The 142967-nt window shown below is 40.9% G+C and overlaps 1 protein-coding gene across 2 annotated transcripts; it reads left to right on the plus strand.

Moving 5' to 3' along the window:
• Positions 1 to 601: 601 nt before the first annotated feature.
• KCNS3 (potassium voltage-gated channel modifier subfamily S member 3) lies at positions 602 to 79733 on the plus strand. Of its 2 annotated transcripts, XM_060787307.2 has the most exons (5): positions 602 to 874; positions 3221 to 3316; positions 38100 to 38265; positions 40828 to 42354; positions 79063 to 79733. In XM_060787307.2, the coding sequence occupies exons 4-5, from the start codon at positions 40884 to 40886 to the stop codon at positions 79098 to 79100; spliced, it is 1509 nt and encodes a 502-aa protein (XP_060643290.2). In that variant the 5' UTR covers positions 602 to 874; positions 3221 to 3316; positions 38100 to 38265; positions 40828 to 40883; the 3' UTR covers positions 79101 to 79733. The 2 variants fall into 2 exon arrangements, with proteins under 2 accessions (XP_060643290.2, XP_060643296.2); XM_060787313.2 differs by lacking the exon at positions 602 to 874 and having other exon boundaries at positions 2960 to 3316.
• Positions 79734 to 142967: the final 63234 nt, after the last annotated feature.

A 142967-nucleotide genomic window follows, 5' to 3' on the forward strand; every position in this document is an offset into this window, starting at 1 on the left:
CTGTAGTCCGGAAGAGAGTGTGGATATAGTATTGAGTGTTTTGTTTGCCAGGAGGAGTTGTTTTGTGCATGCGCTGTAGCATCTTTTTGCTTCTACTGTGTTTCTTTGGTGTTTTTATGAGTGATGGTCACTCATTGGCCTGATAGGTGTATTGTGTCCAAATTTGGCGTCAATTCGCCCGGTTGTTTTTGAGTTCTGTTAATCCCACAAACGAACATTACCTTTTTATTTATATAGATTTGCGATATTTCTATCCCGCCTTTCTCAAGCCCGAAGGCGACTCAAGGCAGCAATTTGATGCCATAAAAACCCACAATATATATTTAAAACAGCATTATAAAATCAGTATAAAATCAATACAATACAAAAACCATTAAAAACACATTTGAAATGTGCCACATCAGTACCACATATTGAGTCATTCGGGTTTGGAACATCAATGGAAATGCACACAGAGAAAAAGGAAGAGTGAGCCTCTCCACACTGCCTGGTGGGGGCTCTCCAGGCTTTCAGGGAGAAGTCTTTCTCTCTTTTAGTTAGATTTACCTGGAGAGAGAGAGAAAGAGAGAGAGAGAGAGATGTCCCAGACTGAACCCAGGACTTTCTGCAGGCAAAGCACGTGGCTCTCTTAACAGGCAATGCAGGGCTGTTATGAGCATCTCTGTGTATGGGAAGGGGAGGTTTCAAGGTATTTTGCTGCCTGGAGCAAAGCACCACAACAGGAAGAGCCCTGCTGGAAGCACAGTTTAGTATCCCTAAAGGAGGAGACCGTGCCCTTTGTGCCACTCTTGAGAACAACAAGAAAGTCTAGGAGGCTTTTACTGCCCACTCCACAGCACCTGCAGCCTGAGGATGGCACCTCACTCTATCTAAGGTGGGTTTTTAGAAATGTCAAAGTGCATGCTTTTTTAAAGTGAATTTATTTCCTTGGATCCTTGGGTTTGGGGGAGATCACACTATGGCTCATTCCACCCAGTTGAGTAAAACCCCACATGATCTCCTTTGAACTGGGATATATAACTCAGTTCAAAGGAGATGTTGTGGGATTTTCTGCCTTGATATTCTGAGTTAGATGTCTGTGTGGAAGGGCCCCATATAACACAATATTTGTTCCTGGGTTATCAATGTCGCTTCCTAGTTGGTTCAATCCTAAACGCATGAGAAAAGTATATTAAACTGCAACAACTTTGTTGTTGATGGACATCCCGCAGCACATTTTGCGATAGTTTTTCAATGAGTATCTGACAGAGCAGTGTTTCTCAACCTCCCTAATGCTGTGACCCCTTCATACAGTTCCTCGTGTTGTGGTGACCCCCAACCATAACATTATTTTTGTTGCTACTTCATAACTGGAATTTTGCTACTGTTATGAATTTTAATAGAAATATCTGATATGCAGGATGCATTTTCATTCACAGGACCAAATTTGCCACAAATACCGGATACGCCCAAATTTGAATACTGGTGGGGTTCGGGGAGGATTGATATTGTCATTTGGGACTTAGTTGCTGGGATGTATAGTTCACCTATAATCAAAGAGCATTCTGAACTTCACCAATGATGGAACTGAACCAAACTTGGCACACAGAACTCCCATGACCAACAGAAAATGTTGGAAGAGTTTGGTGGGCATTGACCTTGAGTTTTGTAGTTCACCTACATTCAGATAGTACTGTGTGGACCAAACTTGGCATGAATGCTCAATATGCCCAAATGTGAACACTGGTGGAGTTTGGGGGAAATAGACCTTGACATTTGGGAGTTGTAGTTGCTGGGATTTATAGTTCATCTGCAATCAAAGCACATTCTGAACCCCACCAACAATAGAATTGGGCCAAACTTTCCACACAGAACTCCCATGACCGACAGAAAATGTTGGAAGAGTTTGGTGGGCACTGACCTTGGGTTTTGGAGTTCTAGTTCACCTACATTCAGATAGTATTGTGGACTCAAACAATGATGGCTCTGGACCAAACTTGGCACGAATGTTCAATATGCTCAAATGTGAACACTGGTGTAGTTTGGGGGAAACAGACCTTGACATTTGGGGAGTTGTAGTTGCTGGGATTTATAGTTCACCTATAATCAAAGAGCATTCTGAATTCCACCGATGGAATTGAACCAAACTTGGCACACAGAACTCCCATGACCAACGGAAAATGTTGGAAGGGTTTGGAGGGCTTGGGTTTTGGAGTTGTAGTTCACCTATATTCAGACAGTACTGTGGACTCAAACAATGATGGCTCTGGACCAAACTTGGCATGCATACTCAATATGCCCAAATGTGAACACTGGTGGAGTTGGGGGGAAACAGACCTTGACATTTGGGAGTTGTAGTTGCTGGGATTTATAGTTCACCTACAATCAAAACACATTCTGAACCCCACCAGCTTTCCACACAGAACCCCCATAACCAACAGAAAATACTTTGTTTTCTGATGGTCTTTGGTGACACCCCCTTCGTGACCCCCCCCCCCCAGGGTTGAGAAACGCTGTGATAGGAGTCTCAACCCATTCAACATAGCTTGTGGCAGCAGGAAAAAAAATATAACAACTACTTTCAAAGTACTGTACCACACACAATGAAATAGGAAATCACACGTTCAAACCAGGAACAGATCTTTTTTCCAAATTTCTTTGTTACATAGTAATAATGTAGCACTTCCACGCCAGAATATCAAGGCAGAAAAACTGGGATTGAACTGGGATATCTGAGTCCACACTTCCACATATCCCAGTTCAAAGCAGATAATGTAGGATTGGATTCAGCTGTGTGGAAGGGACCCTAGTCTTTGAGGAGTGCAAGGGTGGAGAGGGAGCAATAACTGAGCTGGGGAAGGACATGCCAGGCTCCAGTTCCCAGCATCCAACCCCCCTCTCCAGAGCTGGAGTCCTGGAGAGCCGAGAAACAGCCCTCCTCCCCAAACCTTTGGCTTTAGGAGCTGTGATTTCTCTCCAGCCTGAGCACCGCAGGACTGCCTTCCCAGGGAAGCCAAGGCTGCAAGTTCGGGCAGGGCGTCCCCTTTGCCTCGCTTCTGTCCCGGGTTTTGCCTGCAGACACCTGCAGATGTAGGCGCCTCCTTGGTTGCATTGGGAGGATGGAGGGAAGACCCAATGGAAGGGGAGGAAGAAGAAGAGGAGGAGGATTAGAAGGAGGAGAGCTGCGTTGCCTCTAACCTCGTCTCTCCCCCGTTGTTGTTGTTGTTGCCGGGACTTGTAGCCAGCCTTTCAAAGCCGGACCGTTGGCACCAAGGAGTGAGTGAGCCCTGAGCATCTTCTCTTCCTCCCCGGAGAGTCCAGTCGCCTTGAGTTCCAGGTATTTCCCGGGCATCCCTCTCTCCTCTCTCTCTCTCTCTCTCTCTCTCTGTAAGTATTAGCAGGAACTTCCTGGTGGCAATTGCTGTTCAACATGATGCTGCCTTGGGGTGCTAGAAGTCCCTTTTGGGAGATGGTGGTGGGATATAAAGAAAGTTATTATTATTTGATTCACAGCAAGATTAGTACTCAGCAAACAAGATCACTTTGCTGGCTCTTCTTCTTATTATTATTGGATACATAACAAGATTATTATTATTATTGTTAGATACATAACAAGATTAATATACAGCAAACAAGATCACTATGCTGGCTATTATTATTATTATTATTATTATTATTATTATTTGATACACAACAAGATTAGTACTCAGCAAACAAGATCACTATGCTGGCTATTATTATTATTATTATTATTAGATACATAACAAGATTAGTACTCAGTAAATAAAATCACTATGCAGGCTGTTATTACTATTATTATTAGATACATAACAAGATTAGTACACAGCAAACAAGATCACTATGCTGGCTATTATTATTATTATTATTTGATACACAACAAGATTATTACTCAGCAAACAAGATCATTATGCTGGCTATTATTATTATTATTATTATTATTATTATTAGATACATAACAAGATCACTGTGCTGGCTTTTGTATTCTATCACACCTTCCCAAGTGTCACTTCCCAAGTGTCTAGGACTGTGTGATGTATCGGTGAATAATGTGTGCAGATCCAAGTAGTGTGGCCTTTTGCAGCTGACAGATGGCAATTTTGTCAGCACTGATTGTTTTTAAGTGCAGGCCAAGGTCTTTAGGCACTCCACCCAGTGTGCTGATCATCACTGGGACCACCTTGACTGGCTTGTGCCAGAGTCTTTGCAGTTTGATCCTCATATTGTTAAGCTTTTCCAGTGGCTTCTTGGCAGTCCTGCAGTCGCCTTGGATTGCAACATCAACAATCCATACTTGTTTTTGTTATTAGTATTATTACTGGGTTGCTGTGAGTTTTCTGGGCTGTATAGCCATGTTCCAGAAGCATTCTCTCCTGACATTTTGCCTGCATCTGTGGCAGGCATCCTCAGAGGTTGAGGGATCTGTTGGAAACTAGGCAAGTGGGATTTATATATCTGTGGAAGGCCCAGTGGGAGAAAGAACTCTTGTCTGTTTGAGGCAAGTATGAATGTTGCAATTGGCCAGCTTGATTAGCATGTAATGGCCTTGTAGCTTCAACGTCTGGCTGCTTCCTGCCTGGGGAACTCCTTTGTTTGGAGGTGATTAACTGGCCCTGATCACCTCTGAGGATGCCTGCCATAGATGTGGGCAAAAAGTCAGGAGAGAATGCTTCTGGAACATGGCCACACGGCCCAAAAAAACTCACAGCAACCTAGTGATTCCAGCCATGAAACCCTTCCACATCACATTATTATTATTATTATTATTATTATTATTATTATTATTAGTCTCCTTCTCTAGATGTTCTGAAGCAGATGCTGGATGGCCATCTGCCAGGTGTGCTTTGATTGGGTCGGACTGGATGACACTTGGGAAAGGGGGGGGGCGTCACTCCCATCACAAAGATTCTATGATTCTATGGGGTGCCCCAAAAGTCGCACTACATTGGGGGAAAATGGGAAACTGCTGCTAAATGTACCTATATTTAAACATGTCAGCATGTATGGAGACTTTGGGGGCACCCTGTGTGTTTATGTCTATGTGTATGTATACATACACGTACCCCTCCGTTGTGTACTGTCTCTTTCTCCCTCCCTTCACTCCTTTCCATCTCTTTTCTTATCTCTCAAGGCTATACTAAAGTTTCAGCAGATCCTTCTCTTTCTCTCCCCTGTTTTCTTCTCTCTCCTTCCCCTCTTCCTCCTTCCCTCTCTCTCTCCTTCCCTCCTCTTTGATCCTTGCCTCCAACCTTTCTCCATTTCCCCCCTTTTTTGCTTTTACACTGGCTCTACAAACCCAATTTGGTAGGTTGCTGTGAGTTTTCAGGGCTGTATGGCCATGTTCCAGAAGCATTATCTCCTGACGTTTTGCCTGCATCTATGGCAGGCATCCTCAGAGGTTGTGAAGCAGGACCTTGGAGCTACAGGGCTATTCAGTGCTAATCAAGATGATCAATTGCAACATTCATACCTGCCTCAAACAGACAAGAGTTCTTTATCCCACCCTGGACATTTTACAGACATACAAACCCATTTTTCCTAGTTTCCAACAGATCTCACAACCTCTGAGGATGCCAGCCATAGATGCAGGTGAAACGTCAGGAGAGAATGCTTCTGGACATGGCCATACAGCCTGGAAAACTGGAAAACGATTCCGGCCATAAAGTCTTTGACAATACATTCAAGTTGGTAGCTTTGCACCACTCTTCACCTTCGGCTCCTTCTTTCCTGGCAAGTGGGTTTGCCCAACTCCTGGTTGTGTGGGCTAGAATAAGGAGGAGAGAATTGGCCACTCCACCTCTGAGTATCCCTTGCCTAAGAAAACCCTGTGGAAATCCTGGAGGAGCCCTCAATTGACAGGTGACTGAAAGGCGGGTAGAAAAGGAACCCCCCCCCATGGACTACAATGGAAGAGGGCAGGAAGGGAACGAAGGAGTACTGTGAAATCCTCTCCTTAATGGCCCCATCTATACTGCCATATACATTCCAGATGATCTGCTTTAAACTGGATTATATGGCACTGTAGTCTTATGTGGATTATCTTCTTTGATAATCTGGATTATAGGGCAGCGCACATCCAGACAATGACAGAAAGTGCCCAAGAAACTCAGGATTAATCTGTGAACTCACTTTTTTTTGCATTTTGTGCCATGGTGGTACAATGGGTTAAACTGTTGAGCTGCTGAACTTGCTGACCAGAAGGTCAGTGGCTTGAATCTGTGGGACAGGGTGAAATTCCCTTGTTAGCCCCAGCTACTGCCAACCTAGCAGTTCCAAAACATGCAAATCTGAGTAGCTCAATAGGTATCACTTTGGCGGGAAGGTAACGGCGCTCCATGCAGTCATGCTGGCCAAATGGCTTTGGAGGCGTCTGTGGATAATGCTGTCTCTTCGGCTTAGAAATGAAGACGCCAGATCCGGAGATGAAAGGGGAAGCCTTTACTTTTATCTGTCTATCTGTGTTTCATTGTTTTGAGGTATTGAATGTTTGCCTTGTGTCTTTGAATATGCTGGAATTCGCCCTGAGTCCCCTGGAGAAATAGGGCGGGATAGAAATAAAGCGTTATTATTATTATTATTGTTTGATACATAACAAGATGAGTGCACAGCAAACAAGATGACTGTGCTGGCTTTTGTATTTGATCACACATTGGACACTTCCCACGTGTCTAGGACTGTGTGATGTATCGGCGAATAATGCATGCAGATCCAAGTAGGGTGGGCTTTTGCAGCTGTCAGATGATAATTTTGTCCGTGCTGATTGTTTTTAAGTGTAGGCCAAGGTCTTTAGGCACTGCATCCATTGTGCCTATTATTATTATTATTATTATTATTATTATTATTATTATTATTATTTGAAACACAAGATTAGTACACAACAAATAAAACCACTATGCTGGCTGTTGTATTGGCTCACACATTGGACACTTCCAAAGTGTCTAGGACTGTATGATGTATTGGTGAATAATTTGTGCAGATCCGAGTAGGGTGGCCTTTTGCATCTGAGAGATGGTAATTTTGTCAGCACTGATTGTTTTTAAGTGAAGGCCAAGGTCTTTAGGCACTGCACCCAGGGTGCCGATCACTACTGGGGCCACCTTGACTGGCTTGTGCCAGAGTCTTTGCAGTTTGGTCTTTAAATCCTCATAGTGTGCCAGCTTTTCCAGTTGTTTCTCATCAATTGTGCTGTCGCAGGATTATTATTATTATGTGTGGTTCTGGAGAGCAGGGAAGGTGCACTGCACATGCTTAGAGACATTGCCCTTGTCGTTCTCTAGGGGACAGGCCTCTGGAGGTACTAGCGAAGGCATACTGTAAAGTACCAATCATGCTATGTCACTTTTTCCTAAATGTGCCATTATCTCAGTAGATTATAGAAGAAGCAAGCCTTTTAATACCAGAGTTGGGACAAGTAAAGGGGAGAGGAGGCTGCTAAAATATCTGTGTGATAAGATGGAGGAAAGTGAGGGACTTCCTAGAAAAATGTATTTTGTTTACTGCTTCTGGTCACTATGGGATCTTCTTGGGTGCATCTATATTGTAGAATGAGTGCAGTTTGGCACCACTAACTGCCAGAATGCAATGCTATGGGATCCTGGGAGTTGTAGCTTTACAAGATCGTTCACCTTCTCTGCTAAAGAGGGCTGGTACACTAGAATCTCAGGATCCCGCAGCATTAAGATAGGTTTGTGGTGTTCAAACTGCATTCATTCTACAGCCTTAGTGTACCTTCTCCTGTAGTTCTTTCTTTCTTTGTAATTGTGTGTCTTCTGTCCTAAAGCCACCTGGGATTGGATGCTCTCTGCAAAGTTGGGCTTTGCAGCTGTATTTCTGTGTTTTCCTTCCGTGGGAGGGATGGAAAACTCTTTACACTTGACCTAAGCAGTTTCCAATGCTGCTGGTGGTTTCTATTGCTCTTATAAGACAATGGTTTGTGATCTGAGAGGGGAGAAAATCAATAGGAACTTCTTTAGATCTCTTTCATACTGCAAAGCCCCATCTTGTCTTCCCAAAATATATTTTTAATAAGAAGTCTAGGTCAATTTCCTTTCAAGCATGAGTATACGATGGTGTGTGCACTGCTCTATAATGCTACACTGGATGTTGATTGATTCCTTACAAACTATTATTTGCAATATTATGTACGGTAAGAGTAGGCTATGGAAAGCAATGACTGAGAGATAAACTGAAGCTGGTGCTTGTGGTGATTCTGTCTGGTTGTAATTGTTTAGTAAGTAAAAGTAAAGGTTTTCCCTTGACATTAAGTCCAGTTGTGTCTGACTCTGGGGGTTGGTGCTCATCTCCATTTCTAAGCTGAAGAGCCCGTGTTGTCCTTAGTTGCCTCCTAGGTCTTGTGACCAGCATAACTTTATGGAGCACTGTTACCTTCCTACAGGAACGGTATCAATTGATCTACTCACATTTGCATGTTTTCGAATTGCTAGTTGGCAGAAGCTGGGGCTAACAGTGGGAGCTCACCTTACTCCCCGAATATGAACCAGTGAACTTTTGGTCAGCAAGTTCAGCAGCTCAGTGGTTTAACCTTCAGTGCCACCTGAATCCAACTAAAATCCAGTAATCAAAGGAAACTTCTTAAATCAGGACTTGGGTAAGTGCCGTTGCTTCTAGGTGGTTCTAACAATTGTACTTAAGGCAGCTGACTTTATAGTTCTTCTCACCATTCCATTATGTTTTGTGATTTCCCAAGGGTGCATCTACACGGTAGAATCAATGCAGTTTGACTCCACTTTAACTTTCAAGGCTCAGTGCTATGGAATCATGGAAATCATAGTTTTATGTGGTCTTTAGCCTTTGTGATGGTATCACAAAATCCTAGGAATCCATAACATGGCAATTAAAATAGCATCAAACTGCATGAATTGTACAGTGCAGATACACTTCAATTTTTGTTGTGTATAGCAGAGGGAGGGGAGGGTTAATCTAAAAGCTTTCTCATTCATACATACGTATACACACACAGAGAGAGATGATACATATACATACACTTCTAGTTGCAAAGAACAACAATATAAATCCCCTTTCTTGCAGCAGCTAATCCAGAAATTCACTACGGTGCATTTGTTTGGTCTTTGTAAATTTTCCTAGCCTTAGAGGAGTTGCTGTGTGTGTTAGAGGGCTTGCTGTAACCCATTAGTATGAAATCCTCTGTTTCTTCAGCCTTTGGCCCTGCTTCCTGCAACAGGATTGGCTCGAAGTCATGTTGGCCGCTTTTCTTTGCTGAGTATGTGGTCCAGGTTGTCAGCAAAAGTGTTGGGAAGTAATTAATTACAAGAGGAGGTGCTAGCGAAAAGCACAAAACAAATAATACATTCTTAGTCCCTAGGCTGGGAGGAACTATTGTGTATCCTCCTGTATCAATGGCTATGTGTAAGTCGAGTGCAGGTTTAGGGGACAAAATTATGGATTGAGGATCATTCTGCAGAGAAAGCACGAGCAGTGCCTCAGAGGGCCATCCTCCTTGCTGCCATTTTCCTGCTTAGACCTTCAAAAAGGACATGGTAAAGAGAATATAGTGCTCTATTCTTCTAAAAGATTCTCCCAGGATGTACTAAGGCCCCTTCTACACTGTCATTATATCCCAGCAGCTGATCCCAGATTATCTGGCAGTGGAGACTCATATAATCCAGTTCAAAGCAAATATTTTTCTGTGTTATGACTAACTTGAGAAATTTCAAGTCACTTCTGGTGTGAGAGAATTGGATGTTTGCAAGGACACTGCCAAGGGGACGCCCGGATGTTTTACCATCCTGTGGGAGGCTTCTCACATGCCCCTGCATGAGAAACTGGAGCTGACAGACAAGAGCTCAACTCGCTCCCCAGATTCGAACTTCCGATCTTTCAGTCAGCAGTCCTGCCGACACAAGGGTTTAACTCCTTGCATCACTGGGAGCTCCTGGTGGACTCAGATAACCCAGTTCACAGCAGATAACCTGGGATCAGATCCTGGGGCATAAGGACAGTGTAGAAAGAGCCTAAGCTATCCACTTTCACCACTCTATTCAGAAATGGTTCCTTTGTTAAAAATAGAAGTGAAGGTACAGTACTTAAATCGACCCATGGACTCAGGGCCCTTCCACATAGCCATATAACCCAGAATATCAAGACAGAAAATCCCACAATATCTGCTTTGAACTGGGTTATCTGAATACACATTGCCATATATTACAGTTCAAAGCAGATAATGTGGGATTTTTTTTTCCAGATAAGTCAACCCGTGGATAAGTCATCCCAATTTTGGTGGGTTGATATTTTACTAAAAGTTTGACTAAACTTTTACATTGGTATCTAGTGGGTCATAGGAAAAGACTGTGTACATCTGACTATTTTGTGTTTTCGCTACAGAAGGAAGAGAATTTTAGTTTTCCATGTTCCCGTTAGAGGTTCTACTGCATCTGTGGGGGAAGCTTAAAGCCAGCTCCTTAGAGCCAAGTAGAATAGATGTACTGAATCAGCACTTAAAGCCACAGACAGGACATCTGTACTTAGAACATTTGGCCAGTGCAGGTGGTAAAAATGTTTCTTCCCATCCTATTCAATTTATTCAATCATTTGATGATTATATACTTTTGATTATTACAAATTCAATGTGGGAGAAGATAAACGTTACAGATTCTTCTCTAGGAAATTTGGGTGCAATACATGGGACCCTGGTGGCACAGCAGGTTAAACCACCCAGCTGCAGAAATTGCTGATCAGTAGGTTGACGGTTAAAATCCACGGATAGGGTGAGCTCCCATTGTTAGCCCCAGCTTCAGCTAACCTAGCAGTTGGAAAACAGGCAAACACGAGGAAATCGATAGGTACCGCTTCTGTGGGAAGACAATGGCGCTCCATGTAGTCCTGCCAGCCACATGACCTTGGAGGCGTCTACGGACATCGCTGGCTCTTCAGCTTAGAAATGAGCACCACAACAGTCGGACACGGCTAGACTTAATGTCAAGGGGAAACCTTTACCTTTACACTCAAATATGCACCTTTTCCTTTTATTTTAAACTGGACTGTTCTGTTATGCACATTCATGGTAACTTCAGTTTATGGCAACCCTCTCATGGAGTTTTCTTGGCCAGATTTATCCAAAGAAGGCTTGCACTTGTCTTTCTTTTCGGGTGAAAGAGTATGACTTGGCCAAAGTCATCCAATGAGTTTCCAGGGATGAGAAGGGATTTGAATCCTGATCTCTCAGGTCCCTTCCACACAGCCCTATATCCCAGAATATCAAGGCAGACAGTCCCACAATATCTGCTTCTAGCTGGGTTATCGGGGTCCACACTGCTATATGTTCCAGTTCAAAGCAGATAATGTGGGATTTTCTGCCTTGATACTCTGGAATATTGGGCTGTGTAGAAGGGTCCTTAGAGTATTAGCTCAATACTCAAACTTCAGCACTCAAGTGCCCACATTTAGCAGTAGCCAGGCCCATAGCAAGGGGGGTGTGTGTGCTTGAGGGGCTTCAGCCCCCCCCCCAATTCTTAGGGTGGTCCATGAGAAGGCCTTACTGGTACATTATTTAAACTGTTATGTTTATTCATATCATGATCTGATCACCATGCTCAATATATCCTATATGCATGGGGGTATTGGGACAATGATACAAAAGGTTTGCTAGGGTAGATCCTGAGCCCCCCACCCACCCCAAATAAAAATCCTGGTTACGGGCCTGGCAGGAGCAGTCTGGATTAATCCTCTGTTAAAATTTCAACCACTTTAAAAATGCCCCAGCTTCTCTCTCCTTGGCACTTTTCACCTTTATCCTTAACTTTACTTTGATTTATGCAAACTTAAGTTCAAAAACAGTGCAATAAGAAGTGCAAAAACTGTTCACACTCAGAGTTGCTGTGAGTTTTCCAGGCTGTATGGCCATCTTCCAGAAGCATTCTCTCCTGACGTTTCACCCACATCTATGGCAGGCATCCTCAGAGGTTGTGAGTTCACAATTAGAGGAGATAAAGAGAAGTAATCTTGTCTTTCCCAATGGACTCTGTTTGGCCAGCCCTGTTTTATTTTTTCAGAGCAATTGCATATTATGTTCAGGATGTTTTCTATCTAAGTCAGTGCACAGGATTAAAAAAAAATTGCACTTCATAGCTTGAACGTGGGAACAACAAGCACCCATATTGAAATGCCAAAATACTGGAACGATGCTATTCCCTTTATGTAAATTCCTCGTAGCTGTTTAAGTGACAGTGTTCTCTGGGAATGTATAGAGAATGCGCATGCACCCTATGTAACTTGTTTTGCCACTGAAATGCAGGATCTTTTTGTTCCTGGATACAAACAAACAAACAAATGTTATGAAATGGCCCCTTTCTGTGCATGCAGGATGAGCCTTGTTCTGTTTTGGTGCAGGGGTTTGGGACTGAAAAAGTGGATCACAAGCAACCAAAAAAAAAAAAAAAGCCTCCAGGAAAAGATATTTTTCAGAACCTCTTTAGACCTGACGTGATTGCAAATGCCCATCTTCCACTGCATGAACATCAGCATAGTGACCCATGAACAACACTGAGCCCTTATATTTTGATTTGCACTCATGCATATGGGCAAGTTATATTTTTAGGAGTAGACCTAAAAGTTAAAAACAGAACTTTAATTACCCAGTAGCAAATCCTTAGAGATAACACGTTATAGATGTAGATCATGGTTGTTTTGAGAGTTGCTCATTGACAATGAAAGACAAGCTTATATTGTATGGGACTTTGTTTTGTTATATGCTATCATGTCAGTTTAGACTACTACTACTACTACTACTACTAATAATAATAATAATAATAATACACTTTATTTATATTCCGCCCTTCTCCCCTAGGGGGCTCAGAGCAGATTACAGCACTTACATACACAGGCAAACATTCAATGCCTTTACAATCATACACAATGAGACACACAAACAAAGGCAGAGGCTTCTCCTTTCATTTCTGGCTTCTGGAGGTGATGCTCATCTCTGGTTCTGGGGAGGTGCTTTCCTCCATTTTCAGGTTGAGAAGCCTGTGTTGTTACCTTCTGGTTGTGTGGTCGGCAATATTGCTTGGAGTATACCGTTTTCCACCAACGCGGTACTTATTATCTACTTACATTTACATGTTTTTGAATTGCTAGGTTGGCAAGAGCTAGAGCTGACAGATGGGAGCTCACTCCGTCTCACGGATTCGAACTGCCAACCTTCAGGTCAGCAGTTCAGCAGCACAAGAGTTTAACCCATTGCTACTCATAGAGAAACTATGAATGAGAACTCCAAAAATCTGCTCAGATCTTGTAAACTCAGGGTTTATTGGTTATTTTATTTGTTGTGTGGCCAGCAAGATTGCTTGGAGTGTCTCTTTGCCTTTTCCTGCTGAAGTGGTACTTATTTATCTATTCACATTTGCATGATTTCGAATTGCTAGGTTGGCAAGAGCTGGAGCTGACATACGGAAGCTCACCCCATCTCATGGATTTGAACTGCCAACCTCCAGGTCAGCAGTTCAGCCGACCTTCAGGTCAGCAGTTCAGCAGACAGTTCTCTATGAATGAGAACTCCAAAAGTCTGCTCAGGTCTTGTAAACCCGGGCTCTAATTGTTATTTTATTTGTTTATTCATTCATTTTTTAAGTATGTTACCTTTTTCTTGGAGAGGGAGCCACAACAGCTCATAGATAACATTAATTAAAGCAATGGGTTGTTAAAAACCAATTAAAAACGGTATTAAAATTAAACTGATTAAATCAATTCAGATAGTAGTGTTGCCTCCCTCTTTCCCTGCTGATGAAGACCAAAATAAATAAATAAATAATATATAAAATTAAGTGAAATATGTTGACTTTGCCGTGGGAACTAATCGCATAGGAGAAATTTTTCAGGCTGGGGTCAAAGACAGTTTTAGGGAAGTTTATGGGATCACATTCCAGGGTTGATGCAACCAAAGGCAAATGGCATGCAAACAAAAATACCAGCACATTAAAAAATGTTTTAAAAATATTTTACTCTCAGTGAGCAAGCTGTGTGCGTATATACCTCCCTTCAAGTTGCCTGTGGGCCAATGGATTTCATACCGTATTTTTAGGCAAGAGAAACTCAGAAATCATAGAATCTTAAAGTTGGAAGAGACCTCGTGGGCCATCCAGTCCAACCTCCTTCCAAGAAGCAGGAAAATCACATTCAAAGCACCCCTGACAGATGGCCATCCAGCCTGTGTTTAAAACTTCCAAAGAAGGAGCCTCCAACACACTCTGGGCAGAGAGTTCCACTGCTGAACAGCTCTCCCAGTTAGGAAGTTCTTCCTGATGTTCAGATGGAATCTCCTTTCCTGTAGTTTGAAGCCATTGTTCCACGTCCTTGGGCCCTTCCACATAGCCCTATATCCCAGAATATTAGGGCAGAAAATTCCACCATATCTGCTTTGAACTGGATTATCTGACTCCACACTGCCATATATTCCGGTTCAAAGCAGATAATGTGGAATTTTATTCAGCTCCGTGGAAGGGGCTCCAGTCTCCAGGGAAGCAGAAAACAAGCTTGCTGCCTCCTCTCTATGACTTACCCTCACATATTTATACATTGCTATCATGTCTCTTCTCAGCCTTCTTTTCTACAGGCTAAACATGTCCAGCTCTTTAAGCCGCTCTTCATAGGGCTTGTTCTCCAGATCCCAATTCCTTCTTCTGAAATATAGTCTACAGCACCTGGGATTCATTGGCAGCCCTTCATCCAACTATTAACCTGTTTAGCTTCCAAAATGAGACAGGATCCAGTGTCTTTATAGTGTTTAGCAAAGTAACATGACATTTTAATAATTTATAATGGAGCAAACCTAGTACAGAAGCTGGGGGGAAACTTAATTCTTGGACTGGTACCCCCAAACCCTAAGCTTCTCAAAGCCTGCAATAGATCTTATCAAGCAGGTAAAAATTGTTGTGAATATGTAAACATTACCATTAATACTATGGAGCCCCCGGTGCAATGGGTTAAATCCTTGTGCTGGCATGACTAAAGATCGGCAGGTCAGAGGTTCGAATCTGGGGAGAGTGTGGATGAGCTCCCTCTGTCAGCTTCAGCTCCCCATGTGGGGACATGAGAGAAGCCTTCCACAAGGATAATAAAACATCAAAACATCCAGCATTCCCAGGGCAATGTCCTTGCAGACGGTCAGTTTTCTCAAACCAAAAACAACTTGCAGTTCCTCAAGTTGCTCCTGACATGAAATAGGCCACTTTAAAAATGTCCCAGCTTGGCCCTTTACACCTTCATCCTCACCTTACTTTGATTTATGCAAACTAAATCCAGAAATAGTGCAATAAAAAAGTGCAAAAAGAGTTCACACTCAGAGTTGCTGTGAGTTTTTCGGGCTGTATGACCATGTTCTAGAAACAGATGACCAATTCTCTCATACCAGAAGTGACTTGCAGTTTCTCAAGTCATTCCTTGCACAGAAAAAAACCCATTAATACTTTGCAATTGGATAGTAAATGCTCCTCTCTTTTTCCTACAGTTCTTGTCGCTGTACAAGTAAAGGATTTGTCATCCACAGTAATAAAGCAAGCAGAATGTTACTGGACTGTAAAATGGAGAGGAAGCAAAAGGAAAGCTTAAAAAGCCACGAGAAATGGCTGGTTAAAATTCAAGTAATTCTCTGGAGGCCAAAGTATAGCTGAGAGGTCAGAATTTGTCTTGTGTTGACCCTGTGAAGAAGGCAGAATAATCTTACATCAGGAAACAATCCCATAGTGGTCATTCCAAAGATACGTCAGCATTTCCCGGCACAAAACCACAGTTGGAAAGGGGCAGATGAATAAGTGGCATCGGGCCTTCAAGGTAATCTTTATTATTTAACGAAATCTTCCCAGGCAGTAAAAAGTCACAATGCTGCCAAAACAATGTTGCTTACGGAGTGCAATAATACGGAAGTTCTGGCTGCAGATCAGGCCTGATGCGGGAAATGACCCTACTGTATTGTGGAAGGCTTTCATAGCTGGAATCAGAGGATGCTTGCCATAGATGCAGGTGAAACGTCAGGAGAAAATGCCTCTAGAACATGGCCATATAGCCCGAAAAAACCTACAACAACCCGATGACTCTACTATTTCTCCAAGAATACCTCTGCAGTGAGAGAGCTCAGGGCTTTGCAGGCCTGACTGGCAACGAGATGGCTCTCCAGATGAAATGATAGTACTTCAAAAGGGAGACTGATGTTGGATTGGAAGGCTTACCACCCTAGTGACTGAGTGACCCCTTTCCCTCCTCGTAATAAAGCAAAACTAGAGGATCATGGAAACTTTTGTACACCCACAATAGCCACCTTTCTCAACCCTGCATTCAAGAAAGGTTGCCTCTGTTTGTACCCTTTACACCCCACTATGTGAGATACTCTGACTGCATCATTGGAAGTAGCATCACAGCTCAACTTGTACTCGGCATACTTAGTAGTTCAGGACAGAGGCGAAGGTAACAAAAGGAACATCGATTTCTCATTGCTCTCTGACTACAAAATGTCTCCTTCCTCTGTTAGCAGTTCTGAAAGTTCATAGATGAGGTTTGTGTATCGAGGGGAAGATATTCTTTCCCTATGTGACCATTGATGTGATTTAATTTTAACGTTTCAGACTGCAGTTGTGAGACTATGTTTTGTCTAACTACTGTTTGGATTGAAGCCACGGAAATTACTGTTCCGTTGCTGTGAGAATTAAATGCAAAATTGACATTGCTTCAGCAGTATCAGTTGGCATCATTGATTAGGGTTTTTGGTGCTTTGTAGCCAAAACAAAATAATAAACAAAAAGTGTGGCAGCTTGTGATGTTATTTCTCCCATTCCCTGGTGTCTATGGATCCACTCAGGCTCTTAGGACTCAAGGTGCTGGTGTCCCCCCCCCCCCCCCCCCGTGTCAGGTGCGACTTGAGAAACTGCAAGTCACTTCTGGTGTGCGAGAATTTTGTGAGGATTTGAAAAAGGACATCATGATATAGTGGGATAACTGGAGAGAGATGTGTCAGCAGCTGATTGGCTGAGCAAGCCAGGAGCCAGGATTCCGATTGGCTGCTGTCTCTAGTTAGCTGCTGAGACCAGCGGTTCTAACTGTCATTCTGCCGTTTTCTCCATTTGGACAGTGAAGAGATAGTGCTGGCTGCCAACTATCTTAAAGACTGATCATTTTAAGGCATGAGACTTATTTTAAAGACTATTTAAAAGGACTATTTTATTCCTCTGATCTCTGCCTGAATTCAAAAAGACTGTTGAATATATTGTTACCCTGTTTGAACCTTTGAACTAAAGTAAAGATACTGTTACCTGTTTCACAAGCCTGAGTGACAGGGTATATCTTGGTTTAAATACTCGGGTAAGGCTTCTGCTTATTCTGCTTATTCACATTTACCAACCCTCACACATTTGTTGTCTGCCAGGACATTGCCCAGGGGTCACCCACATGTGTTACCATCCTGTGGGAGGCTTATTTCATGCCCCTGCATGGGAAGCTGGAGCTGACAGACAGGAGCTCACCCCACTCCCCAGATTCGAATCATCGACCTTTCAGTCAGCAGTCCTCCCGGCACAAGGGTTTAACCCATTACGCCACCTTTCTCCAATATGCTGTTAAAACTCAATTATGGCAGGATAGAAATGTCTGTTGTTGGGGCTTACTGTATGGTATCATAGCTCTCCCATTGTCACATTTCTCTTGAATTGTGATTGTGTCATCTGTTTTCACTGTTGGGAAAAGTGGTCAATGATGGAAAAGTCCAGTATTGCTGTTGTTCTATCACTTTTCCTTGTGTGATAATTTCCTTCCAGTGCAATCTCGGTATTGAGAAATAGGGGGCAAACCCCACAGTGCTCAAGTGCTGAATAAGGCAAACAGAGGTAGGAAACAAGGATGTGCTTAAGATTGATTGTGGGAATTCACATTAAAAAAAAACAGCAACATTCTGCAATTGCACTGAAATTTGAAAACAGATTGTTCCAATAATGGCATGTTTCCATTTGCTTAAACAACACAGTTGTTACGAGACAGCGGGGTGGTGTAATAAAATCCTTGGTTTGAACTTTAAAGGCACTTGGGGGGGGGGGGTGTTTCAGAACCTTGGATAGCTCCTTTAAACCCACATTAGATTCATTGCTTTTCTGATATGGAAACTAACATTTGCTACTGAGTAAAACAGAGAGAAGCCATATTCTGTTAGTGCTTGAGTCAGCATAAAGGCAGTTTACAAATGCATACATTCCCAATGACTTAGGTCCCTACCAAATGTCACTTTTCAGCTTGACACTCAGTATCTAAGCTTTTTGATGAGTAAAGCCTGCCTAGATCTACAGCTTGGAAAAAGTCACTTATGCACTACAACTCCCAGAGTCTACAAAAAAGTATTTCTGCCAAACTCTGTTAGATCAGAGGTATAGTATCATCTTACCAAGACTGACAAGCCAGGTGCCTCTGGGAAGCCCTCCAGCACGTCTTGAATCCAGCCAGCCTCTGATGCTGTTGTGTTCCATGAATGGATGTTCACGGTAGTATTTTCTCTCTGTATCTAGGAGTTAGGTGTAACTGCCATCCATGAATTTATCAAATCCTATTTTATTATGATTAGCAACTTTTCCTCCTTTGTAATCTTGCCTTTCTCCAGTGAGCTCAAAATAATGCACAAAGCACCTTTCCTCTTTACTTATTCTCCCAATATACTTTTCTACTTTTGATTTCCCCTCCTTGGTACTCTTAGGTGAGTAATGTTACTTCCACCTTCTCTAGACATGAACCATTTTCTTTAGAACAGGAAATGGGTGTTCAAATGTCACCAGATTATAGATCCTGATTATTCTGCCTAAGGATGCTGGAAACTGCAGGCCAACAACGTTAGAAAGTTGCATAATTTCTCACTCTTAGCTTAAAGAGAAGACATCTGGCTTTCAACTGGAGAACCTGGGGACAAGCTGTAAAACGTAGTGTAACAGAATTAGGAATGTCTATTTTATTTCTTGTTGCAGTGTATTTCCTACAATGGACAGGAACTTTATTATTTTGTATTGTCGAGGGCTTTCATGCCCGGAATCACTGGGTTGTTGTAGGTTTTTCGGGCTATATGGCCATGTTTCAGAAGCATTATCTCCTGATGTTTCGCCTGCATCTATGGCAGGCATCCTCAGAGGTTGTGAGGTCTGTTGGAAACTAGGAAAATTGAGTTTCTATATCTGTGAAATGTCCAGGGTGGGAGAAAGAACTCTTGTCTGCTGGAGCTAGGTGTGAATGTTTTAACTGACTACCTTGATTAGCATTTGATGGCCTGGCAGTGCCTGGGGCAATCTTTTGTTGATAGGTGATTAGACGTCCTTGTTTGTTTCCTCTCTGTTGTTTTGCTGTTGTAATTTTAGAGTTTTTTTAATACTGGTAGCCAGATTTTGTTCATTTTCATGGTTTCTTCCTGTCTGTTGAAATTGTCCACATGCTTGTGGATTTCAGTGGCTTCTCTGTGTAGTCTGACAAGGTAGTTTTTAGAGTGGTTCAGCATTTCTGTGTTCTCAAATAATATGCTGTGTCCAGGTTGGCTCATCAAGTGCTCTACTATGGTTGACTTCTCTGGTTGAAGTAGTCTGCAGTGCCTTTAACGTTTCTTGATTCGTGTTTGGACAATGCTGCATTTGGTGGTCCCTATGGAGACTTGTCCACAACTGCGTGGTTTTTATTTTGTTAAGGACACATCTCTATGGGATGTTTCCCAAGATAAACAGGGCTTCTAATATTCCAGAGGGCAGAAACTATTGGAACTCAACCACATCCTGCACAAGGTTATAGTCCTCATCAAGGACTTAGCTAGGCAAATGGGTTAATTGTCAGGAAAAAGCCCTTCCCCCATTGGCCTCTATGTCTATGTCACTCTCTTCTCTCCTCCTATCACCTTACTTGTTAGATACATCTCAGGGGCATGTCTCTTTTTCTGAGCACATGGCAAGTCCTCCATTTCTTCTTCTTCTTCTGTTTTTTCTCCTGTAAGCATGTCTGCTGTGGGTTAGTTAGATATCTAGGTTGTATGTTTTACTTTCCTATCTAGTTATGTAGCTCTTTGAATAAAGTCTTATATAAGTTTTTAAGCTTGACTCTGCTCCTGAATTGCTTAAACTCATTTGCTCTACTGCTGGCACTAGAAGCTTCTGATCTGCTGGACCGATGCTAATGCTGCTTTACTATTTTGTAATGCTTCTCCCTTTTTGGAAATTACGCCCCACCTCCCCGCATTGCACCATTGCACCACCATTGCAGTCTTACATTTTGACAACACGTCAGAAGGCCTTGCTGATACAATAATAATATGAATTGTGTATTAGTTATACAACAGGAAGATATTAGATGCCAAAGGGTGATTTTGGTTTACTATACATAGCAGGTGGACAAACATGTGGCTCTCCAAATGTTGCTGAACGTAGCCTGCCAAACAATGGTGCAATCTGATGGGAGTCATATTTCAACAATGTGGGGATTGTCAACATTGCCCACAAAATCTTGGCCTCAACTACAGACCTCCAGGCTCCTTCTATTGAAGCTTTTAAACAGAGGCTTGATGGCCATCTGTTGGTGGGGTGCTTTGAACGCGATTGTCGTGGGTTGGACTGGATGGCCCGTGAGGTCTCTTCCAACTCTATGATTATATGATTCTGATATCGAGCAAGAATTTGGAGGGTTTGCCTTTAGAGGCAGAAGCCGTCAGACGCACCAATGAGGATCTGTTACCCTTGTGAGAAAGAAGCACGCAAAACAGATTTTTCCCTGAATTTTCCCAAATAAATCTCACCAAAGTTGAAGAAAATGCCACTGAGTTGTTTATTTCATTCCAGCTGGAGCGGATGTCAAACTGCAATCATTTGACAAAGCTGACATAGTTTGCAAAGGGAAACATTACAGTTTTTAATAGGAAAATACAAGCTGTCAGATTCAAATTTCCTGCTACTGCCCCCTCGCTGGCTTTGCACTGATTGGTTGGGGGTCATCAGCTGGCTGGGCAGCGTGGCTGGCTTTATCACACCTCAGCCAATCAGTGAGCCAGTGCCTCTTCGGCCTCTCAGCCAATGGGAAGGGAGGAGGCAGTCTGGGTGGGAAACAATGAACCAGGAGAAAAGATGAATGGATTAAATGGTTGATGTTTGGATAAATGTGGACCATAGCTTACTTTGAGCCCCCAAGCTCACTTATCTATTGTCTCTGGTTTCTGGAAGCTGATCAGGAAGTCTGTCCCTTTGTTGTCCTTCGGTATGGGAAATGAAATCTGATGATGATATCTTGTTTCAGTATTGGCCAAGGGATTGTCTCAAAGGAAGGAGACGAAGGTGACAAAAAACCTTTTGTGAAGGGTAATTAGAATGTCCTTAGAAACCATTCCACAGATGAGCAAACCTTGGGCTTTTCCAAGGTCTGAGGAAGCAGTTTCATTTGTTTATCAGTCATGCAAAATGTTTTTGGTGAGTCCTTTTGTTTAGGGATTTAGCTGGCTTCAGGAACTGCGAGAGTTTCCTGGAGCCCTGAGGTGCTGGGTTCATGAAGAGGAGGCATTTCATATTTTACATTTCATATAGGGATATGGGGGAAGGGAAAAGTCATACAAGGGGCCATGGGGGATACCGTCAGATTGGATGGCCCAATGGGTTTCCGTATCTGCGGTTCAGAGGAACGCAGTTTCAGCCTCCCCAGGATGCTGGAAAAGCATCCTGGGCGAGCCGGCAGCGATCTGCGGCTCTAGAGAGGGAAAGTTCATGCTTGAGAGTGTTAGAGGCGGTAAATGGACACAAAGTATCACTATAGAGAAGAAAAAGTTACAATTAAGAGGTACTTTATTGGGGGATTTGTTGCAATGTTAGGCTAAGGGGAAGAAAGCAAGGGAGAAGTAGGGAGCTTTTGAGGTGGCCACATTCCCCATTGATGCTGGCCCAACTAGGCGTCCAGGAACTGCGGAACTCCCTGATGCAGGTCAGATTAGCTTGAAGGCAGGGGGCTCTCCGTTGCCCGCTATCAATGCTTAACTGCATTCTGCTGCTGTCACTGCTGTGCAACCAATGCATGCTTTTCAGATGAGACAGATTATCCAGATACATGAAGCTGGCTTCTCAATTGTGAGATTGGAGCATATGCACCAGAGTCATCAGTGGTTAGGGGGCCAGTACTGTTGCTGCTCCCCTACCAACACAGGGAGATACACAAGATTCCTGCATTGTGATGCTGCCAGAATAGCTTTAGTAGGAAAGGAAGGTTAGGTATCCCTCTATTCTCTCCAAAAGCAGGAAAGCCTGCTCTGGTTACATTTTCCGGATGCTGAACAAGTGAAGTATTGCTATTATGGCCTCTGAGATTGTGGTCCACCTTGTACCATTTGAGTCCTAAGCAGTGAGATACCCACTGCCATCCTAACTCTTGGTCCTGAAATGAGAACACTTGGGTAGGGATGTGACAAGAAAAACAACTTTCTCTCTCTCTCATTTGAAAAGGGCAAATCCAAGTTCTTTCTGACTTTTTAATGTTGCACTAACATTTTCCTTAATTGTACTCACAGACCTATTTGCTGCAAATGGAAAATGTGTGCTTCAGGGTAAAACACCCAATATTTCTCTACCTTGTAGTTCTTTGTTAGCTTTATTGCATCTTGAGTGAAACTAAATCAGATTATAAATTAGCCTTGGACTATGAAAATGGCAGCTCTAATAATTGGTTCTTCTAACGCGGCAGAATAAAAAGCAAGCGTGGGCTCCATCTTTCAGTTTCAGCGGTAGGAACTGCACGGGAAGGTTGTAGATAAACTGAAGCTGGGTTTATTGATTCAACTGGAGCTAATTATAGGGTGAAGTCTTTCTTTGATGTGTTGGTCACAGAAGTGTAGCCAGTCTGCAGTTCTCTAACCGCATATTTGATTTGCAAGGGAGAGATAATGGCATTGGACAGCAGTTGGGAAGAGCAGTCTATAGCAACTTGCTCCAAAGTGAGTTCCACTTAGTTCAATGTAATTTGCTTCTGAATAAGTATATTTTCAGGCTGTAATTCATATTAATAATCCAGGGTTATCTTGTCCAATGTTGCAGAAAGAAAATATATTTCTAGACCACCCTTTTGGATCAGACTAATGTCAAGTTGAGTTGAGAACAGCATTTGAAATCTATGTATCTGAGCTCTTTGGTTTTAGGCACACTCAACTGTGCACTGAGTTACAGCCCAGGCCTCGCGATATGTCTTACATGGACTTTTCCATATTCTAGTGAGCAGGATTAGGAAAAATCTGGAAAAGTTTATTTTGCAAAATTGTTGATTTTATTTGACACCAAGTTACCCTCCACTGATAACAATGCTGTGAAAGATGAGCCCTGATTATCAATACCCCTGCTCTTGTCTTCCAAACTCAGGACCATGATTTCCTTTACTGAATCCATCCATCTGTTATGCGAAGAGCAATTGAGCAATCTTTTTGACAAGAGCTTCCCAAATCTCCTTTTATGGCAGTAAAACCTCCATGTTCTGCCAGTGGTTTGTGTGTGTGTGTGTGTGTGTCAGAAGTGAATTGAGAAACTGCAAGTCACTTCTGGTGTGAGAGAATTGGCTGTCTGCAAGGATGTTGTTCAAGGGACACCCAGATGTTTTACTGTCCTGTGGAAGGCTTCTCTCATGTCTCCACATGGGAAGCTGGAGCTGACAGATTGGATCTCACCCTGTCTTGCAGATTTGAACAGCTGGTCTTCAGGTCAGTAGTTAAGCTGGCCCAAGGGTTTAACCCATTGCGCCACCACAGCTCTGACAGTGTTAAAGTAATATAATTGTGTGATATACTATGGTGGAATATCAGTACACAAAATGATATTGTGGCACCTTGGGGACAGTTCCCACTTCATCACATTAGGCAGGGAAGAGCAGAGAAGAGCTCAGTCTTACTCTGTTTTTTAATGAAATGGATGTTTTCCTTACCTTCTATCACACTGTTAAATGTCTCTCTGTTTCCTGTCAGTATTCTTTACTGCAGTTGCCTTCCCGGGCAGAGATTTGGCCCCACTCACCATCCCTCTCCCTGCTCATTGCTGAAAACGATGCTTGCCCACTCTCTCTGTCTCTTTCTCTCCCTCCCGCTCTCTTTCTGTCTCTCTTGGCTGCCCCACAGAGAAGGGTGTGGACCTTGAGAAACTATAACTTCCAAGACTGCATGATATGGAGCTATGGTATTTATGGTGGGTTCCAGGAGCATTCATTCCATCATGTAAATGCACCAAGAGACTTTGCGAAACTATTACTCCCAGGACTGCATAGCATGGAGACATGGCATAATAAGAATAACAATCCTTCTCTCCTGGCTTTCCCATGCAACAAAAGGTACAGACATATCATGGAAGGAAAGGAAAGTACCTGGAAAGGCTATTTTTTAAAAAAAGTAATTGTTCTGGCAAAGTAAAAACTCGGTGAGCAAAAGGTAATGCTTTCCGTAACAAGGGTACTTTTGGCTTCTCCCACAATTTCTCCTCCCACAAATTTGGGAAACGTTTCATTGTAAACCTGGGCACAGCTAATGCCATCACATTACAGAAATGGCCAAACATTGGAACTCCCTGCCATTAGAGATCAGAACTACCCCCTCCCTCATGACGTTCAGGAAACTAACAAAGACCTGGTTGTGGAACGCGGCATTTGACAACTGATTTAATTCTTTGCCCACATGAAAGGAGGATGATGAATGGGATTGTGATGGTGTCAGACGATTTGGCTCTTTTAACTGGGATGATAATGTTTTAATGTGTATGGTGCTGATATTTTAATCGTGTAATTAAGTGGTATTGTGTTGTTATTGTATATTTTTTGTATGTTAACACATGTTGTGAACCGGTCCGAATCCCTCTTTGAAGGTGAGAGGGTCGGTATATAAAACCTCTAAATAAATAAATAAATAAATTTAGATGATTTCAAAAAATCCGCTTCCCTACCACCTCATGAAACGTTTGAAAAGAATGCTGGCCCTCATGCTTAAAATACGCAAAGAATACTCTATCCTACACTTGAAGCCAAACTAATGTAATGACAAGAGTGGCTTCCCGTATTTTAAGTGTAACACTCAGTGGAATTTAGTAAATGGGATGAAGTGGTAATAAAAGGAAGTTGATAACATAAAGTTTCGGATATATTGGAAAAAATATTTTGGGGCCATGAAAGCTTATGCCACCAATTTAATTCTCTCAATCTCTTAGGGGCTACAAGATCCCTTTGCATACTGTACGGATTAGTTGTGATGTACTCTACAAAAACCTTTTGAAATTCATGAGCCAACATAAATCAGTAGGTAACATGGATTTATTTATTTACAATATTTCTATCCCGCCTTTCTCAGCCCAAAGGCAACTCAAGGCGGCTTACAAGTTGGCAGCAATTCGATGCCATAAGAGTCTACAATATACAATTAAAACTTTTAAAACAACATTATAAAATCCATACAAAAACTATTAAAACATATAATAACCAATGTCTTCTTGTTAATCACATTTTCCAGTAGCATTGACTAAACCGTTCCATATTTCAATCTTACGTAATTCCGTGTCTGTCTATTTCACTGCATTTTCAAAGGCTTGTTCAAAGGGCCAGGTTTTTATTTTTTCCGGAAGGTCAGGAGAGAGAGGGCCAATCTAATATCCCTAGGGAGGGAGTTCCACAGCCGAGGGGCCACCATTGAGAAAGCCCTGTCCCTCGTCCCCGCTAGATGCGCCTGCGAAGAAGGCAGGATTGAGAGCAAGGCCTCCCCAGACGATCTTAAATTCCTAGATGGTTCAGATATGTTTGCACAGGTAAGCTGGGCCGGAACCGTTTATGGCTTTATAGGCTAAAGCCAGCACTTTGAATTATGCTCAGTAGCAGACTGGCAGCCAGTGGAGGAGGAGTTGTGTGGTCCCTGAACGCTGCTGCTGCTGGACCATTTGAAGTTTCCAAACAGTCTTCAAAGGCAACCTCACATAGAGTGCATTGCAGTAGTCTATATGGGATGTAACCAGAGTGTAGACTACCATGGCCACATACACATACTCTTCTCGACAAAAAGTGATCCCATATTCCTGATAAAATTTTACCGGATGCACTCACTTTGTACTTTTGCACGGGCTGTCTCACTTTACCAGTACGGCAAAGAAGAAACCTCAAAGCTGCATGCCATGAAAACAACCGCTGGAGGTTAGCAATTGATTCCTCTTTTCAAATTTCTGGCTCAATAGAATATGAAAGGGTTTGTTTGGGGTCAAAAAGTTTGTGAGCATTTAATTGAAATGGTTTGTTTGGTTTTCACGTCTTCCCTCATTGTAACGTTTTGAATCAATCCAAGAACTGCAGGCATTGCACATCTGATTGAGCATGACTGCAGCTTGATTCTAAAATCCATATTAAGATAATACGTTTATTAGACTGGCCAGAAGGATGCCAACATGATTGAGGTTAGCTTGCAAAGATTCTGGGTGCAAAGAACAGAAATTATAATAATGATAAGGAACATATTGTCGAAGGCTTTCATGGCTGGAAACACTAGGTTCTTGTGGGTTTTTTCGGGCTATATGGCCATGTTCTAGAGGCATTTTCCCTGACGTTTCACCTGCATCTATGGCAAGCATCCTCAGAGGTAGTGAGGTCTGTTGGAAATAGGAAGATTGGTTTATATATCTGTGGAATGACTGGGGTGGGGCACAGAGCTCTTCTCTGCTGAAGCTAGGTGTGAATGTTTCAGCTGACCACCTTCATTAGCATATGAAGGCCTGGCTGAGCCTGGGAAAATGTTTTGTTGAAAGGTGTTAAGATGTGCCTGGTTGTTTCCTCTCTGCTGTTTTGCTGTTGTATTTTTAGAGTTTTTAAATACTGGTAGCCAGATTTTGTTCATTTTCATGGTCTCCTCCTTTCTGTTGAAATTGTCCACATGCTTGTGGATTTCAATGGCTTCTCTGTGTAGCCTGACATGGTGGTTGTTGGAGTGGTCCAGCATTTCTGTGTTCTCAAATAATATGCTGTGTCCAGGCTGGTTCATCATAAGGAACGTGATGGACTGTCTCTATATCCTCCTGAGGCCTATAATCTCTTACCACTGGCTAAGGCTACTGGAAGGTGGAGTACAGCAACATCTAATCCATTAGCATCTAGAGGCCTTTGTAACTCATGGTTTAATAAGTATAAATCTACAGAAAACCTCCCTTAATTTGACTCCAGTAAAGTCTTACTGTGGTGCTTTGTGTCCTTAATTTCTTTGGATCAGGAAGGAACAAAGAGAAGCACTGTGAAAACTATACTAGTGATTAATTGGAAAGAGTTGTGTGGTTTTGTGAGCCTAGGTTGTCTTCGACATCCCTTTTTCTGCCTCCTCTTCCAAAAAGGAAGTTAATTGCCTCTTCTGCAAAACTCCAAGCCTTGCAATTAACTCATTGAAATGGATTACAGAATCCCTTCCTCTGTTTATCATCAACATTGCCTGTTTTTCAAAACCAAGAGTTGACTTTTGATCATCTCATGCTTTTTTTCATCCCTGTGGCCCTAAGAGGGTCCCAGGGGCCGAATACAAGTTCCCTAAAGATGCCTTTCCTACATGCTAAGTACTAGGCTGCGTGTCTTTTCTAAGACTCAGAGAAGATACGGTATTGTCTTAACATTCTCAGTTTTGTTTGGATCTGGTACCATGTTTACTTGTTGTTTTCTTTGGAGATCCAAGGTGCTTTTATTCCAGAATTTGGATTTTTCAGGGAAAAAGACATTGAGTTAGATCTGTGTGTCATGTTTGATGTATCTGCTGCTCAGACAAGTCTCTTTAATGTTGGTGGTTTAGCTATATCTCCCAGCTAATCACCCTTAACAGCAGAAGATTAATATTCACTAGTATGCATTGTTTTCCTATACAAGATCTACTATCAGAGCAACCAAATGCATCTAGCCAGATATGGAATGATGATCACACATTAGACATGGCTGGGTTCATTCAACATGGCCAAAACTATGAATATAGATATGCCATATGGAGTGGCTGGAGAGTAATGTGACACGCAATACTGCCTTCTTCGTATGTCAGGCAATGAATGAGAATGCAAGGATCTCTTATCTAGTATTCTGAAATCCAAAATATTCCAAAATTGTTCACATGGATGCCTGAGATAGTGTCATTTTTGCTCTCTGGTGGTACAGTGTGCAATTCATTTCATTCACAAAATAATTACAAATGTATAAAATTACCTCCAGGTTATGCATATAAGTTTAGATGAAGCACCAATAGTTTCCATGTTTAGACTTGGGACTCATATCCAAGAGATCTCATTATGTATGAGGGTTATCTGGAAAGTAAGGTTACAAGATTAAAAAAAATGAGAATGAATGTATTTTAATAAAACTTACATGGATTGTAGCATAGGTATTACATTATTTTTCCACATAATCACCATTCAGTTCAATACATTTTGTCATCCGTGGGATGAGTTTTTGATGCCTGTGCCACAGAAGTTTTCCCCTGTCTTTTTTCAGCCAGTTTGTCACTTCATTGTCATCAGAAAAGTGTTTTCTACCAAGGTGTTCCTTCAGTTTAGTGAAGAGATGAAAGTCACTGGGTGCAAGATTGGGGTTATGAGAGGGGTGGCTTAAAACATCCTAACCAAATGAAGTCGACAACTCTTGTGTTGCATCAGTGATGTACGGATGCACATTGTCATGAAGGAGACAGATTCCCGCTGACAGTATCCCACAACGTTAATTTTGGGAACCTCTGTGAAGTTTATTCATGGTCTCACAATATATTCCATACCCATTTTGTCACCTGCTGTCTTGACATTACGTCCTCTCCATAAACTGAAACAATTTTGCATTGAATCACAGGAGTGTTAATGGCCTTAGCATTTAGGTAGCATATTATAGTACAAACTTCGCACTTGGAGGGAAACTGAATGAGGATGCTCATCTCTAACCTTCACCACAATGCCAGTCGATGAGCTACTGATGACTGGCACTGCTCATTCGCTTCCGCTGGTTTTCCGCTACACAGCATTGATACCAACTTCCCTCAAGAACATTCCCTGTGAGAGCTACGTGCCTTGTAACCTTACCTTCTAGGTAACCCTTGTACATACATGCATTATGTACATATATGCATGTATTCCCAAATTCCCCCAAACCCAAAACATTTCTAATCCCAAGCATTTCGGATAAGGGATATTCATCCTGTATAATTTTAAAAATCCTGTTTATCATTGCTACTTGACAAAAGGTCTTGACAACCTTCATGTTTGGAGGCGTGTTTTCTCTGCATTTTTAAATAAATTTCAGTGTATTGTATCTCTGTGAGGAAACCTTCCTGTTTGGAGTAATGAGATAACCAATTTCCGTATGCATTCTCTCATATCCTTCTTATTAAGTGTGTGAGGCAATCCTTCTAATGAAGTACATGATCTGTGCCATTGATTTTTAGTTCCATTTCACTTTAATGCAGGCATGGCTCAAGCAAAATGATGTTGTTGATAATGACATAGAAATACAGTTGTTTAATATTATTGTTCCGTATATATTTAAATAGTCACAAATTTATCAGTTGAAGGCAAGATCCAAATTATGTTTGCCTTTTTATTATCTTTATATTTGTCTTGGAAATCTCCAGACATGCATCTTCCAAAATCACACATTTTAGATTTTATGGAATCAACCTTGTACTGTTAGAGGTTATGGAAAGCTAATGGTTCATATACTAATGCAATGAATTGCCTTATAGACTACTCCCTGTTACATTTCTGCCTCTGTCTATTTTATTACTTACCAGTCGATTACCCTTCAGTTATGAGAGGGCATCTGGAACATAAACAAGTCTTTTAAAAGTATTATCATAGGCATTTTGCATTGCATTTTGATATGTCAGAGTCACTGCAGTGCAAGCCTACCTATTCTGTCGTGATGACAGCCTGAGGCAGGTTTTCCAAAGTTTATCTATGGCAATGTAGTTCATACAGTTCTGACTCCCACATTGTGATTTTACATATTATGTGTGATGAATAATCTAATGAAGGCATTCAAACCTTTCCATGTTGAGCAAGATGATCTGAAGAGAGATTGTGAGCACATCTGGCTTCCTCATCAAGTGAGGAACTATAAGGCTCTTCTGGACTGACCCAAAGAAGTATGAATTCTCTCGATAGAGCAGTGGTTCTCAACCTGTGGGTCCCCAGGTGTTTTGGCCTACAACTCACAGAAATCCCAGCCAGTTTACCAGCTGTTATGATTTCTGGGAATTGAAGGCCAAAACATCTGGAGACCCACAGGTTGAGAACCACTGCGGTAGAGCTTTTATGCATCTGCCTGTTGTTGTTGCCTTTGTGGTCACTTGCTCCACATCTTATGCCCCATTTGTAGTAGTTTATTCGATCTGCACTAAGTCAAGATCCCCCTGTTGAAAATATATTTTGCAAAAATGGTAAATGGCTGCCCTTGGAAGCTTTGTAGATATGTAGGTCAAAGATTTTGCTGCCACGGTACCATTTACAATACGTGTGTGTGCACATTAGGCTGTCTCATGGATTTCACCAACCCTGGATCTATTACAAGTGCCCATATCTGAAAGGCTATATTGTGAAATTGTGAAAATTTTAATAAAATAAATATGCAGCATTCACAGTTCAATGTGTTGTCGAAGGCTTTCATGGCCAGAACCACCAGGTTGCTGTGAGTTTTCCAGGCTGTATGGCCATATTCCAGAAGCACTCTCTCCTGATGTTTCACCCACATCTATGGAGACCTCACAATCTTTGAGCATGCCTGCTATAGATGTGGGTGAAATGTTGCAATCCAATGTTTCTGAAACATGGCCATACAGCTCAGAAAACTCACTGCAACCCACTTACAGTTAATCTCAAACAGTACCGATTTATTGAGTTTTGTCCCTGTTTAGTAGCTGAACATTGTTAAAAGCAACTGAGAAAGGATGCAATTGTTTTAAAATTAGTTTGAAGAACGAGAGTATCTTTTATTGTCAAGAGTGTATTGTACTTGATGTGGTTTAGTGATGATTTCTTGCTACTCTGGATCTCTTCAGTCACAGTGCAGATCAATAACTGATGGACAGCAAACTGAAGAGAAACTTTATTTAAAGGCAGATTTACATTGATCGCTTATTTTGAAGGGTGAACAACTCAGCTTCAAGACAGGTAAACGACACATGCAGTTGATCTAGGTTAATGTAGGCCAAGGCCACATAAGGTGTTCTTAAACCACATTAACCACAGTTGCAGGTTGCTCCAAATTCAACCTGAGTATTCTCCCTGACAATTCAAAGCAAACCATTACTTTGAACCCATGTAAACGGGGAGAGGTGGATGAGCTCCCTCTATCAGCTCCAGCTCCTCATGCGGGGACATGAGAGAAGCCTCCCACAAGGATGATAAAAACATCAAATCATCCGGGCATCCCCTGGGCAACGTCCTTACAGATGGCCAATTCTCTCACACCAGGAGTCACTCCTGACACGACAAAAAAAAAAGTGAGGCCAATTCTGAAACAGAACTATCAGCAACTATTTTTACTTTTTTTTTGTCTCAGGAGCGACTTCAGAAACTGCAAGTCACTTATGGTGTGAGAGAATTGGCTCTCTGCAAGGATGTTGGCCAGGGGACACCTGAATGTTTTACCATCCTGTGGGAAGCTTCTCTCATGTCCCCACATAAGAAGCTGGAGCTGACAGATGGGATCTCACCCCGCTTCCCTATTTCAAATTGCCTTTCGGTCAGCAGTCCTTATGGCACAAGGATTTAACCCGTTGTGCCACTGGGAGCTCCTACTATCTTTACATGGCCACCCCATATTCACCAGGCTCAGTCTGTCTGGGGACATGAGATGACACTCACCAGGGATACTAGGGTGACTAGAGAAGGAAAGGGAGAAAGAAGGGGGTGATTCCCTCCCCACTCCTTGGTCGGTCTGGCACCCCAACCAATATCACTCCAGGCGTTAAGCGATCCACATGAGCCATGTTGTGCCCACTGGCTGCCGCAACAACAAGAATGGGAGGGGGGACAGTGAGTGTCATCCCATGACCCTGAGCCACTTGAATCTGGGGAATACAAGATGGTTGTGTGAACAGTTGTGGCTGGTTCCATCTTGGCTTTGTGGTACTGGATGGTACCGATTCTGCAGTAGCAGGAGAGAAGGTGGCAGTCTAAACCATCCAGCAATTGCCATTCCATAAGAAGTCAGTGTTGATCAACCCTTTGATGATTTGTTGTTGTTGTTGTTATTGTTGTTGTTGTTGTTTGCCTTCAAGTTGTTTCCAAACAATGTCAACCCAAAGCTATCAATGGGTTTTATTTCACAAGATTTGTGCAGGAGTGGTTTCCTCTGAGGCCAAGGGAGTGTGACTTGCCCAAGATCACCTAGTAGGTTTCCATGGTCGAGCAGGGATTTGAATCCTGTTATCCGGAGTGATGCAACACTCAAACCACCGCACCGTGTTTGCTTTCTTCAAGATAATTTACTATCTTAAAATGTCCTGATAGCCTTGTGCTTGTTCTTTAACTCGAGGTGACAGAGATTTCCAGATGATCTTTCAATTGTGCCCAGGTATTTTTAAAGGGCCATTGGGATCATTACATTTCCACCGAGTCACGGAGCATTCTGCATTTCACCAGAAGAGAACACTGTACAGATGACTGGGTCATCAATTTTAAGTGCAAATCTTGTTAAAATCAGTTCAGCAGGAAAAAACCCTGTATTTTACAACAGACTTCTGATTGACTTGGCATATTATTACATTCGGACAATTCTGCAGTGTTTCCGTCTTCTTTCAGGTGATAAAATTTATGGAAAGGAAATACATATATTGGATCATGAGCCTAGCTAGCTTCTAATTACACTGTGTTGATTTCCAAGCATTACTGCAGCAGATAATCACTCTCTCCTCCTTTCTGCCAACATCTATATATCGAACAGAAATAGACTGAATACACTTATCTGTATCTACATTTGTCTGTATGTAACAGCATATGGGAGCTCTCTCTTATGTGATACATTCATCTCAGTCATGAATTCCACTGAGAAAATATACATTTAGCACATAGAACCAATGTGGTCAAGTGGCTTGAGCAATGGAATGGGTCTCTAGATATTAAGGTTTCAGTCCTTGCCCTATGATGTAAACACACTGGATGACCTTGGGCAAGTCACACTCTTTTAGCCTCAGGGGAAGGCAATGCTAACTAAACATCCTCTGAATAAACCTAGCTAAGAAAACCCAGTGGTAGGATTGCCATGAGTTGAACTGAGGGCACTTCACTCCACCACCACAAACATCACATTTAATGTATTGTGGCTGGTTTTCACTGCCAGAATCACTGGGGTGTTGTGTGGTTTCCAGGCTGTATGGCCATGTTCTAACAGCGTTTTGTCCTGACAGTTCTCCTGCATCTGTGACTGGCTTCCTCATAGGATCCTCAGCCACAGATGCAAGCGAAGCATCATGATAAAATACTGCCAGGACATGGCCATATTTATTATTATTTATTTATTTAAATTTTTAATATCCCGATCTTATCTACCTCCTTAGAGGGACTCAGACCGGCTAACAGAAAGAATTCAATGCTAACAATAAAAATCTAAAACATCATACATTAACAATGAATCAAAAATACATATAAGATAAAATACATATAAGCCATTTGCCAAGATAAAATCATGTCCAACTCAGTCCGCATATTGTGGTCAATAACTTTGGTCAATTACCGGTCTCAGCTACCATTCTGCAAATGCCTCATTCCACAGTCAGGATTTCACTAGTTTCCTAAATGTTAGGAGGAAGGGGGCAGATCTAATCTCATTTGGGAGAGAGTTCCATAGCTGGGGGGCCACCACGAAAAAGGCCTTGTCTCTCGTTCCCACCAGACATGACTGCAAAGGTGGCAGGATTGAGAGCAGGGCTTCTCCAGAAGGTCTTAGCACCCTTGTCAGTTCATAGGGGAGAATATACGGGCCAGAACCATATAGGGTTTTGTAGGCTAAAACCAGCACTTTGAATTGTGCCCGGAAGCTAATGGGCAGCCAGTGGAGCTGGTGCAACAAGGGAGTTGTGCACTCCCTGTACCCCGCTCCTGTCAGTAGCCTGGCTGCTGAGCGTTGGACTAATTGCAGCTTCCGGGCAGTCTTCAAAGGCAACCTGATGTAGAGAGTGCTGCAGTAGTCTATACAGGATGAAACCAGCCTGGAAACCACACAACACCCCAACACATTGACTGCAAGACTTATGGTGGCCTTAAGGCAAACCTATCACTGAGATTCCTGAGACTGCCATGATTCCATTGCATTCAATCCTGGCATTTAAAGTGGAATCAAGCTGCATTCATTCTACAATGTAGATGCAGCCAACGATAATTACTGTTTCCAGAGCCTCATTTGCAGACCTAGGTGAGGGGATGGTTGGGTTGAAAGAAGGAGACTTCAAAAGGGGCTCTGGCAGAGCAGCCTCCTCAAGCCCAGGCAAGGAAGGAAGGATCCAAGCCTCTCTTCCCACCTCCGTTGGCCCAGTGTTGAACCTTCCTTAACTGGTCTTGAGGAGGCTGCTCTCACCAGAGCCCCATTTGCAGTTTCCTTCTTTCAACCCAGTCCCCTGCCACCAGAGTCTGCAAGGAAGAAAAGGTCTAAAGCAGTGTTTCTCAACCTCTGAGTCCCCAGGTCTTTTGGCCTTCAACTCCCAGAAATCCCAACAGCTGGTCAACTGGCTGGGATTTCTGGGAGTTGTAGGTCAAAACATCTGGGGACCCACAGGTTGAGAACCACTGATCTAAAGGAAGGGGGCGATGAGGGCAATGTTGGACCTTTGCTTCCTTGCGTGGGCTTGAGGCTGCTGCTGCCAGAACCCCATTTGCAGGTTCAGGTGGTGGGGAGCTGGGTTGCAAGGAGGAAACTTCAAATGGATCTCTGGCTGCAGAAGCCTCAAGAGCAGTAGAGGAAGGAAGAATCCAACACTGGTCAAAGGGATGGAGGTTGTATCCTTTTTTCTTTACTTGCTCTTGAGGCAAAGAAGGAAGTCCTGTCCACAGGCTGGATTGCAAGTAGGAGGAGGCGGCAGCTGAAGTCAGCATGGCAGTGAAGGCAGGAGCCGAGGGTAGGTTTGTCATCACAGGCTCTTCCTGAGGAAGCAAGGGAAGGGAAGGAAGCACATGGATGCTCTCTCTCATCTCTTTTTGGCTGGGCCAGTGGGAGAGGGGCGCTCTCGGACAGAGTGCTAACAGGAGCCAGAGCTCTATTTGAAATACAAGAGGAGGGGAGGGTCAGCAGGAGAAGAAGTGTGTATGTGTCTATGTATTATTCCTCAACATCCATGCAGCGTCAGCTCAGGTTTTCTGTGAAAGACTCCCATGGACCATTTTTTTGTTTCTTGCAGACCACCTATGGTCTACAGACCATTGGTAGGGAACCACTATTCTAAAAGAAAGGAACTTTTTCATATTGCTTGAACCAGTATCCCTTAACTAATTGAGTGGATGACTCAGACTAGGTAACTCAGCCTTTCACAATTAATAATAGGTGATATTAATGCAGTCGCAACAGTGAATCATAACCTTGTGTTCCAGAAAACTGCTGAGCCTTGAATATTTCCTGTAATAAAATTGGCTTCCATAAGTTTTTATGTCCAGATTTGCCAGATGATATGAATCTATTTTAGTTCAGTTTTACTTAACAAGAAACAAGATGTTAATTCTTAAAGTATATTGATGTGTGTGTGTTTTTTTAAAGAGCTTGCATCTGCCCTTCTCTGAAAATATCAGAACTGGATATATAAACCTATGGAATTTGCAATAGTAACTGAAGCAATGTTTAGGTCCATTTACACTGTAGAATTAATACATTTTGATACTACTTCATCTGGCATGGCTCAATATTATGAAATCACAGGATTAGTAGTTTGAAACACTCTGCTTCGCGTTCTGGCCAGGCCCAGGTCTCTTCTTTATCTGTGAAAAGCAAATTATGGTAGTAGGAGATCCATATTTGGCTAAATCCTAAAGGATTGTTCTAATAGGTATGGTGTTCAGAAATGTAGCAGTGAAGTATTTGTTGAGCTATCATTCAGGCTTTTTCCATTTGAGAATGGACATTTGAGAAAAGCCACAAGAACTGCACACACTCAAGCCACATAATCCTCTGAAAGCCTTTGTTATTGATGTGGCAGAGATTAGAAAAGAGTTAAGGGATGCAGGCAGGCAAGTCCAAAGAGATGGAAAATTTGCCCAGAGCACAGTGGCAACTCAAAACAGTTCAGAGCAAAATGAACTTTAGAAGGATAAAACCACAAATGACCGGAGAATATAGTGCCATAATTACCCTCCACATCTGTGAATTTAACTTTTGCAGATTTTATTACTCCAGGTCTTCCAATGCAAATGTATGGTTATGCCTCCAGTAGATGTTGACATCTGACCATAGAATATTGAACCAATGGGATTTTGGCCTGCATCAATACGAACATAGTGTCTAGATCTAGGGAAGTAATGCTACCCCTCTATTCCGGTTTGGTTAGACCACACATGGAATATTGTGTCCAATTCTGGGCACCACAATTGAAGAGAGACATTGACAAGCTGGAATGTGTCCAGAGGAGGGTGACTAAAGTGATCAAGGGTCTGGAGAACAAGCCCGATGAGTAGTGGCTTACAGAGCTGGGCATGTTTATAATATAATAATAATAACTTTATTTTTATACCCCACCACCATCTCCCCAAGGGGACTCAGGATGACTTACAAAGGAACAAGCCCAAAGATTACAAATAAAACAAACACATTAAAATAAAATCAACAGCAGCAATCAAATAAAAACATATCACAGTCTCAAAGCAATATCATAAAAACAGTATTATGGCAGTGAGAAAATCAAGGCTGGGTTCAGGCTAAAAGTAAGTGCACTGGTTCCTAAGTAGAGCTGAGGGAAAGTGCAAAAATTAAAAAGGGCTGGGCTAAAAGGGTAGTACCCTTAACCATGAAGTGTAAAGGTTACCAGACAGAGGGTCGGGCCAATACTCTGGTGAAGTGCCTAGTCAAAAGCACAGTGGAACATCCAAGTTTTTAAATCCTTGTGGAAAATGGATAAAGTGGGAGAATGTCTAATCTCCCTAGGGAGAGAGTTCCAGAGCTAGGGGGCCACCACCGAGGCGGCCTTCTTCCTCGTCCCCCACCAACTGCGCTTGAGATGGTGGTGGATGTGAGAGAAGAGCCTCCTGGGATGATCTTATGGTGCATGCTGGTTCATAGGGGAAGATGCAATTGCAGAAGAGAAGGCTGAGAGGAGACATGATGGCCATGTATAAGTATGTGAGGGGAAGTCATAGGGAGGAGGGAGCAAGCTTGTTTTCTGCTTCCCTGGAGACTAGGACACAGAACAATGGTTTCAAACTACAGGAAAAGAGGTTCCACTTGAACATGAGAAAGAACTTCCTAATGGTGAGAGCTGTTCAGCAGTGGAACTCTCTGCCCTGAAGTGTGGTGGAGGCTCCTTCTTTGGAGGCTTTTAAGCAGAGGCTGGATGGCCATCTGTCAGAGGTACTTTGAATGAGATTTTCCTGCTTCTTGGCAGGGGGTTGGATGGGATGGCCCATGAGGTCTCTTCCAACTCTATTATTCTATGATTCAATGAGCACAATTGATTTGCAAAAATACATCAGTAGCAAAAAAGAAAGCACCCACCAATTAAAAAACTCCTCCTGCAGAGAGAAATTACACAAAGATTGACTAAACTGTCCAAATGATGATATCAAAATTTGGTAAATTCTGGTTACTGCCATTTTGGTTTGCAGCTCATCCTTTGGAGCCAACTCTTAGATTGCATTAGCCATATGGTTTGTGCAAACTGAACATCACTATGGTTACTGGAAAACATGTAAAGAGGAATCTGTGTGCAGAAGTAAAAAAAACGTTGGTGAAAGATTTCCAAACAATTATTTGATGTTCGCTTATCATTCAGTTCAGATGTTCTAAAACTCATGTGGTTTAGAGAGCCTTTACCTATAACCCAAGAACTCTCTAACTTTCTTTTACTCCTGTCATGATTTATGTGCCATTCCTTTGCTTTATCTCACCTTGTGATCCTGATAGTTATTTCCAAAAAGAGTACTGATGATAATATGGCCATTGCTTCTTTCTGTCTGCAGGTGCCCCACCATTCTTTGAACTTACGAGTGGCTGACTTTATCTAGAAAAATCATTTCAACCCTATTTTCTATGCCAGACCAATATGCTTGTAGATAGACTCTTCTACAACAAGAAATGCTTCTGGAACTGGAATATGCTTTAAGAAGAGATTTTGTATCAGTTCTGGTGAGTATTGAAATGTTATTAAAATTACTAATTGTGGCCATTCACTTACCTTTAGGAAATGAAAATGGAAAGGATGATAATATTTTATCTGTGGAGGATAAGGTTCTGAACCTACTGTGGAAACAGGAAACCATGGGTAGGCATGAGATAAGGCCTTCTGCTAGAAGTGAACATAGAATCATACTGGAGGACTTGGACAATTCCTATAGAAGCTAGAAACGATTCCTGATACATGTCTGTGGCCTCTTCCACACAGTTGAATAAAATCCCACATTTTCTGCTCTGAACTGAAATATATTGCACTGTGAACTCAGATAACCAAGTTCAAAACAGATATTGCAGGATTTTCTGCCTTGGTATTCTGAGGGACTGTCCGGACAGTACCTTTATTGCGATATCTACCGCAATAAAGGAGGGGCTGTCCAGACAAGATTCTGGACAGGTCCAAATTAATGTGCCACAAACCAGGAAAACCCTGGTGTGTAGCGAATTAATCAAATAGTGGGTTTATTCAGCGCCTTCTTGGAAGTCGTGGGATAAACTGGACTGCAGGATACTGTAGTCCAGACAGTATTCCCACAGTTTTCCGGGCTAAATAATCCCGGGAAACTGTGGGAATACCCACCTCCTCCCCTGAAACCCCAGACCTCTTAGAAAAGTAATGGAAACTTACCTGGCCTCCATTACAGGCTTTGGCCTGCTCTCCTGGTGCATAGAAAATGCCCCCCCCCCGGCATGTCATTTCTACACACTGGGAGAGCAGGCCAAAACCTGTAATGGAGGCCGGGTAAGTTTTCATTACTTTTCTAAGGGGTCTGGGGGCTTTGGGGTAGGGGGTAGGGTTACCCGACGTTCTCTCGGGCTAGTCCCGAGAGAAAGTCTGGATACCCACCCCAGAAATGTGTGTGCTTTCTGGGGTGGGTGTGGATAGGCCCCCTGGAAATCCATGTTTTTAAATAATGGATTCTCCTGGGATAAAGGCCTGTCTGGATCCGCCCTCAGTTATATGTTTGTGTGAAGGGCCATGTGCTGGTACAATGTGATAATGATAATGCATGTCCATGGTTCAGCAATGTTCTGGGAGAGAAATGTCAATGCTTGGTAGCGGACTTCCCATTGGAATGCCCCTTACTCAATGTCACAGAAGCAATTCAACCTGGGCAAATTTGATAGCTCCTATCCCATGTGGTTTTGGGTGTTTTCTCCAGTTAAATCCAAGTTCCTGAGTTCAGAAGACAATCTCTAATAGTTTTCTCCCCCTTCCCTTTTTTGGGATTGTTTCAGACGTTTCCCCAATGAAACATATCAGACACTGACAGGATATTCCTCTGCATCATGGGAAGAACATAATAAATCATACCCTCAATAGATTCTAAATGTTTAGAAACAGAGTCAAGAGGTAGGATCTGGAACACCAGGAATAGCTTTCAGTTGCTGGATAGATTGTTCTCATGTCACATACCATTCAAACTATGTGATACAGGGCCCTTCCAGACAGCCATATAACCCAGAAAATCAAGGCAGAAAATCCTACAATATCTGCTTTGAACTGGGTTATACACTGCCATATATTCCAATACAAAGCAGAAAATGTGGGATTTTATTCAGCTGTGTGGAAGGGGCCTGAGATATCAAGCACCACACACTCTTTCACCAAAGGAAGCCTGAGGCTAAATGTAATGCAAGTCCCGGCAGGAGTGGATATCCTTAATCAATGTGCATTTGTTAAGTCAACACTTATATAAGTCTAGTTGATTCAATCAGTGTGCTCCATTGGGTTCTTGCAATTGGATTCAGGCTTTGACACCCTGGTAATTGTTTGTACAGAGCCATAATACTTATGGAAAGTAACTTCGCTAAGATGTAACCATTCACTTTTGGCTTAATTAGCCATTTCTACAGAGAATTATTACATTATGTAACACAATTTTTGTTCCTGGGTTATAAAAGTGATTTCCTAATTGGTTCTATCATAAAAACATAGAAAATGTTTATTAAACTACAACAACTTTGTTTTTGCACATATTGTCATTAAGGAAAAATACAGACTTTTAAGTTTTCGGTAATAGAAGAATAAACAAACAAAAACAAAGTTTCTGGAGTATAACACCTACTTTCAGAGTGAGTACTGCACAATTAAACAGGAAATAACACTTTCAAACCAGGAACAGAACGTTTTCAAATTTTGTTATATAGAGTTATGAGCAGCCTACCTGAAAAATGCTTTAATTCTCAGAAGAATGAAAATTAATTTGAATACGATTCAACTACAGGACAAGCTTAATGAATTAAGTATCTTTTCCCAATTCTGGGATGGATGGGGTAATGAAGTGAGAGAGTTGTAAACCAGGCTGTGTTATATTCAGGATTGCAAAGTTTGATTTAATAAACTCTGTAAGTAATTTAATTTTGTCTTGCTGAGAATGTTTTAGCTCTGTACGTGACATTTTTATTTCATCCTTTTTTTAATAAAACCTCTCACAGTGAGTAAAGATCAAAAGTAATTGCAGTGAGAACAAGGATGGATTGAATTACCTAAGTATATCTTCGATTGCTTTTTAGGTGCCGTGGAATATTATGTGCCTCGCAAGCAGGCCACAGACCTTGCAGTGTTCAAAATGGTGTATGGTGAATTTTTCCACAGACCAGGACAAGATGAAGAGCTTGTCAACTTGAATGTAGGTGGTTTCAAGCAGTCCATTGGCCAAAGTACCTTACTCAGATTTCCTCATACAAGACTTGGGAAGTTGCTCAAATGCCATTCAGAAGAAGCTATTCTGGAACTTTGTGATGATTACAGCGTTGCAGACAAAGAATATTATTTTGACCGAAACCCTTCTTTGTTCAGATATGTGCTGAATTTCTATTACACGGGTAAGCTCCATGTTATGGAAGAGCTTTGTGTGTTCTCTTTTTGTCAGGAAATCGAATACTGGGGGATCAATGAACTCTTCATTGATTCTTGCTGCAGCAACAGGTACCAAGAACGGAAAGAAGAAGGCCCAGATAAAGACTGGGAGAATAAAAGCAATGCAGGAAGCCTGGACTCTTCTGAGGAAGAGTCATCCATATTTGAGAAAGAGCTTGAGAAGTTTGATAAACAGTGTCTTGGGGACTTGCGCAAGAAAATATGGGTCACAATGGAGAATCCTGCATCTTGTTTGTCAGCCAAACTGATTGCTGTTTCTTCTTTGAGCGTGGTCCTTGCATCCATTGTGACCATGTGTATCCACAGCATGCCGGAATTCCAAAAACTGGATGCCAGAGAAAGAGAGATCGAAAATCCTATTCTGGAAGTTGTGGAGATCATATGCATCGTCTGGTTCACCTCTGAGCTGATGATCAGGTCGGCTGCTGCGCCAAGTCAAAAAAAGTTCTGGAAGAACCCTCTGAACATTATCGACTTTGTCTCCATCATTCCTTTCTATGCCACTTTGGCTGTGAACACAAAGGACGAAGAGAGTGAAGACATTGAAAACATGGGGAAGGTGGTTCAGATCCTACGGTTAATGAGGATATTCCGTATATTGAAGCTCGCGAGGCACTCCGTTGGACTTCGCTCTTTGGGTGCAACGTTAAGGCACAGCTACCATGAGGTTGGACTTCTGCTTTTGTTCCTGGCTGTTGGGATTTCTATTTTTTCCGTTTTGGTCTACTCGGTGGAAAAAGATGACGATACGTCGGAGTTGCAGAGCATCCCAATCTGCTGGTGGTGGGCCACAATCAGTATGACTACTGTTGGCTATGGGGACACCTTCCCTGTCACTTTTGCGGGAAAGATTCTTGGCACAACCTGCATTATCTGTGGGATCCTGGTGGTATCGCTTCCCATCACCATCATTTTCAACAAATTTTCAAAATACTACCAGAAGCAGAAGGATATAGAGGTGGACCCTTGCAACGATGACGCCAAGGAGAAGACCAATGAGCTCCCTTATTTTAACATTAGGGATATTTATGCAAAAAGGATGCACTCCTTTATTTCTAGCCTTTCTTCTGTAGGAATTGTAGCCAACGATCAAGATTCAACAGATGCCTCCAGTATTCAAGATCTTGATGATGTTTATAACGCAACATCTTTCCAGAATGGTACAGGAAAATGAGTTGAATCTCTTTCTTTACTGTTTCCTTCTAATATTAGCACAGCTTTGATAAAGAGCACTTAATTCTCAGGGTATTTAACTCTCTGCCATATTAGGGCATTCTTTGCTCTAATGGTGTAGCACATTCTTTACTGTTTAGATGAGGCTTAAGGCTAGATAGGCTGTACGTGGTGGTTTAGTTTTTTCCTAGTGTAGGAAAAGAATATTGTGCAGCCAGGACTGATAACCTTATAAAGAATGTGTTGCTTGAACAGATTGTTTCTCAAGAAATGGTGAAGTGCTAGCACTTAGGAAGTGTATCACAAAAGGTGATATTCTTGTGTGCAAATATTGCTGAAGACAACATAAGCACATATGAAATGAACTAGTATTCACAATGATGCAAAAATATTTCTAAACCAAAGCAGGGAGTTATTAGCATCTGATGTTAATATTCAGTGCATTCTGAAGCTAGAGATAGCTTTGCATGTATTTGCATCCTTCAGCTACAGTCCTTCTGGGCTTTATTTGGTGTGATGGAGGGCATATGTTTTCAATGAAAGCAGCAAAATACAAAATGCAAAGTGTAGATGTAGGGCAGTCAATCTGGTTCTTTCCAGGTTTTTTTTTGGGGGGGGGGTGGGGGGAATAGGACTACAAGTCTCATACTCCTTCACTATTCCCCAAACTGATTAGGAGGAGATAACCAAATTATCTTGAAGGGAAAAGTTGCATGTTTCTGTTGTAGAGTCCCAGTTATTATAGATGATATTATTTTTGACTGCATAGTGGAGGGGATTCAGGGAGTTGTGGTTCTTTGAAATTATGACTTTTTCAGGCTCTGCTGTATTGCTGCCTTCAATATCTGATGCTATGTGTCACAGACCAATCTGGTGGTATTATTATTATTATTATTATCAGAAAAAGCACAAAATGAAGCAATTAATTCATTCTTCTAATCCATTGTCTTAATTGACAAAGCAGGAAGGAACCAAAAAGCCTTGGACACTGAAACAAAATTCATTGGTCATCCCATACAAACCTAGATCACAATGTCTCATGATCAGAAAGTAAGGGCCCATTCCCACTGCACACTTATGATGCCCTGTTTCCATTTTAGCTCCTGTGGATGCATCTTATGGAGTCCTGGGATTTGCAGTTTGGCGAGGCACCAGAGAAAGGCATTCTGGCTGATAATTCGAAATGTCCCTCCGTAAACTGCAAATCCCATAGGCATTTAAAATGGAACCATAGTACTTTAACCATTCAGTGTGAAAGGTCCCAAAGAACACCCCATAATAGTTCAAATGATTCAAGATGACTTCAGTAGGCCCATCAGTATCTATCTCTAGAGCCCTTGTGGTTTTCTGTGTGTCTCATAAAATGTAAACAATAGTTGAATATGTTGAAAAAAATGTTCCTTACACAACAGGAAACCCTGATTAGTAGAATTCTGGGCCAAAAAGAGCCTTTATCCATTTGGGACTTGTTCTGCAAAAGGTTTGTACATGTTTTTGTGTGTGCAAAAATATGTATTGTGCACAAAATAAGTCCCTAAGTATTGCATTTTCTGCACAAAATTATTTCTGTTCAGAAATATCAGGACTGCTACTTTCTGTGCAGAAAAAAAGTGCTAGGGAGATAGCACAAACAAACGCAAGTAAAATTTCTATTGAATCCTGGTGTGTAATTTCCAAGGCTTTCTTGCAACTAAAATTACTGGTTCCTCTCAAGAATGAAATTAGCAACAAATCCTTATGATCATATGACATTTTGATCAAATCCATCTTTGCGTGTATTTGAATGAACATCTCTTTCAAATATTTGTCTGTCTTCCCAATCCTTGGTGAGACATCAAGGATTGCTCTTGCATTTAGACTCAGGTTTCTATCCTTAGTGTACTTTCTTTGTTTTGATGATAATGACAGAATACATGACATGGCAAGTGAAGCATTAGTTCTGTTCTCAACGGGTGCTGTTCAAGGAGTTATCACAGCTTGCTATAAATGGAGTTGTAGTGTTATCCTCTCTGTCCATGATATTATAAACAAGAATTCCAATGGTTTCTGATTTCTGTCACTCGGCCATCCAAAAAAACAAACAATGGAACAGCAATTTTTGTAAACACCGTCAGGATGCTACATTACTGTATAAAGTTGAACATCCTGTACATACAAGAAGAGATTTCAGAGCAACAGATGTACACCATTATTGGTCTTCATGGCAGGTCCCAAGTCTTCCATTTTAGGCAGTTGAACTACCCAACCTATATGTGGAAGCTTAACTACCCTTCTTCAGCAGTCATTCTGTGTATCAGTATGGTGATATTTAAAACAGACAGACAGCCCCCTAAAAGCACAAAACTGGACCTTATTAGCACATATAAAAACAATATACTTGCTTATTGCAAAATACAAATATGCAAGGGCAGAAGGCAATTTTGCATTGCTTGTTGGGTGTTTCAAACAAGATTTAATAACTGAGAAAGGATTAAGGGTTGCAAAATTGTTGTCATTGTAGTCAAGCACAGAAGCCAGAAACTTTCAATATAGCTTTGCTCCAATAATTCTAGTCTCATGACTAAGCTTTTCTACTCAATACTGTGCAGAGATACAGCACAAAAAAGCCCCAGAAACACAGCTGCTAGTGGGAGACAAGCATGGGACTCTCTGATTTGCATATAAACATGTTTGTGTTTACAAGTCATGGATCCATGGCCAGTGTCCACACAAGGACAAAATACATCTGGAAATGTGTCTATACTGGTCAGCCCTAAGCTGCCTCCATGACAGGACACTGGCCAGACAGCTCAGCTGTGCCGGAAATCATCCTTTGCATTTCTGCAGGATCTATACTTCCTGATCCTGAGTCCTTTAGGAAACAACGGAGCCTGGGAGCAGTAAGTCCTCTCCCCTTTTTCAAAGCTGCTTTGCACACTGAATGATGAAGAATCAGGAAGTAAAGAGCAGGCAGCACTGGTAAAGGATGCTTTTCTGTTGGGAAAGGGGGGTGGGTGGGTGTAGATACTGAGCAGCAGAAAGGCAGTGCCATTCCACTTCCCCAGGTTGCCTAAGTTTGGGGAGTGTGGGATGGCTATGGAAATATAATCCTGGATCCAAGATGGGGATCCAAGATGACAGTATCTATTGCTGAAACAGGATCAGGGTCAGGATCTTCCTAGATGGTTCAGACCTCTCCTCATGTTTTTTTTAAAAAAATGTGGGGTCAAGATGGATAACTTAGCTTATCCTTGGTTAAATCGCATTGGCTAATGTGATTTCTGCTCTGCGTTAAAAGGCAGTGTATGTGCAGCCTTTATTTCCCCATGTTTTGCAGATGTTTTGTAATGAGATCTTTAAAGAAAATTATTAATGAAATTTGCCAGTGATGATTGAAGACCTTCCCCATACTCTCAAGTTATAATTGGGTGTACCAGTTGGACAAATGTTGAAAAGCCATGGTTGGTTTTTGATCTTCTGGAAACCAAAATATGAGATTTTGAGAAATGACTTTTCTTTCCTGCGGGAGTGGATCGATCCTACAAGGGAGGTCAATGCTTCCTTCCTAAGTTGCTTAGCTTTCAAGTCTTCCAGGCAGCTATCTTGCAAAAGGTCTCAAAATGAGACCCCCAACTAGTGCACTGGCAGGTAGAAATAGTGGCTACCATGATGAATTTAGCCAGGCAGACTCAAATTGAAATGCCCATAGAACCCAAAAGTTGTATTGTCAAAGGCTTTCATGACCAGAATCCCTGAGTTGTAGGTTTTTCGGGCTGTATGGCCATGTTCTAGAAGCATTTTCTCCTGACATTTCACTTGCATCTATGGCAGGCATCCTCAGAGATTGTGAGGTCTGTTGGAAACTGGGAGAATTGGATTTATATCTGTGGAAAGTCCAGGGTGGGAGAAAGAACCTACAACAACCCAACCCAAAAGTTGCCTTAGGGTAACCAACATTTCTACATGTAACGTCCTTTGCAAGGTTTTTATGGTGATTTGCAAGAGGGAGTTAGGAGGGAACATGCACCTGTCCTGATTTCCCTGGAAAAAAAAGGCAGGATAAAGACTGAAGATTAATTATATTTGTTTCATAGTCTGACTAGATTGTTAATGCCAAGTAACTAATGTTGGAACTTTTTAACTAAATCTATGCAATTTTCATATGTGTATTGTCATATATATATAATCATGTATCCAATCCTGCTGTCTGAACACACCTTAGCATCTCCACTGGATGTCTCTATAATTTAGTTAGTTTGGTCATGTAAGGCCAATGGACTTACAGTAGACAATGGACAAAGTCTAGTGTACTGTTGGTGGTATTAGGGATCCAAATCAAAACCAGTGAACCAGATTAAAAAGGATGGGCAGTTTATTACCACGAAGGGAGATACCAGAGCATGGCATCATTGCATAGATAGCAAAGCTCATCCAGCCCTTTCATGTTGGGTTTTGAATGCTCCTGGCTACAATAGCTGCAGAAGCATCAGTTTTCCAATTATCAGCTGGAATGTTCTTAAAAGCTTTGACAGATGAGCTTTGGAATTTGAGGTTGTGATTTAATTTTAATTTCTTTCCATAGGCCTCTTCTAAGCAGGAGCATGTGGATATGTGTGCGTCTGTGTGCATGCGCATATATAACACTCAGGTGTCGTGGAATCAATCAACCTCCTTTGTTGTTTTGTATTTTGTTAGGCAATTCCCATTTTCAGTGCCATTGCTGGATATGCAACCCAGAAGTGGAACAATATTGATCCCCGGAGTCTCCATTTTAATTGCACTTGATAGATTCATTTATAAAATGTTCAGGGCAGGCCTATTTGTCTCAACAATCCCCAATCATACACTCGAGTGATATCAATCCATGGTAAAACTCTTGTGTCAGATTTTGTTGCCTTACAAGGAATGAGCCACTTATTATCCGTTACCTCTACAATTCATGATAAAATGTTTGATTGCTGAAAGTGGTCAAAGTGCGGTGGCATGAACTAGCATGTTCTGAAACATGTAGCTTTGGAAAGCTGGCTCAAAGGGACGTTATTTGTCTCTTTATTTAAGATTCACATCTCACAGATATTATTGATTACTGCTATACTAAAGACTTCTCCTGTTAACTAACAACTTAGATTTCCAAATAGCTCCTCCCTGATACTGTAGTTCCTTAAGGAGCCCCAAGGGCCAGGTTTCCTCAGGTGGCTTCAGTAGCTCCTTCCATTTCAACGAATACTCCTTCACACCATTTGCCTTCTCCAAGTATCAAAGCCAGAGCTATGTTGATACTGAAGAGAGACCAGCTTCATAATAGACATAGTGGCCAAGGCTTGTTACAGACCCCAACCCTAACCCTAACCCTTTCCGAATGGTGTTTTTTGTTCTGCATTTGAAAGAACGAACATTTTCAGACCATTGGTGGCAATGGGAGGGCTTTCCAGGCTTCCCTGAGCTGGCTGCCATCTCACCTAGTTGTCTTCTCCTGAAGAGACTTCCAGCCTGAGCTAGCCTAGCAGGCATGGTGCAGGCATCATGCTTACTATGTCAAGCTTTGTTGACCTCGGACATGTTGGCATTTTTGTTGTTGTTTCATTACATTATTAGCTTGATTGGATGACAAGTGGGTTCTAGGCAGAATACTGAGCAAGTGACTAATAACTGCAAGATTTGGAGGACAAGGCTTTTGCGTGCTACATGAATTGCCTTGCACCCCCTCCTCTGTATCCCTCTATTAGAACCCCTTCAACCTATTGATATTTGTTGTAATTTTCCCACTTCATAGATAAACTCTGTATAATCTGTTTTACAAATATCCTCAGTGGCTTGAGGTTAGGGAAATTTTTTAGTGGTGTATGTTGTAAGTTATTAAATTGTTGTATATGGTATAGGCAAATGGGATTATTTGCTTTAATTGGCTTTGATGTTCTAGTTGAATGTTGTATTTTATGTATTTCTGTTTTCAAACCATTGTACACCGCTTTGAATCCCACCCATGGGAGAAAAGCTGGATAAAACGGCTTAGGTCCAGACTATTTGACAAACCGCATCTTCCTCTATAGACCAACTCTGACACTGCGATCATCGGAGGAGGTCCTCCTCTCAGTTCCATCCCCGTCCCAAGCACAGCTGGTGGAACGAGAGAAAGGGCCTTCTTCATGGCTGCCCCCACCTCTGGAACTCCCTTCCTAGGGAGTTAAAGATGGCCCCCTCCCTCCCTGCTTTCAAGAAACAGCTGAAGACACCTTTGCTCACTGGCTTACGAGGAGGAGGAATAGTAGTGGTAATACTACCATTATACCTCTGATTAATAGTTGCCATCCGTATCCGTGCCCTGCTCACCCCACCAGCTCAATAGATATCTTGAGCAATGATTAATCGACTTGCCTCAAGGAAATGGGAAATTATTGTTTCCATTTTATGTTTGATGTCTTATCTGTTATAACAAGCTGCATTTTTATTTAATTTTAGTTCTTAAGTTATAATTTGTGTTTATATGTTGGGTTGTTTAAATTTTGTTAGTATGGATGAATTGTTGTTGTATTCGGGCATTGAATGTTTGCCTTTTATGTTTGGAATCCTCCCTGGGTCCCTTTGGGGAGACAGAGCAGAATATAAATAAAAAAATATTAATTATTATTATTATTATTATTATTATACAAATGAATTAATAATAATAAAAATAATAATATCTTAAAGCAGCTCAATAACATAAAGGCAAAGATGTATAAAGAAGGGAGGAAGTAGAAAGAAAGTTTAGTGCATTAATGAACCTTCAATTTTCTTCATGCTATACTATATCAGTTGCCCTTGCTGTTTGCATTCTCACTGTATAGGAATGGTGCAGTTTCCCAGTTTGAAACAGTGATAATGTTTCTCATGTTAGTTGATGGGGGGAGAGGTGCCAGTATTTTTTTTCCCTGATGTACAAGGATTGCTACGATGTTGGTGCCTCTTGACCACAGATGTATATTTTTCCTGGAAACTTGTCACAGATTGAATATTGGTTTCTTGTTGACTGGTACTCATCCACAGAGTTCAAGTTGAGTAGCGTTAGTATAAAAAAATACTGTCTGACTCATTCACTGTTCAAGTGCGATGTTTGCATATTTTTGGTGTCTTTGTAATTTTGAGGGCTGGTGATAAATGTTGGATTTCATGGTGAACCAGGTGAATCAGGGCCTCAGTGCTCAAATTTGCCTACATCATGCTCCTTTCTGTGTGCTAAATTTAGATTGGACTGACAGATTCTCTTAACTGGATGCAAGGAATGCATCATCTTGTCTTTTGCCTGCAGCAAGAAAAAGTTTTGGCTCAGCCCCGGCATGAGTTGATCATGTATTCTTACTCATTTGAAACCACTACTTTGATTTGCAATAAATAGCCAATTCGGAATTTAACAGTAATGTCAATAGAGTACTTCAAATGTCTATTGGGACTTTTCTGCTGCTATAGATACTAGGCCTGGGTAACAACGGAAAAATTTGTTTCTAAAATCGATTTGTATTTGGGGTTTTTTTTTGTTTCGATATTTAAAATAATTACAAAATTTTCCTTTTAAAAAGTTCGATATTTACGAAATTTTGTAAATGGTAAAAAATTAACGAATCGATTTCCGAAACAATAACGAATCGATTCGTTAATGGCGGACGCAACCGCGAAATACGCTAAAAAGCCTCCAAAACCTTCTGAAGCTTCCCTCTCCCTCTGTTCTTGACTGTTGGTGTGATATTATAATTTTTTTTCACTAATTAAACCATAAAACTGGCCCAGACATGCGGAAATAATAACGAAACGACCTCAAAACAATAACGAAACGAATACAATATTGAAATACGAAGCATTTACAAAACGTTTTTGAAAATTCGTTTTTTTTAATAATTGCTCCAGAATGGTTCGTTATTGTTTCGTAATTGAAAAAATTAACAAATTATTAACGAATTACGAATTAACGAAACGAAACCGCCCAGCCCTAATAGATACCCTAAAAACACCAGATCTAGTCTGATCTTGAAAGCTAAGTAGGGTCAACTCTAGTTAGTACTTGAATGAGAGATTGCCAAAGAGTAGCATACGTTGTATAGGCTATATTTCAGATGAAGGAACTGGCAAAACCACTTCTGAGTGCAGTATTCCTTTCCTAGGATTGCCAAAGGTCTCAGAGCCTTTTCAGTAAAATGTCATTTCCTCAATTTTTGAAGCCCCCTTCAGCATTCTCCATCGTTTATTCTTCTCGATGAAGCCTGAAGGTTTCTATTAATGTGGAAAATAAGATATTGATGCCAATAGAGCAAACTGTCTGTATGTATGCATTGTGTATGTGTGTATTTATGTGTATATCAGACATGGGCAACATATGGCTCCTACCTAATTGGGACCCCAAATGCATCTAGATCCCCCCCCCCAAAAAAATGAGGAATTATCATTCCTAGAACCTTCCAAGATAGTGATTCTTCTATTAAGAAAAATGACACCCAGAAGCCTGATGTTTTACCATCCTTGTGGGCGGCTTTTCTTATGTCTCTGCATGGGGAGCTGGAGCTGACAGAGGGAGCTCAACCCACTCTCCCTGGATTCAAACAACTGACCTGTTGGTCAGCAATCCTTCTGGCACAAGGGTTTAACTCCTTCTGGCACAAGGGTTTAACTCATTATGCCACCGGGGCCACCAACGTATCAATTAGATCAGTGTTTCTCAACCTGTGGGTCCCCAGATGTTTTGGCCTTCAACTCCCAGAAATTCTAACAGTTGGTAAACTGGCTGGGATTTATGGAAGTTGTAGACCAAAACACCTGGGGACACACAGGTTGAGAACCACTGAATTAGAGACAGAGATCAGCTAAACATTTAATACATCGGGATTTTCCTCTCCCAGAGCTATGAATTATTATAACGGGCATTGGAGGAATACTTCCCATTCAATTAAAAAAACGGAATGGGTTAGAGGGACGGAATAAAACTGGATGGCATTCAAGGAAGAGGTTTTTCATCATTTTGAACCAATGACAAAGAATTGCTGTGGAAACTCTATGTTGAAGTTATTTATCATTTGAGCTCAATGCTAAATCACATCTTCAGCAGAATTCATCTGAGGTCATAATACATTAAGAAAAATACTCAAGATGTTTAAATTTGGGCAGGAAGTGATGCCTCATCTGCAATTATTTCTGCTCTGCTGGATTTCTTTTAAAGCATAGTAATCCTGGTAATGTTAAAGTGGGAAGAGAATCAAATTTCTCTTGGAATTGGAAATCAAGAAGACAAGGCTTTTTGCCTTGAGGTGAAGTTAAACAGACTTGTCACTGATAAGTAAGGTGGCAAATGACATCTTAACTGGAGTTGCATGTACTTTGTCCTTCAAATTAAAAAAAGTCATTGAACAAGAACAGCTGAATTCTGAACATGAATGAATTATGAAAAATATGCAAAGATGCCTACGTTGCATTGTTAGCACGTTTCTGCTTTTACTGTGGGACTCGAAGCATCATCCTGCCTCTGTTTATTTATGGATGGGCTTTGGCATCTCATTTTATTCATTCTTCTTGAAAGTAAGTTTCCAAGTCCTGTCCTGAAAAGTAAAGGTAAAGTCCTGAAGTGACAGTGAAGTGTTATTTATGGTCTCTTGCATTGCACTCTCAGGTGAGACAGATGGAGGTGGGACTGACAGAGGTCTTTGCAGTATACCTCCCTCTGCAGTCTACAACGGAAGGGATGTAGCACATGGTAGGATGCATGCTTTGCATGCAAAACATAATGCATTCAGTCCCTGTTATCTCTATGCAGGTCAGGGAAAGGGTAATGCCTGAAACATGGGCAATAACTGCCAGTCAGTAGTTGTAGTGGTGAGTGAGATGAACCAATGGTATAAGGCAGCTCCCTGTCCTCTTATAATTTCAGGGAAAATAGTTGGTGGCAAAGAGCTATAATGTTTAGGGCTGGTTGACAGTGGCTTCACAGACTATCACATCCAGAAGAATCTGCTGAATAGAAATCACCTGATTTGAGCTGTGAATTTAGCTTAGGACTTACATCTTCATAAGTGAACTTGGTTGTATGGAAAATAGAATTGAACAATTTCACAATGTTCATATTAACCATGGTGCTACTATGTTGAAACATATGGGCATCCATTGCACAATGGAGTATGCAATGAATGCCCATATGTTAGAGTGACAGACGTGTCACTGCCCTGATGTGCAACGGGCACCAATGCACATCCGAATATTCCCAGTGTGCACCCAGGCATTGCCTGAGAAGTGTTGGAGTGTAACAAGTAAAGGTAAAGGGTTTCCTTTGACATTAAGTCCAGTCGTGTCCTACTCTAGGGGGTTGGTGCTCATCTCCATTTCTAACCTGAAGAGCCGGTGTTGTCCATAGGCACCTACAAGGTCATGTGGCCAGCATGACTGCATGGAGCGCTGTTACTTTCCCGCCAGAGTGGTACCTATTGATCTACTCACATTTGCATGTTTTCAAACTGCTAGGTTGGCAGAAGCTGGGGCTAACAGAGGGAACTCACGCCACTCCTTGGATTCGAACCTCCGACCTTGCAATCAGCAAGTTCAGCAGCTCAGCAGGTTAACTCACTGCACCACCAGGGGTAATAAATACCCAATGTGAAGTAGATGTCTCTACTGAGCACCTGAAGGTACTTGATGGACATCAGCAGTGTTTGATGATCACCAAGCGCACCAAATACACCTCAGATCATTCTTGTCAGTGTCTTGAAGTGCATCTTCACAATTTACTTCACAGCTCAACAAAAACATTTTTCTTGGTGTCTTGTTTTCAGGCCTGTTTCTGGGATTGTACTGATTACTGATTCCAAAATGTTCATTGGCTAGAACACATCAGTTCTAGTTTTTTAGATATAGTTATCATGGTTGTTTATGGGCCAGCAGGTGGCAAATGGTAGGCGGCATATGTTCTGTATCTGAAAAACTAGAGTTAATGGGGGGAAACAGGTCATATTTTTGGAATCAGCGGGTGAAATATACCCAGAAATACTGTAGGTCTAACATTTGAGGTAGCCAATATAATGTTACTATGGGTTCATAAAGATACAAAACATAGTTTGTGATACGGAATCTCAGACTATTTTGGAACAAAACTTCTGGAACCCTTCAGTGTTTGTGTACTCTCATGCTGGCTGAGGGATTCTGGAAGTTGGAAGCCAAAAAGTCATGTTTACCAACATTGCCTATAAGGCATCGAGCATGGTTGCTTATTTCTGTTTGTGTTCCACCTTTCAGTTGAAAGCCATTCACAATAGATTGTGATAACAGTTGTACAAACACATGCAAACCCATGGAATCCATCAGATATTTCGGAACCTGCTTTTTTCAGCATTTGGAAATTGTTGTTCCTTTTTAGCAGACAAGCGAGTGGTACAAAATAAGCAAAGTATTTCAAGTTACTAGCAAAAGCAAGGTTGGTAGCTGGTCCTATTTAATTCTGACATTTTTCTTAGTCATTCCCCTCTTTCCTCCTCACAGAATGCTAATATGTGTAATATTGCAGTGCCAGTTATATAGCTCTATATATGCTGATTGGATAGCTGTCATAACATTTTGGCGATTCCTTGAGAAATGTTGGCACCTGGATTAATCTCTGCTAAAGTACTGAGCACGGAAAGCATGCAGCATTGCTGCATTACAGGAATGCATGGTGCATGAAAAGCGCTCTGTGAGGAAATCGTGATGCAGGCTCTAGACTCCAAATGCAGCTTTTCTCCCTCAGGATGCTGTGGGGAGAAGGCGGGAGGCTTCTGGTCAAAGGTGCTGTTATTTAGTTCTCTTGGCAAAATGTTTGCTGGAAGACTAAAGAAGTTTTACAGTTAATGTTAGCGGTAATAGAAGAAGTGTTTTTGAGTAGCTGTCTCGGAGGCTGCTGTTGTGTTGTTTTGGTACATTTTACTTGAGAATTGAATCATGGGAATCAGGAAGACCTCAACCAGCATCGTCAAAGATGAGTGATGCTGGGAGTTGCCGTTCAACAACATTTGGAAAGTCTCACGATTCACTATCTTTAACATAGTGTTCTTGTAGGTTTCTTTTTGTGTCAGGAGCAATTTGAGAAACTGCTTCTGGTGTGAGAGAATTGGCCGTCTGCAAGGATGTTGCCCAGGAAATGCCTCAATGTTTGATGTTTTACCATCCTTGTGGGAGGCTTCTCTCATGTCCTCACATGGAGAGCTGGAGTTGACAGAGGGAGCTCAACCCACTCTCACTGGATTCGAACCCTTGATGTATCAGTCAGCAGTTCTGCTGGCACAAGGGTACTCAAGTTTCTTGTAGTGATTCTCCCACTTTAAACAAATCTTCACCATTATGAATATATTTGACGAGAAAGTGGGGGGATCTAATATGTTTTAAAGCAAGTGGTTCTCTAAAGGTTAAATAGGAGTACAGACAACTAATAGAAGTATAGAGTTCTTGTTGCCTAATGAGTGGATATGTCATTGCTAGCAACCTTTCTGGAAGTTGTGTGTGTGTCTTCATATTTTCAGTTGACTTATGACCACCATAGTGTTTTCTTTGTCAAGGGATACTCAAGAAGAGATTATTCTAGGTCTTCCCCCTGAATTGCACTCTGCAGTGCTTAGCATTTCTTAGATGTCACCCATTCAAATGCTAGCATGTGCAAAAAGTAATTTCCTACATAATTTGGGAAGGCAACTGGGTAGGTGTCTCTGTAAAATCGCTTCATATAAAAATAGCAATGGAAGTAGGGAGGGAGGAGGGAGCAGGTTTGTTTTCTGCTGCTCTGGGGACTAGGACGTGGAACAATGGCTTCAAACTACAAGAAACGAGATTCCATCTGAACATTAGGAAGAACTTCATGACTGTGAGAGCTGTTCAGCAGTAGAACTCTCTGCCCTGGAGTGTGGTGGAGGCTCCTTCTTTGGAAGCTTTTAAATAGATGGCCATCTGTCGGGGGTGCTTTGAATGCAATTTCCCTGCTTCTTGGCAGGGAGTTGGACCGAATGGCCCATGAGCTCTTTTCTGACTTTATGATTCCATGAAGAAACTAAGCAGTTTCCCCTCTATTTTTTTGGGGGGGGGGGATCTCAAATCAGCCAACTTGTACAAGCGTTTGGGAGGGAGGGAGAGAAAAAGTGAACTTTTGGGCCCTGTTCCCGCTATCCCCACCCACCCTGTACACCCACTGGGGAACATTCCTTTTCGGATTGAAAACCCTGATCCAAAGCCAGTCCTATTATTTTTGGTAGGCTGAGTCAGCTGCTTCCATTGGAAGATGGTGGCAGAGCAGAGGATGGCCCCCAGTTGGAGTACAGCCTGCCTTGCGCTTGCTCAGCTCAGCTGTTGCCTTCAGATGCAGTGGAGAATGTTCTCCTCCTACCTAGAAATGTAAAGATAATTTCCAGCTTCTTGAAATTCATTGGAATTTCTCCACATCTAGTCAGTCCTTCAGATTTGAGAGTTCCATTTTTGCAGATTTGATTATTTACAGATACTCTTAATATGGTCTCTCCAGCTTAGTGATTCCCAACCTGTGGATCCCCAGGTGTTTTGGCCTACAACTCTCAGAAATCCCAGCCAGTTTACCAGCTGTTAGAATTTCTGGGTGTTGAAGGCCAAAACATCTGAGGACCCACAAGTTGAGAACCACTGCTCTAGCTCTTCCTGCATGTCTCTGTGTTCAATTTCCGCTGGAAGGTGACTGTAGAATTGTGATGGAGGATGTAGAGCTTCTTGGAGAGAATTCTTCCCTGGGTTCTTGTAACTCCGTCAGTAGAATTCTGTCACACTGGGAAAAAAAAGTGTTATCTTAAAAAATTATTTTAACCATGTGGCCCTAACCCCAGCAAATATGAAGGACTGACTATACTTTGATATCTATAGTATTAGATGATGTGCATGCCCACAACTGCTTCCGCTTTGCCTGGTGGATGATGTGTTTTGATGTTCAGGACAAAAGGAAAGGTTTACATAATCATACCTGGCCATATGATTTTTGTGCTGAAGCTGAAGTTGTTACTACAACTGCATTTTCTGCTGATCTTCATCTCAGCTCTGCAGGGCTCCTTTTGGCACCTACCTTAATTTCAGATCATGCCAGAATAGCCATTAGGATTTTTCTCCTTTCATCATTTTTGGAAACATTTTTGGCTGCTGCTAAAAGAATCCTTGGTGTTATTTGTTACAGCTTTCAAACTCCTAAGTCCTATTATTCTAATGCTTGCCAATCTTCAAAGGAAAGACTGTGTGAGTTGTCCAGTTAGTTGTTTTGAAAAAGTTTTCTCTGAACAAATACAATGTTCTCAGATGAACAAATTACACACAGATTAAGAACTTTCTTTCTTGGTGGGTATATTAGCGGGCTAGAGACCATATTTTCTAACAGTTCACAAATGAAAACTAGGACATCGTAGTGTGTTTAAGATGGCAAGAAGATGAATACAGAAGTGAGGAGAGTTTGCAGAATGTTGTTCTTATCTGTGCTTTCTTGTGTATTTCTGCAAGGCATGGTTTGGATTAGATGGCCCTTGTGGTTTCTCCCAGCTCCAGGTTTCTATGATTTTATGATTCTGTGCGGCATTGAATTTTGTCATAGTTTGTAAAGCCGCTCTGAGTCCTTTTGGGGCGAGGAGGGTGGGGTATAAAGTAAGTAAATAAGTAAGTAAGTAATAAGTAAATGCAATGTGTGTGTGTTTTCAGGTATTTATTTGTTGTGTCAGAGCAACCAGTCCATTATATTACATTTCTAACAGAACAAAGCAAACAAACAGACAAAATACAAAACTTGTGAGTTTGGTAGTTGGTTAAATGTCCTTTGACCAGTATCTGGCCACTTTGAGTGCTTCTGGTGTTGCTGCAAGAAGGTCCTCCATTGTGCATGTGGCAGGGCTCAGGTTGTATTGCAGCAAGTGGTCAGTGGTTTGCTCTTCTCCACGCTTGCATGTCGAGGATTCCACTTTGTGGCCCCATTTCTGAAGGTTGGCTCTGCATCTCGTGGTGCCAGAGCGCAGTCTGTTCAGCGCCTTCCAAGTCGCCCAGTCCTCTGTGTGCCCAGGGGGTAGTCTCTCATTTGGTATCAGCCATTGGTTGAGGTTCTGGGTTTGAGGCTGCCACTTTTGGACTCTCGCTTGCTGAGGTGTTCCAGTGAGTGTCTCTGTAGATCTTGGAAAACTATGTCTAGATTTAAGTCGTTGACATGCTGGCTGATACCCAAACAGGGGATGAGCTGGAGATGTCTCTGCCTTGGTCCTTTCACTATTGGCTGCTACTTCCTGGCGGATGTCAGGTGGTGCAATACTGGCTAAGCAGTGTAATTTCTCCAGTGGTGTAGGGCGCAGACACCCCGTGATAATGCGGCATGTCTCATTAAGAGCCACATCCACTGTTTTAGTGTGGTGAGATGTGTTCCACACTGGGCATGCATACTCAGCAGCAGACTAGCACAGCACAAGGGCAGATGTCTTCACTGTATCTGGTTGTGATCCCCAGGTTGTGCCAGTCGGCTTTTGTATGATATTGTTTCTGGCACCCACTTTTTGCTTGATGTTCAGGTAGTGCTTCTTGTAGGTAAGAGCACAGTCCAGAGTGACTCCCAGGTATTTGAGTGTGCTGCAAAGCTCCAGTGGGATTCCTTCCTAGGTGATCTTCAGAGCTCGGGATGCTTCTCTGTTCTTGAGATGAAAGACACATGTCTGTGTTTTAGATGGCTTAGGGATCAGCTGGTTTTCCCTGTAAGAGCACCTAGAGCTTCGGAGAGCTTCTGTTCTACCGTCTCAAAGCTCCCTGCTTGAGCAGTAATGGCACAATCATCAGCACAGATGAAACTCTCTGTCCCTTCTGGCAGTGGCTGGTCATTTGTGTAGATGTTGAACATGAATGGAGCAAGCACGCTCCCCTGAGGCAGGCCGTTCTTCTGTTTCCGCCATCTGCTTCTCTGGCCCTGGAACTCAACAAAAAAGCTCCTGTTTTGTAGCAGGTTTCCTATGAGGTGGGTGAAGTGGTAGTCCTTTGTGATGTTATACATTTTTCTCAGGAGGAGGCAGTGGTTCACAGTATCATAGGCTGCTGACAAGTCTATGAAGACAGCTCCTGTGATCTGCTGCCTTTCAAAGCCATCTTCTATGTGCTGAGTCAGGTTCAACACTTGAGATGTGCAGCTTTTGCCTTTCCTGAAGCCAGCTTGCTGTGGAATCAGACATGGGTCTATTTTTTCCGTAATTCTATGCAAAATAAGTCTCTCCAGAACTTTGTAGAGGTGGCACAACAGGGAGATTGGTCTGTAGCTTTTTGGATCATTACGGTCTTTGCCTATCTTCAAGATGGCGATGTTTTCAGGTGATCTGATGTGTAGCAACTCTCTGAAGGCAAAGTTCAGTGCCTCCTATCTCTCTCCATACTGCCAAGCTATTGGGGAGAAAGCCTATTGCACTTTAGGTCAATATATCAGTCAATGTGAGTACTATATCATAACTTGTATTAAAAAAGTGACAATCCCCTTCTCTGGGTAGAGTGGTGAGAGACAAGAAGCTCTGGCTGGTCTGCTCTCTTCACTGCATTTTTGAATGCCTGGGTAGAGAAATTATAGCAATGACTGAAGCCCAGAGTTAGCATTGGTGCTTTCCCCTTTTCACCTTCGATATATCCATGGACCATATCAAAGTCCATACTTTTTGACACCCAAACATGCCTTTGATTTACTGTGAATATATACTGTAGTTCAACAAAGTGTTTGGGAGATGCATTTTGTATAGTTCTAGTATTTTGAGGGGTTTTAGTGTTTTGAAATGTTAGAATGCACAAAAATGATCTACATATATGCAAAATAGAATAAAACGTAGCAGAAATTAATTAAAGTATTTCCCTAGTAAACATTTGTTAATGTATTGATATTATTGTCAATGGACACACATCAATAACATAGTCAATAACCACTGTTCTGTCATGTTCAAAGTTCTGGCCATGTATTCCTTATTAACCTAATTGCGGGTTTAAGCTTCATGGACTTGATCATTTGCAGATAATCTTCCCCTGCCTTGTGTCATATTATAATGGGGACTTTGATAACCCTAGTGTCAATTTTGAACTGTTAAGTCAGCAATCAAATCTTTCATTGCATGGAGGAAATAATACTGGCAAGGTGGCTGGTCCTGACCAGACACATGGTCCCTGGTTCATTCACATGCTTGGGGTAGTGGAGAAAAGTGGTTACATATTCTTTCTTGCATTCATTCAATCAGTCATGCCAAGAGGGATAATCTTGCTGTTGCTGGGGGAACGTTAATAGGAGTGGTGGTTCTTATGAAGCTTTTCCTTGATTTGAGTCTACTGGGAGGAGGCTGATAGCCATACTGTGGATGGCTTTTTCAATGTTCAACCTTATTTCTCTCACAGTTGGCAGCAACTTCCTGTCGCACATTGGGGGGGGGGGGGGGGATTCCAGCTAGCTTGTAGAGTCTATCACCAGGTGTAGGTTTGAGGCATCCTATGATTATTCTGCCTGTTTCATTCAGTGCTGTATTCACCTGTTTTGCGTGAACAGACTTATGCCAAACAGGGAAAGCATACTCAACATTTGAGTAACACAAGGTCAGGCTTGATGAGCTTATTAATTTTGGGTTTGCTCTCCAAGCACTGCCACTAAGTTTCTGCAGGATGTTATAGTGTGCAGCTACTTTGTGTTTGGTATTCATTCAGTGTTTCCTAAATGTTAGTGTTCGATCTAAGATGAAACCAAGATATTTAGGATGGAAACAGTGTTTGAGCTCTCGACCTTCCCAGGTAACTTTCAGTTTCCTGTTGGCTTCATGGTTCCGTAGGTGGAAAGCATGCACTTGTGTCTTGGTAAGGTTAGGCTTCTTTGTAGTAGCTGGAGAGTTCTTTCAAGGCATTAGTAAGTTGATTTTTGACTGTTTCAAAGTGTTTTGGGGGAACATGAGGAGAAGGGACATGCCTTCTCTCATGCATTCAGAAAGGGTGGGTCTCAGTTGAAGGGAGGGAGTAGGACAGGAGAAGCGAAGGAGGAAAGAGTCAGGGTGGGCGGGTGGGATGATAGCAGTGGTAAAAAAAGGGACATTGGAAGTGGCTGTGGCAGCTTTTCTTATGATGGCGGCACTTTGTCCACCCAACTATATACCAGACTCCTCCCCTCCCTCTTCTTGCTCTCCCTATCCCATCCTTTTCCTCCCTTATGCATGGAAGCTGAGTGAGTGAACTGATGAACAACGGGACACGTGTGGCCAGGCTCTGCCACATCACCAATGCATGTATTTGTGTATGTTAAAATGTGGTTCTGCACCCCCTAATTCCTGCAAAAGTGTGGAGATGACTAGTTCTATGGTGGAAATGGTGAAATTCACTTAATTCCCCACAATGACAAAAGCCTTCTTTATTTTAATAACAACAGAAGAAAACAAAAACTGTCAATCTGAATATCAGCCACTTCATTCACTATCATTTTAATTAAAGACATCATTGTCATCATCATGATCACCATCATGATCACCCACCTCTCCTTGCAGCTTGAAGCAGGGTACAACATTGTTAAACAGAGAGATAAAACACAAGGCTATTAAAATACATACAACAAGATATATCAGGTTAAAATACAGGTTAAAATTCACTAATAAAATATATATTAAAATTCACAAGTTAAAATTAACTGGGTAGAAAGTAGTGTGCTTTGCTGTTAGTAGTTTGGCTTGCTCTTAATTTAACTGTAAAGGTTTGGTGAAAGTTATGACCAAAATGTTATAAAAGACTCTGTTTTTCTCAGGTTTCTAGACACATTTATTTATTTTTCTAAATCCTTGCACTTTTTCCACCCACAAAACATAAATTGGCATAGTAATTATTTTTCATAATCAGCCAATAGCAAATGTTGCTGCTAAAGCCATAGATTATCCCCCATCCCACCCCACCCCATGAAATACTGTCTTGTTTCCTGATTCTCCAGTAAGCTAGGAAACACTATGCGGATTATGAATTTTTCATGCCTTGCTGGCTATATATTTCAATATTAATTTGATCTTGTGGGAATTTCCGATACCTGGAGGTCTTTGTTATGCTTATGCCAATGTCTATCAAATACAAACTTTCCAAGGGTGGCTTTTATAATACGGCACTTCACAAAATTGTTTCCTGAGTCTATTTCTTGTTTGTTTATTCTGTCAGAATGGGATTCACGGTGGCTTAGTAGGATGGCCAAAATGCAGGGGGTTTTTTTCATGTCAGGAGCAACTTGATAAACTGCAAGTAGCTTCTGGTGTGAGAGAATTGGCCGTCTGCAAGGACCTTGCCCAGGGGATGCCCGGATATCTTGATGTTTTACCATCCTTGTGGGAAGCTTCTCTTATGCCTCCGCATGGGGAGCTGGAGCTGAGAGAGGGAGCTCATCTGCACTCTCCCTGGATTCGAACCTCTGACCTGTCGGTCTTCAGTCCTGCCAGCACAAGGGTTTAACCCATTGCACCACTGGGACTCCTGTCAAAATGCAGTTGCTCAGAATAATACAAAATGACAATAAAACCAGAGGGAGCAAAACAGCTGACTCTACCTAACCAAAACATTAATGATTCATCTGGCACCGATCGGCCTGAAATGATTCTTATTATTTGAGTGCATTGTTTTTCATGTGGATTACCCGCACAGGGTATGTGTGTGAAGATAATTCATTTTTAACCCTTCCCAACGTGTAAAGGTGCTTTTTCATAAAAGCCCTATCTTCCATATTTGAATAGTATGCATACAACTTCCATTGAAGTTTGCTAAGCAATAAAAAACACTTATAAGCACATCCATGGGCTTGTCCCCACTAGCCAAAAACCCCAGACTCACTTCTAATGGAAGGCTGTCAATCTGTCTTCATAACACACAGCTATGTCTGGTTAGTATTCCAGGGGTTCAGGGTTTAAATTGACTTTGTTCCACTTAAGGTAAAATTGGAGATAGTCCAGAGTTATCTTAAAACTCTGGAATATTCTGCATCTTGGGGGCAACCTAGACATGTGGAAGAACACCTGTGATTCAGCTGGATCCACTGTCCAAATGGGACACAGAACCATCACTTTGATGTCTATAGCTGTAAGCGATGGCACCAGATTTGGAATGAACATGGCAAATATGGGGCAGGTCTGGAGTACATTTATACTAAGCTAAACTGCCTGGCGTAGATGAACCATAAATTAAACAACCCCCTATAAAGTTTAGGGTGTACACATGCACGCTCATATCAAATTCTCTTGAAATCAAAGTAAAGCCTAGCATGTGTTTTTTTTCTTGCAGCAAAAGCCATGATCTAGTTTAAATTGAGTCCTAAATAATTTATTTTCCCTTTCAAGATGATTAATAAACATGATGTATTGTTAATGTGGGAATGTGATTTTAAAAAACTAAATAAATAACTACTTTAAAAAGAGGAAAATCAATGGTACAGAAACCTATATCAACGATTAAAACTTCTAAATAGGTCACTTTGGGCCCTTCTTCTCTGACACAAAATGCAGACTCCATCTGATGTCCGAGATGCCGGATTGGGCCCTTGTGGTGTCCTTACAGGGACTCCCTCAGTTGCTTCGGAGGTGACAGAGAGTCCCTACTGACAAGCCACACCAAACAGCCACTCTAAAGGTCTCCCTCGTGCTATCCATGTCATGGCTCTCCCCACCTATGACAAGGCACCTTGGCACTCTGCCTAATGTCAGATAGAGTGCTGCCACACAAGGGATATGGGAGGCAGGAGGAGGAAAGCATCCTCTCTCCTTCCCATTACTCTTGGCACTTCCTGACATTAAGTAGAGTGCCAAGGAGATGGTAGGTGCCATGTTGTATCTGAGGACACCCACAATACGGGTGGGGGATGACGGGACTGCCATCCAGTGTCTCCAGGCAACCTGAGCCCAGAGAATGTGGGATTGTTCTCAAAACAGTTGTGGCCAGTTCTGGTTAAGAACCAGTCTAAGGCTGGATCCACACTGCCCTATAATTCAGTTTCAGAATGTTGATTATCTGCATTGAACTGAATTATATCAGTCTACATTGCCCTGAAATCCAGATCAATCAATTAATCCACATTCTGAAATGGAATTATAGGTCAGTGTAGATCCAGTCTAACTGTCTTCATGAGTTAACCCCATGAAGCATTTGTCTGCTGCAGGGCTGATTCAGAAACACACCAAGATAAGTGATAAGCGTAGTAAGTCTTTCCCTAATAGGAGGAAAATTGGGTCCTTTTGAATACAATAGATATACTAGTTGTTCATCATATAGCGATCGTGCGTTTTGCAGAGTTTGTAATGAATACGTTTAATTATTCATTCATTTTCACAGTTGTTTAACTTTCAGTCAATGAGTGTCAGCAGTAATTGCAATCAGTATCTAATCAATTTGGGTCATAGCTTCCAGCTATGATCCCAAATTCAATCCCTGCACTTTACTACTGTCCCCTGCCCAGAAATATAGTTTTCCACCTCATATTGCGCTTTATCCCCCAATCATGTCAACTAGTACTTGCACTTTATCCATCAGGTAATTCCTCAAAACTATCTGTCATCCCCCCACCCTCGAGCCCAGAACTATTTTTCTATTTCAGACAACTGGTTGTTTGTGATGGTTGTTTTTATATTGTGTTACAGTCTTTATTTTGCTTTATGTTGCTGTTTTTTTTCTCAATTTTAATGTGTTTTTTAACTATGTTGATCAGGCTTAACTCCATGTAAGCTGCCTTGAGTTGGAGATGGGGAGATGGAGGTGGGGTACAAAAAGGTTATTACTGACATTTGAAACATAACAAGAGTACACAGCGAACAAGGTCACTATACTGGCTGTTATATTGGATCACACATTGGACACTTCCCAAGTGTCTAGGACTGTGTGATATAGCGGCAAATAATGCACGCAGATCTGAGTAGGGTGGCCTTTGCAGCTGACAGATGGTAATTTTGTCAGCGCTGATTGTGTTTAAGCACAGGCCAAGGTCTTTAAGCACTACAACCAGTGTGCTGATCACCACTGGGACGATCTTGATTGGCTTGTGCCAGAGTCTTTGCACTTAGATCTTTAAATTATTGTATTGAGTCAGCTTTTCCAGTTGTTTCTCTTCAATCATGCTATCACCTAGGATTGCAACATCAACGATCCATACTTTGTTTTTTAATATGATCGTGAGGTCACGAGTATTGTGCTCCAAAACTCTGTCAGTCTGAATTCGGAGGTTCCAGAGTAGTTTGACGTGTTCATTTTCCATAACTTTTTCAGGCTTGTGATCCCACCAGTTCTTTGTTGCAGGTGGATAGTATTTGTGGCACATGTTCTGAGCAACGGTGTTATGCCTCTGCTTGTAGTCTATCTGCGCAATCTTCTTGCAGCAGTTGAGGATATGATCTATTGTTTCATCTGCTTCCTTGCAGAGTCTACATTTGGGATCTGTTGTCAACTTTTCAATTCTGGCTTGGATGTCATTTGTTCTAATGGCTTGTTCTTGGGCTGCCGGAATCAGGCCCTCCGTCTCCTTTTTCAAAGTTCCATTTGTGAGCCACATCCATGTTTTTTCTTTGTCTATTTTGCTCTGTTTTTCCCAGGAACTGTCCATGAAGAATCTTCTTTTGCCAGTTTTCTCTTCTGCTCTGCATTGTGTTTTTACGGTATCCACTCTTTGTCTTTTACACTTTAAGCAGTTTTCTGCTATTGACTTTCATCAATGTTGGTTCTTGACTGTCTTTCAAATAATCTGCCAGTGCATGTTTCTCTTCATTATTAATGTTAGCCTAAGAACATTGCAAGCAAACTTGCATTTTAAAGAGATGATTGGAAATCTATTTTAATTTATCAAACTAATGTATTCCCTGCCTTTCCCCCAATGTTGCCAGCAAGGCATCTTACAAGCAAGCTAAAAGAAGAAGATAGAACTAGAAATAGTAGAAACACACTTAAACAATATATCATATTAGCATACTCTTAATTTTACATATTTTCCTGTGAGTCATGCTTTCTCATGATATGACCAAAGTACAACTGTTTCATTTTAGTTATTTTGACTTGTAGAGAGGTAACTTCTTTGAAACAACAGAGGCACAGAATGAGAATTTGTGGAACAGCCAGTTTAATCAATGACTTTTGAATGAAAGAGAGAAGATCAGCAAGCGGTTGGGTATAGGACAGCACTTTAGCTCAGCTCCCTACTCTTCTGAATCTACAAATTTGGTCTTATTTAAAGTCAGATTCGGGCATGCTAAGTAGAAAGATACTTCTGATAGATTCAATCAAGGAAGCCATGGCACTGAGTTGGCATGGTTGTTGTTAACTGGGTGACTTTGAGGGCTTATTCCTACGGTTGCCATGAATAAGCAACCTGAAATTGATAAGCAATCTGAAATTGATTTTATAGCCGTTAATAATGACAAAAGTAGATTAAAAATATTTACATGATAATTAGTAACTATTAATGACTTTCTCCCTTTAAAATGATAAAAAAAATCCAGTTTTTTGTCTTTGGACTTTGAATGCCCCTTATCAGAGGCCAGATTGTCTGCCCTCAAAAAAGTCTACTCTTTGCAAGATACAGTAGACATGTCCATTAATTATTCCTCTAAGGAGAACCCCATTCTGTCATGCTCAGCACCCCCAGATCCAGTTCATCAGCACAAAAGAATGAAATGATGCTTTTTTCTGGATAGTTGCCACTTAACATTGGTAGAAGAGACAGGCACATTTTATTACTTCCTCATAAATTTCGTGTACTCTAACACTTCAGCATTTTATTGGATCTGTGTCCTCTAAGGGGAATAAAAACATCAAGCAAAATCTACCTTTTAGCCCCAGCTACAGTCGACTGACAAAATCAAAGGGACTTGTATTAATATTGAATTGTTTTTGTTGTGGTGTGCCTTTGAGTCATTTCCAATCTTGACAACCCTAAGGCAAACATACCACACAGCTTTCTTGTGAAGATTTGTTCAGAGGATGGTTACATTTGCCTTCCTTTGAGTGTGACAGATTTTGATTTTCACCCAGTTGGTTTTCATATTGACTTAGCATTCTATTTATTTTAATAAGTCTCTTCTACTCAACTAGCAGTTGCACTTAGCCCTTTCCCCTTTTTATCAGATGTCTTTAATCCTAAAAAGCAATTCACAGTGTTTGATGAGTGATACAATAGCATATGTGTTTCCGGGGTAATGTTGACAAGAAGAGAGATGCAAATTGTTGATGAAGCAATCAATGGACAATCATGTTTTAAGATAGCCTTCACCAAGCTGGATGTTTCTAAATGCATGGACTACAAACCTCATCTTTGTAAATCTGAAATTGAATTGTGGGATTTGTACCCCAATTTGTATCATGTCAGCTTTTCCAGTTGTTACTCTTCAATTCTGCCGTTGCCTGGGATTGCAACATCGACGATCCATACTTTGTTTTTTAACACGATTGTGATGTCAGGAATATTGTGCTCTAAAACTCTGTCAGTCTGAATTTGTAAGTCCCAGAGTAGTTTGACGTGTTCATTTTCTGTAACTTTTTCAGTTCTTTGTCACATGTAGATAGTATTTGTGGCACAAGTTCCAATGAATCATCTGGGCAATGGTGTTATGCCTCTGCTTGTAGTTCATCTGCGCAATCTTCTTGCAGCAGCTGAGGATGTGATCTATCGTTTCGTTTGCTTCCTTGCAGACTCTACACTTGGGATCTGTTGTCGACTTTTCAATTATTATTATTATTATTATTATTATTATTGGCATATTAATTAATCAGTTTGTGTATATGTGCAATTTTTAAAAGTCTCTATCATTAAATGTATTTAAAATTCATTAAAAAACTATTAAAAATTAACAAACAGCACCTATCAAGAAGATCACTTCATTCAATTCCTAAAAGCCTGTCTAGAATAGAATAGGAAAGTTTTCACTTACCATTTAGGAAAGTATGCATAATTCCCTTTTTGCTGTCTTTCATTGGAAAGACAGCAAAAAGGGAATTATGCATACTTTCCTAAATAAGGAGTTCCAAGGTCTGGAAGCAGCTAGAAACCCAACCCTCATCAGTTTATAAAAGCCAAAAAGCACAGAAATGTTTTGACCTGGCAGTAAGGACAAGGTTGTCTTGGCCTCTCTAAAGAGGGAATTCCAAAATCTCAGAGCAGCCACTGTGAAGGCCTTTTCCATTGTTTCCATGAATATGCCTGGAAGGTAGTGGGACAAGGGCAGTTCTAAAAAGCCACAAAATGCAGGCTGTCTTTCTTTTAACCTGGGGTGCAGCCATGTTAAGTGGCTTTCCCTGGGTTAAATCAGGTCAGCCTGCATGTGTTTTGTGGGTGCCCATAGAGTGGTCTGCACTCACACTGACCCATATGATCAGTATAGATGGGACCAAAGGAAAGGGCATCTCCCACAGTTCTTAGAGTTTCAACAGACCCATCTATGGGGGTACAGTCTTTAACTTTAAGATATCTATTCATTTAATGCAGTGGTTCCCAACCTGTGGATTCCCAGATGTTTTGGCCTTCAACTCCCAGAAACAGCTGGTAAACTGGCTGGGATTTCAGGGAGTTGTAAGCCAAAACACCTGGGGACTCACAGGTTGAGAACCACTGATTTAATGTATCAAAAATACTTGCTAAAGATAAAGTCAATCAAATTAGATTTTTAGTTCCTATAAATCTTAACAAGTATTTTGTTAAGTTCTGGTGTTTTGAGATCAGAATTAAAATCAGATTAAAATTCTCCAGTGTATGAATTTACCTGAATCCAGCCCCCCTGCCTTTTTCATCAAGATGTCTGAATGCTAATGTAATTTCTGAACTTTCACAGGCATTGTTAAATGCTTTAAAAATTTCTAATTAGTGATGTCCATAAGGTGACCCTTTAACAGAGTTCTCTGGGATTGAGAGTGTATGATTTGCCCAAGATCATCCAGTAGGTTTCATGACCAAATAGAAACGCACTGAGGTTTCATGGGGAACTGAACCCTGGTTTCCAGAGTAGCAGTGCAATGCTCAAATCACTATACCACGCTGGCTCTGATGCCTTATCATAAGTGTCAAAACCACCAGAAACTGATCTCACTAAAGACCTTTGAAGGTCATCAAGGCAAGGCCACACGCAGCCAAGTACAGCAATTTGTACTTAATTTTCAAACAGAAAAGAGGTCAGATATAAAGTGGTGCTTCAATGCCTTTGCTGTAGTTTGCACGTCTCCTGGGTCTGCTTTTTGTATTGGAGTGAAAGCTTCCACTGGCAGCTGTCAAAAGGCTTGGGCGATGACCTCCAAAATATAGAACAGCAGGATTCATGAGCTGTAGTATTTAGGGAGGTTTTCACAGTGAAAAACCCTAAGTTTGCCACAGACATATATACTGTTATGACCTTACCATAGTTTGTGATAGCTCATCTACCAATACTAACAAAGAAGTAAGGAGACAGACTCACAGAGAGTTTTGTTATAGATTTCAGAATGATTTGCCATGTTTTTTGGGCTAGGACTATACTAGGTTTTCATTCTAATGTGCCTTCTCACGGCAATATATTTTGAAAATGGCCACCCATAACTACTCCATCTCAATTCCATTATTTTTCCCCAGAAAGAGTGTATGCACTCAGAGGGGGAGTCTGAGACTAAAGCAGATACTTACATTTGTAAAGCTTCCATTTATATGCACAAGCATGCACTTGGTTTCTTTAAAAGATAAAATTCATTTACAATAATTGCCCATGAATCTCAGTTTATGTCTCGTAATTGCCTTTTTTTTTGGCAGCCTCATTTAAATGATCGGACAGCTGCCTGTATTGGAGGCAGAACAAATTTGGCTCAGACTTCAGTTTGATATTCCGCTAAATTCTCCTATTTAAAGAGTGTCAATGGCTTCCCGCAAAAATAATTAAACTTAAGACCTGTCCTGTACCATCACCCAATTCCAATCTTCTGCATTCCTCCTTAGGGATTTCATCAATATAATTATGTACAGGATTATTAGGATCACAGAGTATAAGTGGATTAAAACAAGTTTGTTTGAGGTAAATTGACCTGGAGAGCTAACATGGTGCAGTGGTTTGGGCATTCAGCTCCAATTCCCCACTTTGCCATAGAAGCTCATTATGTGACCTTGCTCGTGTCACACACTCAGTGTGAGAAAACCCCATGATCATTTCAGTTTAAGGTAATCTTAAGCTAAGGTCATCTTAAACAATGACTTGAAGGGACATAACAACAACAACTTCACCCGAGGAACTAGTGTGTAAATTCTGCTGGGAAACAACACTGAGTATCTGGAATCTTGGAGGGAGCTGGTATGTGGAAATGTAAACATGCAATATTCATTTGGGCCTATTACTGTTAAGGCTACAATTCTATGGCTTTTTAGCTGTATATGTGTTTTTTGGGGGTGGGTTTGGGAGGGTTGGTCAGTCTACATGGCGTTAGCAGGATCTAAGGTAACACGCTCAGCATTGTGGTGTTGGTGCATCTGAGACTGTAGCGTAAAATGGAAATCTTTTATGTATGCAGTACTTACAAAGAAAAGAGAGCCCCACTGAACTCAGTTAGATAAATTGGTGGTTGGTGGATCTACAGATCTGGGGCAAGGCAAGTCCATTCTTCATATGATGGCTGCTCCTCTGTTGAGAGTAATGTCTTGAAGTATTTAAAGAGTGTAATCATATCTCTTCACTAAGCTAAACATGCCCAGCTCTTTCAACCTCTTCTCATATACCATATTTTGTTCTCCATATTTCTTACTATCTTTGTTGCCCTACTCAGAGCAGAGGAGGACCAGAGTTTGGGAATCACTGATACAAGCAAAGCAATAATCAGCAAGGCTTCACAGCACAATGACTTGGAAAGAAGGAGACAGTCAATACATAAATCCCCTAGAGCAGAGATTGACAACCTGTGTGTCGCAACACGTTAATGTGTAGGCTGCAGGGTGTAGGTGTGTCATGTGAATGCAAAAAGATATTACTAATGACCTCTTCACACATGCTGTTGGAATCGCCACAGGTCATGGCGATTTCAGCAGTGCACATCCAGGGGCATGGGGAACCCGTCACCCCATGTGCCCTGCACCACCCAACTCACCCTTCTTCCTGTCCCACAGGGGAAGTGTCCGTCACCCAGCTTCCCCTCATTGATCAAAGGCAACACAGGAAGCCCCCAGTGTTGCCGTGGTAGCGGCATGCACCAGTCTGCCTTGTCTTTTAAGATGGAGTCCCAATGGAAGTTGCAGTGCATTATATAATGGAAGCTGGTGGGCTCAGTCTTAAACGAGATGGCGAACAGAAGCATGCCGCCAATTTTGTCCCCATTGGATGAGGTCGAAAGATCTTTTTAAAGTATGTCATTATCTTACAAATCATATATTTTAAAAAAATAGAAATGAAAGGTTTTCATGGGATGCATTGTGTCCCTTTAGATTTTGTTATTACAATATATGTTTGTGCCCGTATCTCTTATAAGAGCTTGGTTTAACCTCTAATTTGCTAGGTAAACTGAATTACTGTGTTGTGGATTGATGCATGTCTAAAAAGTGTGTCACCAGCATGTAATGCTTGGAAAGCTCTGTCCTAGGCCCCTTCTACACCATCATATAATCCAGATTATCAAAACAGATAATCCACATTATCTGCTTTGAACTGGGTTATACGAGTCTACACTCCATATAATCTAATTCAAAGCAGATAATTGGATTGTATATGGCAGTGTAGAAGGGGGCCTAAAGAGCCATTGGAAGTTGCAACAAATCAACAAAGCCTTTCGAATTGTAGCAAGATATTGCTAGTGGCGCCTGAGGTTTGCACACAGCCTTTACTCTTGCCTGGAACTAAGCCCACCAAAGTTGAATAATGCACATCTTCATCTCCCGGAGACTCTGAGATCTGGCAATGCTAATCTGAATCTCTTGTATTACGGAGTAAGGATCTCATCACATTGAGTGCAGTATGCTGGGCAATAGAGGGGGAGATTCATCATGGATTGTGATGGATGCGGAGAGAGGTGTGAGGAACACGTTGCCTCACAGCTTACATCATCCACATTGCTCCTTGCCTTATCCCACAGAGGGAAGTGTCTCCACCCAGCTTCCCCCTGTTTTTCTCTATGCAACCTCATGGAGCCCCGTTGGTAATATATCTACATTGTGTGATGAGATCTGGTGAGCTCCGTGCCTGAAGGGAGGTTGAACTGTCATAGGATGGGCAATTTATGTGATGACATCGTAAGACAATTAAAGTCATCACCTTCTGCCTCACCTGGAGTTCAACTTTGGTTGAAGCTCCATGGCACAAACAAATATGAGGTTTCTCATCCTATTTTATTTTGTGTAGAGTAGGGAAAAGTTATTGTTTTGGACAGCAATTTCTAGAATCCCTCAGGCATGTGTCCAGTTATGTGGGTTGAGAGATTCCCAGACATTTATCCAAAAGAGTAGCTATTCCAAGCTCTTATGCGCCCATTGATTTTTTTTGAGGGAGTGGAAAGAAATTCAAGGCTAAAATTTCACTTTTTCCTCACTTATAGTTATTCAAAATGGTCCTCTCCCTCTACAAATCAGACTTTTATTCCACAAGTCCAACTGCATTGGTATAGTTTCTTTTTGGAAAGCCAAACCTGACTTAGTTGCTTCAAGGTTTTCACATTTCCATAGATAAGGAATGCATTAATATAAATGCTGATTTTAGTATGTACCTATGTACAAGATAGAGCAAAGTGAAGATCTTATCCAGAACCTTTCATATTGCCCAGTGAAAAGAGCCCCTGGAGAGAGATTTCTTTGCCACTATCTGCCAAACCTAGCAGAAAGATCACTACAGAAAAGCAAGCATATTTCTTTTTGAGGAATGCTCTACTGAGGCATTTCACACAATATATCTCTTTTGCTATTGCAGCAAGGAAGATATGATCGACTTACCAGAAAGACTATGAATATTTTTCAGCTGCCTAAATTCTGTTGTTCCCTGAAGTGTGTATTAATCTGTATAGGATGTTACAATTTCTTTTCAGGTGTTGAACTTGCAAACTTTAGGACTGCCATCTTGTTGGTTACTAAGCACAGGCATTAGTGGGTTGTTGAATAATGAGTCAATGCATAGGTAAATCCCACTGATTTAATGGGTTGACTCTATAATCAGGACTAACAACAGGACTCGGGCCCCTTCCACACAGCTGAATAAATTCCCACATTATCTTTTGAACTGGGATATATAGCAGTGCGGACTCTGATCACCCAGTTCAAAGCAGATATTGTGGGATTTTCTAGCACAACTTTCATTCAAAACCATTCAGAATGCTTGTAAGAAAGTGAGGGTCCTTCCACACAGCCTTATCTCCTAGTCTACCAAGGCAGAAAATCTCACATTGTCGGAGATTGTGGATTATCTGAGTGTGGACTCAGATAACCCAGTTCAAAGCAGGTATAGAGAAGAATGGGATATAAAGTTCTAAATTTTCTGTCTTGATATATGGCTGTGGGGAAAAGTCCTGTGAGCTATGTTTTAATTTTGGGGGTATTATTTTAATTGTTCCCACAGACTATTACAAATAATATGAAGCCCAACTGCAAGAAGGTGGTGGTGGAGGAACAACTCCAATGGTTTTGTAACACTACAAGAAGAAACATTTGTCCTATTTCAGGGGCCTTCCACATAGCTCTATATCCCAGAATATCAAGGCAGGAAATCCCACAATACCTGCTTTGAGCTGGGTTATCTGAGTCCACACTCAGATAATGTGGGATTTCCTGCCTTGATATTCTGGGATATAGGGCTGTGTGGAAGGGCCCTCACTTTCTTACAGGCATTTTGAATGGTTTTGAATGGAAGTTGTGCCTCAACTAATTCATTATTAACAAATTAAATCCCTCTGTCATTCAAGATCCACAGATTTGCAACACTTTACAATCTTGTATTTGATGTAAATGTATTTTGTGGTGTTGAATTAGAAATACTCTGTAGAGATGTCATCCCACACACAGTCCTTTCACAAATGTAATGACTCATTTCAATCTATATTAGAACATCAAAGCTACTGGTTAAACAAAACTATAGGTGATGGAGCAAACCTGAGTCCATTTTTGGATTTTGGAAAATCAAAGTCCTATAAAAACAGCATGTATTTGAAGAGTTCTTATGACCCTCAGTTTTGCAGGCCTAATTATTACATTTATCACAAGGAACTTTATTTGTAGGTGTTAGCTGCCCAAGAACAAAGAAAGAATGAAGTAACGACCAAGTAGAATCCATACATTTGGAAATTAGGTTCGTCCTATGTAATGTTATTTCATAAATTGCTTTCACCTAGTAATAATGGGTGAGGAGGGGAAACAATCAGACTTTGCAGTCAGTCATATCCAGATCTTTTAGCAAATATATCACCCCACAAGAATTTGGGTATTAAATTTACCTCTACAGTATGCCTGCCCCCCCCCCATCTGTAGGAGATACATCGCTAAACTTACAGGGGAAACAGGAAACCATGGATATTAGCAAATCTATTGAAATGATTGACATCTGATTGAAGTTAACACAGAGTCACTCTGGAGGACCTAGAAATTTCCTAGAGATTGTTAAGTCCTCCAAGGTAACTCTATGACAAAAGCACACCAAAGAATCAGTTAAAGGATGTAGAAAAATCCTAGACATATTTTGTTGATACTGGTAGGTGAAACTGTGGTTACCTGTCCTGTGGATACAGAGGTCGTATTGTAGACGTAAATGAACATTACGTGTACTTAGTTTGACTTATTTCCTATGATGGCACTATTGATATTGAACTAAAAAGAAATGGATTTTCTTTTACATTCATTACCCTAATGCAGTGGTTCCCAACCTGTGGTCTGTGAACCACTAGTGGTCCGCAAGAACTAAAATATGGCCTACGGCCTCACCATTGCTACACCGTTGCAACAAGAGCAACTGGTCTCACAAAACCCTTGTATAGTGCAGAGGCTTATTAAATATGGTTTTCTGAGGGCAAGCAGAAGGCGATTACTGGATGGCATAGGTTCTTTATCAGAAATTGGAGCTGATGTGATCTATTCAATGCTGTTTTCTGAATTAGCACCCCAAATAACCAAACTGAATCTAAAGTTGACCAAAAACTGATTCGTAACCCTTCTGTTACTAATGTTGGAGAGTGGTCCCTGGCCAAAGTGGTCCCTGGTCAAGTGGTCCCTGGTCAAAAAAGATTGGGAACCACTGCCCTAATAGCTTGTGTGCCTTCAAGTCATTTCCGAAGAACTTATTATGGGCTTTTCTTGACAAGATTTATTCAGAGGAGTTTTGCCATTGCCTTCCTCTGAGGCTATGAAAGAGTGACTTATCCAAGGTCAAGTGGTGGTTGTTTTGTTCTCCAGAGGTTTAGCTCAACACTCAAACCATCTTATTTACAATGTATTTTGTTTCTTTCCCCTTTGCACTTTTAGGAGTTTGTCTATGAATTTCAGTGGTGAGCATTAACATAAGTTTCTTTAAAATAATAATAATAATAATAATAATAATAATAATAATAATAATAATGCTGCAATTTGCCCACTCTAGTCTTGGTAGCTTGGCTAAATGGTTGTAAAATACAGAATGAGATCAATTACTAGCAAACATAACTGACTATGAACTTAGGGCCTTTCCAGACAGACCCTATATTCCAGGATCTGATCCCAGGTTTTCTGCTTTAACCTGGATTATATGAGTCCACATTGCCAGATAATCCGGGATAAACAGAATACCTGGGATCAGATCCTAGGATATATCGCCTGTCTGGAAGGGCCCTTGCTATTATTTGGCATCCATTGAATCACTTGTTGACTGATGAGCCAACACATAAATAAACCCCACTGTTTCAATGGGAGTGCTCTAGTTGTGACTAATAGTAAGTCAGGAGTATGACTTTTAACTGTTTCTTAGGCAGCAAGTAATACAGTAGGCAAAGAGAGTATATTGTAGGTATATATATAGCAGCATACACTAATTGCAATAAGATAAAAGCATTTGGTAGTATAATACATCCATTAATTCCAGAGTAGTACATTGGGCTTAAGCATTGATTTCAACGGGAGAAACGTAAACCATGCTATGACCCCCTTTGGGGAGATAAAGCGGGATATAAATATAATAATAATAATAATAATAATAATAATAATAATAATAATCTCTCCCTTTGAAAAATGTGTAGAACTGAAATTGACTTTTTTGGTCAGTATTGTTTCCACATATCCTGCACAATAAACTAAGGATGTGTTTGCTACAAAATGGAAGTTTATCTATAAAATGCTATGATTCTTTATATTATAAGGTCATGGCATGTTCAGACTGAGCGCAATTAATCACACTGCATCATTACAATCTGAAATGTATGTATGTATATGGGGGATAGGGCTATGACATTCTCAGAAAAGGACTTGATTGATTTGAAATCTCACAGTGTAAGAGAGACTGCTGGGGATGATTTGTGCTGATTTTGAAGCAAAAGAGCCAAAAAAGAGGTCGGTTTAATGTGAATATGAATTGTCCAAAAGACTTTGCCTGTGCCCAGTAGTTTGTTTTGGGGTTAAATTTGCCATCCAAACTCTATGCTTCTGCAGCATCTCTCAGGTTTGTTATGTTAGATTCAGGAAAAGGTGTGGCCTGTGCTACAGCCTAGTAATTATATAAGCTACAGGATGAGTCTGTTGTTACCATGTGCCTTTAAGTCAACCCCAGCTTTTGACGACCCAATCATATGGTTTTCCCGGGAAGATTTGTTTGGACAAGTTTTGCTATTACTTTCATCTGAAAATGATGCACACACTTGTTGTAGCTTGTATTTAAAATATGTTTCCATTTTAGATTATGGAGCTCCTAGGTCAATTCTTCAAGTACTGTAGCTTTTATTGTTTGTTCATTTGATCAATACGTTCTCTCTAGGAATGACCCAATCATATGGTTTTCCCGGGAAGATTTGTTTGGACAAGTTTTGCTATTACTTTCATCTGAAAATGATGCACACACTTGTTGTAGCTTGTATTTAAAATATGTTTCCATTTTAGATTATGGAGCTCCTAGGTCAGTTCTTCAAGTACTGTAGCTTTTATTGTTTGTTCATTTGATGAATACGTTCTCTCTAGGAATGATCTAACATGACAATGTGGTCAACTTCTGCTGGAAGGTGACCATAAAGTTATGCTTAGAGGATTTTGATATTATTACAGAAAACTCATCTCTAGGCCTTTGTAGGTCCTCCAGCATGATGCTATGATCAACTAGGGGCCTTCCACACAGCTATATAACCCAGAATATCAAGGCAGATAATTCACAATATCTGCTTTGAACTGGATTATCTGAGTCCATATTGCCAAATAATCCAGTTCAATCTGGATTTTATACAGCTGTGTGGAAGCCTAGGCTGACCATAGATTGCCACTGGAAGACCTAGCAAGGTTTTCTCAGGTCAAAAAGAACAAAGAAAATAGCAGTTTTTTTATTTGTAGTTTTCCTTCAAAAGCAGTAGTTCCCAACCTTTGGGCCTCCAGGTGTTTTGCACTTCAGCTCCCATAGTTCCCAACAGCTGATAAGATGGCTGGGATTTCTGGGAGTTGAAGTCCAAAACTCCTGGAGGACCACAAAGGTTGGGAGCCATTGTGAAGGAAGTTGCCTATCTAGTGATTTTATGTGAAAACGGAATGTAATGAGAATGAGTGTAGTTCCTTCTCAGAGAGATAGGAGACAACACAAGGAAGGAGACCTAATTTATTCTATCTCAGGATAGGAGAAGTGTCTTGAATATAAAATGTAAATGTGAACTTTATACTGTTTTACTAGGTTGTCTATACAGGCAGTCCCCGAGTTATAAACATCTGACTTACAAATGACTCAGTTAAGAACGGGGGTGAGACAACAGGAAGTGAGAGAAATCTACCCCTTGGAAGGGAAATTTACTCCTGGAAGAGTTATCCTGGGGAAAAGCGGTCTCCACTGAAGCTTTATCACCAATCCTTGTTTCCACAACAAACTACATGTTTCAAAATGCAATTATCACAGGGACAGAAAGGGAGGAGAAATCATCTGAATGTGGGCACAGACAGCAAAACAAGCACCGCAGGAGTGTTAGCTCTTCCCTGAGCGAGCAAAAAAATGTATTTGGCTGGATTTACACTTTTAAAATGTATCTGATCTGACTTACATACAAATTCAACTTAAGAACAAACTTAACTTGAGGACTGCCTATATATCTTATTCACCCTAAATATTTTGAGCCAATTATGAATGGAATTAACTCTAAATATGCATTTAGCAAAGTGCAGAGGTATATGGTTTTCATATAAGAACATACATTAGTAGAATTTGACCACATCAAGTCATAGATGTTCATATTTTCATGCCATCTCTATACTCAATGTATGTACTTAACTCAAACAAAATGAAATTTGTTCTGTAAACACAACTGGTATCTAGGTGCTCATGGCCTTCAGATAGCATGTCCACACTCTCTTATATATGAAAACAGACAAGTGAACATTAGGGGTCATTAGGATGAGATGTCTATGACTTCTTCTAACACCTTCGTCATCTATCCATTCTTCATTTACTTGGTTCAAGTACTTAGGCTTTGGAGCAGTTGTCCACAAACTATTGGTCATGTTGTCTAGGAATTATTGAATCATTTGGCCAAAATATGGAGTGGGCAGATAGAAGAAGGCTGTTGCAGCTTTTGGGGCAGCAAATTCACTCTCTGTTGTCAGAAGTTTGGAGTTGTATAGGAGCTGTCCAACTATTTCCATCTCAAGTTTGACACCAGGAGACCTCCCATACAGCTTGGAGCAGGTGCAGAAGGAGTGGCCATAAAACCAAAAATGGATTTGTCACCCCTACAACAAAGAGGAGTACTTTTTTATGAGGAAGGTCTTGATGAGGAAACGGGTGACCTAAATAAGTCAATCATTTTTCCCCCTTATGGCCTATCCTTCTGCCCATCTATGCCCAGATAGATGAAAACCAGACTCTGTAAAACCTTTGTGTGTCTGAAATTGTGTGATACCCTGTACTGAATTGATCACAACAGTGTTATAATGATTGTTATGTACATAAATGTTCCTGACAAGAAGAACAAAGCAATTCATTGCTAAATAAATAAATAAGAAAGATATCAAGATTTCCTGGAACCACAGGAAAATCAACATTGATATTTTATAGTTGATTTTTCCATGGGAGTGTTTTGCTTTTGTCATGCTAAGGGTACAGGAGGAGAGGTAAAGGCAGGGTGGAATGGGAAACACAAAATGAAAGGGGAGTGTCACTTCATAGTGACATTATTACAACTTTGCCTGTTGGTTATACAGTATGACTCCTGTATCCTTGCAACCAATAGGACCTTTTGTACAAGCCATATCCCCTTATTGGCACTTGTGCCATTCATTCAGGTCAAAAAAATAGGGATCGTTATTATCCACAGTTTCATGTATCCAAGCAAAGTCTGGATACAGATCTGGAGGTTGTACTGTATATGTTTTCCTTATGTTTGATGGTTTTGAAATGTCTTGAAAAATCTGTAACTGCAAAAGCAAAAACCCCTTGGAAAATGAAAAAGAGGTTCTTCACATACTTCTCAACAGCCAGAAAGTGGTGGTGCCAAGTACCTTTCCAGTTTGGATGAATCAGAACCCATCTGCATGTCACTCCATCATGTCCGAATCCATTATGGAACCATGTATGAGAATACTGAATTGATTTTTGAAGCAACCGAGCCTTAGCCCTTTGTTTTTTTAAAAAAGGTGTATGTTTGTTTCCCTCATGTAGAACGTGCATCTTTAGTCTCTTCGAAGACCCACCTGTGACTGGACCGGTAGTCTTCTGGTTTCCTCTGGCACTAAGCACAGCCAAATGAATCCACACATATTGAAGAGATGCTTCAGCAACCCAACTAAATGAGACATGGTTAAAGGAGCTCTCTCTCACACAGCACTAGGGGAGATAATCAAAAAGCAGTAAGTGGCAAAACCATCAGGCAGTACTGACAGATTTTGCTATGGCTTATTGTGCATTTGCTGCTACAGCTTCACACCTATCCCCCATTCCACCCAAAAAGAAGCCATACATGCCATTGATAGCCTCATTTTATACTTTTTTGGCTAGAAAGAGAGTTTATATAAAAGGACTGCCTCTCCATATGACCCTTTCCCCCTCTATCCCCCCCTCCATTAATTAACACCCGTGGGTGCTGCCTAACTCTGCCAAATGCTTCCTGTCACAGTTGCCATCATTTACCTCCGCTGCTGAATGATGATGATAATGATGACGATAACAATGTATTGTGACCTAAAGTTAATGTCGCTTGCTGCTCCTTTGCTTGTTACTGTTGAAGAACTTTAATTTTTTTAAAGGAAACTTCAGTAGGCCAAATGTGCAACTAATCTCGGCTGATGACTTCACAATAAGGCAGGCTACCTCAACACCAATAAAATTTTGACATTACCCATGTTCGGTTGTGAGTGTGTATTCTTGACAACTCTTAATATCCAGTAATCAAATCAAAGCAAGCTCAATCTTTTCCCTGCTCTGATGGTAACTAAACACAGTTGTTTAGATCATTCATTTCCTATGAAAAATCGTGGGTCCCTGTGCCAATAAACGAAGAAGGTATTACGGATGGTTAATTCATAGAGCATTTGCATGTTACACAACTGTATTGCTGTGATTCCATGAACCATACATCGAATGAGATTTTGGGTTTACAACTTGGTGAATGTAAACTGCAATCCCAGGATTCCACAGCTCCATATCTTCACCAAAGGACCCTTTTGCACTGCACAGTTATAGAACTATGAATTCAATTTAACTGCCATGGAAGCAGTCTTTGGAATCCTAGAACAGGTGATTTAGGGAAGTGTGGGAGACTTATCGCATAAGGGAGGTAAACTGGCATTGAAGCAGAGCTCCTTATCCCACAACACCATATGTACCCCACTGCTGGTCTGTCTCCTTCCCATTATCAGCCTTTCTTCCACTATTGATAGGCAAAACTTGTCAAGAACTTCCAGTTCTGCCACATTCCCATCACCTACTTGATGTTGATGAGGCTATTCTGCTTCTGTGTTGACATGCTGGCCTTGAGGTCATATCTTAGGCTAGGATTCACCTGTCTTGCACTCTCCTCAATATCTGTTCCAAAACCGATTTTTAAAAATTATATATGGATGGTAAAGGTTTCCCCTGACATTAAGTCTAATTGTGTCCAACTCTGGGGGATGTGCTTATCTCTCTAAGCCAAAGAGCCAGTGTTGTCTGTAGACACCTTCAAGGTCATGTGGCCAGCATGACTGCATGAAGCATGCATATATATAGACACCAATCACTGTTCTAACTGTATAATTGCATAAAAACAATAATAAAACAATTATAGACAAGTGGAAGTATAGGAAGGCATGGTTACAAGGGTATGTGGAAGTACGACCACAGGATGATGGGTGGTGATGACACAAATGGAGAGAGGTGCAATAACAAGGGCACTCATACTGGTATTTAGTATCACTTCTTGCATGACTGCCATGGAATAGCAGCTTTGTGCAATAAAGCCCTAGAATTCTTCGGTTGAAATGTTTAAGTATCTGTTCCTGTACCGCAAACCCCAATATCCTATAAGACTACAATTGTGCGATGTGAAAGAGCCCATTAAGAGCCCTTATTAACAATGCTTTCTCTCCTCCAAAACAAGCAGAAGTTACAGAAGTTAGACTTATGTCTAATTTGTTTTATATAATCATTGATGTATGCTGATATACAAAGTTTCTCAAATTGCCATTTACTCCCTTGTATGACGAAACCCCTGAAATAGATATCTGCCACAGGGTCTTGATAGTACCCTTCAGGCTTTGTGGCATGTCTACCTCCGTCTGCCATGCAACCAGGAAAGAACTACATACTACTCCCAGTCTCTCAGCACTTTAGAAATGTCTGACTTGGAGGGATAACATGCAAGCCTTCAGAGGTAGAAATTTGGAGGATGGCATCAGGAGAAGTCATAGATATCTCTCTGTAGCTGTTCTCCTGATGCAGAATCTTGACTAGTGTTACTGACTCACAAACTACTCCAGTATGCATCTCCTCTTGGCCCATTTTCCAATTACAGGCAGCTCCTGAATTACAAACTTACAAATGACTCATAGTTAAGAATAGGGGCAAAATACCAGGTCTACTCCTCGTAAGGGAAATTCATTCCTGGAATAGTTATCATGGGGAAAAGGTGTCTCCACTGAAGCTTTGTCACTAATCCTTGTTTCCACAGCAAGCCAAATTTTTCAAAATCCAGTATCACAGGGGCAGAAAGTGAGGCGAAATCTTCTGAATAAGGACACAAACAACAAAGCAAACACTTCAGGTGTGTTAACCCTTCCCTAACAACTTGGGGAATGCCTGTACTGGGGGAAGTATTCAGTTGGGAGACGTGAATGATGTCCATCTTGTTTTCTCCTCCACATGAAAGCAAGCAGTGGAGGTAGCACAGAAGTAATTTCTACAGCAACAAATAGATTTGACAGGAATTTCCTCCACTAAAGTATCTGACTGTCCAACAGCAAATTGATGAAGACTATTTACTGAAGACCTCTAGACTATTTAATCGTGTGTCCAGCTCTTGTCAGATTCCGAAGGATCTATCTTGACTTTTGGGAGTGGGAACATCAGAAAATACATTCATATCTCCAGAGTTGGCAGTTTAATAAACATTGGCCTTGCCCAAAGGTGCTCAACCAGTTGTGTTCTCATTTTAGCTGCGATGAGTGATGGTGATGTATGCCTTTCAAGAACTGTGCAGTTGTCACTCTAATACTCCATAACTGTCGATTTCCTTCCTTCCTATTTCCCCATTAATCTTGCTTCTGCCTCTATTCTGAGATGGCCAGAAAATAAAAAGAATACTGTATAAAGAGAAAGCAGCAAATGTTTGGGACTTCAGCTCCTACAACATTGCTGAAGCCTGTGGGAGTTGTAAAAAAAAAAAATCCAGAGGGCCAAAAATTTGAGAAACACTGTTAGAAACCCAAGATATATTAAGAAAATTCATGTTTGGCCCTTATATTTTATTTCACAGTAGGAAGTTCAATTCTCTGGACCATTTGGGGTAATAAGTTTTCACTCTGAGTTATCATTTATCCAGGTTTTTTTTTTAAAAAAGGAACAAATGATCCATGCTGTAGGCATATGGCACATCAATGACAATGGTTTCCACAGAAAAAATCCCTTGATCCAAACTTTCCTTTTGCTCCCAAGTTACTTCCTTTATTCTTTTCATGACTGATTGGATGGAATTAAAGAGCAATTGATGAATATATTTCCAGAATAACAATGCAATTCCTGGATAAGTTAGATTATCAAGAGTTGAACAAAGCAAACAGCTCTGGCAGCAAAACAGCATCATTTATTGGACTTTTTGCAACCACCGTTTCAGAAAAGTGGTCCAACAAAATCTTCCCGGTTATTTAAAAAACACAGAGTTAAATACACATATTGTGACTTATCTGAATTGTATGTGTGTATGTGTATATATATATATATATATATATATATATATATATATTTGTGATTCTGACATAGAACTGTGATTTTAGATGCCACTTCAGGAAAGTCCACTTGAAAGTATCACTGAAATCTATTTTAGTTAGTTAAATATTTTTGGACTTTAATACTGTTTGTGGCAAAATATTGACTACTTGTGCAGCTACTGCGAGAAAGTATGAACTGCATTTATGGCTGTTATTGTTGGAGTTATATCAGAATTTTTGTTCTAAAACAATTACGCTGAAATATACAAAACTCTGTTGCCACCTTCCATTATGTTGACTTATGACAATCCATTGAAAGAGACCTCGAAGTCCCTCTGCTATCAACTGCCCTGCTCAAATCTTGCAGACTCAGAACCATGATTTCCTGGGTTAAATCTATCTGTAATAGACTCTTCTTCTTTTCCTACTGTGTTGTACATAACCAAGCATTATTGTCTTTTCTAGTGAGCCATACTTTCTCGTGATGTCTCCAAAGTACAACAGCCTGACATTAATAATTTTTAGCATTTGATATATCTCTATATTGAAACTTGACTAGTTCCTTCAGAACTGGTCTTCCAAATCCTAATCGGATCTCTTAACTACAGCCTTCAGTTCAATTCATAATTAAAGCTAGATATAAAAAGTCGTTATTTTGGTCCCATTACAGTTCACTTTAAAGTTGTGTAAATTATCTGTAGTGGTCATTTTTATTATTACAGAAATAGAAATAAACATTATACTTAGAAGTGTGTCCATTTAAAAAACAAAATTCAGGGATGAGTAAATCTAGGTAACCGTTTTGTATTTATGATGACTACTTAGTCAAAATTATGACACTATTGCTATGATTGTAGCCTTCCCCGCTCCTCCTATTTTACTAGGCACTATCTGTCTGGGGAGAAGGACATCCATTTGTCTTGTGAGTAAGCATGGTCGAATGAAATTTCTATCAAGTTTTCACTAAAAGTGGTTAACTGAACTTAAACCAAGGCCCCTTCCACACAACTGAATAAAATTCCCTATTTTCTGCTTTGAGCTGTATTATATGGCAGTGTGGACTCAAATATTCCAGTTTAAAAAAGATATGGTGCCTTGGTATTCTGGGTTATATGGCTGTGAGGAAGGGCCCTAAGTGACTGATGTAGAATACCGAGCTGAAATATTGCATAGACAATGCTGTTTCTTCTTTCAAATTTGCCAGATTTGCTCAGAATAAGTCCCCAACTATAGCATTTTCTGTGCAGGAAACAAAATTTTATGTATAACTTCTGGCTACAACCCAGGAGTGCAAGTTCGAAAATGTGGATGCAGCAAAAATGTATGCCTCAAGCAATGTTGGTCTTATGCAGCTAGTTTCACACAGGTGGAAAAATATTGAACACATCATGTTTCTTTTCCTCAGAAAACTCCGAGATACATCCCCCCATATTTTTTCTAAGAAAGGCAGGGCAGTATAAACGAGATTCTTGTTCTACCCTTAGAACAAGTTAGCGAGTAGGGATCTTTACTCATTTTGTTCTCAAAGGAAACAGCAAGTCATTTTACCTATGTACTTCCCACTGCAAAAACAAGCTATGAAAACTACATAGCTTTTGAAGACTATTTGCAATTTGGTACCTAATCTGTGCAAAATTCACATGTAGTTCACAAAATAGCATTTTTCTGTGCATGGAATATTAAGGGAAAGGTGGGAGATATTCCGCAGGGTTGTTGGAAAAAAAGGGTGAGTTGTATTATACTTTTTTTATTCATCTGTGTTAATGTAGCTGCAAAAGATACACATTTTCAACAAATATATGCCATCTCTCCATATTTGCAGGGGTTAGGAGTGAAAGCTGAAAAGAATAGAATAAGAAAATTACCTCCTTTTTAACCTGAGAAAACACCTGAGACAATCTCTAGATCTCCAATGAGGGCCCTTCCACACAGCCATATAATCCAGAATATCAAGGCAAATAACCCACAATATCTGCTTTAAACTGGGTTATCTGAGTCCACATTGCCATATAATCCAGTTCAATGTGGATTTTATACAGCTATGTAGAAGGAGTCTGAGTATCTATGATCAACTTCCATGAGAGGTTGACCGTAGAGTCATAACTAGAAGAGTTACAAATCTATAAGAGACCCTATTAACCAAGGGCCCTTCCACACAGCCCTATATCCCAGAATATCAAGGCAGAAAATTCCACATTATCTGAGTATGGACTCAGATAACCCAGTTCAGAGCAGATACTGTGGGATTTTCTGCTGTGATATTCTGGGATATGGGGCTCTGTGTAAGGGCACTAAGGCAACCAGAAACTACATTCATCTGGCATCTACCTATGGATGTCAATAAGCAGAGGGGCCTTCCACACAGCCCTATATTCCAGAATAACAAGGCAGAATATCCCACATTATCTGAGTGTTGACTCAGATAATCCAGTTCAGAGCAGATACTGTGGGATTTTCTGCCTTGATATTCTGGGATATAGGGCTGTATGGAAGAGTCCCAAATGTGCTAATAATCAAATCCTAAAGAGTAAATCTGGCAAAATGGCAGGCTAACTGGATTTTTTTATATATATACATCAAAATTATGCATTCTCCATCATTCAGAAGACCTGCAGTCCTGGGTTATAGCCAACTGTTCTTCCTCTGAAAGAATGGCTTTCATCTTGGAACAAGGAGCAAGCAATCCCAGCTTCAAAAACTGCTACAGAGGATCAGAAGGTTCTCTGGAGCAGATTGGGTGAGTTGTTGGAAGCAGTAGAGGAGCAAGAGAAAAGTCCCTGCATGACATTGGATTTCTCCCATTATATTGCACAGCAGGAACTTGAAGCTGTTATTCTTTCTTCATTTTCTTTGGTCTCTGATTTGAGCTTCTTTTTCCCATTAGTCTCATAGTCACATGGATCATAAACAACAGGCAAACAACATTTGTATCGGATTTATTATGAAACATGGCCAGAAGCAGGTGGTGCATGACCAGTTAATTGAAAATTCCCCTCCATTTCCGAATTTTCACGAAGCTAGCAGATGATAAATAATTATGGTATCTGACTCGTTTTGCAATACAGGTTTTCCCCCCTTTCGTTACCATTACCGGCTGCCTAAGATATTTTTTCTTCACTTCACCCATTAACTTTATAGTCATTTTGATGATATGGCTTGAAGGAATAAAGTTTTGAGAGCAGAGGATGTGAGCAGCAAAGTTCTTGTTTTCTTTCTTGGCGCTTAATTAGAAAATAAAAACCCTAAGGAGGAAACTATCATGGATGCATTTATTCTCTTCCCACAAAAGTGGAAGGGTCTCTGTTGATTTCAGAGGGAGTATTAGCAGCCTCTTGGCTTGATAAGCTAGGAGACGGGATGAAAAACTAATGTCTATTTGACATTGCAGCTGTCAAAAGACTGGAGATGACAACCAGATGTTTTCCTCGTCATTTCCTTTACTTCTTGTGAAATTGGATTGCTTCCTGTAACTGAGCAGGGCAAGACTCTGTGCTTAACTAGAGCCAAAAAACAACTTATGTGAGAACAGAAGTGGTCTTAGTGAAGCCCACAAACCACATATGTGTCTCTAGGACCCCAATTTTGTGGTCCCCGAAGTCATCAACAGCCTCAAAAAGTGCCCCTATCCTCCCAAGTTTTTCCAAATTTCCTCCTAAAAATAATTCAGAAAATCCCCCCATTTGCATGAAAATGAGAAATTCATATGGAAAATCCAACTCCACAAATAGGCACTCCAGAACCTTGTACTGATTTTCAAATACCTCCTTTATTTATTTATTTATTTATTTACAATATTTATGTTCTGTCCTTCTCACCCTGCAGGAGACTCAGAGGGTATTACAATGTACATATACATGGCAAACATTCAATGCCATAGACACACAACATATATAGACAGACACAGAGGCAATTTAACTTTTCTTGAGGATATTCTGGCCACCAGGGGAGCTGTTGCTTCACTGTTCATTTGTGACACTGATGAAGTACTTCCTCATTCTTTGCAGGCTTGCTCGAGATTTTTATGGCATTGTAAATTAGTTAAATTAGCCTCCCTGCGTAGGTGGTACCTAATTTCCTACTTGACAGATGCAACTGTCTTTCGGACTGCAAAGGTCGACAGCAAGCTACACAAAATGGTCAGACACTCACTCTGACTCAGGCTGGCTTCGAACTCATAACCTTTTGGTCAGTAGTGATCTTAATGCAGCTGACTCCCAGCCAGCTGCGCAACATAGGAAATGATGTGATGTGAAGTCACTTCCTGTTGCCATTTTGAGAGGGACCAAATTGAAAAAAAAATAAAGTATTTGGGTTTGTTGTAGGAGAGTGATACAAGAAAAGTACCTAGAGATAAACTACAATTCTCAGATTCTCTTCTGTAGCACAGTTATAGGGACAACTGAACTTTCCAAATACAGCGTTGGGCAGTCTGGTATTTAAATAAGAAATTAAAGCAGCCTTACAATCGCATCTTGCAAAAGTTTATGTCAACAGCAATTAATCAATAAAAAGGCTAAGGCAGTGATGCAAATTAGCTAATGATAAAATACTAATGAGAAGCCAGCACTGATTCAAAACTATGCATATCAGACTTGTTTGTAGCAAACCACACTGGTATTCTAGCTGTTATGGATGAAAATGTCTGGGGACATGGATCAAGATGCACTAGATATGTTGAACTTGTTTTTTGTGGGCTCTTTTTTTTAAAGAACGTGCAATATTTTCTATAGCTAAGCAGACTTTTGCTTTAGCATGACTCTAACTTTGGTTACATGATCAGTTTCTGGTGTTTTGTTTTCAGTGCAATGGGTTAAACCCTTGTGCCGGCAGTACTGCTGAACAAAAGGTCGGTAATTTGAATCCAGGTGTGGGGTGAGCTCCTGTTTGTCAGCTCCAGCTTCTCATGCAGGGACATGAGAGAAGCCTCCCACGGGATTGTAAAACATCCAGGTGCCCCCTGGGCAACATCCTTGCAAGCAGCCAATTCTTTCACACCAGAAGCGACTTGCAGTTTCTTAAGTCGCTCCTGACACACACAAAAAGTGTACATTGATTGTCTCATCAGTCTCTAGTCCGGATCCATAGTATGTAGGGCTTTATAGGTTATGATCAGCACTTTTAATTCTTCCTGGAAACTTTTTCTATACTTAAAGGCACTAAAATTGCTAATTTCCATTTGCAAGTCATTGGTTTGTGGTGCTAACACACTCTCCCCGAGTCCCCGTGTACCTTGTTGCTATCTATCCAGCTACACTGGAGCATGAGGCATGAGAACAAGGCAAGAGTCACCAAATGATATTATTCCTCCTTCAGTATTCAATAAAGCCATACCTGTATACCTGTAAAAGTAACTAAAATCATTCCTACATAACAATAATAGTATCCCTTACCAAATTATTATCATGGTGCAGTGGAAGCCATGAAAAAATAACTTGCAAATAGCTAGTTATTTGTCACCACTTAGTTCCAAGCACTGAGAAGGTTTCAGCAATCTTTTCAATCATAGGCTGGCTCATCACTTTGTGAGTTGCATTTCACAAATATATTGCTTTCAACCAAGTGTTCTTCCATGCAGACTGTCAAGCTAATATGTTAAGTCTTCATGGTTGAATCACACTTGGATACAGATCACAACATCTTGGCAGCTGATCACGACTACCTGTCACAGCATTGTGTCTTATATGTGAAATGCAAATTATATCTGTGATATTTTCCCCATAGACTGGCTCATTTACACAAGTGTATCATTAATGGTTTTTGCAGTCAACCATATATAAATAAGGACTTTATCACAAAAGGCAGGCAAGCTGGCATTGAAGCTGGTCCCTATCACAGGATGCTGTGTGCATTTCAATGCTGTTCTGTCTCTTCCCAACAACAACATATAACAGAAAGATGCTTAACTTTGCTTTTAAAGATATGTGGTAGATTGCTGTGATGTCTTATCTACATTTTGCAGTCAAATCTTTTAAAGCTGCAATAAATTTGTATTGATTTAATAGAACAACAGCTTCAGAGCAATAAATAAACAACCACAATCAATCCTAGTTGACTTAAAAAAAAACCCAAACAAATCTCAAGACAATGATTTACAGTAGGATTTTTTCTGCCTGAAAATTTAAAGTCCGATGTTTCAAGCCAGCTATGTGTAACAGCCATATCCCCAAAACAAATAGGACTAGATGAAAAAAATTGTAGTAATTTACATTTTCATTTATGTTTCTTTCTTTTTGTGGAAACTCAAAATGACTTTATCTGCCTATATGTTGTTTTCTTCTCTTCCATTTCACAAAAAGGAATACATTATGTCCCTTGTGAAGTGATTTATAATCTTCTCTTCCCATCTGTTTTTGTGCCACTGGGTATATTTCACAGAACGGAGCTCCTCAGAATTCACAAGCTTTAAGCTTCTTCTCCAGGAACAAAATTTATTTCTCTGCCAGTGGAATAAACAGGTGTCAGGCAGAAGTCTTTACGGCAAGAGAATGCAGAGGTTTCTGGGAGCGTGATCTCTGGATCCCTTTAGATGAAATCAGAAACACATTTTTAAATTAATATCATTCCCATTCATATCTTGGAGAGGGGATTACTTGGTAACCTCACTTTAGAAAGCTCAGGTTAAAAGTAAAGAACATAAATATTGGAAGAAGTAAGCTTGGATTTATGCTTCATTCTGGAGGCTGTCATATGATTAAACATAAATCAAAGGAAGACACAGAATTACTGAAGGCTCAGTCCTTCTGATAATATAAACAGATAAGTGAACAAATAACTTCCAGGTTGCCAGCATATTAGATTGTTGCAATGATGACTAACCAACCATGAAAAAGCAAGCCAGGCACAGACCACTGAACTAAATAAGATCTACCTTATTTGATCTAGAATGTATTTAATTGAGATATGCCTGGGGATAAGTGAAAGAAGTAAAGGAACAATCTTATTCAGATCCCTTGGATAAAAACCTGACCTCCTTTGGGTGAAACACCTGGCCCTGGGGACAATTCAATGGTATGAGTGGTGGTCCTTCCACACAGCCCTATATCCCAGAATATCAAGGCAGGAAATCCCACATTAGCTGGACTCAGATAACCCAATTCAAAACAGATAATGTGGGATTTTCCACCTTGATATTCTGGAATATAGGGCTGTATGGAAGGGCCCTTGGTCATCCAGGTAAGCCATTTTTGGAATATAAACCCAGAGTATTCCCTCCCACATCCCAGGACTTTAGAAGAGAGAACAACCCGCTCCTCGCAAAAAAACCAAGTTTAGCACCAAGAACGGGCTCATTCACAACTCTCTGGGGGCCCTTCCACACAGCCCTATATCCCAGAATATCAAGGCAGAAAATCCCACATTATCTGAGTGTGGACTCAGGGTCCTTGCACACAGCCATATACCCCAAAATATCAAGGCAGAATAGCCCACAATATCTGCTTTGAACTGGGTTATCTGAGTCCACACTGCCATATATCCCAATTCAAAGCAGATAATGTGGGATTTTCTTTTATTGTGTGGAAGGGGGCTCAGATAACCCAGCAGATATTGTGAGATTTTCTGTCTTGATATTCTGGGATATAGGGCTGTGTGGAAGGGTCCTAGGTCACAGGACCTAAAGAGGCCGTTCCAGAGTCACCTTCTTCATCAAAATATCTGCCTCTGGCATAGTGCAAATGTCAACTTTCTTCTTCCCATAAGGCCAGCCAAAACAGCTTTTACTTCAGGCCCTTCCACACGGCCCCATATCCCAGAATATTAAGGCAGAAAATCCCACAATATCTGCTTTGAAATGGATTATCTAAATCCAGATTCAGATAATGTGGGATTTCTGCCTTGATATTCTGGGATATAGGGCTGTGTGGAACAGCCCTTCCTCGTGCAAATCTCCTAGGATTAACTCATTCCCTCCTACTAATAAGTCCTCCGTCCTATGGAGCTCTGGATGTTGGAAAACTATATTAAGAATTGGGAGAAAGTGATCCAAAGTTTTGAACAGGGCATTTCAAATATCAAATATCCCTATTTATATGATATTATATTTATATTACATGTAATATTATAATATTACGATATAGTGATATGGTGCAAGATAGCAATGTTTAATGCTGATATTGTACTATGCTAATAATATAATATATTGTATGTAATATATACCTTGTAAGCTGCTCTGAGTCCCCTTCGGGATGAGAAGGGTGGCATATAAATGTCGTAAATAAATAAATAAATAATAATAAATATTTACCCTCCTACTAGCCTCTATTCAAAGAGATGACTGGTGCTGGGCCCCAGAATACAGCTTGTTCAGGGGCCAAAGCTGAGGGCTGTTTTAGTGGTTCCTAGAGTTTACAATGAGATTTGGGAAGGGGCATTACTTATCCAGGCAATAGTGCCACAAGCAAACATTCCTAGTAAAACCGAATATGACACAGTTATGGATCCATTATTAAAATACATGCTACCAGCCAAAGCCTTTTGGCATATTAAGGACCAACTAATATAGTATGACATACATTTTATGGGCTAGAATCAGTTCATCATATACATCTATTCAAGTGAACAATGCCTGCAACAACTCCTGTTATCATAAAATAGGTGCCACAAGTTTGGAAACAAGTGCTTGAAATCAGAGCATATTTAAAGCAAAACCCAGTATTATTGTAAAACATGACTTGGTTATGTCTTATAAGGGGACTTATGTATGCAGGAATTAGAATGGGGCAATTTGTTAATGTTTATATTCAGAAGAAGCCTGCTCTTGCAGTATTATGTAAAGGAGCCGGCAACCTGATTAATGCACATTGGAATCAATGTGCTATAGTAGAGTTTCTCAAATTCTGCTCCTCCAGATGTTTTGGAATTCAGCTCCCACAATTTCTAACAGCTGGTAAGCTGGTTGGAATTTCTGGGAGCTGAAGTGCAAAACACCTGGAGGAGCAGGGGTTTAGAAACATTGTGCTACAGGACCAATGAGTACCAGTACTGATACGCATTGGTGCCATTGTGCATCTGGACACTGACTAGAGAGTGCAAATGTGCATTAGTAGATCCTGATGCCCATTGGAACAGTTATATATCTTCAGAATTCATTAACAGGGTTTCTTAGTGCCTCTGCTTTGTAGCTAGCTAAAATACCACATTAAATAGAGGATACTATAGGATTTTGGCTTTGGTTTTATCAGACATTATTGCTACTGAATAAATGATTACACTAGCCAACACACATTTTGGTGCCTCAAATGTTAGCCATGTTTATGGATGTATTTGATCTGCCGATTCCATAAATGGCACAAGTTTCCCTCTATCAGCTTTTTTAAAGATACAGAACATATACCATCTATCAGTCTCCATCTACTCTCCCACTGAAAATCATGATAACCATATCTATGTGTAAGAAACTAAAGCTGACGCAGTCTGAATGTAATGTTCTGAATCAGCATCCCAAACAATTTTGGGATTTTGTTATAATTTAAACAAGATAACCAACCCATGGGTTATAGATGCCACTTTCCCAACTTTACTTACTTACTTAGGCAATCCCTCATTGTCCGAGTAGGATTGTCTTCCAAGATTGGTGTACTGGTGGTGGGTCCATAGGTGACTGTGGAACCCGATTCTTGATCTGCATCTTCTCCCGCAGTGAGGGCATTGGTTTCCAGATGGAAGACGGTCCTGTTCGGGGATGGCTTGATGTGCCTTCCTCTTGGCATGTTTCTCTCTTTCACCTTCCATTTGTGCCTCTTAAAATTCTACATCACTGCTGGTCACAGCTCATCTCCAGCTGGAGCACTCAAGGGCCAGGTCTTCCCAGTTCTCAGTGTCTATGCCAGAGTTTTTCCCAGCTGCCGCCATTGTAAAAACTGAGTTATTGTCAGTGAGCTGTCCTTTGCTGCTGCTAATGGCAGCAATAAAGCAGTGGTCACAACTTGCTACCACCTCCAACATCTCCCAAACTCTCAAGCTCACTGCTTGACCAAAAACAATTTGCCTGTTTGCTATTCAGTATTCAATAATGGCTCATCATTCTATAAACATCTCAATCACCTATTCCAGTAACATACACAATTATGTTTATTTGAATTAAAAAACCCTCAATGTGAGTCTTCAATTAAAAAAAGCTCAGTGTGAGCACAAAAGAAGAAGTAGTTTATTCACTATTTTAATAATATGCCTAAGGGAATGAATGGATCATACAATTGCTTCTGTATGGAGCAGAAACCCTGAGATAATTTTTATTAGGTATTCAAAGTACAAGTGAACATTTAGGTACATAAATAATAAAAGGCACCTTTTATAATGGTGCTATTCTGAATTCAGTATCCTACCTCATGGATATCCACTTTATTTATTTTATTTATCGTGTCAGGAGCAACCAGACAGTTGTATTACATTTTTAACAAAACAAACAAGCAAACAAGCAAACAAGCAAACAAACAAACAGACAAAACACAAAGTTTGCAAGCTTGGTAGTTGATTAAATGTCCTTTGACCAGTAACTGGCCACTTGGTGTGCCTCTGGTGTTACTATAAGAAGGTCCTCCATTGTGCATGTAGCAGGGCTCAGGTTGCATTGCAGCAGGTAGTCTGTAGTTTGCTTTTCTCCACACTCGCATGTTGTGGATTCCACTTTGTTGCCCCATTTCTTACGATTGGCTCTGCATCTCGTGGTGCCTGAGCACAGTCTGTTCAGCACCTTCCAAGTCGCCCAGGGGGGAGTCTCTCGTTTGGTATCAGCCATTGGTTGAGGTTCTGGGTTTGAGCCTGCCACTTTTGGACTCTCGCTTGCTGAGGTGTTCCAGTGAGTGTCTCTGTAGATCTTAGAAAACTATTTCTTGATTGATTGAGATGTGGTGTCGTGATAGCAGATTTTTGATATTATCAAGGGGTAGTTACTTACCTTATTATTTATTATTTTTCCTGCCAGGGATGGGGCTAGTTGCTTTCAGGCTTGTGCACTCATCTACTTTCCTTCAGTACCTTCAGTAACTTTGGGAGTACGTAACAGTAAGGGCCCTCCTGGTACAAAAACCCACTCGAAAACAAGTGAGGGCCAATCTTGGCTCCTCTGCTTTTCGACATCACAGTTTAATCTTTTTAATTATTATTAACCCCAGCAAACAAAAAGAAAACTCTAATTCCCTGAAAAGTACTACCAGTTACTTCACCTCTAGAGTAGAGAGTAGAAACAGCTGTAAGCAGGGCCGTAGCCAGAAATTTTTTTTGGGAGGGGTTGAAAATTTCGCGGGGGGGGGGGGGTTGAAACCTGCCTCCTAGCTCACGCTGAATCAAAGAGCACAGCAGGGGGCAGAGCAGCCTTCAGTAGCCTGCAGCTCCGCCCCTGTCAACCACCTCCAAGTCTGGCCTCCTTAATGAGAGCATTCAACACACACATCCCCAACTTGGTTGCTTCACTACATCGGCTATTGCTGCAAGTAATGACAGTGTGAATCCATTGTCAATATTTGCCTGAGATAGTGCTTGCGGTTCTGGAGGGACTCTTAATTTTTTGCATCTCATAGACTTAGCATGGGGATTTGGTTAACTAATTAAAATTCATGAGTAAAACATGTTTTTTTAAAAAATCTGAAACATTTCAGGGGGGGTTTGAACCCCTAAAACCACCCCCTCGCTACAGGCCTGGCTGTAAGGAAGCATAAACCCAAAGCAGAAAGGAGGAGATTGGAGTGTGCCAGGAAAAAAAGAGGGTTTTCTTTTTAAAGGAAGCCTAGAGAGAATAGGTCCATGAGGTCATCACCCTTCCTTACCTGGAAGTGGGGAAGCCTTCTTAAAATGTCTGCCACACATTATTACCAAAGCTTTAAGAAGCCTCTTTTAAATGCCTTGGAAAGAGTGTGTGGCGTGGTATAGGCCAGGGAGAGAAAGCATACTTGCCTGCCTGCAGCACCTCTCCTCTAGAGTAGACAGCTTTAAGACGCCACCTTTAAATGCTTTGGAAAGAGTGAATGCGGTGGTGCAGGCTCGGGAGAGAAAGCACGCATCTGCCTGGCCTGCAGCATCTCTCCTTTAGAGTAGAAACAGCTTACATGCCTAGAATGACAGGAAGGGGAGCCTAGGAAGCCTCCCTCCCATACTGGGCCAGATAGAAAACAAATCTTTTGGCACCCCAGAGGAAAAACAGATATGTGTCCTCTCAAATTTGGGAGGCTCCTGAAAAATGGATCAGGGCACCACCAAAATCCTGGACACCGAAACAAATTGCAGTTTACCCCAATGCGCGAGCCTAGTTGCTTGTGGGCTTTTTATCTCAGAAACCAGAAACCCTTGGGTGACTGGGCATTTTGCTTCTTGATTTTGGTGGTAAGGAGTGACAGTCATTTGTTACTCTCATTTCAGGAAGCAAAATATTTTAGGCTGCTTCTATTACATGTAAATCAGGATATGTGCTGTTGTAAAGACTAAATTCTTGATTTCTATTGACTTCAATAAGGCATGCATCCTTTATGAAAAGATGGCATTACTGACTTGGATAGATATGAAGGGAAGCAATTCACTCATCAGTGGAATTAAAAAGGTTCTGGACATTGTGTCTCTTCTTGGCTGGAGCTGAAAGATTGCTTGTTTAAATAAAACAGATTCTTTCCTGGCCCAAACGTGCTCTAGGTTTCAAAATGAAATGAAATTCATTGTAAGTTCCTTTGTCATCAAGTTTCTCTGAGAACTTTTCTTAGTACATTAATGCATTGATTTAATGAGCAATAAATCTGTGGGTTTTCTACCTCTGTCCACAGCCAGGACTTTAAATTAATGCAGTTTTAATTTGGTGTAGTTTATAATGAATATTAATGTGCACATTATCAAAGGAAGGACTCAAATCACCTGTGTCATTTTTTTCCATCTGTGAACACAACTAAGAAATACATCTACATTTTTTCAAATCTATTATTGTGTTGCCATGGCATCCCACTGGGATAGAAATGGATATTTCCTATTATAAAAGCGCAGTCCTATACATACCTACTCGCATATAAACTTTACTGAGTTCAGTGAGACCTACTATATATAATTATCTGAGAGTAAACTACTAAACACAATGGGAATAACTTTCATTTTAGGGTTGAGGAACCTTCGCTCCTTCAAATGTTTTAAGACCTTGGGAATACAGTATTCCCTCACTTATCGCAGGGGTTCCGTTACAGGAGCCCCCGCAATAAGTGAAAATCCACAAAATAAGGATGCTCTGCTCACTCGATGGCAGCCACCTCCTCACCACTGCCTGCGCTCCTGCCGGCTTCGGAGACCTCTTGGGCACCCTTGATAGTGCTGCCAGGCTGGGCTGAGGCCTCAGCCCAGCTTGGCAGCACCATCAACGGTGCCCAAGGGGCTTCCAAAGCCATCAGGAGCACGGGCAGTGATGAGGAAAAGGCCTGGCTCCCCCTCCCCTCCTCCTCTTCTTCCTCCCCCCTCCCCCCCTCCCATGGCTTGGGAGGGGAAAAAGGAAAAAAATGTTATAAGGCGAGTCCGCATAAAGCAAGCCACAAAGCGACGAGGGAACATTGTTTACATTTATTTTTAACCACAATTCCCAGAATGCTCAAACCATATGGTTATGCTTTATGAGAGTTATTATTCAAAATAGTAACTCGTTTGATCCCACAATAAGTGATCCTTGGATTTCAGCTCCATAAGAACTCCATAAGAACTGTGGGTTCAGAAGCTTCCCAAAGGCCTGAAAAAGACACAGATGGACTGAAGGCAAAGAACTGGAAAATAATAACCAATCTAACACTGGATGCATGGTACAGGGAAGTTTGGAATGTAGCTTTAAATGATAAACTAACAATGGAAATGAGGGTATTCAGGGGGGAAATTAACAGGTCAGATTTTGAGACATACTGGTCGGTCTTTATTAAATATGTCTTAGAGAGCGAAAATGGAAAACAACAGAATTTGGTTGGTCAGGAATTTTGGAGATGACATTTGATTAATGGCTGATTTATAAATACATGGTGAAGGAAATTATACTTGTTCAGGCCTTGGTGGTGGGGTTATGTGTTTGTAAAATGTTCACTGTTTTGGGTTTTGTCTATTTTGTAAGTTGTTATTGTATTTAAATAAAATCTTTTAAAAAAAAGACTTAAGGCAAAGAACAGAGGCTTTATTGTCGAAGGCTTTCATGGCCGGGATCACTGGATTGTTGTAGGTTTTTCTGAGCTATATGGCCATGTTCTGGAGGCAATTTTTCTCCTGACGTTTCGCCTGCATCTATGGCAAGCATCCTCAGAGGTAGTGAGGTCTGTTGGAAGTAGGAAAAATTGGTTTATATATCTGTGGAATAACCAGGGTGAGACAAAGGACCCCTGTCTGCTGGGGCTAGCTGTGAATGTTTCAGCTGATCACCTTGATTTGCATTCAATGGCCTGGAAGCGCCTGGGGGGAATCTCTTGTTGAGAGTGATTTTATGTGCCTGTTTGTTTCCCCTCTGTTGTTTTGCAAACTACTCCAACCAGAGAAATCAGCCATATCAGAGCACCTGATGAACCAACCTGGACACAGCATATTATGTGAGAACACAGAAGTGCTGGACCACTCTCACAACCACCATGTCAAACTACACAGAGAAGCCATTGAAATCCACAAGCATGTGGACAATTTCAACAGAAAGGAGGAAACCATGAAGATGAACAAAATCTGGCTACCAGTATTAAAAAACTCAAAAATTACAACAGCAAAAAAACAGAGGGAAAACAAACAGATTTAATTATCAAATTTTTACAGAGAAACCAAACTCTTTCTTATACTAAAGAATTCAGTCACAGAAAATATATAAATTCAGAATACAATTCCTTGAAAACATGAGAGCTGGATCTTGAAATGTCATCTGTGTTGGGAAGGATTCCTTCAATGGTGGAAAGCTTCTGGTATATCATTGGGATGCCACAAACAAAATGGGAAAGTAAAATGTGTCTTTTTCCATGACACATCTAGACGGATAAAAAATAATAATCGTACTGATATGGCGACTTCTGGATCCAAGAAGAAGAGGAGATCAGAAGTCTTTGTACATTCTTGTGAGGCTTTAGACACTTTGGAGAAACATGGTATATTTGTGAATATTTGAAACTGGCTACAGTTATAATTCTTATTTGGCAACCTACCATAAATGAGATAGCAGAAAATTCTAGAATTAATGTGAAACATTTTTTAGTGAATTTACTCCTAACTTATCATTGTCTCAGTTTTGAGCATCGAAGCAATAAGGAGTTCTTCAAAAATTCAGAAGAACTGGACTTTGTGGAAAGAACTAGCGCAGCAATGTAGAAGTTGTTGTCTCCTTAAATTTGTTTCTCATTCAAATAATAATTGAACAATTAACAAATAATTCATTTCTTGATTTAGATTAATGTTGAAATTCCAATTTAAATCAACCAGTTAATTCTAAAAATATATAGTCACTTCTTTTAATTAGCAGGCGTCTGACTTAATTGTTTATTGAATCGATTTTAATTAGCTAGTTCCAGTCACTACTATTTATTTACCTACACAATATTAATTCAACTTTGATGTATTCCAAGGAAACCCAGGCTTTTCAAAATATATCAGTGTCCCCCAAGAAGTAGGAAAGAGTGTGCAGGAAGGTTTAAAGGTCTGCACACATTTGAAATTATGCCTTCATTACTCCCATAGAAGTGCGCACCGAATTTAGCATTATTTGACGCGTATTGGCATCAGAGCAAATGGAGTTGAGCATGTTAAAGGGCCTGGTTGAGTGACAATGGCTCAAGTGATTTGAGAGTGATGAATTATCCCCTTTGAAAAGAGATATTCAGATCTAGATGAGATATTCAGATCTAGATATGAGCTTTGACATCTTAGCTTTCATTGTGTTGGATCTGTCAGGGATATGACAATAGCATCTGCTGAGTGAATCATTGCTGTCAAACTGCTTGCTTGCCCTACTGAGTGCAAAATACAGGCAGGGAATTTGTTTTCCCAAAGCACATACTGGCAACTCAAGGCTGTCATTCCAAATTATTCCATTTGTTTGTGTCCCATGCTTCCTTGACACTAGTAACTATGCCACCAAAAAATACGAGGGAGAAGAAAAAGGAGAAATAATGCTAAAAATTTAATCACACAGTAGGTATCATTTGCTTTTTGCCAAGTCTTTGGGAGGCCAGTACCAACAAGGCTGTGAAACAGTTATAGTGTTAGACATGGAAGATTCAAGACTGATGATGTCATCAGATGAGCGGATTTGCCAGTCGGATACCGCTTCCTTGTCCCTTTTGCCACAGAGCACGTCTACTTCTGATTGGGCTCCACGGTGAAAGGGGAGAGGAAGTGCAATACGCTTCCACTATGGCAACATGGGAGGCTTTCTGTGTTACCTTTGCTACAATGGGAAGAAGCCGGGGGCAGACGCTTCCCCCCACGGGTTTTTTTTTCATATCAGGAGCGACTTGAGAAACTGCAAGTCGCTTCTGGTGTGAGAGAATTGGCCGTCTGCAAGGAGGTTGTCTAGGGAACATCCAGGTGTTTTACCTTCCTGTGGGAGGTTTCTCTCATGTCCCTGCATGGGAAGCTGGAGGTGACAGGATGGGAGCCCATCCCGCTTCCCGGATTCAAACCACCGACCTTTTGGTCAGCAGTCCTGCAGGCACAAGGGTTTAACCTTGTGACACTGGCGACTCCTCCCCCGTGGGATGGGGCCAGTGGTAAGTCGGGCAATGTGGGGTATGGGTGACAAGTTCTCCATGACCCCCACCGGGCCACCACAAATTTGCAATGATGCATGGTGAATCCCTCAATTAATATGATAAGTCCTGATTTCCAAATGTGCTACGAAACTCATTGGAGTCCCTTGGCCCAATCACTCTCTTTCCATTTGATCTACCACCCAGAGTTGCTGTAAGGATAAAGCAGAGACTTGTGGAAGAAAGGCAAGAAGCAAATTGAGCTAATAAATGAAAGCATTTTTAATTATTTTATTTTTCTATTTTCTCCCATCCCAAAAATATTTTTAAAATTCTCCTCTGCAGAGCTGAGTGATAAATATTAAATGAATATTCATCCATCAAGTGCTCTCAGAACAATCTGTGTTTGGCATGACTTATTTGCCATTGGGTAATACTTGGCACTTACTCACGGTTGTTTAAATCTGTCTTCCATCTCTGCTATTGAATGAAGTAAATCAATGAGCAATAGCTTTCAGCATTTGTGTGAAGAAAAAAAGACTTTGCACCTAAGTACAGGAACTCTACATTCTTGTGTAGTTGGACTTCTAAGGGTGCTTCAACACTATAGATGCAATTTGACACCACTTTTTTTTGTCATGTCAGGAGTGACTTGAAAAACTGCAAGTCGCTTCTGGTGTGAGAGAATTGGTCGTCTGCAAGGACGTTGCCCAGGAGACGTCCGGATGATTTGATGTTTTTATTATCCTTGTGGGAGGCTTCTCTCATGTCCCTGCATGAGGAGCTGGAGTTGATAGAGGGAGCTCATCAGCCTCTCCCCGGATTCGAACCTGCAATTTTCAGTCTTCAGTCCTGCCAGCACAGTGGTTTAACCCACTGCGCTACCGGGGGCTCCATTTGACATCAGTGACCCAATGCTATGAAGTTGTGATTTCGGAGTACAGGCAATCCCGAACAGAACAGCAAAGCAAATGTCACTGAGGTGTTCACCCTTCCCTTTGCTATCCACAGCTCTCTCTCTTTCCCCCCCCCCTCTATATATATACACGCATGTGCACACACACACACACACACATGCACATTGGCTGGAGTTGCACTTAAAATGTACCTGTTCCAGCTTACATACAAATTCAACTTAAGAACAAATCTCCAGAACCTACTTTGTTTGTAACTTGGGGAGTGCCTGTATTTTAGATTTCAGAATTCCAGATAAGGGGTGCTTTACCTGTATTACATAGCAGAGCTAGTGTAGTGATAATTGTGTATGTGCAACAATGACCAACAGAACACTCTTCGCAATTCACTATGAGGGTTTCCTAGTGCCTCTGCTACCTAATGTGTATGCATAAAATCACATAATCTAGACTTCAGTAGGGAGTTCTGGCCAATGTTTCTTCCACTGATTTTTCCTCTAGGCATTGCTATTAAAACTCCTGAACTCAGACAAGAATGTCATTTGCATTCACCAGTGACCTCCCCAAAGTGTTTTTTGGGCTCTATCACAAAGCAAGTCCCTTCTCATTGATTTTGAGTAGTCACAGGCTTTGGAAGGAATAGCTAATCTTGCCATTATATGGCCTCTTGACCTCCTTCATAGAGGGGGAATATTTAAATACCAGGATTAATAGGTGTGAAAAGCAGCTTTTTAGCAGTATGTTAAGATGCCAAAGGTGTTCAAACACATTACTATTGGTCAGCTGGTTGGGTACATTTGAGGACAGCAAGGAGAAATCGATGCAGATGATGAATGCATGCAGATGAAAGATGACTCCACAAAATTCAGTGGGAGCTGAAGCACAAAGTTTTCCAAAGTTTTCTTTTTTTGACTCGGCATTCAGCTTGAACTCAAAATGTCTATATAAGTTTCGTTTTAGTTAATGGTCCCCCATTAACTAACTAATTAATACCTCCCCCATCACTAATCCATACCTGGTAGAAAATGGAAAGGGTCTCAGAACTATTTGGCTATGGTCCTCAGCTGAAAGTTGCTGCAGCGAGCAATCTCTTTACATTCGGCAATGGGGACAGTAGCGTTAGAATAGAACTAATAGGAAGATGCAAAAAGAAAACCAAAAAGGTGAGAAGAAAATCAGAGAAGAGATGAGTTGCTAATAAAATAGGAAAACATTACCTGAAAACCTGAGATACTAGTATGCCAGGGTGTGTTTGAAATGTGTGTAAAATATATTATTATATTGCACTTTATATTATACACGATGATGGTATCATATTGTATTGTTTTATGTACTGTTAAACTTTTGGTCTAGTTTTCACTAGGTAAAGATATAGGTTTCCCCTTGACATTAAGTCTAATTGTGTCTGACTCTGGGGGGCGGTGCTCATCTCCATTTCTGAGCCAAAAAGCCAGCGTTGTCCATAGACACCTCCAAGGTCATGTGGCTGGCATGACTGCATGAGTGTCATGACCTTCCCGTCAGAGCGGTACCTAATGATCTACTCACATTTGCATGTCTTCTAACTGCTAGGTTAGCAGAAGTTGGGGCTAACATTGGAAGCTCACCCTGTTCCTCGGGTTCAAACCGCCAACCTTTTGGTCAGCAAGTTCAGCAGCTCAGTGGTTTAACCTCCTGCACCACCAGGGCTCACTATACTGACCTAATTATTATATTTCTGTGCTGCCGTTCTCAGTTTCAATTGAGACCTGAAATGGTATGCAAATCCCAGAAGGGGTATTGGTTTAAATTTGTTCTCGTTTTCTTCTTCTTTTGCCCCTTCTACACTGCCATAAAATCCAGATTATCAAAGCAGCTAATCCACATCATCTGCTTTGAACTGGATTATCTGAGTGCACGCTGCCATATAATCCAGTTCAAAGCAGATAATTGTATATTTTATATGGCAGTGTAGGATTTTATATGGCAGTGTAGAAGAGGCCTTCGATGTCAGTCTTCATGGTTCATAAAAAATCCCTATTGGAACAAAACAAAACAACATTTTATTATGGTCCAAAGACCTTTATGGGTAATAACAATGATGTTGTTTAGGCCTGTGGTGGTCTCGCTTTCTTTCTTCTTAATGTTTCTTATCATTTTCTCTTTTTGCTTGTATTCTTTGGGGAAAGATCAATGTGGCTACAAATTTCCAACATATCTATAAGCAGAGGGAGCAATGTCCTGAACAAAACTGATATACTAATACATTAATGATTAAATGGTCATGAACAACTTCAAGAAATGCAAGTATTTTTCCTAATGACTAGTATGCATCAAAACCCAGAGACATTTGAATGTATTGATAGTGATGCCAAAATCACATTAATTTGAATCTGTTCTGATGTATATTTAACTATCATTTTTTTCTCTTTTGCTAATATCTAATCAACAAAGTAATAGTTCTGTAGGGGGGAAATCCCCCACAGCACATCTTTTTCCTGCTTAGTGAGGATAGGTGACTTCTCCACATTTGATTTGAATGGAAAATTGAAGACATGCATTACAGAACTTTCTAAAACCTTATCACTATTTGGTGGGAAATTTGGTGGTCATTTATAGGCGAAATATATATATAGGGAGCCATCTGACTTTTTCCATATATATATATGTGTGTGTGTGTGTGTATGTGTGCATATATATATATATATATATACACACACACACACACACACACACACACACACACACACACAGACATACACACACACACACACATACATACACACACACACATATATATACATGCACATTGATGAATGCAAGATATAGGATTTGAGAGATCTCGGGGCCATCTCCAGGTGGGAGATAAGTTACAGCTTCTTGAGTCACACACTCAAGAGACCCTCAATCGCTACACCATTGTGGGTCTCTTGAGTGTATCAGGGATCAGTACCACAGTTGTGTCTCTTGGCTACAATTCCTCCCACCCCAAAAAAAGATATTCAAGGACCAGCAGTTGATAACTCATGGAATGGCACTGGCTCATGGACTATCACTACACTAGCATCTCGCTTATCCAACCTTCGCTCATCCAACGTTCTGTATTATCCAATGCAGTCTGCTTCCCGCCCGGATCCACAGCTGCTTCAATACATTGCAATGCTTTGGTGCTAAATTCGTAAATACAGTAATAATTACTACATAACATTACCATGTATTGAATTGCTTTTTTGTTGATTTGTTGTAAAACATGATGTTTTGGTGCTTAATTTATAAAATTACTACACAATTTGATGTTTAATAGGTTTTTCCTTAATCCCTCATTATGCAACATTTTTGCTTATCCAACATTTTGCTGGCCCATTTATGTTGGATAAGGGAGACTCTACTGTACTTTGAGTAGCACTAATCCTCATGGCACAGGGGACAGATCATATTAAAAAAGGGGAAATTCTTAGATCATCTTAACTATCCGATTGCAGGCTTTCTCTATCCCTTGGACAAAGCATTGTTAAACGATTCTCCACTTTTAACCATTTTAAATATTTATTTGAATACACTGAGATTTAACTTTTAGATCATCTTAACTATCCAATTGTAGGCTTTCTCTATCCCTTGGACAAAGCATTGTTAAACAATTCTCCACTTTTAACCATTTTAAATATTTATTTGAATACATTGAGATTTAACTTTTGGCATATCCTAGAGATAGGGTTTTGTTGAGACCATGGGGTTGGGAAAAAAAGTGCTTTGTGGAAGAAGAAACTTTTTGTATTGTGCACAATACTACTATCCTGTCACTCAAGCTTACTGTATTGAATCACAACTATTCCAGAAATCCCTCGTCTCCGAATTTAGTGGTTGGAGGGAGATGGAGTGGTGCAGAAGAAGCTGGAAAGATATATAAAATAAACCAGGCACAACGATATGGCGATGCAGAAAGAAATGCTTAAAGCATAACAATAGCAGAGATATGCTTCGTTGTGTCGACGTCTCCACATCAGATATGAATGTGTGACTCAGCCTTTTTGACGGTCTTGTCTCAGAGGCATCAGGACATATGCAATACAAGCAAAAAATGGAAACAAGCTGCATCATCCTTCCAGGTGAAGAACGCTGCAGACAGACTGAACTGTGCACAGAGAGGGATTTACTGGATGTTCACTTAGGATTCATTGCCAAGATCACTTTCTCAATATTCATTATGATTCACTGGATTGTAGTTGCTCCATCAAGGTTATGCAGCATTAAATATTCATAAAATAAAGTCCTGGAGAAAAAGTCTAATTGCAAGTAATAGCAGTCGAGGTAGACTGCATTATTCATGAATCCATTTGTTAAAATGAGACAATAGAACTTGATGAAAGATTTTAAAGCTGCAATCCTATATTTATTTACCTTGAAGTAAATCCCATTGAACCTAATGCTGCTGACTTCCGAGTAGATGCTATACAGTTATACTGCACCTCATCATTTTTCTTGACAGGTACAACCTCTAATTTTTTTAAAGGTGTCAAGAGGTTGAATACATTCATTAATGAACTGTTCTGAATCTAATTTTAGTTCTCCATTAATCCATGCATTCCTATGCTATCAGAATCCTGTTACAGTTTCCACAAGAGTGACATTTTCAAAGTAGCTTTGCTAGTCTATGGCTGGATTTACAGACTAATACTGTGGGAATGATCCAACATATCATACATTGGATTGGTCCCAGATATGAACTGGACACACACCCCAGCCATTTTTTTATTGTCAGGAGTAACTTGAGAAACTGCAAGTTACTTCTGGTGTGATAGTATTGGCCATCTGCAAGGACGTTGCCCAGGGGATGCCTGGATGTTTTGATGTTTTACCATCCTTGTGGGAGGCTTCTCTCATGTCCCTGCATAGAGAGCTGGAGCTGACAGAGGGAGCTCATCCATGCTCTCCCCGGATTCGAACCTCCGACATGTCGGTCTTCAGTCCTGCCGGCACAAGGGTTTAACTCCAGCCACTGTGGAGGTGTGAGGGAGTCTTCACTGCCCACAGGTGCCAAACATGGTTCAGCACTGCTGAGGGGCCACCTTTCCTTTCTCCTCTGCACTCACATCGCAGTGGTCTCTGTATGCAACATGGATCCAACATGTCCACAGTTGCATACAGTCATGTTGTCTGAGACAGCAGGGCACTAGGGGAGAGAGAAGAGGAAGAATTCCCCGTTTCCCCCTTCTTCCTTTCCTGAGCACCCCAGCATCCTAAGCAACATCACTGCATGTGACAATGGACAGGTTGGACTCATGTAAGTAGGAGCTGTGGACAGGTAGAACCCAGACATTCTAGCCTGGGAAACATGGGATAATGGCAGGGACAGTTGTGTCCAATTCCGTTTTAGATTTCCCACTCAGGCTAATGTGATGCAAGTGTGTGTTAAGGTTGCCTTGTTTCACATTACCCTGGATCAGTCCCATACAACACATTTTAACAGAACATCTCACAGTTAGTTGTTGTAAGTCTTTCAGGCTGTATGACCAAGTTCCAGAAGCATTCTCTCCTGATGTTTCGCTTGTATCTAAGGCAGGCATTCTCAGAGGTTGTGAGACCTCACAGCCTCTGAAGATGCCTGCCATAGATACAAGCAAAACATCAGGAGGGAATGCTTCTGGAACATGGATATACAGCCCAAAAAAACTTACAACGACCGAGTGATTCCAGCCATGAAAGTCTTCAACAATACATCTCACAGTCTATCAGATTTCCAGATTTGAAACCTAAGCAAGTTTTCCTTTCTATTATTGCAAGACAGAAAATGGGCAGACAATATGAAAATGGGCAGGCAATATGTGCTCTTTTTTTCTATAGCCTGAAAATTAAGCCGTTGTCCATATCTCCTTTGAAATATGGCATCTGAGAACATGTGAGGCAGAACATTCTCCAAGATGGCAATCTTTCTTCTCATTCCTATTTGTTGCTTTCTTCCTCATTTTAAGGAGTATTATGTTGCTTTTTAAAAGTTGTTTTTAAAGAGAATGGCAGCTGAATTACTCCTTTGATACTATTGCTACTGTTGTTTTATTCATCTTCCACTGTTTTTGCTAATTTGTTTTTACTGTTCTTTTTATTGTCCTTTCCTATTGTCCATCAGCTGGGGAGTCTTTACGGGACAAAAGATCAAAAGTAAATAATCCAATAAAAAATCAGCAACCTGTTCCCGATGGCTTTCAATGCATCAGCTGGGCTGCTACTGCTGTGGTAAAACACTCCAGTGGCTAAGATAATCTATTGCCTCTGTCACACTCAGAAAGGTCTGTGAAAGACTGTTCTTTCAGAATATACACATGGCCAGTTTTCTGCTTTTAATATTGTGTCATCAGACAGAGTGATGAATCTGCTCCAGGTAGCAATTTTGGAGTACCATGAAAGGGCAGCAATCTTTTACATTATTGTATTGCTATTCCCAAATGATAGTTGGTGAATAGTCCTATGGGTTAGTGAATCCATGCTGCATTTGAATCCAAACATTGAAGAAACTATAAAGTGATGAACTTCAAGCCTTCCTACTCACAGATCACCCTTATCTTGGTCAGCGAATAATAGATCAAGAGTGTGGCCTATTGCATGGAAAGTAGATATGTCCATGGTATTTAATAATCTATATAAATAAAAATTTAATGTTAGTTTGTGGGATTAACATAACTCAAAAACCACTGGGTAAATTGACACTACATCCCTAACAGACCAACGAGTGACCATTACTCATAAACCCCTCCCAAAATATAACAGAAAGGACTTAAAAACCCCTAAAGCTAAATGATAATACAGCACATGTGTGAAAATGACAGCTCCCAGTATCCCCTAGATCAGGCCCTTTAGGGGAGGAGGATGCTCCAAATGCACTGCTTCCAAGCTGCAAACTTTCTTCTCCTTTGATTTCTTTGAGAGCATCCTGATCCGTATGTATTTCCTATTTCCTATTCCTGGACTGCAACTCCCAGCAATCCTCCAGATAGATAAGAAATATAAATTAGATAGAGATAGATAGTAGGTAGTTAGATCAATCAATCTGGAGGACTGCTGGGAGTTAAGGATCAAGAGCAATAACCTCACATTGAAATTGAATCCAGACAAGACTGAGGTACTCCTGGTCAGTCGCAAGGCCGAATAGGGCATAGGGTTACAGCCTGTGTTGGATGGGGTCGCACTTCCCCTGAAGACGCAGGTTCGCAGGTTGGGTGCGACCCTGGACTCATCGCTGAGCCTGGAACCCCAGGTTTCAGCGGTGACCAGGGGAGCATTTGCACAGTTAAAGCTTGTGCGCCAGCTGTGCCCGTACCTTGGGAAGTCTGACTTGGCCACGGTGGTCCATGCTCTGGTTACATCCTGATTAGACTACTGCAACGCTCTCTATGTGGGGTTGCCCTTGAAGACGGCTTGGAAGCTCCAAATGGTCCAACGATCGGCAGCCATGATTCTAACAGGAGCGGAGCGCAGGGAGCATACAACCCCTCTGTTGCGCCAGCTCCACTGGCTACCAATTTGCTACCGGGCTCAATTCAAAGTGCTGGCGTTGGCCTTTAAAACCCTAAACGGTTCCAGCCCAACTTACCTATCTGATCGCATCTCTGCCTATAAACCCACTAGGGCTTTGAGATCATCCGGGGAGGCCCTGCTCTCGATCCTGCCTGCTTCACAAGCACGGCTGGCGGGGACGAGAGATAGGGCCTTCTCGGTGGTGGCCCCTCGGCTGTGGAACGCCCTTCCCATGGACATTAGATCGGCTCCATCATTAATGGTATTCTGGAAAAAGTTGAAAACCTGGTTATTCGAACAGGCGTTTGAATAGACAGTGCAATGATTGTAATGAACATAGGAATGGAACAATGGATGACGAATCTGGATCATGTTTTTAGTTATGAGGCGTCAGTGGATGGTTATTGTTGTTAACTGTTAATGTGTTTATGATGTTAATTGCTTTTTATATACCGTGTTGTTGTAGTATTGCTGTTCTTGTTGTTAACCGCTGTGAGTTGCCTAAGGGCTGAGAACAGCGGTATACAAATAAAGTACTTTGTTTAGTACTGTGTTATGTTTCTATTGTATTGTGTTTTGAGGCTCCGGCCTGTGTAAGCTGCATCGAGTCCTGCGGGAGATGCTAGCGGGGTACAAATAAAGTTAATAATAATAATAATAATAATAATAATAATAAGTAAATAAAGTAAATAAATAAATAAATATGTGGGAATGTTTATTGCCAACTTGCAAGAAAAAGGATAAACATCAAGAATACAGTCTTCTGTTCAGCTGTTGGAAAGCCTGATATAGCAACAGAGAGACCGCCTCACTGCACCATAAATACGTACTATGTAAGTTGGTTGCAGTTTGATTTTGTATGCAACACTGCAAGTTTATGTTTTGCCTCTGCTAATAAGAGTAAAGTTTTCTGTTCTTTTTTGTCTTGCCTGTGTGTCCATTGCATTAGACCTGACTAAAATCCGTTTCTGCACAACAGAAACCCCTTTATATTACTGTTGGGCTTGGCCCTTTCACATTTATCACACTAGAGAATGAATCCACTTTAAATCTGGCTGTTAAAGGCTCCTCCCCAGAATTCTGCAGGAGGCAGAAACCGGATGTAAAGTAGATTCACTCTCTAGTGTGATGAGGTTCTTATTGCACTGCCAAGGGCTTAAATCATCACAATATTGTTTTCCAAGAATCTAAAGTTGGACAGCAAAGACAGTGTTGAACATTTTTAACTTCCAATTTCTTAAGAAATACCAAGATGCTTACAGTTCAAAATGCCTCCTGTCCACCAGCTATTGTAAAGAGAGGCTTACTACATAAAAATAAAAGATGGAGAACAAGGGGAGCTTTAGCTTTATAGGCAGCACAGGAAGGAGATTTGTAATTGCAGTTTTAAATTTTTCCCTCTCCTACACTGCCAGCTACCTGGTACACGTGGCCTGTATTTTAGAAAAATTTAATGGCATTGTTGAAAGCAGCACAGAACGGTTAAAAGACAGATAGATATCCTGCCAAGAGAGTAAAATAAAACAAAAAAAAAATCTGGAAACTCCATGAGGCATTTTTGTGTACCCTCAGGGGAAACTTTAAAAGTAAACAGTTACTATCCAAACTGGAGGAAAAAGAATCACAAATGTACTGAGTAGAATTTGTACTGTATTGCCATCATTCATCATTATGGGAAGGTTATGCATTCCCTACACTAACACTCCAATAAATAAGCACTGTACATTGTAGAAATAACTTAAGCCATGCAAATATGTCTGATCCTTAGATGATCTGGGTTGCTGTGCATTTTCCAGGCTGTATGGCCATGTTCCAGAAGCATTCTCTCCTGACGCTTTGCCCACATCTATGGCAGACATCCTCAAAGGTTATCAGACTTCACAACCTCTGAGGATGTCTGCCATAGATGTGGGTGAAACGTCAGGAGAGAATGCTTCTGGAGCATGGCCATACAGCCCGAAAAACTGACAGCAATCCAGTGATTGCAGCCACGAAAGCCTTTGACAACACCCAGGTGTGGGTCCCCAGGTGTTTTGGCCTACAATTCCCAGAAATCCCAGCTGTTGGGATTTCTGGGAGTTGAAGGTCAAAACATCTGGAGATCCACAGGTTGAGAACCATTGCATTAGATGATTCACACCCTCCATATGGGTAGAACTACAGCATTCCCAGACAGGATGAGGAAGAGGATGATGATTTATACTTATTTATTTATTTATTTATTTGGTAGTTTTGTATACCAGTCTTCTCACCTCCATTCGAGGGACTCGGGCCGGTTTCCAACATCAATATTACAGACCGTCATTAAAACATCATATTTCTAAATCACACTAAAACATTAAAACATTGAAACAATTAAAATGGCAAAAATACAATCATATGATTACAGTGGTCAGTCGTCATCAAAGTCATTATTCGTCATCATCCATCCATATCACAGGATCATGGCTCATTCGTTGAATGCCAATCCCCAAAGCCAGGTTTTCACCTGTTTCCTGAACATTAAGATCAAAGGGGCAGTTCTGATCTCCAGTGGAAGGGAGTTCCAGAGTCGAGGGGCCACCACTGAGAAGGCCCTGTCTCTCGTCCCCACCAGCCGTGCCTGTGAGGGCGGTGGGATCGAGAGCAGGGCCCCTCCAGACGATCTTAGTAATCTTGATGGCTCATAGGGGAGGATACGTTCAGACAGGTAAATTGGGCCAGAGTCGTTTAGGGCTTTATAGGTTAAGACCAGCACTTTGAATTGTGCTCGGATGCTGACTGGCAGCCAGTGGAGCTGGCACAACAGAGGAGTAGTATGCTCCCTGTACCCCGCTCCCGTTAGTAACCTGGCTGCCACACGTTGGACTAATTGAAGCTTCCGGGCAGTATTCAGAGGCAACCCCATGTAGAGAGCGTTGCAGTAATCTAAACGGGATGTAACCAAAGCATGGACCACCGTGGCCAAGTCAGACTTCCCAAGGTACGGGCGCAGATGGCGCACGTGTTTTAGCTTTTGCTCTCCTCAAGAAGATCCAATGCATGACCAGATGTATTCCAACACATCTTGAAGTAAAGGACAGCATAGTAATTGAAGGTTGGGAAAAGCCACATAGGCTGAATCCACCCAGCCCTAAAGTCCAGGATCTGATTCCAGTTTATCTGCTATTAACTGGATTATGAGCCTACACTGCCAAATAATCTGGGATAAAATAATCTGGAATAAGAGATACTCTGGGATCAGATCCTGGGATATAGGGCAGTGTAGATCCAGCCATAAAGTTACCCAGTGAGCTTCGTGTCTGAGTAGATATTTGAGCTCAATCTCCAAAATCCTGGTTTGTGCCATCCCACTTGTCTGTCCTGTCAACTGTGTGAGTGCAAATGTAGAGTCTGTCTTTTGCAACTTACAAGATAATACTTTTCTGCAGTTCTCTAGCTTTCACATCAGTCAATGGCAGCTTAATATCTTAATGAAATATTGAAATATCTGAGTCAGCCAAATGAATTTTGGATGTTGGTTTAAAAATAAATGACAGAATTCCAATTGTATCCACTACAACATTTATGTGGGTATAGAATAGGAATACAAATTCAGCAGGGCGCTGTAACTTATTGTCTGAATTAAGGTTACTGGGAATTGATCATCTGAGGCTGAATCTGCACTGCCATATAATCCAGATCATTAGAGCAGATAATCCACATTATCTGCTTTGAACTGGATTATATGAGTCTACACTGCCATATAAACCAGTTCAAAGCAGATAATATGGATTTTGTATGGTAGTGTAGAAGGGACCTCCGTTATCTACTTTCAATTTCAACCTGCATTAATTTGTATCATATGAAAGTGGAAAGATTTCTTTCGGGTGGACTTTGGGCAGTTTAGAGAAATGTGATTTTCCATCTATATGGTTCCTGCTTATGAAGTAGATTTGAAGGAAGTATGAGAAAGGAATTAGAGTGCTGAGAGTTTGTGTGCTAGGTGTACCTTTCACGTCCCGCTACAAAATGAGCCGTTTTCTATCTTATATATATATATAAATGCTCTGTGCATAATGAGTACCTTAAAAACAAAAGAACCAATGAACGAAATCACACCAAATTTGGCAACAAAACGTCTCACAACACAAGGAGTGACCATCACTCCAAAAAAAAATATGATTTTGTCATTTGGGAGTTGTAGTTGCTGGGATTTATAGTTTACCTACAATCAAAGAGTACACTGAAGTCCACCAATGATGGAATAGAACCAAACCCAGCACACAGAACTCCCATGACCAACAGAAAATACTGGAAGGGTTTGGTGGGCACTGACCTTGAGTTTGGGAGTTGTAGTTCACCTACATCCAGAGAGCACTGTGGACTCAAACAATGATGGATCTGGACCAAACTTGGCACCAATACTCAACATGCTCAAGTGTGAACACTGGTGGAGTTTGAGGAAAACAGACCTTGACATCTGGGAGTTGTACTTGCTGGGATTTATAGTTCACCTACAATCAAAGAGCATTCTGAATCCCACCAATGAGAGAATTGGGCCAAACTTTCCATACAGAACCTCCATGACCAACAGAAAATACTGTGTTTTCTGGTGGTCTTCAGCGACCCTTCTGACATCCCCTCACAACCCCCCAGGGGTCCCGATCCCCAGGTTGAGAAATGCTGCCATAAGGCCACCCAGTCCAATTCTCTTCACCAGGACAAGAAAACATAATTAGAGCCCTCCTGAGAAAGAGCCATCCAGCCATAGATATAAATAGATATGTTTCACACAGGCACACAGATATGCCAGATATAGTATTATAGATTTCAAAGGGACCTCCAAAGAAGGATAATGAGTTGGCAAACCCGACAATGGAGGGCCCTTCCAGACAGCCATATAATCCAGAATATCAAAGCAGATAACCCACAATATCTGCTTTGAACTGGGTTATCTGAGTCCACACTGCCATATAATCCAGTTCAGTGTGGATTTTATACAGTTGGAAGGGGTCAGAGTGAGCATTGGGATAAAGGAGTTTCAAAGTTGATATACGTTGAACAAATATCGGAGAGCAGAGAAAGACCAGGAAAATGCTAGTCGTTTATTTATAATATGTTTTTTAGGAATTAAAATTTACCAAATAGCGTTGGGATGAAAAATGGACTTTAGGGACTGAATAATATTATTGAAGTTAATAATAGTAATTTTAATTTTTTTTTTTACCCACCTCTCCTCATGGCTCGAGGGGGGTTACAGCATAATTAAAACACATAAACATTGCAAAAATTGCAGAAATACACATATTAAAATGTATTTCTATAAAGTACATATTAAAATATACAGAACAGAGATTAAACACAAGGCATGAGTTTAAAATTCATGTTAATAATAATAATAATAATAATAATAGACTCAAATTGGCATTCCACATGTTAGATATGGGACATTATCTTATTATCGGTAATGAAGGGATTCTTTTTATGAGCTCTTTCCTTCTTGGAGTAAGTTGATGTGGGTCAATAATCACAGAACGCTTCACACGAGGTGGTTGCTTCATTTCACTTTTATGAATGACAAAATTCCATGGCTATAATTTATTACTCGTGTTAACAACCGTGATCAAGATGTAAAAAACAGAAGAAAATCAGACATACATGAACAGTTTCCTAAAGTACAGGAGATTGTTCAGGTATTTGCATTCAGAGCTGGCTGGACATCCTAATCCATCTTCTGGAAAGTAGAGTGGAGAATTGTATGTCTCTAATGGAAACCTAATGAACCAGGACTCTACAATGACACCTCTGCTTGGAAACATATCTAGATATATGGCATTACTCTTACCTGACTACACACACACACACATATTGAGTCTTTGAAGGTGACCTGAAATGCCAAAGTAGTAGGTCCTTCATAATTTTATTGGTAGCTTCTTGTTGCTTTCTTTGAGATATCAAATTCCTTTCTTTCCAGGAATAATTTTGATATCTTATTCACAGGAGAAAAGAAATAAAGGAGAATATTATTAGTATCATTTAAGACACAAACACACATAAAAACACACACTGAACTGAGAGCCACAGAGTGTAATTTCTGGGGATGTTTGTTGGAGAATCTCAGAAATTCTCTCGTCACATAGGGACTAAAGGCGTTATCACACCAGCTAAAAAGCCAATGGGATTTTGGGCTGCATCAAAAGGGGTGTAGTGTCTAGATCAGTATTTCTCAACATTCCTAATGCCACAACCCCTTAATACAGTTCCTCGTGTTGTGGTGACCCCCAACCATGAAATTATTTTCATTGCTACTTCATAAATATAATTTTGTTACCGTTATGAATCCTAATGTAAATACCTGATATGCAGAATGTATTTTCATTCACTGGACCAAATTTGGCACCATTACCCAATACACCCAAATTTGAATACTGGTGATGTTGGGGGCAATTGATTTAATCATTTGGGAGTTGTAGTTTCTGGAATTTATAGTTCACATACAGTCAAAGAGCATTGTATACTCCACCAATGATGAAACTGAACCAAACTTGGCACACAGAAGTCCCATTACCAACAGAAAATACTGGAAGGGTTTGGTGGGCATTGACCTTGAATTTTGGAGTTGTAGTTCACCTACATCCAGAGAGCACTGTGGGTTCAAACAATGATGGATCTGGACCAAATTTGGCATGGATACTCAATATGCCCAAATGTTAACATTGGTGGAGTTTGGGAAAAATAGCCCTTGACATTTTGGAGTTGAAGTTGCTGGGATTTATAGTTCACCTACAATCAAAGAGCATTCTGAACCCTACCAATGATAGAATTGGGCAAAATTTCCCACACAGAAGCCCCATGAACAGCAGAAAATAGTGTTTTCCGATGGTCTTTGGTGACCCCTCTGACACCCTCCTTGCGATCCCCCATAGGGTCCCAACTCTCAGGTTGAGAAACACTGGTCTAGATCAAGAGAAATAATGGTGCCTTTCTATTTGGCCTTGCTTGCACCTGACCCGGAATACTGTGTCCAGTAATGGGCATCATAGTTCAAAAGAGGTATTGACAAGCTGGAAGGTGTCCAGAGGAAAGAGACCAAAATAATCAAAGGTCAGGAGATCATGCCCTATGAGAAGCATGTTAAAGAGCTGGGCATGTTTAGCCTGCAGAAGAGAAGGTTGAGAAGAGACATGATAGTCATGTAGAAATATATGAACGGATGTCATAAAGAAGAGAGACCAGGCTTGATATTTTTTGCTGCCATGGAAACTAGGACTTGGAGCCATGGTTTCAAATTACAGGAAAGGACATTCTACCTGAGCATTAGGAAGAACTTCCTGACTATAAGATCTGTTCAGCAGTGGAACTCTCTGCCTTGGAGTCTGGTGGAGGCTCCTTCCTTGGAAGTTTTTAAACAGAGGCTGAATGGCCATCTGTCGGGGGTGCCTTGTGCTTTTCCTGCATAGCAGGGGGTTGGACTAGATGGCCCATGTGGTCTCTTCTAACTATATCATGCTATGATTCTATGCTGTAAAAGAAGAAGAAGAGGCCCATTGCACAAGGGAAATTTGTAGAATCGTGAACTATTAACAGGATTTATCCATCAATATCTGGAGATCGTAGAATCACCGGAGAGGGGAGGCGAAATAGTATTGAGATGAACACAGCATCCTGTACGCCAACAATAAATTCCTGCCTTATGTGATAAACTTCTAAGAAAATAAACTACCTCGTACATATCAAGATGTCCTCTGTGTGAAGCCCAAATTTATTAACCTTCTGGATGGCCTTAAGCAAACCCTCAATCTGCAAATCAACAAAATGGGAAAAAGCAGAAGTTTTTACCTTAATGATGTTATGAAAAACATTTTAAATACATGCTAAGTATATTTAAACAGTTGAATGCATTGTACATGTGGTTGTTATTGATAACTTACTTCTTTCATCCACCTTCAAACTGTGCCAAACTGCACAAATCCTTTAGTTTTTCTTTCTTCTTAAGAATGTCAACACCCAGGTATCTTGCTAAAACCTATGACAGCTAGAAACATGAATATATGGAATTATAGCACTTGGAAATAAGGGAATCCATGCTGTTTATATTAGTAGCCTAAGACCCCTTCCATGCAGCTGTAAAAAATCCCACATTATCTGCTTTGAAATGTTTTTTATAGCAGTATGGACTCAGATAACCCAGTTCAAAGGAGATATTGTGGGTTATCTGCCTTGATATTCTGGATTATATGGCTGTTTGGAAGGGCCCTGTGTTTACCTGAAGTAGAAGTTAACACAACTGTAGTGTTAAAGAGCAAAATAATTTAGAATACATTGAAGCAGAACCAGAGAGGACACAGTGGCAATTTCAGAGTCTGCCATTTTATGACATCAAAACAAATTATCTCTTCTAAATCTGAAATTATAGTCTTGCCCTATTATTTGTTGTGGAACTTTCCTCGAAGTTGAAGCCCTTCCACATAGACATATAATCCAGAATATCAAGGCAGATAACCCACAATATCTGCTTTGAACTGGGTTATCCGAGTCCATACTGTGATATAAAACTGTTCAAAGCAGACAATGTGGGATTTTATACAGCTGTGTGGAAGGGGTCTTAGTCTACAGGATTTGGAGATTATTATAGAAAAGTCATTTCTAGGCTTTTGTAGGTCCTCCAGCATGATGCTATGATCAACTAGGGGCCCTTCCACAGAGCTATATAATCCAGAATATCAAGGCAGATAATCCACAATATCTGCTTTGAACTGGGTTATCTGAGTCCACACTGCCATATAATCCAATTCAACATGGATTTTATACCGATGTGTGGAAGGGTCCAGGGTTTTCCTCTATTCAGATTGGGTGATTTGGCCAGGGTCATCCAGTGGTTTCATCATTGTAGTCCAATGATGAAACCATATGGCCACAATAACTGACTTCGCATCAGTCAGGTTTTACACTGTGGACGAGGGATTTTACAGTGATCCCTTGAAGAAGAATAAATTCACCACACAAACTTTTGATTATTGTTCATCCCCTAATATTAAACACCATTGAAACCTTGAAAAAAACAGCCAGCATTTTTCTTTTTTCATTGTTAGCCACTCAATTTCTGTTAAGTTGGTCATTATGATTTGACCACGGCAACATTTAACTTTGCCTTGCTTCCGATATTTCTATTTACAGCCTTATCTGGATTATTAACTCTAGTGAGTAGATTACATAAAGCTTTTGACTGTTATTGCCTATCTCAAAAGGTCACCAGCATACTTTCAGTTTGTGGCATTTTTATTATCCCAGATTTTGGTTGTTTTATTTTAAAAAAACATTTAGCCTTTTCTTTCATTGATGTTAATGCTCTTTCTCTAGTGACAAAGGCGGCTTTTGAAATAAAAGAAAATATTATCTGATTAGATCTAAGTAGATGGTTATGAGGGTGTAGGGGGGGAAAGGATTTATAGTTTTTTTTCCCTCTCCTTAACCTTGTGACTGATATATTGGAGGATTATCAATTTAAGCAGAGGCTGTAAATGTAGCAGCAAATTTGACGTCTAATTTACTCAGTCCTTAGAAAAAGATTTGAAAAGTCAAATGCCAGGGTAGGTGTCGCAATGTATTTGCAAATCAATGGCCCTTGAAAGCCAGAAGCCAAGAGAAAGAGTTTACAGTTTTGCTTATACCCTCAGCTCAAAAATACTATTTTCACCACAATTTACTGCTTTTACTAATATAAAGGCTTGCTAGGGTGATTTTGATGGTTTCTTTAAAAGTGGCTGAAAGATTGCGGATTGTTATTTCCTCATCTGTTCACTGGAGGGTTACATAGATGTAGGGAGCTACTTTTCAACACTGAACATATATATAGTTGTTAATGCGCAAGTGACTTCAAAGGTGCAAGAGACAAATCTAGAATGGCAGTACAGATAAAAAGCCATGCAGGACAATCATAGCTTCACTAGTGTTTAACATTTTGAAAACCCAAAACATTGTGTCTTTTAAAAAATGCTTTGGAGCAGCATATAAAGAGGGAAGAGTCCCACAGAAATTGGACTTCTTTACATTTTAGGGACTTTTCTTAGCTAACAATCTTTAGAAAGCAATGAGAACATAATGATTTCATTGATAGGACAAGAGAGGCTTTCAGATCTCATCTAAGATCCTCTATCCTTTCTCCCAAAATGTGTTGTTGTTGTTTACTTGTTCAGTCACTTCCTTCTCTTTGTGACCTCATGGACTTGTCCATGCCAGAGCTCCCTGTCAGCTGTGGCCACCTCCAGCTCCTTCAGAGTCAACCCAGTCACTTCAAGGATACCATCCATCCATCTTGCTCTAGTTTGGCCCCTCTTCCCTTTTCCTTCCATTTTCCCCAGCATCGTTGTCTTCTCTAAGTTTTCCTGTCTTCTCATGATATAGCCAAAAGACTTTATCTTTGCCTCTAATAGCCTTGCCTCTAGTGACCAGTCGGGCATTATTTCCTGGAGTTAATTTGAGCACCATTTAATTTTGATCACACTTTAATCCTTTAAAGAAGGCTACATGATTTCTAAATCAAATTAATATCAGTTAGAGTTGCCAACTTCAAAAATACAGAATGTTAATACCTAGCTAGGGCCTATGGTTTAATGGTTTGAGGGTTGGACTATGGGAAAACAGGGTTCAAATTCCTATTTCCTAATGGAAAATTGTAAGATGATCTTGGACAAGTTCTTGTAAGTTTCAACCTCAGAGAAAGGCAAAGGCAATCTTTCTCTGAGTAAATCTTCCCAAACCTATGATCATGTAGTCATAAGTCAGAGGTGATTTGAAGACACATAACCACAAAGGAAGTTATGAGGAGTATGGTGTGCAGATCTTGGTGGCATCAGGAGCAGCGGTGGGAGAACCCAACAATAAAGCTCAACTTGGCTAAGTTAAGGTCAGGAGAACTTTCAGCTATCCAGGAGTTGATGAAGTAGTTCTCCAATCATGCCTCAGTCTCACCATTGATCTTATTGCTATGACAACTAGAGTGCTACAACATTTGGAGGACAACTGGTTCCTGAGCCTGGGTCTAATATGTCACTTACACCTAGCTAGTACAGATAAGCCTGACATTATATCATATTGTTGGAGTGGATCTTCTAAGCGGACCTTTGATATATGTGGGGGTTTGATTCCAGGGCCTCCCATGGATATCAAGTCCCATTATATACTGTGGTGAACTAAAATGGTGTCCCTATATAATATGGTTTAAAGGGATTTGTTTTTTTGAAATATCTTCAGGCCATGGATGGTTGAATTTGATATGGACAGCCAACTATAGTCCAGTCCCTTACTTGAACTCAAACAGATGTCTACCTTGTTTTGCTTCAAGATCTCTATTGGAGGAGAGAGTACAGCTCCTCCAGGGAATTGGCCCCTTTGTCAATCTGCTCTTGTTGTCTAGTTCAGTCTTTTTCAAACCCTGCTCCTCCAGGTGTTTTGGACTTCAACTCCCAGAAATCCCAGCCAGCCTTCCAACTGTTAGTATTTGTGGGAGTTGAAGTCCAAAATATCTGGAGGAGCACAGTTTGAGAAACTCTGGTATGGATATTTAAAGTTCAGGTGACCATTGGGGGGGGGGGGGGGTCTTGAAAAGAAGAGAAATTTAATGTATTCCAAAGTCCAATTATCTCACAAGTACAGCCAGGAAGAAAGTACTAAAATGCTGAAAAGCCTCCTCCTAAGAGTTGCCTAGCTGTTCTCACTGGATGTTCTAATTATGTTACAGTTTAGCACATGGCTACCAATATAGCATTGAATACCCTTCAGCTTTAACAAAAACAGCAGAAGAAAAGCAGACAAACAAAGAAGGAAGACAAAATAATGGGAGTGCAAACTGGAGAAAAATGAAGTAGGGGACAGAGACAGTTCACTTGCCTCATTATGGAGTTGGGTATAGAAATGGGACATCATCATCAGCCATTAAAACCCTCCAGGCAGAGTTTAAAAGAGTCTCTCCACAAGAGAAAATTCAGCTATCATCTCTTGGAAACAGAAGATGTTGATTGGAATAGGAATGGCTTCACTTTCTTTTGGAAGTTATACAACTTTCTTCTGGAAGGGACTAATATAGCATTTCTCAATCTGGAGGTCGGGACCCCTGGGGGGGTTGCAAGGGGATGTTAGAGGGGTCACCAAAGACCATCAGAAAACACACGATTTTCTGTTGGTCATGAGGGTTCTGTGTGGGAAGTTTGGCCCAATTCTATTGTTAGTGGGATTCAGAATGCTCTTCCATTGTAGGTGAACCATAAATCCCAGCAACCACAACTCCCAAATGTCAAGATCTATTTTCTGAACACTCCACCAGTGTTCACATTTGGGCATATTGAGTTTTTGTGCCAAGTTTGGTTCAGATCCATCATTATTTGAGTCCACAGTGCTTTCTGGATGTAGGTGAACTACAACTTCCAAACTTGATATCAATGCCCACCAAATCCTTCTCTGGTATTTTCTGTTGGTCATGGGAGTTCTTCTTGGAAGCTCTGGAGTAAATTGCAGTTCTCCTTATGCCAGTTTTAAAATAAACAGTGCTTCTGCTGTGAAACCGGTTGCACATTAAGCAGACTTCTTGCAGCAGTTACAAGATGAGTCTGTTTTATTTGACCCATGTAGATATGTCCTTAATCTTCCTTTACTGAATCTTTTGAACCTTAGTGGATCAAGACATGCTGATCAATAAAGAACAATTTCTGGGAGAAGGGCTTTTAAAAACATAATTTCCCAGGCAATAACAAGCCACACCTAAAAACTGTTAGGCCTATAAATGCTAATCAAGGTGGCCAATTGAAACATTCACACCTACCTCCAACAGAAGAGTTCTTTCTCTCACCTTGGACCTTCAACAGATATATAAACCCAATTTTCCAGTTTCCAACAGACCTCACAACCTCTGAGGTTGCTTACAACAGATGCAGGTGAAATGTCAGGAGAGAATGCTTCTAGAACATGGCCATACAACCCGAAAAACCTACAACAACCCAGTGATTCCAGCCATGAAAGCCTTCAACAATACATAACCCTGTATGTTTATTGTATGGAACTGGTCAGTCAACTCAATTTACAAAACAACACGAACTTAATAGGCATCATTTCTAAATGGCAAGTGACTAGAAAGCATGCTGTGGCTTAAGAGTAGTTTCCTTTCTAATTTGAGGCTACTACATTTCTCTCTGCAGAACAACTCATTGACATTTTATATTCTCTTTTCATTCCAGAGTCTTATCATTTTTGTTGCACAGGGCTGGAAAAAAAAACATTAGTTTTCAAATTCATTTTTGGAAAAGAAAGGAAAGGAGGGGGAAAAAGGCATTAACAAATGAAGTGGCCATTTTCGCAGGTGGCTGAGTTTCCTGCCACTGAGAGAGATCGATTGCAGTTTAGCTTCTTGCTTGTGTGGTGATTGTGGAATAAATCTGGGTTTTTTTAAAGGCAGAAAGCAATTTCTCTTGGGCGGTGAAAGTGGTGCTCAGTCACCAGGAATGCCTGCAACCAGAACACGCGTATTGTTTGAGGCATATGTAGCTCACAACTGCAGCCTGCATTCCTTGCAAAGAAGCTTTGTATGGATGTCTGGAGTAATATTTTTATTCCTTCATAATAACTAGAAGTTAGCAGACTTAGGTATGGATGGAAAAATATAATGTTTAGTTTCTTCATTGATGGGTACAATGAATAATGGGGATGTTAGGTGTCAGTCTAGCTGTTTCCAGCGAACTGTGAAGAACATCATATTCTACCTTGGGATAACTGGTTTCTGAAATATCCCAAACAGGCTCAGAAGTGAACAGACAGTGCTCCACATCTGAAGCTGTTCTTGGGACTGGCTGAAGGTATATTTAGTGGTAGCAATGAAGGTCATTTAAGAAACAATGTGAGGTAGTGGTTAGAGTATTGGACTAGGACTCTAGTTTCAACCATGAAAACCCACTGGGTGTCGTGGATAAGTCCTACTCTCTCAAGGTAAGAGAGATGGCAATGTGGGAAAAATGCTTTCAAAATAAATGCTGCCAGGAAAATCCTATGAGGGGGTCGTTGTATATCAGAATCAACATGAAAGCACAGAAAATCAACAACATGGATGGATATTAATTTGCTGGTGGTGGCAATGGCAGCCATTAAAACTTATCATGATCTTCTTCTTCTTCTTATTTGAAACACAACAAGATTAGTACACAGCAAACAAGATCACTGTGCTGGCTGTTGTGTTGGATCACACATCGGACACTTCCCAAATGTCTAGGACTATGTGATGTTTCGGCGAATAATGAATGCAGATCCAAGTAGGGTGGCCTTTTGCAGCTGACAGATGGTAATTTTGTCAGCGCTGATTGTGTTTAAGTGTACATCAAGGTCTTTAGGCACTACACACAGTGTGCTGATCACCACTGGGACCACCTTGACTGGCTTGTGCCAGAGTATTTGCAGTTTGATTTTTAAATCCTCGTATTATGTCAGCTTTTCCAGGTGTTTCTCTTTAATCCTGCTGTCACCTGGGATTGCAACATCGATGATCCATACTTGGTTTTTTTTAACACAATCATGAAGTCAGGAGTATTGTGCTCCAAAACACTGTCTGTCTGAATTCGGAAGTCCCAGAGGAGTTTAACGTTTTCCTTTTCTGTAACGTTTTCTGGCTTCTGATCCCACCAGTTCTTTGTTGCAGGCAGATGGTATTTGTGGCACAAGTTCCGATGAATCATCTGAGCAACGGTGTCATACCTCTGCTTGCAGTCTGTCTGCACGATCGTCTTGCAGCAGCTGAGGATGATATATAATGTTTCATCTGCTTCCTTACAGAGTCTACATTTAGGATCTGTGGATGGGCCAGAGATATCAATGCCTTGGTTGCTTCATTACTGGCTGCTTCTTCCTGACAGATATCAGGTGTTGCAATACCAGCTAAACAGTATAATTTATCCAGCTGTGTAGGGTGTAGACATCCTGTGATAATGCATCATGTCTCATTAAGAGCCAAACCCACCAGGTAAGAGAAGCAGAAGAATAATTTCCAATCATTAGGTAAGAGTTTTCCGGAATGATTTTCTCAAACACCCAGTATCAAAGATAGTGCATCACCAGGAACAGAAGGAAAGAAAAAGTAAGAGACAAAGAGGAAGGAAGGATGAAAGGAAGGTTGATTGGTCTGACTGGGACGAAATCAAATGACTGGTTTTGATTCACCTTACAACAGTTTATCCAATTTGAGATGACCAGTGAGATTTGAGCCATAGCATCGACTACTACAAGAGACCCAGTACTAATTAATACAATCAATGCTAGGTGATGCAGATACACAATCAATGTTGAATTCCCATTAATCAATTAAAACATTTTTCATATGATCCCCGATCTCTTTGTGATCCACATATGCACCATGGTTGGTGTTGGTATAATCCATTTTATTGTATGATCATATCCACTCCTTAGTCATGTCTAAGGATTACATGCATTAGATAGAATTCTTGTCAATATTTTAAAAATGGTATCTAAATATTGAGATTAATATATACAGTTTTTAATACAATCTCTTTTTGGCCATATATTATTGGAGAGGAGAATAATGCAGAAGTAATCCACACTACCAGAAAGTACATTTTAAAATAATCTACAAAGGTTTCAAAATAATTTCCTCCAAACCACACATTTTTTTATAAAAAAAACCCACTAAGAATAGAAAAGCATTGCATTATATCCATTTGCTTTCCACCCTGCTTTTTTCAGACCCTTGGGATGACTCACAGGCGATGTAACAGAAAAGGGGGAGGTGTGGGGAAGATGCTAGGTGATGCAGATACAACAACATCTCGGTCAAAAATTGGGAGCAAGCAAAGGACAAGTGAGGACAAGATTTAAGGAACACAATTCCATGAACAAGGACTTGATAAACAGAGGCCTCATGTGATGCCATGACATTTTTTCTCAACGGTGATTGTACCATCAAAACTTTCTGATGTGATAGAAAAACGTCATTGCTGACACCATTCCAGAGGCTTTGTGGGTGAAGGCAATGTGTTATTTAACTTTGGCATGCAAGAGCTGAGAGCAGCATTTATTTTTTCTGCTTCATTTCTCACTGCCTTCTCTAAGGAATTTTTTCTCTTGAAATGATCTGAGGGAGGACATTGCAGGAGGAGGGAAGAATCAATGGTTTACAATCCAAATAATGGGAACCATTGATTTAGTTACATAATTTATATGCTGAATAAGCAGCAACTAAGCAAAACTTTGTGGCTAAAGAAGTTCAGATATAAATATGATTTAGAGAAAATTGTGGCGAACTGAGAAGGGTTGCACAGAGCACACCCTAAGAGGTCCACTATGATGGATTTCACCGGTTAGTTGTAGAATCATAGAACGGAGAGGATGCAATAATGGTCATCCAGTCCAACCCCTGCTCTTGGACAGCAGTGCAAGTCAGGTGTTAAAGCTATGAGGCCAACCCACTATTATTAACTTTTTATGTGCTGTGAGCCCTTTGCATGATGTCCTCAATAAGGGCAATAGAAAAAGTAAATTCACTCTGAATTCAGTATTGCCTGTTCCCACAATATACATCAACTTTTTACTTCTCCAGGATATCCTGGGGCTTCACAGCAATTGGAACAGATGGATTAGGTCCAGTTTGACCCAATCCTCTGTCCAGACCGACACTACACCAATACCCTTTCCTTCCACTGATGAGAAGAAGTTTGCTCATCCCTGTGTTGTTGCCACTCCTGTCCATTTGCCATGGAGCTTCATGTGATCACCTACTTTGTGTGGTTGCAACTGTGATAAAAAAAAAATGGGACACCTAGGTGACTTCAAGAAGGACAATATCAATCTATGCCCTCTTTTCTAGTTAGGTAAGCACTCTGTTATGACATCAGAGATGTGAAAGGCAAAGGCCAAGTGATTCCATGGAAGATATGGTGATGGTCCAGTGGGGGCAATGTCTCAGGCCATCTGGATGTCAACACAGCACTACAGCACAATGTTTGCTAAACTATCTGGATGTCAACACAGCACCACAGCTTACTAAACCATCTGGATGGCAACACAGCACCTCAGCAGTTTTGGCCAGGTACATTTGCCTGCCATCATGATTAAGTGGCCAATATATATTCATTTTGAGCCTTGTTCTTCATGAGTGGGCCAACCTCCTTCTTATTACTGCCACTACTGACCATTCAGCATCACTCTCCCCCAATCTTAGAACTGCCTTTTCCAGTGGCCATCGTGGCTGGGGGATTCTTTAAGAGTTGGAAAGGACCTGAAGGGCCTTCCAGTCCAACCACCTGCCATGCAGGAATACATGATTAAAGTACCCTCAACACTTGGCCATCCGTTCTCTGCTTTAAAAACCTCCAGAAATGGAGACTTCACAACTCTCCGAGGCAGCCTATTCCACTGCTAAATAGCAAGTTCTTCCTAATGTTTAGGTGGAATCTTTTTTTCTTGCAATTTGAATCCATTGGTCCATGTCCTAGTCTCTAGAGCAGCAGAAATAAAGCTTGCATCGTCCTCAATGCGGTCAATGCAGACTAAAAGAAGAGTAACAATCCCCTGCTTTCCTTCTCTGGACCAGTGCTTGGCCGATGTGATGGACTGGATGAGGGCTAACAAGATGAAGCTTAATCCTGACAAGACAGAGGTTCTTCTGGTCAGTCGTGTGGCCTATCAGGATATAGGGTGGCAAACTTTGCTCGGCAGGGGGACCTCAGGGCACAGTTCCACAGTCTGGGGGGTCCTCCTGGACTCAGCACTGATAGTTGATGCTCACGAATCAGTTGTGGCCAGGAGGGCCTTTGCATAGTTAAAACTTGTGCACCAGCTGTGACTGTACCTCAAGAAGTCTGAGTAGGTCACAGTGGTCCACGCTTTAGTTACCTCCAGATTGGATTACTGTAATGCGCTCTATGTGGGGCTGCCTTTGAAGATGGCCCAGAAATTGCAATAGGTACAAAGGTTGGTGGCCAGGTTGATAATTATAGGGAGCGGACAACCCCTCTATTAAAACAGCTCCACTGGTTGCTGATAAGTTTCCGATCTCAATTCAAGGTGTAGGTTATCACCTACAAAGCCCTAAACGGTTCAGATCCTGCCTATCTTTGCAATCACAACCTCCCCTATGAACCTGTGTGGGCTTTATGATCTGTTGGGGAGGCCTTTCTCTCGTTCCCGCCTCTGTCACAAGCACGGGTGATCACTCAGCTCTACAACTCTCTCCGTAGGGAGATTAGGTTAGCGCCCACCCTGTCCATCTTCCATAAAGACCTGAAAATTTGGATGTTTCGATGTACCTTTGATTAATCGGTTCATCTATTGACTACCCCCCCCCCCCAGCCCTAACTTATTGTCTGGCTCTGTAGCACTTCATTACCAGCCTTGCCCTTGCAACTGTATTGCACTAGCCCTTGCTCCGCCCTCCTAGATCTGAACCCACCCACTGTTCTTGGCTATTGGTTGATGGTTATTGTTATACTTATGTTTTATGATGTCTGTTGTTGGTTTTATTGTTTTAATTATTGAAATGTAATGTTTTTAATTTGTGTTATGTTTTATTTCTGTTCCTGTTGGGCTTGGTCCCCATGTAAGCCACTCCGAGTCCCTTCGGGGAGACCGTGACACGATATAAGAATAAAGTTGTTGTTGTTGTTGTTTTCTTGTCACTTTGAGAAGACACATGAACAAGCAGTGATTTACTGAAGGGAGAAACAATAGAGGGAAGGAGTGCGGGGAGCATTCCTTGGGATAGGTCCATGTGGTATAGATGAGGCACAATTTTGCCCTTTGACTCACTGCTGATTTGCACAGTGCATTCAGACTGCATTGGAATGCACTGATGCATTCTGTTGAGAAAATGAGCCAAAAATATGAATCAGAAGTACCCAGAAGTCTATTTCTAGTTGGCACTTTCTGTAATTTTGGCTGACTTGGGGTCAGATTTTAAATATAAGTTGTTATGCAAAAAAAGCAGAGCTCCTGCATTCCGCTTTAATTTTCAGGTGTTTGGGTCATTTTTGGATCTTTCTCCCCAGTTTTTTAAAAGCGTGTTGGTGGTCAGGGGAGAGCGAAGAAGAGTGTGTTGGGCATTACATGTGCCCCATTTTCCAACTCTGCTTCAAAAGCACTATGGACAAAACAAGCTTACTTTGCATAACATTTAAACAATGATAAGGATGAATCAGAAATAAATTGAATATCTATACAAAGAAAAAAGAATCACAGATGCATTTATAAATCTTTCAAAATACTTTGTGCTAAAAATACTGAAACGTTCCACGAGAAAGATTAAACTAAATGGAATGAGTATTTTAAAAACCTGCCTGATAGCAATCAAATGATAGAATGACCTTGAAAAACACAGAGCTGTATAGCACACACTTAATATTCGCAACCAAATAAAGTGAGCCTTATATAACCAACATAAGGCACTGAAAGATCTGCAGAGTTTTGGGGAAAGTAACTCTTCAGTTGCACTTTAAGGTTTCTGCAGGATTAACTTAAAAACTTGAGGTCGTAAGAGCTCCATTGCACCTACACTGTTGAATTAACACAGTTCGACACCACTTTAACTGCCATGGTTCCATGCTATGAAACTGTGGGAGTTCTAGTTTGATGCAGCACCAGTACTCTTTGGCAGAGGAAGCTAAAGACTGATGAAACTACAACTTGTCAAATTCTGTAACATTGAAACATGGCAATTGAGGTTGTGCTACAGATATAATCCAGTGCACCAGAAGGACTTTAAAACCATATGATTTTATGTATGTGCTTGTGAAACTGTTGAGGTTTGACAGTTCTTCATTTTTCCCACCACAAGGGAGACTCCATCCGCCTCTGACATCACAGGGAATCCCTAGTTAACAAAAGACCGGATCCTAACTTGACCATTTTTTTCAGCCCATCAGGGGAGGGAGTGGGTCGTTTGAATGGCTGTCAAAAGGGATAAAATGTCTTACATTGCATTGCATGGTTATGTCTGATTCCTTTTGAGTGGAGACTTTGTAACAAGCATCTTTCAGGTTTGAAAGTAATAAATTTCTGCTCCTGTTGCGTTCAAACATGGTATGCATGTTAGTCTGGTTTAAAAAGTAGCAGGCATTGAATCCACATCACACCTTAAGTCGTTAGCTGAATTTCAGCATCATCATCAACAACAACAGCTGTCATAATAATAACTAATGGAGCAATAATTATGTTTATGGGAGCTCAACATGCTCCTTAAAGTCCTCATAATATGATAGACCCCTAGAAGAATTTGCAGCATATGCCTTCACTCATTGATTGTTTCAACCCCCTTTGAGATTTTTAGAGGGCTATACAGTACCTCTAATGAAACCAGTCATTAGATCTGCAAGGGTTAAGTTGGTCACAACAAGTCCATTTAATTGATTTTAATGTTTCTAAGTATGAATAAGATCAAACCAGCTTATAACAGATTGCCGTTTTTACAAAGATGCCTTCCCAAAGTGTGAATGTTGTCTATCTGCCATAGCATGTGGTTTCTCACACTTATGTATCTTGTACTGAGTGCACTTTCCTTTGGGACAAGTCTAACTGCTGAATCTCCTAGGAAAAAGTAAAGGTGTTTCTTGACATTAACTCTAGTCGTGTCTGACTCTTGGGGGGGGGGGGTGATGTGGTGGTGCTCATCTCCATTTCTAAGCCGAAGAGCCGCCATTGTCCGTAGACACCTCCAAGGTCATGTGGCCAGCATAACTGCACGGAGTGATGTTGCCCTCCCGTAGAAGCTGTACCCATTGATCTACTCACATTTGCATGTTTTCAAACTGCTAGGTTGGCAGAAGCTGGGCCTAACAGCAAGAGCTCACCCTGCTCCCTGGATTTGAACCACCAACCTTTCAGTCAGCAAGCTCTGCGATTTAACCGCTGAGCCACCAGGTGGCATGTGCCATATATCTCTGAGGAAATCCCATTGTGGGAAGGAAAACTGGTCAATTATAGGGAATATGCATTTCTGTTAAAGTGAGTTACTCTTAGTCTGGATCTATCTGACATCATTTTATGATGAGTTTATGTACCTAAAACCTAAGACCAAATTTTTGAAAGCCAGTCTTGTTTTAATATATCCTAAAATTTGCTAATTTCTCAGTTCATCACTTTGAAGTGCTATCATAAACATTTAGCCACTTGTGGCACATGTTCAAGCCAATTTCCTTTACCCCAATTGAGTATAACTGTATTTTTGGATGTAAACCAATTCTGACTCTTATATTGGATTGAACCTTTGCTGAAGGTAAGAATACTGATTTCCTGTTAATCCTTTTAAAACACTCTCTGCCAGAAATGATCATGAAACTGCCATTTCTTCTTTTTCTTCCTCCATTGGGAAACACTGTATTTAACTGCTTTCCTGCCCATCATTTCTAATGAAGATGAGTTATGTAATCAAATATACATTACTAATGAGATCTGGCTACATTACGATTTTCACAGAGTGTTACATCTGTAGGTTAAATGGCTCAGAATCTGCCTTTTGCAGGGAATGGTGATGGAGTATTTTGAAAAACACAGCAGAATGTCTTTCTCCATAACATTATGGATTGTTGCATCGTATAATTCTCTCATCCTTATCTACAATGCAGTGGCCAGAATTCCTTTTGCCTTTTAGAACAAATTTTTGCCATTATTGATATTCCCCTTAGTCAGTGCAGTACCATAGCATTCAATGATATTTCCATGTAGGTTAAAAATAAGGTGCCATTTCAAAGTAATTGTTTTGTTCCAGTAGCAATTGATACTCAGGACCAATTTTAATTTGGCTACTATGATCCTATAGATTTAATGCTTTGTTTATCAGTTGGCAAAACCTTTGATCAAGGGTCTGGAGAACAAGCCCTATGAGGAGCAGCTTAAAGAGCTGGGCATGTTTTGCCTGAAGAAGAGAAGTCTGAGAGGAGACATGATGGCCATGTATAAATATGTGAGGGGACGTCATAGGGAGGAGGGAGCAAGCTTGTTTTCTGCTGCCCTGGAAACTAGGACACAGAACAATGGCGTCTAACTACAAGAAAGGAGATTCCATCTGAACATTAGGAAGAACTTCTTGACTGTGAAAGTTGTTCAACAGTGGAACTCTCTTTCCCGGAGTGTGGTAGAGGCTCCTTCTTTGGAAGCTTTTAAACACAGGCTGGATGGCCATCTGTCAGGGGTGCTTTGAATGCGATTTTCCTGCATCTTGGCAGAGGGTTGGACTGGATGGCCTATGAGGTCTCTTCCAACTCTATGATTCTATGAAACTTAGTATTGGCTGCTCAATTACAGCTAGAGCAGTGGTTCCCAGCCTTTTTTGGACCAGGGTCCACTTTACCAGAGACCACTTAACCAGGGTCCACTTTGACCAGGGACCACTCTCCAACATTAGTACCAAAAGGATTGCAAATCAGTGTTTGGTCAACTTTAGATTCAATTTGGTTATTTGGGAGTGCTGACTCAGAAAACTGCATTGGATAGACCACATCAGCTCTAGTTTCTGATATAGAACATATGCCATCCAGTAGTCGCCATCTGCTTGCCCACAGAAAACTATATTTGGCACTATAAGATGATTTTGCGAGACCAATCACTCTCATTGCAATGGTGTAGTAATGGTGAGGTTGCAGGCCATATTTTCATTCTTGCAGACCACTGGTGGTCCATGGACTGCAGGTTGGGAACCACTGATCTTGAGGAAGGCCATTTCTCCCATCTTTCAGTAAATGTATTTTATAATGATGGCAAGTACACTGCTATTTAAGCCTTTTTATATGGCTTAGTTATTCCCCTCAACCCCCAGGGAAGTCAAGCCAGAAACGGGAGCCACATAAACACTGAGTGCCAAACTGGAGCACAATGCTGACTGCTGAATAGGGTTGCTTGCTAGCTGAAAAACTGGAGCAGGCTCCTGAACCTTTAACAGTGGTAAGAGAGAATTTCAGCAGGTGATGCTTGTCAGCCAAGCTTGTCTACCTGCTGAATGGCATTCTTCTATGCAACTGTTAAAGATATAGGTGCCTTTTCTAGTGTGGCAACCATACCAAATTCTGATGTAGAACCAGAACATTTCCAGTACTAAGGAATTATTCCCATCTTGGTGCAGTTGACAAGGAATCCTGTACATCTGACTGCAAATGGTTTGGTGTTGCAGAGGTACATAAGTAAGTTCTGAGGTTTCACTGAGTTTAATTTGGAAGGATGGGGCGGGTTATAAATAAAGTTTATTTATTTATTATTATTAATTTAATTACAGTTGGAATGGGAAACCTTTTTTCCTCTCCATTTCTTTGAGAGTCATTTGGTAGGAACTCCACGCTAGTACACACACACACACTTCCTACAAACTGAAATGTTTGAAATAACTTCTAGACCAATGTTTCTCAACCTGGGGGTCGGGACCCCTGGAGGGGTCGTGAGGGGGTGTCAGAGGGGTCACCAAAAATCACCAGAAAACACAGTATTTTCTGTTGGTCATGGAGGTTCTGTGTGGGAAGTTTGGCCCAATTCAATCATTGGTAGGGTTCAGAATACTCTTTGATTGTAGGTGAACTATAAATCCCAGCAACTACAACTCCCAAATGTCAAGGTCTATTTTCCCCAAACTCCACCAGTTTTTACATTTGGGCATATTGAGAATTGGTGCCAAGTTTGGACCAGATCCATCATTGTTTGAGTCCCCAGTGCTCTCTGGATGTAGGTGAACTACAGCTCCCAAAACTCAAGGTCAATGCCCACCAAACCCTTCCAGTATTTTCTGTTGGTCATGGGAGTTCTGTGTGCCAAGTTTAGTTCAATTCATGGTTGGTGGAGTTCTGAATGCTCTTTGACTATAGGTGAATGATAAATCCCAGCAACTACAACTCCCAAATGACAAAATCCCCCCCCCCCCCCAATCCCACCAGTATTCAAATTTGGGCACATCAGCTATTTGTGTCAAATTTGGTCCAGTGAATGAAAATACATCCTGCATATCAGTTATTTACATTACTATTCATAACAGCAGCAAAATGACAGTTATGAAGTAGCAATGTAACTCATTTTATGGTTGGGGGTCACCATAACATGAGGAAGCATATTAAGGGGTCGTGGCATTAGGAAGGTTGAGAACCACTGTTCTAGACCTTATTTTTCCACAAAGACAAATCAATTAATTTGCCACCAAAAGAGCATTTGTGATGCAGTACAAATCCTTTATCCACATATTTAATATCCATGGTTTAACTTACCAATTCTCAAAATAAAAAATTAAAAAATCCCCTGGAAGTACTTTTTTTTTTTTGCCTTTATAGGTCTTCTATTGCAAGGCTTTGAAAATGTGTTTTTTTTTGTTTGTTTGTTTTTTTTTTTTGCTTATGATCTCTTTGCTCCTGAGAGACTTTTATGTGACTCCAATATATAGGTATATGAAATAGATATTTTTAAAAAATCAAACATTTACTGATAACAATTAAACATTAGCATTTACTGTTACCAATTTTGTGACCCCAACAATGAGCTAAGAGTTTGGAGTTGGGACTCACAGTTTAAGAAGCAGTGCTCTGTGGTATGCCTCCAACCCAAGTACAGTCATATGCACTTGAAAGTATCCAGGGGTGGTGGTGGTGTTAGTACTGTACATTTATGTCCTATTGAGAGGTGGATAGTGAATTCAATGTGGCAAATCCACCCCGGATTTTAGTCCAAACTTTAGAGGAGTTACCTGAGACTCTGGCCCCTTCTATACTGCCAAATAAAATCCAGATTATCTGCTTTTAAGTGAATTATATGGAAATGTGGACTCATATAATCCAGTTCAAAGAAGATAATGTGGATTATCTGGTTTGATGATCTGGATTATATGGCAGTGTAGAAGGGGGCTCTGAAACTATGTGCGGGTATCAAATTCAGCCTTTTAAAGCCTAACATAAAACTAACCACCCAACTGGAACGGAACATAGCACCTGCCATTGACTCTGATCCCACATGCAAATTTGTTGATTTAATTTGTCCATTTAATTAACAATCCATTAAGACCATTGATCCTGCTCCAAAGTCAATGTCTCTTCAGTTACCTCCGTTAATTAGTTATCACCTCATTAAACACCACTGGGTTGTAAGGGAATGAGAATACTCCTTCTCTTCCCAAGTTTTTTATTGAATTGTCTTGAAGATTGTCATATACTTTGTTTTATGCAAGTTATGTAAGAACATGCATAAACAAGAACAATGTTCCATCAAAATATAACTTTGGAGGAAGGGTCTTGTTTGGAAACAATGGCCTGAATCCTTTTGGGAAGTTACATTTTTGTTAAGTGGAGTTACATCTACAGAATTAGCATTTCTCAGTTTTGTAATATCCATATCCAAAATTGGGTTGTTGTTACATTATTATGCAGTAGAGATGGCAAAATGTCCAATGCATGTAAAGTTACATTAAGTAAAAGGTGATATCCAGCAAACAATCTTTGGTAGCAATTTAGCTGTGGGTTTCTTCCTAGCACAAGTGTTGTACAGATCAAGGTTTGAGCTAGATCGTATCTCTCATCATTGGGTCCACTCTGTATAGCTGTCTTTTACTGTCTGTGCCAGTTATTGTTTTTGTTTTGCTGGACAGTTAGTTTTCCATTAAGTAATCATCTCCATATATAATTTAGCCAGGCACAATTGCTGAGATCAGCAAAGATTTTTCATTACCTGGAAATCTTTAAACAATATAATAAAGAATGGACATTTTAACCGAACCACCTAAACTGGGCTCTAAAGGCCAATTGAGACTCTACCACAGATATCAGAAGAGCTGCAAGAACAAGAACAAGCCATGAGAGTAAAAACAAAAATCCACCCATAGGAAAAATGTTCTTGCCAAATATCAAGGGAACCACTGACCATATAAGGAAGCTGATGAGAAAACACAACTTACAGATCCACTAAGAAATTCCAACAAATGCTATGTTCAGTAAAGGACAAGAGGGATCGTCTCATCTCTTCAGGAGTCTACTGTATACCATGCAGCTGTGGACAAGTCTACATAGGGACCACCAAATGCAGCAGCATTACCAAAACACGAATCAAGGAACATGAAAGGCACTGCAGAAGTCAGCCATAGCAGAGCATCTGATGAACCAACCTGGACACAGCATATTATTTGAGAACACAGAAATGCTGGACCACTCCAACAACCACCATGTCAGACTAACTAGAGAAGCTATTGGAATCATCAAGCATGTGGACACTTTCAACACAAAGGAGGAAACCATGAAAAGGAAGAAAATCTAGCTACCAGTATTCAAAAAACCTCCAAAAATCAGGACATTAAACAAAGAACAACAAAAAACAAACAGGAATGCCAGAGAAGAAACAATCACGGCCAGCTAAGACCTCCCAAAACAGGATGGTTCCAGGCAGGAAGCAGTCAGGCTTTGAAGCTGCAAGGCCATTCAATGCTAATCAAGCTGATCAATTGCAGCATTCACACCTGCCTCAAACAGTCAAGAGTTCTTTCTCCCACTCTGGACATCCTGCAGATATATAAACCCCACTTGCCTAGTTTCCAACCGACCTCACAACCTCTGAGGATGCCTGCTATACATGTGGGCGAAACGTCAGAAGAGAATGCTTTTGGAACATGGCCATACAGCCTGGAAAACTCACAGAAATCCAGTAATCCAAGCCATACTACATTATATGGCAGGCTGGCACAACATGTGGCCTGGAGGCTGGATGTGGCCCTGATACGGATTTGGTGCAGCTCGCAGAGACTCTGAGTCTAAGACCTTAGAGATCTAGGTCACACACAGTGCTATAGCAGAGTGGCAAACGGATCCCACCATTCCCTCCTCGATATATTGTACCACTAATTCTGCACTGTTCATTTCCTTCATTTATGAAGGAGAAACCTTTGTTTATGAAAGAGACCCCAAAACAACTTCACCATGAAGTTGTAGTGGGGTCTTCATGGTGAAGCTCATTTTCTCCCTCACAACTAAGGGAAGTTAACAGTGTGGAGCTGGCAGTTTTTCCATCTGGAGGCAACCCAGAGGCAAGGAGAAAGGAAGGGCAGTGGAAGTAAGTACTGAAGCACTTCTTCTTTCCCTTAGACCAGTGGTTCCCAACCTTACTTTGACCAGCGACCACTTTCACCAGGGACCACTTGACCAGCAACCAGTTTGACTAGGGACCACTCTCCAACATTAGTACCAAAAGGGTTACGAATCAGTTTTTGGTCAACTTTAGATTTGGTTTGGTTATATGGGGTGCTGATTCAGAAAACTGCATTAGATAGATTACATCAGCTCTAGTTTCTGATACAGAACATATGGCATCTGGCAGTCACCATCTGCTCATCCACAGAATACCATTTTTAATAATCTAGAGCTATGGACCTTATTTTAGGTCTCACTGGCCACCAGTGGGCCACAGGCCACAGCCCACAGGTTGGGAACCACTGCCTTAGACAAATACTTCAACTCAGCAGCAGTCAGAGGGAATGCCTTGAAATCAAAACTAATCCACTTTGCTGCTTGTGATGAATAAAAGGAATGCTCTTGCAAATCCTGAGTGAGGCACTAAAAAGCTATCTATGGCTCAAAGAGGTTTAGTCTGTTTTGTGGCAATGTAGATATGGCCATACTCTAAAAAAAATAAGAAGAAATAAGTGGAAGAGAAGTCAACATACTATTTTAACAAGTAGAAATTAAAAAACAACAACAACATATACGTACCTGAGAATGGAACAAAATATTGCAGATGATGTCGGGAATTGCCATAAAATAGCCTGGGACAGCAGAAACATTGTTTGGATAGTTTTAAAAAATAGATACTTGGTCTCAACTGGAAGTGCTCATTGAAAACTACATTTGCAAACTGCAGATGCTCATCAGAAAAGAAGTAGCTTTCCATTTCCATTTGCAGTTATGATACAGAAAACAGCGGGTGTTTCATAGATATCAGAGTATAGCATGGAGTATATAGCAATAACAGCTTGCTTGTCCATTTAACTTCTGTAAATGATTTCTACAAAACCAATAAGTATTTTCACTGCATTGCTGATGAGATGTGAATCTCCCCCAATATAACAGCAGCTGCCAGGAGATCTGGGGCCAGCCCAAAGACCCTGGGGCTTTGCATCTTCTTCCTGGCAGGGTCCCCGATCAACAGAGTAGGTTGCTCTGAATAACCCAAAAAGAAAAAAAAGAAACCAAGTAGAAAGAGAAAGAACGCTGGCAGAAAAGTTTTAAGGCTAATATTAGATATTATAGTCTTGTAACTTTAAAAAAAATGGAAGAAAAAGGCAAACCCAGAGAAGCAAGGAATCACAGTAGACTCTCTGTTGATGAGCACCCATCAGGACTGGCAAGTGCTAGATAGTGCCAAATGTAGTTTCTGTGTGCGTGAGAGTTACTATTAAAAATAGGCCTGACTAATTGATATTAATATTTATATATAGTAAAAAAATTGTCTTGTCAGAAGTCACTTCTGGTGGGAGAGAATTGGCCGTCTGCAAGGACGTTGCCCAGGGGACGCCCAGATGATTATGATGTTTTTATCATCCTTGTGGGAGGCTTCTCTCATGTCCCTGCATGAGGAGCTGGAGCTGATAGAGGGAGCTCATCTGCCTTTCCCTGGATTCGAACCTGTGACCTGTCAGTCTTCAGTCCTGCCGGCACAGGGGTTTAACCCACTGTGCCACCGGGGGCTCCTATATAGTAATTATATTGTATTATTGTTAAAATAATATGTTGACTTCTCTTCTACTTTTTTCTTCCTAATTTTTAGGAAAAAATATACACTGGCAGCTCCTGGTGGCACAGTGGGTTAACCCACTGAGCTGCTGAACTCGCTGATCAAAAGGTCACAGGTTCGAATTCGGGGAGTGGGGTAAGCTCCCTCTGTTAACCCCAGCTTCTGTCAGCCTAGCAGTTTGAAAACATGCAGATGTGAGAAGATCAGTAGGTACCACTTCTGTGGGTAGGTAATGGCGCTCCATGCAGTCATGTCGGCCACATGACCTTGGAGGTGCCTACAGACAATGCTGGCTCTTCGGCTTAGAAATGGAGATGAGCACCAACCCCCAGTGTCAGACACAATTGGACATAATGTCAAGGGGAAAACCTTTATCTTTACAGTAATTAAAAGCAAATAAAGACACACTTAATGTAACATTTATGCTAAACATGAATTTATTTAAAATTTTATTAATGGTGAGTAGAGGTGGACATGTCATCATTCCCTTTGGCACATAAAGACTTCTTGCTTCTAAGGTGAATTGTGTGGGGTTGAATTGGGAGATGTTACTATGATGGTGGACTTTTCTCATTTTGCTATGTTTGACATTGTAGGATCTCTAAGGACCTCTTCACACTTGCCCCTGGAATTGCCATGCATCGTGGTAAATCTCTCTACCGCCATTGGGGTGTGTGGGGCACCCATCGCTCCACATTGCCCAACTTACCTGCAGGGCAATCTCATGGGGAGATGCATTGACCATCCAACTTCCCCCCATTGCTCCAAGGCAACACAGAAAGTCTCCTGCGTTGTCACCACAATGACATGGTCTACTTCATCACCTCTTTAAGCATGGAGCTCTTCTGTAGTCTGTCATGTAATGAGAGCCAGTAGACTCCATGCTTAAAGAGACAGCTGAAGTGGAGCATGGCACCGATTCTTCTGCCCAACTGATAAGGTTGCTGGTGATTTAATTTGCTATTGTGTTGCCATATGTGGGAAGGTGTTCTGTATGATTTTCAGGGTCATGTGCCAAAATAAATTATGTGATTATATAGACTGACTTGGTATGTGTGGGGATGTGTATGTTTGTGAAGGTGGTACCATTTGTTATTTTTCTTCAGACTGCACAATGACAAGATTAAAATGTAGTCACTGTTATAAATTACACCTCTTGGAAGTGATATCTACACTGTCCTTTCACAACATGCTACCCTACAGTTGTGCCATAATGCAGTCCTCAAGGGATGATAGGAGTTATGATCCAACATACCATGATTAGGAGCTGTGGCTATGCACAGATAGGCAAAATAATCATGCATGGCAAGCAAGACAATCAGATTTATTACTCTAAAAGATGAGGACGTGTTTACATATTCTTCCCCAGACAGAAATGTATCATTGGCTGGCTCTAAGTCTACTGAATCACAATTTTAGCCCCAAGTCTGTGGTATAACCACAAAATATTAGTTTTCCATACATTTCAGTGTTGTTAACTAAAATATAATGACTCCAGGATGTGTGCTATGTGTTAAGGGTCACAAAGTTCAATCGCATACTGTAAACTCTGATCTTCTATTTTTTTCTGGTGCTTGTTTAAGTGGCTTATGAATAAATAATGAGAAATCAAACACACTCAAAAATATGTTTAGTAAGGAGAAAGATGATTCTCTGGAAGCAATGTTCTACTATATATTTGCAAGTAGAAATGATAAAAATACCCGAACATTTTCTTAAATCTCTCCATATTGTCTCAGTACATATGACCACCCCTCTGAAGGATTTCCAACACTGCATGTCTTATCTGGGGTGGGGGAACTTTGGTGATATTTTTGCAGACTAGAGACTTTGTAGAACAACAACTTCCTTGATTACGTAATCATATAGCAGTTCAAGTGCTGTCAAACTGCATTCATTCTACAATGTAGATCAAGTCTGTGCAAAATGCGGCCTGCAGTCCACATACAGCCCACAAAAGCCTTGATGTGGCCTGCCAAGCACTACCTCCCCCCCTGCTTTCCCTCACCCATGCACCCTCTCCCACACGCACTTCCACACACACACACACACACACACTGCCACATATCCATATGCTGCTTCTGCTGCGTTTCTCAACAGTCTCCAAGGAGGGAGAGATGAAGGAACGAAGGAAGGAAGGAACAAAGGAAGGAAGGAACGAAGGATGGAGGGAGGGAGGGAGGTGGGAAGGGGAAGGCAGGAAGGGAGGAAAGACGGATAAAAGGATAGAAAGTAAGAAAGGGAGGGAGAAAAAAAGAGGACAGGAGAAAGGGAGGAGAGGAGAAAGAAAGAAAAATGAAAAGAAAAAGAATTAAGTAGGGAGGGAGGGAGAAAGAAAGGTAGGTAGGAAAAAGCGAACGAAAGGAATTCAGAAAGTACAAACTGAGATTCTGAACCCATGAGATGACTTTAGGCAAGTCACACTCTCTCAGCCTCAGAGGAAGACAAAGGTAAATCCCCTTTGAACAAATCTCGACAAGAAAACTCTGTGATAGGTTCGCCATAAGTCTGAAATGATTTGAAGCTACACAACAACAACAACAACAACAACAACACCAACACAAATTGGAAGTGATGTGTAAAAATCTATTTGCAGCATCAGGAAGCTTAACCTATCTAATTCTGGCCCCTTTCTACTGACAAGTTGTGCCGGCCTGGTGCAGATGCACCCTCTTTCTCTATCTCAGCCCCACCCATTTTCCTAGCAATAGTAAAAAAAAGCATTTAGGATCAGCATGAGCAGATATAAGATGAAGTAATGGAAGACATTTTAAAAATCCACCCAAACAGACATTTTAGTTCTGCAAAAGGAGACACGTCTAGGAAAAAGGAGTCATGTGGTAGCCCTCGTTTGAACTTTCTGGGAACTGTTCAAGGTGCTGAATCTAGCCATTGGTTTACACAGCTTTATGAAATGCCACTTCTAGGTCCTTGGTTAATTCCACAGCTGTAAACCCTGCACTGTAAGCAATTATTTTTCATCATTTGCCCCTATTTGGCTTTCCCTTTGTGTCCCTCACATGTATTCATTTAATAACGAATACTACCCTGAACACACAGCAAACTTTGTTCAATTTTAGAACCAAGTGTGGTCAGGCCTGGTAAGTACTTGGATGGGAGATCACCAGACAACACCATGAATTTCCAGCAAAGACTAAATCAGAATTCTGCCTGAAACCTTGGAGAACCAGAATTGGACTAGATGGGCCAATGGCCTAACTTTCTCTGTGTTTTTCTATGGAGGGTTGGTTTTTTGACAACATTTAAGAAGTACAGCAGAGTCTCGTTTATTCATCCTTCACTTATCCAATGTTCTGTATTATCCAACGCAGTCTGCCTCCCAGCTGGATGCACTGCTGTTTCAATACATTGCAATGTTTGGGTGCTAAATCCATAAATACAGTAATTACCACATAATGTTACTGTGTGCTGAGCTGCTTTTTCTGTTGGTTTCTTGTAAAACATGATGTTTTGGAGCTTAATTTGTAAAATCATAAGGTAATTTGACATTTAACCCCTCCTTATTATCCAACATTTTCACTTATCCAATGTTCTGCCAGCTCCTTCGTGTTGGATAAGAGAGACTCTACTGTAGTATCTTTTTTCCTCAGTTGCTAAGCTTCTTTACCAGGTTTATGTATGTCTACTGAGAAGTAAGAGGTGGAAGCCACTTACCTTTGCAATGGTGGAGAAGTTTATAAGTGGGTACTATTCCTAGAGGGGAGAAATGGTCCATATTTCTGAGATTCTTGACCCTTAAGAGATATGTTGACCTCATTGGCACAAGAATGGACTTTTACCATGCATTGTTTAAACTAGCTATCTGACTCAATGCACATGCAACCAATTGATATTCCCAACATGAATAGAGCAATGGAACAAAATGCCATTAATTCAATGAGACTAATACTGGTTGGCACTAGAAACTGGTTTCAGGTCATGGACATGCATATTTTACTATCAGATTTCTGCTACTGGGCCTTGCTGGACAAATGTTTTTTTGGATTGCAATTTGCAACTTTTGAAAACTGTACTCCTGGCATTTTTCCCAAAGAGCCCACTGTTTGTATGATCCTTTTCCCATTATCTCTTGATAATGGATTTAAAACGATGCAATAACCCACCTTTCCCCTCTTCATTTCCTCCCCTAGAAGATGAAGTGAACATTAATTCTTATTCTAGGGCTTTACATTATAGTGTTTACCAGACTGGAAATTTATTTTTTTACCGTACTGTATAATCGTTCCTCCCACTCCCAGTATTTTCTTCAGAAACCTGCAGTGAATAAAGACACTGTCGCAATAATACAATTTTTGGTATATTTTTTCCCTAGGCTTGTCTATCAGTAGTCTGTCAATACAAATGAAACTAGGCTTCTTCTTTTTTTAAAATGTTTTCCTGATAGCCGTTTGCAAGAAGTTGAAATACATATATAAAATCTTTGCACTAAACATGTGTTTTGAAAAATTGCATTTTTTATATAACTACTTCCAGAATCCCACTAGCAAGGAATAGTCTGATGACTGCAGCCCATTTATGGCCTCTTTATTACCTTTCTATCTTCTAGGAGATTCATTGCCATCATGCTATTTCTTCATCATACAAAGCACTGAGAACCTTTTTCCAGCTCCTCTGCCTCTTGTTTGGGTTTTGAGAGGCTGGCACGATGATAACCAATCAGGACCCAGGGAACGATAAAGAAGCTGCACCCATTATCCTTGGATTTCACGAATTACATTGGCTTCGTAAATATTTGTGGGAGGATGGAAGTAATGCTAACTGGGAATTGCTTTCCATTTAGATCCAGGCTGGATCTACATTGTGCTATATCCCAGGTTCTGATTCCAGATTGTCTGCTTTGGACTGGATTATATGAGTCTCCACAGCAATATAATCTGGGATAAACAGATAATCTGAGATTAAGTCCTGAAATATAGGGCAGTGTAGGATTGGCTCCTGAAATGTTCAAGGGCAAAATGTTGTAACAGTGCGTGTGCACTGGTGCATGTATGTTTGTCTCCAAGAGATGGATGGATAGACTATATTGTCCTCTTGATTTATAGAAGGTCATTGGATGTGAGGTTTGGGAGAGTCATGGAACTATGTTAAAAAACTTACATTTGTTTCCTCCCAAAGTGTAGAAACAAACATTGTTCTCTTGGTTTATAGAACTTTAGTTGGTGAGTGAGCATATGGTTTCATTTGGGACTTGACCATTCAAATTCCTTTTATTTCTAGTTTTTTTTAATGGATCAAGTGGGAAGGACTGAGAAACAAAAAAAGTCCTGTCTGAGCCAGGTTTTCCAGGTCTCGAGGTCAGGATGAGTCTTAGGGTCTGAACTCTGTTTTCAGGGGAAGTGTTGAGAATCTCAGTCTAAAATCTTTGCCTTGAAAAGTATTTATGAACATAGTAATGGCAAAGGTTTTCCCCTGACATTAAGTCCAGTCATGTCCAACTCTTGGGGTTGGTGCTCATCTCCATTTCTAAGCCAAAGAGCCGGCGTCATCCATAGACACCTCCAAGTTCATGTGGCCAGCATGACTTCATGGAGTGCTGTTACCTTCCTACCGGAGCGGTACCTATTGATCTACTCACATTTGCATGTTTTCGAACTGCTAGGTTGGCAGAAGCTGTGGCTAACAGCGGGAGATCACCCCGCTCCCTGGATTCAAACCTGCGACCTTAATGAGGAGCATCTTTTCCTCATTAATGAGTTGATTTTTTAAAAAAAGATCTCAATAGTGTACTGTGTAATAGTGGTTGGTGTTTGATATATTAGACCTAATGGCATAACAAAGGGCTACTTCTTGGAAAGTCATCCTTATGACATCACCAGGCCATGTCTCCAGTGTTGTTATTGTTGTGTCTTGAAGTCATTCCTGATTAATGGTAACTCTTATCACAAGGTTTCCTTAGCAAGACTTGTTCAAAGCGGGTTTGCCTTTTCCTTTCTCTGAGACTGAGAGGATGTCACTTGCAGTTGGTTTCCATGGTTGAGTGGGGATTCAAAGCCTGGTTTCCAGAATTGACGCTCTAGACTCAAACCACTATACCACACACATCACTCCACAATTATTTAGCTACTTATGAAAAATTGGGAAATTATGAATAACTTTGAAACTATAATGGCAACTGGGTTTCTCTTGGGCCTTAGAACTATAACTACAACTGATTGCTTTTAAAAAGTAATTTTCCAAGCTCTGTTTCATTTGCTCTTCAACCATGTGCTTCAATATCATAGGGGACCAATTATTAAATTGAACAGCTTTCAGTGTATGCTGCAGCCCATTTGAATTTGAACCATTTGGCATTAACATTTTACTAAGTTTTTGTCTTATGTGCAATTTTGTCTCTTAGCGGCCCTGGAATGTGCCAACAGTGAGCTGAAAAATGGCACGACTGAATGTGATGTTTGGTGATTTAGCGGTCGCGA

Source organism: Anolis sagrei, chromosome 1, assembly GCF_037176765.1.
Source record: "Anolis sagrei isolate rAnoSag1 chromosome 1, rAnoSag1.mat, whole genome shotgun sequence".
Classification (NCBI taxonomy): Eukaryota; Metazoa; Chordata; class Lepidosauria; order Squamata; family Dactyloidae; genus Anolis; species Anolis sagrei.

Coding starts and splice junctions, on each gene's coding strand:
- KCNS3 (XM_060787307.2), top strand. CDS start 40,884: ATGGTGTATGGTGAATTTTTCCACAGACCAGGACAAGATGAAGAGCTT. Junction 42,355..79,062: donor CGCAACATCTTTCCAGAATG/GTACAGGAAAAT, acceptor TCCCTCATGTAG/AACGTGCATCTTTAGTCTCT.